The following is a 121,896-nucleotide window of genomic DNA, read 5'->3' as shown; positions in this document are numbered from 1 at the left end:
AGGCACACTACCAGTGAGACAGAAAGCTTCCCTTGACGGAAGCAATTCTCCTTCTTCAAAAGAGAAGGGGAAGCGAGCGACTCAGTACCAGGCCTGCTGTTGACTCTTCTAACACAGTCACATTTAACTGGTACAACAGCCCCGTACAGATTCTCATTCCCCCTGGAGAGGAAGCTGATCCCCAAGACTGAGTAACCTTTCCAGGGTCCCACAATTGCAGCTAAGGTTTAAACTTCTAGCTTGGGGTCTTTCCACTACACAGTGCTCCCCCAAATCCAGAGTTCCATGCTGGCAGGTGGGTGGGTGCTGGGGCTGGAATCCCCCAGAGGGAGTTTTTTAGTCTTGGTGGTGGTGACCCAGGCCAAATGTGCGTGTTTAGGGCTGTGAGGATGGAGCTGTGCTTCTCTCGGAGGGCAGGTACGTCCTGCTCTTAGATGGAGCTGATCCAGCCCCAGCGCTGAGCAAACCAAGATCCCAGAGTGAGAAGGAGCTTGCCCAGGTCCCAGGGCTGCTCGCCCAGCTTCTCACTCGTCTCCTCTCAGGCCTCTTCATCTACAGTGTTTTTTTTTGCAGGTCACCAGCCAGAGGGCAGGATGGAAGATGCCTATCCTCCTCATACTGTGCCTGCTGCAGGGTGAGTCACAAACAGCCCAGCTTCAGAGCCTGTACACCCAGACCCGAGCCTTCCAGGCTGCAGACATGCCTGGCGGGCACCTCAGCGGCATTCAGCACCCGCACCGTAGTTTGGGCATCCTCATGGCTTTGGATCGAGGGAGTGGTCAGATCTGGGTCAGAGGGAATGAGGGAGGTGAGAGCTCACATGAGAGGGCATATGTCCGACTTGATGATTGCTGGAATAGTCACAGTTTTGATCTGTCTCTGCTCTCTTCCATTCAAGCTGATGACTGAAAGTCGGCTGCATTTGCAAGATATGGGTTCCAGGGTGTGCAAAAGCCAGAGGTAGCACTGCTCTATTTCTACTCATTCTAAAAACGCTCAAGTGCCAGACCCAGTACTAGGGACATAAAAACCCTGACCTACTCCAAAGAGTGAAGAGTCTACAAAGAAACCAGATGGGTAAATACTACATCTACACATTTACTTATTTAGTCAATGCATACTTATGGAGGGCCTACCATGTGCCAGGCACTAGGGACACATGGATGAAAGACAGAATTCCTGCTCTGTAGGTCCTGACAGGCTGGTGTGCTGATCAGGCTCAGAGGACCAATGGTCCTGTCTCCATGCTGTGGTATCTGGTTTTATTTTGATGGTAATGGGGAGCCATTGAGGATTATAGTGAGTATGTGCTTAAAGTGTCTGGTACCCAAGTAGATGCTTAACAAATAATTGTTGAAAGAATAAATGAAAAAATAAACGTTATGATAATACAAAAAAAGGATTAACAATTGTGTCTGTCTTACAAACAAATCAGAATTTTAATGAATCAAAGGTAGCTTATATCTGGGCGAGAACCCTCTGTGATATAATCACACCACCTCTTTATTTTCATCTCGCAATGCCCCCTTCAAAATTTTTCAGTAGGAGCAAGCTTCCCCGGCCCGCAGATGAAAACTCAGGCTGGCCCATGATTTTTCTCCGAACATATCAGAGTCTTAACCTAATTCCTTTAAGTCTCAGATGTTCTAATTTGATCATTGTAAGTGGCCGGTTAAATATTTTGGTCAATAATTTAATGCCCCTTCGTCACCCAAGGCCTGCAGTCAGGAAGGCGGGGAGGGGTCCAGGGGCTGCCTTCCCCCTTCCCCCGCTCCTTCTCCTCCCTGCCGAGGCAGCTGGCACTTGGGAGACCAGTAGGGTCACAGCAGCAGATGGGAGGAGAACAGGAGCCAGGCAGCTCTTACTTGATGGGATGGCTTAGAACCCTCTGGCCTGGCAGGGCTCTCGAGCTGGCCCCTCCTCTTGTGGATGCCTTTGTGGATCCTTCGAGGGCCCATCTCCTCCCTGTGCCCCAGGTTCTGCTTTGGCCCCTCCACACGGAAGACCCCGTCTCAGGTGGCTGTGGGATGGCTCTCTCCCCTCTGGGCCCACCCTCTGGGCCAAGGAAACACGCCCGGTTTTCTCACCCCTTTGCTGGAGGGAGGAGTGATCCATCCCAGGCACCACCCCTACTCTCCCTGCTCCTGTCGCAGGCCTTTTGCGCTTCCTCAGACCAGGTCAAGCTCCAGTGCAGGCCTCACTCGCCCATCCCTGACTGAAGCCGTACAGTGGGCAGCTGGTGGGAGATGACGGGTGAATGAGAGCAGGGGCACCGCCTCCACCGCAGGGACCCCTGGCAGGCACCACATTGACCCTAAAATGCCAGCCCTTTCTGTAATTCTCACAGGCAACCAGTACTAAATTCCAAAAACCTTTATTATATATAACCAAGAGCTACTAGTCATCCACCGAATAAGTTCTTAAGGGTAAGTGAAATTTGGTATTTATAAAAGAAAAAAATGTTTATTGCAAAAGTTGATTAAGGATTCCTAATCAGCTCTCAGCTGCGAAGTCAGAACAGCCCTTCCCGCTGATGAATGGGGCTCCTTAATCCTTTTGCCTGCGCCGCATGTAGATCACGTGCAGATTCCTGAAACATGAGGTGTGAACACTTTATCAGAGCACCATCACTGTCATCCTGAGGTGGTCCTTGTTTGTAATTACGAAGATTCTTACTTTTTAATGATAAGTTGCCATTTAACTTTATCAATAGTGACATAGTTGTGGTGTGTCGCTTAATTAAACCTACAACGAGTATTGATTTATCCCTAACATTTATGGCCTTGACTCTTCCTATAATGAGACCTCAAGACATATGCAACAGGCAGGGCCAGCTTTATGGGCATGTGCCCTGTGCAGTCACACAGGACCCCGTTCAGAAGGTGCTTGGTTTAATGCTCTACTGTTGCCATAGTGAAATCCTTAGTAACTTTTGAATAAGGGATCCTCCATTTTTATTTTACACTGGACCCTGCAAATTATGTAGCCAGTCCTGGCAACAGGATTAAACTTTCTTGGATTCAGAGGTGCTAAAGACATAGAACAAATTGATAGATGCCAGGCACCCACATCCTAAAGCAACATGTTGAACCACCTGGGCAGGACTATGGAGAGAGATGGCAAAGCTGGTTGTTCCAGAAATAGCCCCCCGTGTAGTCTCCTGAAGAATCATCAGAGGTAGAAGAGAAGAGCTTTTTGGAGAGAGACAGTGTGCTGTGCTCTCCACCACCTGCTCCTGGGGGACAAGACGGATCACCTCCTCCTCACTTTAAGCCAAGTAAGAGAAGGAACTTCTAGGATGCCACTCAACAAGCTTGCTGTATGTCCCAGGTTTCTCCTGACAGCAGGACAAAGGTGTGTTTCCTGGGGCCAAATGTAGGTCCCACAGAAAGGAGCTGCCCCAGGGCCTCTACCAAGAGGTCTACCCAGAAGGGATTGTAACCACGAGAGGGGCACGTGGCCAGAAGTCCTAGGCTTGGTGGTGCAGGAGTCATAAAAGGCCAGCAGGAGGAGAGGCAGTTCTTACCAGGAGGGAGCTGCAGCCAGAGGCCACGGACAAGCGATCTGGGAGGCAAAAGGGAAGGACGCAGCTCTGGACGTCTGCCATGCCTGGAGGGCGCCACCAGCAGATCACGACTTTCCAGTCACCTCTCGTCTCTCCCCTCCACACCCAATCCCAGAGGGGCCCCAAGAGCTGTTCTGAGTAGGGGAAGGGATCGAGCAAAGCAAGAGACCCCGACCTGTCCCCCTCCCCCACATCAGGCCTCCAAGTGTAGCTGGGAAATAGGAAAAGGCTTCAGTTGGATAAGAGGCTGGAGTTGCAGCAGTCACTGGGCTGGACATTTTCTTATCCAAGTGAGACTATGAAAGCTACTATACTTGAAATTATGTCTGAGAGTTCATCAAGGAGGAGAGACATCCCAGAGCTAGTACGAAGAGGCAGTGAGAGAAAGAGTAAACTTTGTTTCTGCTTGCATTGGATCAAATTTAAGTCAGTAAAAGGGCCATAAACTGTGCTTCAACTGTGATTCATGCCTACCGCCAAAGCAGACATATTCACAATTCTGCTGTGCTTTGACGGTGGCACTTGGTTATTTCCATTTCTAGAGAAGTGAGCAGTATGAACGTTTTTGAAAATGATGGTCTGGGGAGTTACCCACCGAGCAGAGCAGGATTCCTGTGCTTCCAGCACCCTCTCCTTTCAGCAGAAGTCACACTCATCTGTTTTTACTATTTAACATCCCTCTTTTAAAAAAAATTTTTATTGAAGTATAGTTGATTTTCAATGTTGTGTTAATTTCTGCTGTACAGCAAAGTGATTCAGTTATGCATATATATATTCTTTTCCATATTCTTTTCCATTATGGTTTAGCACAGGATATTGAAGTAGGACCTTGTTGTTTTAACATCTCTCTTTTACATTCCATGCAAATAAACCACAGCCCTTCTGTCAGCCTTGGCCTTCTTACAGGTGCTTAGATGGCAGCTTGTTAAACATTTGCATTTTTTGTAAAACATCTGCACTGGAGCACAGTGGCGTGAATCCAGGCTTTGGATGGACATGTACAAGATCACCTGTACATGATAAGCTCAATAGTGGTTAGCTAAATAGTGGTAAGATTATTCTTGCATTTTCATCTCTCCATGGGGCCTTGGACACAGCTCCATTTCATACCTTGGAGCTACTCCTGACCTAGTGGCTAAGCTCTGACATTTCTATATTGATTCTTTTTAGCTTCACTTTCACGGAGGCATTTTCTGACCTGTTCCCTCTCTGGCAGAGTTTGGAACTCATAGCTCCCCAAACAGTGACAAATTCAGCACTCTTGCCCCGGACTTTTTTTTTCTCTGCCTGCAGCTGCAAATGCGTTGAAGGGCCCGAGGCTGGTGTCTGGGGAGCCTGGGGGAGCTGTCACCATCCAGTGCCATTACCCACCCTTCTCCATCAACAGCCACCCGAGGAAGTACTGGTGCCGCCTAAGCCCCCTGACGTGGGCCTGCCACACCATCGTGTCCACCAACCGCTACACTCACCGTCGCTACCGTGGCCGTGTGGTCCTAAGAGACTTCCCACAAAGAGGCTTGTTTGTGGTGAGGCTCTCCCAGCTGTCCCCGGAGGATGTGGGGCACTACCGCTGTGGCATTGGAAACACAAACAACATGCTGTTCTTCAGCATGAACCTGACCATCTCTGCAGGTAAGGGCTGATGGCTGGAAGGTCAAGTTTGGTGACATGAATGCTAGGAAGGGGAAGGGGCAACAGAAGACCCAGAGGTCCAGGAGGGCTTTAAACACAAGGGAAGTGATGATGAAAAGCTGGGGTCAGGTAAGGACTTTAAGACATAGACTTTCATTTCAAATGGAGACCACCTTCAGAGGGAAGGTAGATACTAGGGAAAACGTCCCAACTGAATCCCCGTAATCTATCTCACCCAATTCCCCCCGAAAGTTGTGGCACATATATTTGAAGAGAGCTCCGTGAAGCTGGTGAATTGGAGGACATGGCTTCTTATGGTCATGATGTCTCTTTGTTCAGACGTGCAGAGCGCATAAGACAGGCAAAGCAGAAGAATGGGGACTGAGCTCTTCCTAAGGCTGAGCCTCTCAGCAGACATCCGACAGCTACCAGGCCAATGCCGTGTGTGGCTCGTTCTGGAGAGTTGATCTAGAGTCGGGTACCCAGAGTCCAAGGAAGAGCATCCAGGCTATGAAAGGCTGGTCTACCGGAGAGATGGCTCAGGCAGGCAGGAGTCCAGAGAGTGGACTTGTTTGATTAGATGTTGCTATCTAACCATCTGCTGACATTGGCTGCTCTGCTGTGACTGGAGTTTTCTTTTTTTCTTATTTGAAGAGCAGTACGTGAAGGGATGTGGGCCCTGGGAAAGGGGACAGCATGGTGTCCTGGGGCAGCTGGATAGAGAATATGCGGGTGTAAAAGGAGATAGGGACATAAAATGTCAATATTGGCAACAGACTAGAGAACACATCTGGTTTTCCCAATTTTTTATTTTATCCAACATATTGACCAAAGACTGCATTGCTTAGTGAAGTTGCATTCCATGGAGCAAACACGTCAAGCCTGGTGTCCTTTGCAGCCTGGTGTCCTGTAGGCAGCCCGGATAGCCTTCTCATTTGGTCTCCTTCTGCTGTTCACACAGGTCTTTCCAGAACCATCCCCGCAGCCACTCTGGCTGCTGGTGAGCTCATCACGGGATCCTTTGTGACAGTATCACCAGTGGCCAACAGACGGACACCAGGAACTATCCAGACTATAGAGAGACAAGGGACAGGATGGGACAGAGTTGCTCTGACTCTAGGAACCAGCAAAACCACAGCTTCAGCTAAGGGAAGACAAACCCCAGGAGCAACTGGGGTAGTAGCTCCAGGGACAGGCAGCCAGCTAGAGGGTTCCATTTGGGCAACCATCCCCACTCCGCAGAGTCCAGCTTCAGCCATCAGAGGTGTGTCCAATACAACAGAAGGTGATCGAGAGTGGAGCACCAGAAGTTTGGAAGCAAACAGGGCTAGGGCCAGCAAAAGAGAGAGGGAAACAACTACTGGGACTGATAGGCAAAGAGAGGACACAGAGAGGGTCAGAATAGCCCCAGACACAGCTGAGAAGGTCATGGTGACCATTAGGCCATCAACCCTGATCTCAGAAAAATGGATGTGGGAAACCCTCCAAGAAGAAATGTCGGTTTCTAAGCCACAAGCCCTGCGCTCCATTGAAGGAACCAACCCAGTTGCAGCTGTGTGGACCTTGGAGCCAACCAGCATAGAGATGGCATCTGCGGAAGGAAGCAGTGAAGGAGACCTAGACACCCCTGCTGGAGACAGTGGTCCCCAAGTGACGCCAAGCCAGGCCCTGGCAGCAAGGCCCCTCAGGCCCCTGGGCAAGGACTCCCACGTGAAGAGGTAAACCCCCAGGCTGCCCTCCCCGTTGGGACTCCACATCTGCTCCATCCCTTTGCACGCCCTTCAGTGAGCTACCCTCTGTGACTCCTTCCGTCTGCCCACTCCTCTCCCTTTGTAACCTCAGGACAGTAAAGCACAAGGGACGTGAAAGTCAGAATCCTCCCTCATTCAAGGGTCCTTGCTGGGAGAACGCTATCTGAGTATCTTCATGTGACTTTCAAGCAAAAATATAAGCATTAGAATAATGGAATATTTAGGTGGGACTGTTGGGACTTTTTTTTTTTAAAGATGAGGAAACAAAGCTCCGACGAGGTCGGGGGGTGACTCACTGAAGCTGCAAAGACAGATTGTGGCAAAGCCAAATGCCAAGCGTAGATGCCCTGACCCTCACTCACTTCTCTTGCCCACTGTGGCACGTTGGTGGAGGAGGGAAAAGATCAGGGCTTGGGAACCAGAAGGCAGGGGACCTAGTCCCAGCTCGGCAACTAACCCTCCATGGGAATTCGGGCAGACAGCTTGCCTTGGCCTCAGCTTCTCATCTGTAAAATGAGGGGCAAGGGCCAAAGGGTCTTCAGTCTCCTACCCAACTCCAACCTCCCCTCTCCTGTGCTTTTACCATCCCCTCCCCAGTGCTTCTCTGGAAGAGAAAAACATCTCTCGGATGCTGACTCCAGTCTCTTCGGTGCTGTGTCCGCTTATGCTGACGGCTCTTGTTATGCTGAGAAGGAAGCTCCAGAGAAAGAGGAGCTGTAAGTGGAGCTTAAGTTGCCCCAAGGCCGGGAAGGGGAGTGCTTGTTCCCATCTGACACCCTCAGGACTGGGTCGGGGTCAGAGTTGGTACCAGGACTTCTGGATGTAGAAGTGCTGCTAAATTCTAGTCTGAGCCATTTAACCAAGCTTGGCCTTGGTTCCTTTATCAATCAAATGGGAAAGTAGTCTATGTATTTATGTCTCAATGGCATCCCAGTGCTTAAGGAGAAGCTCTTCCGAAGACGGCAAGACAGCTGGTAGTCATATGAACCACGTGAACAATCCCGACAGCAGATCGGATTACAGGGTCCAAATGTGGAACCAGACTGCATTTGCACCCTCTGCACGGCCCAGCTGGAAGTCTCTTACAGCACCAGGCCCAGGTTTAAACATTCCTAAAGGGACTGCTCCACGGCATTTAGATCTGGCGAGGAAAGAGTGAGATGCTCTGGGAGCAAGTCAAAGGGGCTAAGATTCTCAGACCCAGCGCCCCAAAGGCCTGGCCCAATCCCTGCCGATCTAAGGGCTCAGTTGCAAATCCTCTGTGTCAGGAAGTCCTTGAGGCTTGCGGTGGGTGAAAGTGGTTCTCAAGGAATCAAATTCAGTGCCCAGGATGCTCACAGTGTGCTCTGTGTCTGTGCAGCTCAGGAGACAGAAAGGTCATCAGGGGTCACCTTGATTCAGATGACACCGTTCCCGGAGCTGAGCCTCCAGCCAGACCAGCTTCCCCAGGTGGAAAGGGAAATGCTCCAGGATGACCCTCCTCCTCTCCATGCCAGCCTGAGCATCCCGGAGAGGGACCCTGGACCCCGAGGAATGGAAGGATAAGCCGCGCAGTCACCGTGGAAAAAAGAACCAGGACCGAATACCATAGCCCCAGCCTCTTCTCTTCCTTCCTCCACCTGTATGAAGGGAAGCTTGGGGAGCTGGGACTCCATCTGGGGAAGCAAAGGCTGACCATCACTGGACCAAGGAAGGTGCAGCATTTTTCATGGCCAAAGGTGACACTATGACTCAAAGAAGGCTGCAAGAAAGGATCTATTTGTTACTGGAGGAGGTCAGTGGACCCGGAAAAAGTGGGATTTCCATTCCTGGAGGTTTGAAAATAGGAGAGGCTTCCAATCAGAGTGGAGAATTAACAAAATTTCAACCATCACTCCTAGCCCTTGGTAGGTGCCCCTTTTTTCTGACATCTCTTAACACTCAGCCTGCTGCACACATTAAACTATATCCTTTTCAAGTACATTCTAAGCTCTTAGGGCAGTAATTGTGTTTTCTCCATCTCACTATGTCCCCAAAGAACTTCAGCTCAGTAGGACCCCCAATAAATATTTGTGACTGAATGGCTGACCGGAGGGGCATGGGCTGCGTGACCTCTGGGGACCCTGCCAACACAGATGTTCTGAATCCCCCTTCGTTTGGGAGTCCCCTAGATGATCCCATAGGTCCTTACACAGGGACCAAAAGGAAGAACCCTCATTCCCAATTCATCCCTGCCCATTTGGCCCCATAGTTATTATGCTGTAGACCTTTTGACCCAGTCAAGATTTTCTGGGAGTTTCCTAAGTTCATGAAGGAAGAGGGTATTTTTCAGTAGATTCTCATCTCCTTCATAAAGCTCCTCTTATTCAACTGCTTGTAAATCCTTGATATCAAGGACTGATGATGAAGCTGGAAAGTGGTTATGGTAAGAGGGACAGATAAGAGAGAAGGTGGCCAAGAGGAATTTTATGTGGATTCTGCTTTACAATCACTTTATCTCATGCCTGTTGGGGGACTTTTGCTCCACTCTTGGGCCCACTGTCTTTTCAGGAATTGCATCTGGTCTTTTATTTTGCCAGATCTGTCAGCAAGCTGTCTGAACTTCATGTTTGGACGGAGCAGCCCTTGAGCAGTGGAAGAGAAGGGAAAGAAAGGTTCCAGTATCAAGTCAAGAACTGTCAGGCAGACATTCCCAGAAGGCTCGGCCCTCTCTCCTAACCTGTCATCAGCACCAGAAATCCTTCCTTCCTTACTACCTCCTCATAGCTGGGGCTGAACCCAGACACTGTCCAGAGAAAATCAATACGATGTCATTTTCATGGTTTGGGAGAGAAAGACTCACTGCTTTGGATAAGCAGGGAAGTTGCCTGCACCTAACCAAATGGAATCACCGAATTTCAGAGCTAATAGATCCTCAGAGATTAACCAGTCTAAAATCCATTGCCCAGGGTGAGATAACTGAGACCCCATGGGGGGAAGTAACTTGTTGAAAGTCACTCAGTTAACCCAGTTAGGAATAGCAGGGTGAGGACTAGAAAAGGGAACTCACGACCTTGACCTGGTGGCTTCCCCACTTCACCTTTGCTAAACAATGTATCAGAGCAAAACTCATCGTCAAAAATCAATGACACCACAGCCCTAGCTCCAGGCCATTTTCATGCACATGATCACAGGGACCTGACTGAAACACCTGTAAAAGAGATAGGAGAGCCACTGTTATCCCATCCAATCAATGAGGAAGCAGGCCCTGAATGGTATGTAATTCAACCATGGTCACTCAGCTCATTAGAGGCAGGGACGGGAGAGAACCCAGGCTGTATAGGATCATTCCACCTGATAGAGTTTTCCAGAGGCGTCCACAGAATGCTAGCTTCTGAGGACTGTTAAGAGGTATGCTGAGAAAAAGGTTTGGTAGACCAAAGAAGTTTGGGAAATGTGGGTTAAACAAAAAACAGGTTTTGTGCAGGATTTTTGGAAGACTTTAATTCACTAACGTGCATTGTGAATAGCTCTGGGGGGTGGGGACATTGTGTGTGTTTCCCCGGGTTTTGGACTATTGTGTTTTGGTGAAGCAACCTCACAGGACTGGGTTCCTCAAATCACTTCTTGTTTGGGGAAGCTTGATGCACTAAACCAGGGGTCAGCAAACCTCTTTGGGAAAGGGCCGGATAGTAAATACTTCAGACTTTGCAGGCCATACAGCCTCTTGTCACAACTACTCAGTTCTGCCCTGGCAGCACAGAAGCAGCCAGAGACAATCCATAAGTGAATGACTTTGGCTATGTTCCAGCAAAACTATTTACAGAAGCAGGCTGGATCTGGATCTGGCTCGAGAGCCATAATTTGCCAATCCCTGCATTAAAGCCATAAAACCAACTGAGACTCTCCTGTTCCCACTCTGATATGAAGGATCACTGCTTCTCAACAGCTTCCCTTGCCCCCTCCTCCTTCTGAGCTCTTGTAAGCCTTCTGTCTGGGATTCAGCCGTTGGGGCATTCTGCCTGACCACCTGCCTGGGGGAAGGAGGGGACCAGCCAGCAAGGGTGTTGGCCAAGGGGCTGGAGTCAGGGGCAGCTTCCAGAAGTAGGAAAGACTGCCAAATCAGAGTTCCAGGGAAAGCTGAGGTCCTCGAGCAAGAGGAGCCAGTAAAAGTTCAAATGGATGGAGCAGAGCCAAGATCAAAGTCTTTGGAGCTGAGCCGAGATAAGATCTGGGGGAAATCTTGGCCAGGAAGGAAGTGGGGCAGCCCCGAAGGCTTACAGCTCTCCTTTATGGGCTAAAGGATGCCTGCAGCGGGGCAGGAGCCTGGACTTAAGGGACCAGAGCCAAAGCAGGCTAAGCAGGCTAAGCAGGCCACGTCCACTGCTGGGTATTGTCAGTGCTTTGGTTTTTTAATCTCATATCCCCAGCTAGCATGATACCCACACCTCTGGGATGAGGGGCAGGGAGACACTCCATCTCTGAAGCTGGAATCAGGGAAGTGTCCGTGGAGATTTCTAATCCAAGATACAGGGCAGGGAAGCACTGACTTTCCTAGGATCAAGCATGTTCTCCGGGTTAGGGCTCAACCCTCCCGTTCTCACCCCGCTAATTATTAATGCTGCTACTGTTCGTTAAGTATCTCTATACAGCTGGCACGCCCCTAGGTGTTTTCACATTCCGTATTCATTTGATGCAACATTTCTGTAAGGTAGGCAGGATAATCCCCATTTTACAGATGAGAAGACTGAAGCTGGAGACAGGAAGTAGCTACACACCTGGGCACTGAACGCACAGCAGCTACAGCCTAGATCCTTGATCACGGCGCTGCACCTCCATACTTGGACTTATGGCCTGCATAGCTGGTCAGGCCTTCCCTGTTTAAGGTTCTAGAGAAATCCTTGTTTTCCTCTTTTAGGCCTGGGTGTAAAAATTTCATAACCATTTCCAGTAATTTGTTCTCTTCAATCACTGAGCTGACTTATTCCTGTCCTGGCTAAGTGAAGTGGAAAAGTTCAGGGAGCTGGAACTAAGAGCTAAAGATTCACTCACCAGCCCCGAGGTCCTTATTGGCATTTGTACAAATTGAGCTCAGATCTTAATCGCCTGCAGGGGTGTCCATCTGTCACAGGTAACTCAGGGCAAACGCTTAACTCCACAGACAACTTCTCATGCTCTCCACTAAGACTTTGGGGATTTCTTCCTCTTCTCCAGGAGCCAGTGGGGTCTGGGAAATACAGAATCAGTTAAATAACAGCTCCAGTCAGATATAAAGAGGAAGGTACTTCCACAGAAAGACTTATATTTCACTTCAGCCAAGTAGACATGGATTATGTGATTGTTTTCCATTGGTGTAGATAATCCAGGGCTAACAGCTTGACAAATGTTCAGTGGAGAATGGAGATTCTACACGAAAGGAAACGCACTCTCTGTGGGTGGCCTTGCATGCAGGGTCCAGGGCCACCAAGCCCTCCATTTTTCTTGAAGTGACACAGCTTGGCTTGCAGGCACTGGCCCTCCCAGGTCAACCTGCTCCCTTCACTATCAGCAAGGGGATGAGCAGTCACCCCATGGCCTGCTCTCCAGGGGGTCAGCTGAAAGCCAGACAGGCAGCAGAGAGGTGCCAGCTGCAGGAAAGGACCCTATGCCATACTCCTAGAGGCTCGTAGAAACCACGAGCACTGAGGCACTGGGTCAGGAGGCCACCATTTGCCTCCTGGTCCCGTTTTGTTGAAGACATGTGTTCCCTGAGTAGCATCTGGCGTCTTCTGTGTCCTGCCTCTTCCAACCTCTGGCCGAGTTCCCAACCTTGGCCTGTTTGCTGCCTTGATCTAGATCTACCAGTGTTGCTCTGAGTGTAGAGGGTCAATCAACAAGGGCCACTTCTTCTCCTAATGTTACAGAGTCCTGGCTCCCCAGCCCTGAGTATCTTAGACAAGAGGAAGAGAGCCAGGATGACCATGACCAAAGGCGTTTTCCAAGTTGTCCCATAATTTGAAGATGTCGCACCTCACTTCAGACATGAATTCAGAAAAAGGGCATCAGGGAGTTCACTTCTTTAGAGCCTGGCATGGGAAGGGCAGACTGGTTAGGAAATGCAACTTGTCTAAACTTTTCATTTTGCCGGCACTCTCCTCCACCCGTGTAGCACGGAAAACTGAAAATTAATTACAGTATACGTCACCGGAAAGAAGCAGATGGTACACCACTATACAGGTGGGACTGTTGAGGCTCAGAGGGCACAGGCTGCAGGGGATCACAGGGGACATTTTTCCAATGGCTGCCTGCTAGGCAAACCTTGGGCTAAAGGCCAGGCTCAGACCAGGAACAAGGAAACAGCAAGGCTTCAGGAGGACACCAGTAGCTTATGAGTGGGGCTGGGCCCTGTCACCTGACCCTCTGTTGACTTTGGATGTCTACTTTGAAAATCTTCCTTCTTCCGCCCCTTCCTGGCCAAGGGATGGAGGTAGTAGAGGGCAAGAGAGTGGTTTGGTAACCTCAGAAATGGTTTGTTCATTTGTTCCTGCCTCTCAGAACCAGAGAATAAAAGCTCTTTGGGGTCCCAGGACCGGCTTAGGGGAAATAGAGGGAGCCTTGGGACCAAGGCCAACTTTCCATTTCCAGGCTCTTTCATGTTCAGCTTCATCACTCCTAGCCTCCTCGGGGCAAGAGATAGGCTCAGGGGGCACCCACCACAGTCTCTGCCTTCACTACCCCACCAGCCACAATGATAGAGTACAGACAATCCCCCTCACCACCACCCCGGAAGGCCTAGAAGAAATGTTGTTTTCACTCCCTGATCGGGAGTCAACAGAGCTAGGAAAACAGATGAGGGATTGGACGTCTGGGCAGTGACACAGGGAGGCAGGTAGTCAGGGAGAAGGAGGTGACTCAGTGAATTCATGTAGAAAAAAGAAAAGATTTGAGGCTCAGGTGCACACACTTGGCCAGTAAGTCACCCTCTCCAACACATTCAGTAACCTGAACCTCTAATCTGGTCGCAGCCCTCTCCCCCTCTTTCACACTCCCCACATGTCCACCACCCAGCTTGCCATTCTGACTTTTCCTTCATTGAGCTTGTTCTTGTCATGGACACAATGCTGCCAGATCATAGATGCTATGCTCCAAGCTCCTTAAGAAGGGCCCTGGGGAGCCCCTATGAAATCACCCAGTAGCCAGGCAAACATAGAGCATTTATAATGAAGTTTCCTTCTACCTACTTCCTAATGGGAAGATTCACCAGGGAGCCTCTGAACATAAGTCTGTGCTCAGAAACTCCCCCAAAAGCTTGCCCAAGCAAGCCCAGCCAACTGGACGGTTCTACTCTGGGATTCTAGGCAGTGACCACACTAGGGACCACGTTGCCGGACAGCAGCGCTCAGCTGAGCAAAAGGGCAGTCGTCCCCATCCCATGCCCTCTCCCAAGCCTCAAAGGTGAAATTAGAACAGGAAGAGCCAGTGCTGTGCTCCTGCCAGTAGATGACAGCTGGGGCCAGGAAATGCTAGATCATTATTTGCTGATGGCGAGGGCAGGATACTTGGCATAAATAATCCCAAACAGTCAACGTCCTTAAAAAATAAAGGGGGGAATGGGGCTTGCTATTTAGCTTTGGTAGATCCACTGTCACCATTCTATTTTGCAGTGATTGATACTAAAATACTACATATTATTGGCTTACCAAGGAACGCTAAATTTCAGGGCTGGCTGACCTGGGATTAAACATTGACTCCAGACAAGGGTTAAACATTGACTCAGCTAAAGATCCGCACATGGGAGCAGAGAGCAGGCAGTAAACAGCAGTTATAGGCATTTCATCCGTCCCATCTTACCCCACTTGTCCAGCTACATTCATGGAGACCGTCCACAGTGAGCAATGCCAGAAGGGCAGCGGAGGTCTGGGGAAGGAATGGATGGCATTGACCTCCCCTTCTCCATTGGTGGCTGGGTCAGCACCGGGTCTGGGAGCAACACGCTAGTGGTGCCAACCTGAAGGGCTGGACCTGCGGAGGCGTGTGGACCTGGCCTTCTCCAAGTCTTCCCTGGATCAGTTCAGGGTGCAAACGGGAGCCCTTGGCTGCCTGGGGAAACGCAATTCAGAAGATTCATCTGGGGGAGTAAAGGCTTTGGGAAGTGGAGGAAAGTGCCCAATGCTGGGAGACCTTGGTTCTCAACCCATCCATGCCATCAACTCACCATGCAAACCTGGGCAAGTCATTCCACTCCCCCGCCCTTGGTTCCTCATGGATCAGTGGGGCTCTGTTCCAAAAGCCTATGCTGTCCCTTTCATTTGAAGCTGGATAATAAGCACCTTTGAGATGCCAGCCGCTGTCCATATTACAGTTAATTTCATACCATAATTATGCGGTAAGTGTAATTAGCCCCATTTTGTAAATGAGAATACCAAGGTCCAGAGACATTAAAAAACTTGTCAAGGGTCCCCCCGCTAGTAGGTGGCAGGGCTCCTACGTAAACCCAGGGCGTTCTGGGTCTGGAGCTTGGGAGCTTCCCACAAGGCTACACTGCTTGGCTGGTGTGGCTCTTGGCAGTGGTGCATTGGGGTGATGACTCCTCAGTTAAACCATAAGCCCTGGGGGAACAGGGCTGCGTACCCCTGCCTGTCTCAAATCTCCCTGGACCTCGAACTTGTTGTGGGCATAATTTTGTGGTAAATTGATCGAACTGGTCATGGGCATAGTAGATGCTTGTGGTAGGCTGAAAAATGGCCTCCCAAAGACATGTACACCTCCTGATCCCTAGACTCTGTAAATGTGATCTTATTTGAGAAAAGGGTCTTTGCAGATGTAATTCAGTTCAGGATCTTGAGATGAGGAGATCATCCTGGATTATCTGGGTGTACCCCAAATGCCATCACAAGTGCCCTTACAAGAGAGGCAGAGAAACATTTGAGATATACACTTTCAGAAGACAATGTGAGCCCAAGGACAGAGATCGGAGTGGTGTGGCTACAAGCCAAAGAATGCCAAGGAAGGCCAACAGCCACCAGGAGCTAGAAGAGGCAAGGATCAGTTTCTTCCCCAGAGCTTCCAGAGGAAGCACAGCACCCACACCTTGATTTCAGACTTTTGGCCTCTAGAACCAAAAGATAATACATTTCAGCTGTTTTAAGCCACACAGGTTGTAGTACTTTGTTACAGCAGCCACAGAACTCTAATGTGGTGCTCGATCAAAACACAGAATCCTAGAACTGGAAAAGCCTTGGAGACCATTTGGTCCAGCCCCCCCATTCAACAGATGAAACGACTGCAGCCCTAAAGGAGGAAGTGATTTGGCAAAGGTCGCTCAGCAAGTTAGAGGCAGAGCCAGAGCCACGATACAGGCGTTCTGTCCTCAGACCAGGGCTCTGCACTTCCCCACACTGACTCATGCCGAGTCCCAGAGTCGTGAAAGCCAAATGAGAAGCCGTTCTCATTATTATATTCTTCTCATATGATTATTTTAAGACGGAGGGGGAGCTTTTAAGCAGATGAAGTGATGGCAGTTTTGGAGGTATAATTCCTGTTGCTATCATCACTATTGAGTTGGGTAGTTGGACCCTCTTGGCCAGTCTCTCCTCTCTCAGGACTGGGAGGCAGGGGCTATGTCTTAGGGCCAGTGGGTTCCCGGTGGCGAAACCACAGTGAAAGAGGGGGAGCTGGGGGACTCTAATCACACCACCAGCATGTGGCTGAGCCCAAAATAGGACGCAGGGTCTTGACTTTGTGGTTCTTCCCTGGGTTCTACTTCTCATTTTCTTCTTTCCCTAAGCTGGATCACTAATCCAGGCGGGTCTTGGATATGTAGGGCGGGGCGGGGGTGTGTGGGGGAACGGTATGCTAAGATAGTCTTGGGGACTCCTGGGAATACAGCAGAACACGATCGAGGAACCCTCCCACCATCACAGACTACAGGAATAGGAGTGGAGATCTGGGGCCCCCAAGGCAGCATGAGAAGCAACTGTTTCATGGATGTGCTTCCCTCCCTGCCCACAGGCTTACACTCATCAAGGTTCTGTCTTAGTGCTCAGTGGGCCTTTCTTAACCCCAACTCCAGCCCAAACAACACAAGGTATCCTTGCTTTGGAGGAAATCGGTTAATGAGACTAAGAAAACAAAACCTACAAATATCTTGACAATTGAGTTCCAAAGGAGAGAGAGATAAGAAGGAAAACCTTTGAAAGGAGCTATAATCTGGCAGAACCAGGATGTTCCCCTAACTGTCCCCAAACCATCTCCATCTCCCCTCACATCGTCCCACTTCACATTGACACTGGAACTGGGAGGAAGAACAATTGCCGAAGGGGAAGAAAGATGGCTTAGCTATCGATGCATCTTTGTGCCTTCCCACCCACCACCATCGGGCTTAGATCAGGGCTGCAGTCAGGAGAGGAGGTTGACAATGACGGAGATATCCAGAAGGGTTTGGAGATGCCAGAGCCAAGGGGGCCTGTGCCTTGCTTGTCCTGTATGCAACTTTGGTGGTCAGCGTCTTGCCAATGTCCTTTGCAGCCCCAGTTACATGGGGACAATTGAGCACAGAAGGCTACAAGGGGTGCTGGGGAGAATGTGCCTCTGAGGCACACGATCTCTCGAAGGCATCAGAAAGATGCAGATGAGCCACATTTGCCCTGCATACACAAGAAGGGCGAGGAAGGGCTGAGGGGGCCCGGAGGTCCTACCCGAAGGAGCCCAGATGAAGTGACAAGTAGAACACAGAGTGGACAGCAGACCTCTCAGGATGGGCCAGTATAAAGGCCCCCAACCAGCAGGGCACATTACACCTCAGTGGATGGGACTATTTCCTTCTGGTGCATGAGGCCAACATAGAACCATGACAAAGCAAGGCCAGCGTGATGGGGCCCTCCTTCCCACTGCCTCGACAGTTACACTGGCACAAGCCACCCCCTCACTCATGCCCACTTCCCCAGGGTTCACATAATCACCAGAGGAGAGAGGGGAGACAAAAAGGAAAGAAAATCCAGAATGAGACTGAGTTTTGAATCGGGAGTAAAGTGACTGAGATATCGTTGAATTGGACCAACTTTGCCCAGAAGTGACTAGGTAACTTTTTTCTTACATCAGTCAGATTGTGGGTTTAGGGTCTAAAATTAAGCTCCGTAATAGAAAACCTGGTTTCTTTTCTTGCCATCCAAACCTGTGATCGCGAGTTGATAGCCTGCTGTGACTGAGTGGTTAGCTAAAATAAGACCCGGGCTCTGACTGCCTTGCGTTTTTCCAGGACTCTATTTCCCCTTTCCTCCTTCCCCTTTTGGGGTTCAGTCTGTAGGATGCTGTAGGAGAGCCTGGGCCAGCCCTGCGCAGGTATGATGGGGCAGGATCCTGTGGGGGGGGCATGATGAGGGGTGGAGGACGCACATGTGTGTTGGGGAGTGGGCTTCACTTGTGTGACTCCGGACTAGGATCATTTGGGTTGCTCCTGGGAGTCCTAACTGGGTCAGGTCAGGGAGGCGCCAAGGACTAACTGAGTCAGGGAAGGAGGTTTCTACCCCAGCTCTGCCTGTCAGCGCCCTCTTTGCCGAGACGCCAAGCCCAGGTTCCAACAAAACTCCAAGGTCTGCCATTCCCGGGGGAGCTCAGAGGCAGCCAGAATCTCCAATTCCTCTAGTGAGTGAGGAGGGAAGAGCACGGTCCCCGGGGTCCTGGGAGCTCTGGAGCTGGCAAAATGGGCTCTGCAGGAGATGCGTAACAAGTGGACTTAATCCAGGCTCAATAGCCCAGGGAGTGGGAGACATGTTGCCAGGTGAATGGAGATATGAGTCCAAGGATGTGAGGCTATTCCTGCCACCTATACCCCTTCCAATGCATATCGATTCCACACTGTGCCCTGGGCTAGGTGTTTCACATCTAATATCTGGTTATGCCCACAACCTGTAGGTTTGGTATTACTCTCCCTATTTTCCAGCTGAAAAGAAATACGAAGGTGACTTGCCTAGGATCTTGCAGCTAGAAAGCAACAGAACAGGCTTTTCATGCTCGATACCCCGTCTCACATCCTGCAGCTGTAAAGATGGAGGATTCCCAAGGAACAGAGTCTCCCAAGGTCAAGGAGAAGCAAGTGGTGCCAGCCAGGAAAGCCAAAAGGAAAGGAAAGCAAGGGATCTGTGGGAGTCACGTGCCACTGGCCAGCCGCCATGCCCATGGGAGAGTGTCCCTTTAAGAGCCCAGGTGTGGGTCAAGCACCACACACAGTTTCAGTTTTGGCAGCAGTATCCAGTGTCCTGCCGGAGGCTTCTAGAAAGGCAAGGGTTGCGGACTGGTCAGCAGGCTGTGCCCAAGAAACTGACAGGATAGAAGGAAGTGGCTAAAAGTAAGTGTGGCTGCTCTGGGATCCCCAAAGGGATGCCATCTGGGAAGGGCCCGGGATGGTGACTCAGGCAGTGCCCTCTGCGTGCGTGACTCCCAGCTTACAGACAGCGGGGTGAGGAGAACGTGGTCGCGGCCTGTGTGCCCGAGCATGTTGTGGGAGAGTAGACAGGCACAGCCCGGAGAGCTGAGTAAGGATGCATGGGTGAAAGCTCAGCAGGTGGGAAGAAGGGATGTCTTGGGTCAACACATGTAGCTCTGCTCTAAGTTTGGTCTCTGAATTCCCTACTAACTCCTTTATAACTTAACTGTGACCTTAGGCAAGTCACCTAATCGCTCTCTCAGTCTCGGTTTCCTAATGTGTAAAATGGGGATACAAATAAGGCATTGGCCTCACTTAGGGTGGATGTGAGATTCAAATGAGAAAACGTGTGGAATTGCTTTGAAAACTCTAGAGTGAAATAACAGTTGTTTGGTGTTTTTCAGTTCGGTTCAGTTATTCCAGGACTATTGAGCACCAGAAAGGCGTGGATAGAATAAGGCATATGCAGTGCCTGGCGTGAGGCAGGTACTCTTCTAGTCCTTGAAGCTTTCCACCTCCAGCTTTCTGGTGAGGGCACAGGCAGCCCCTTTTTCCCGGCTTCGAAGAGGCTCTGAGATCCTTTCCAATTTCAACCCAGCTTTGCTCTCGCAGATTCCTGCCACTTCGAGGTATAGTGTGTATCACTGTATCAGCCTGCACCTGCTAAAGTGGGAAAAATGAGGTCCTTCCTGGGAAAGTGAGTAAGGCAGGCAGAACCCCCTCCCAGGCATAGGCAGCATTCCCCAGTCCTGATGTTCCTCCTGGCTCTGCAGCCTGGAGGCCTCAGACATCGGCTTTCCCCTGGCCCATCCCGACAGCATCCCCAGGCCAGCCAGGGGACCCTCCGGCACAAGCTCAGCTGCTGTGCAAGCTCCGTCTCTCACCACCCCCACTTCCCTTTTTGCAACTGCCCCGGGCCACCTAAGCTGCTGGCGCTGTTTTGCACCACAGCCTTCGCCATCACTCTCCCCCTTCACTAGGGGAATTACAGGTCCCTGAACACCTGGAGATGAGATATGCCAATTCATGGGTTAGGGTAGAAGGCAACTCTCTGGTCTGCCCAGAGCCAGCTCTGAAACTCTCCATCCATCTCTCTCCCTGGCCTTGGGTGTGGTGATGTAGCAGAAAAAGCAATGAACCAGGAGCCAGGAGAGCAGCTAGCTGTCTCTTAGCCTGTCTCTTAGCACCTCGAGATGCTGGGGCTTTATTTTACAAATAGTGTGATAGCAGCAGCTTCCAAGTAGTAAACACACTTACCCTTGGCTTTCACAGCTTCATTCCCTTCCCACCTGAAACAAACCTGGGAGGTAGGCAGGGTAGGTATCACAATCCCATTTTACAGTTGAGGAAACTAAGACTGTGAGTTAATGTGAGTGGTGTAAGTTCACCCAGCAAGTACAAATGACAACATTTTGGGGCAGTCATTTTGATATGGTCATGGGGACATTCTGACATCACCTAAAAAACACAATACCCAACTTTAAAAACCATAACATTATTCATGCATGTGCTCAGCAGAGATCCCCTCATCTCTGTCTTGCCCCCTCTTTGGGTGGGCTGAAGCTGGGAGCCCAAAGTCCCTGGCGTTGACACAGTGTGATGAAGTAGAAAGAAGCTTTGAAGGCAATGTGTCTGGTTATAGGAAACGAATGTAGCATGCCGTACACATGGTAAGTGCTAAATAAATAGCAGCCAGTATTATTTTTCAGGAAGAAATTTCTCTCTTGGCACCTACCTCTGGCTTCAAATAGAGTCTCTTCACAGGAACTACCTTTCCTGTGAAAAGCAGAGAGGCGAGAACTGGACTAACTTCTCCTCTAAGATTGGATTTCCTGCTCCCTCCCCTCCTGACTGCTTCCTCTCAACTCTAAGACCCTCTGCAGTACAGCATAGTGACTAAAATCTTGTACTCTTGACCAGAATGCCTGTATTTGAATCCCAGCCCAGCCACTTACCTACTGTGTAACTTTGGACAAATGTCTTACTTCTCTGGGCTTCAACCGTCTCATCTGTGAAATGGGTTTGCCCATTTTATCTTCCCTTCTAGGGTGGTTGTGAAGATTAAATGAGTTAACACATGTATAGCACTTGAAAATGTCTCAGTACGTGCTAGCTATAATTATGATCCCTTACTTCTAACCTAGTCCTCTTTCAGGCCATGCTGGTCTAATCTGAGCAGCTCTCCCAAGTCTTCAAAGGCCGCTCAGCAAACAGACTTCTGTTCTCTCACTCTAAGACAGGAAAAAGAGAAGATTGTGTTGATTTTAGAGAGGATATGGGCAAGGAACTTTTTTTTTTTTAAGCCCAGCACCCTGCTTAGGACTTTACATATGTTGCTTCATTTAATCCTTACAGCGACTCACTATACTAGGTACAATTATCTCCAGTTTACAGATGAGAACTTGGGGCTCAATGAGTTTAAATAGCCTGCCCCAAATCACACAACCCCCAAGTAAGAGAGACGATAGCCAAGCTGAGGAGTCCGTGCTCTGTGCTACTCTCCAAGTGCACAGCAACCGTAAAAGTTAAGTGCACAAACCCTCACCCTCCTGTGCTAACCAGTAATTGCAACCTCTTAGAGTGGAAGAGCACTTTACACTATTCAGAGTGCTTCCATATATATTAACCTGTTATTCCACTACATAGTCCCCCACCCCACAGTAGCCCTTCAACTAGAAGAGTCAGGGACCATGATGTCCATTTTACAGATGGGAAAGTTGAGCCAGCATATTTTGCCCAAGTGGTAGAGCTCTTCTGGTAGCCTGTGACAGAGCAGGACTCTGGACCTCTGGGTTCTCTTCCATCCTCCATGCTCCTCTTCACGCTACTTTCCCTTGAGTGCCCAGAACCAGGAAGCTATTGGGCAAAGTGAGAGAAATCAGCCCTAACTTTGCCCTTCTCAGAGAGGGAATGAGGATGTAACCATTCCCAATCCAATCAGTCTTTGCTGAGCAGCTGGTCTTTGCCAGGCACCCTCTGGAGAGCAAGGCCTTCTGGAGATGGGGATATTGATCTCAGTTGACTCTAACTTCCAGGAGCTTGCCATCTGGTAGAGTGGGTGAGGTAAACACTTACACGTCAGGGTAGAATGGGATGGAGTCAATAACAGGGGTTCTCAGTCTTTGTCGAAAGGCCATCTGAAAATCCACAAGTCTTATTCCCAGAGCTTCATGAAGCTTGTAACCCAAATGCTTAATTTCTGCTGAAGTCTTGCATTCCGACTTTTGACAGGAATGGAACCAGAAAGTCTTGGGTCTTTCTAGCTCATATATCCTTTGGACCCTGTGGTTGCTCTCTCTCCATTTCCCTGCCCTCTGGAGTTCCGATTTCTTTTCTCCAACACTGCCTTTACTTGGAGATTCTCCCACAATCCAGGGCTTCCATAAACTTCATAACCTCTCCTGTGCTCCTGCCTGTCACTACAAGTCTGAGGCCCTTCCAGACTACACAGACTGCCCTCCCTCCCCTCGCGATGCTGTGGTTTCCAGGCTCACTCTAGTCTGTGCTCGGCCTCTGCACCCCTGGGAGAGGAGAGCGATAGTCCCACATGGACCCAGGCAGCGCCTCTCCTGGCCATGCAGTCCAGGCCAAGGAAAGCTCCTTCCCTGGCCAGACCAGCCACTCCCTGCTCCTCTGAGCCCCAAGCTTCCTGTTCCCCCAAGTTCACACTCACAGGCAAACAGGTGAAGGACCCAGAGATGCTGAGGGCCTGTGCTCACCAGCAGCCAAGCCAGGACCTGGTCCAGGAGAGCCTTCTCCCTCTGAAAAAGGAGAAAAACCTAAGATTAGATGGACAGAGATTTGACTCCAAGCCATGAGAGCTGAAGACCACCACTCTAACTTCAGGGGAGCTAGCTAGGTTAATTCTATGAGGAGATAGACTCTGCTATTCAGCAGGGCCTACACCCTGCCCCAACCCACAATTGTGTAGACATATATTATGAGTATTTCAGGGTCAGTAACTTGGTAAAATGAGAATGATTTAGAATATCCCAGCCTGACTAGTGAAAATATGGCTCCTTTTTTAAGAGCCAGAAAATGTGCCTTCCTGCATGATATACTAGCCCATGTAGATCCCAAAAGAACAGGTCCCTCTGAGCGTCCAAGTAGTGATAATAGGGTAGCGATTCGATCCCACTCTGCTGTGGAGTCTTGGGGCCAAAAATCTCTCTAACCCTTAGATTTCCCATCTGCACATGAAGATATTATTTATCCCTTGGGTGGCTGAGATGATGGATGAAGTCATATAAGACGAGAAGGTAGCAAAGCATCTGGTGCCTACTAGGTGCCCGATAAATATTATGCTCTTCTTCCCTTCCTAAAGCAAATCCTTTGACTCCAGCCCCAGCTACCAAGGAACTGGGGCCTCCCTGAGACCTGAATCTCCCAGGTTTGGGAGAAAGTCTGGTTTTGAGAGGAAGGGATTTCTAATGATTCACAAAGCCCAGGGTCCTTTCAGCTGTGAACAGAGAAATTGTGTTTCAAGTTTAGCTTTGAGCAGAGATATCCTGCTCTTGAGAGCATGGGGGCACGGGAGGAGTTCAATATCCCTGGGGACTGGACTGTGTGTTTCCTCACCAAGGTCAACTTCTACCAGATTTGCCCTCCCCCTGCGCATGCCTGGTGATGGCATCCCTGGTGTGAGGTTATGCAAAGGGTAATGGGTACGTGTGCGCATCCTCCCCAGACGTGGACCTTCACAGCCACCCAAGCATGTCACAGATGAGAGAAGCCTGGGCTGGCAGTCGGGACCCCCGCTTTGGAAAATCTGGCATCTGACTCTATGTAACCCAAGGCAAATTGCTTTTACCAGTCCAGAGGAGGGGCTGCATCCCCCAGCTCAGCCTATGGGAAGACCGACTCCAGTCTCACAGAAATATTAGGAAGCTTGTTGATCTCAGGTGAGAACAGCGACCAGAACCAGAGAGCTGCTGTTGGCTTGGGCTGCTCAAAGCACGTGGCACTGTGTCCTCCCACTGGCCACTGCAACCAAGGCCAGCACAAATGGCAGGTGGTAGAGTCCTTGGGACTCTGCAGCGAGCCCGTCCCAAGTGTTCCAGAGGAGAGAGACTTCCCAGCCCTCTGACCCCTGCTCCCACCTGGGAGTCAATCCCATGGCCACCACGGTGCCCACTCAGGTGGTCCTGCAGCCAGCGTTGCCTGAGCACATCCAGGCTGGGGCGGACTCTGGCATTTGGCTAAGGCCCCACTCCAGAAGTTAATCATTGGCCTGGTATGAAAAGTCCAGGGCAGTTAACTAGAATCAAGAGAACCTCGAGCTGCCACCCGACACCCATATCTGTCCCCACCTCCCCTAACCCGCTCCTCTTACTTTTCTGAAGAACTGGAGAAACAGAATACCTTTATCTCCACAAGGAAATAAAAAGGTGCCTTGCTGGGAAATTCCCTCACGGAAAAGAAAGAACCAAGATAAACAGCTCTATTTCCTTTGGCTCAAGCTAGCGGAGGGCGTCTCTGGGAGCAGGAACAGGGCCAAGGCAGTAAGGGAGCCTGGGAGATGCCTCTCCACGCTCCCTGCTGCTTAGAGCGTCCTTATCTCTATGGGTGCTGGTTACTGCCCAGCACCTGTTAACACAGTTTTCTCCTTTCACACTCTCATCGTCAAGTCCGTTCCAAAGTTGAAAGCCTGTCACAGTCCGTGGGAAAGTGAGGACTCCCCTCTTCACCTCTCTCCTCCTTTAGGCTGCAGTCTGGGTCCAGAGGACAGCTGTGGTCAGGCTGGGCCCTGGGGCCCTCAACACTCCCCAGTCCTGGGCTATGTCCACAGATGTTACAAGGTCCACACGTGCTGCACCCTCCGAGTGGCCTTACCTTGGATTCTCCATCTTCGTCTGACCGACCTCAGCAACCAGGATAACAGAGGCCATCACACCTACATTTTTAACCCCAACCCTATAACTGAGTCTCTGGGAAATCGTGGGCAGATCACTCAGCATCTCAAGACCTTGATTTTCTTATCTATGAAATGGTTGTAATTACAACTGTTCTGTTTTATTTAAAGGGAACTTATAGAGCTCAGTGAAATAGTGTAAATGACAATGCTTTGATAAGCAAAGGGGGCTCTACAAATAACAGGAATAAGCGTGAGGGATAAGCATCCCACTCTATTTGAGGTGCAATACAGTGCAGTAAGAGAGGCTCAGAGCTTAGACCCTGGGGGTCAGACAAAGCAGGATTCAGGTCTTGCCCACCTCCTCCACTCCCACCCTACCTATCCCCACACTTAATCCTTGTGTGAACGCGAGGAAAGCACTTAACATTAAAGCTTTCATTTCCTCCTACGTAAAATGTGGATAAGAATGCCCATCTCCTCAGCGGCAACAACAACAACAACAACAAAAATAGAATACCCACCTCCTAGGGGTGATATCAAGTTTAAATGAGATAATACAGGTACATTATTTAACACAGTGCCTGGAACATGGTACAAGGACCATTCATGGTGGTTATGACCATCATCATAGCTTTAATCCTTGCTAGGCTGCCTCTATGCATCTCTATTTACTCATATGACACGCCATAAAATATGCCAGCCCCCCTCCACCTCCCAGAGATGTAGGGAGGGCAGCTGGAACAGAGAGATGGAGCCACTTCTTGGTAGTAACCAATTATCCAGTGAGCTGTTCCTGAGCTGTAATGGATCTTGCCCAGGACCATGACCCCCGGATAGGGATACAGAGGAAATGACACATGTGCGTGTCCCTACCCTAAAGGAACTTGCAGCTTAGTTGAGAAGATGAAAATCTACTTATACCTATTAAGGAACAAAAAAGCATTGTGGATGATGGGACTTTGAACTGTAATAGGAAAGGCGGAGCCATTCATTCTTCCACAGGTTTTATGTCGGTTACTGGAGATACAAAATCAAACAGGTGTTGCAGGAACTCGGTCAACTAGTCTTGGAAGACAAAGGCACTTCATCACCTCGTGCTATTGTCTTTCAGCAACCACGCAAGAAGGCGGTCTGGGTGGCACAGCCCCACGGGAGCCACCAGCGATGTCGCTCCTCTTCTTCACCTGCCTGCTGGCTGTCTTCCCAGGTGCGTCGGCCAGGTCCCAGCCCACCCCTATCCCAGACCCAGTTCCCTGGGGGCCCTGAAATCAGGCCAGTCCCCAAGGATGTCCCTTGCAAAGCTTGCTTACTCCTTGAGGAGCAACCACACAGACAATGCAGAGAGGCCACAGCTGAAAATGGATTGGTGAGCCAGCACTGGGGATGGGGAACAGAAATGGCACTTCCTCATTTGAAGGTCAGGGGTCTGGTGAAGGGTCTTCACTGGGAATAAAGAAAACAAGACCTTGACCTTGAACGAAGCATCACTATGAGTTGCTTTGGGGTTTTGGGGAAATGACTTATCCTTGTGGCTCTTAATATTTTTATCTGGAAAAAAAACACAAAGTAATCTGAAAAGCTTTTTCAGAAATATAAGGAAATAACAGATAACAAATGAAATAATGTAGTACCCCACGAGGGTCGTTTAAAAAAAAAAAATATATATATATATACACAAACAAGGGATATCACTAAATAAGTTTGCCATTCCGTTTTCCTTAAAATGGTTATCGTTAATGAATTACGATTAAAATTTAAGAATTGTTTAATAGTTTTGCAATTTAGCAATTGCCTAGCTTGTAGCACATGGTAATTAATCCACAGAAGGCACATGTCTTGGGAGGAAACGTTCATGTCCTCGGCGTGGGCTGTCTGGAGCCTCTTGGCAGGCTGTACCCTCCTGCAGCCTCAGAAAGCCTCTGTCTCTGTCCCCACAGTGGTCTCCATGAAGAGTCCCATATTCGGTCCCCAGGAGGTGAGCAGCGTGGAAGGCAGCTCCGTGTCCATCAAGTGCTACTACCCGGCCACCTCCGTCAACCGGCATACCCGGAAGTACTGGTGCCGGCAGGGAGCCAGGGGCCGCTGCACTACCCTCATCTCCTCAGAGGGCTACGTCTCCAAGGACTATGAGGGCAGGGCCAACCTCACCAACTTCCCAGAGAGCGGCACATTTGTGACGAACATCAGCCATCTCACTCGGAATGACTCGGGGCTCTACAAGTGTGGTCTGGGCATTAGCAGCCGAGGCCTGTCCTTTGATGTGAGCCTGGAAGTCAGTCAAGGTAAGGATCCAGGTGCCTTAGACTTCTGGGGAAAAGTGAGAGGGAATCATCCCAGGAGCAACAGGAAGGCCTGAGGAAGGCTCTCCTGAGAGGGCATGGGGAAGGCTAGGGGTCCATCTGGAGGAAAGGACTTTGCATAATAGAACATGGAAACGAAACAGATGGGACCTACTTGGTGGTGGGGTGCGGGGGCACTTTTCTAGGTCTTCAGGGCCTGAAACATTTCAGGTTTTACTAAGGCTCTAGCTTAGAAGAGCATGAGGGGGATGGCTTCTCTCATTATATTTGTTGCAGGAGGGACAAGAGGCCCATGAGCAGGGAGAGATTCATAGGGATCCTTAAATTCCTGCTATTAGAGCACCCTTCAGATCAAGACCTTGGGTCACCAGAAGGCTTCTTTTAAAATATATTTTCTAACCTGAGATCCATTAGTCCATCAAAACTCTCAGCATAAAGTAAATGATCAGTTCTTGCCCAAAGTCCACAAGATTGGATGTAGTAAGTGATACAGGTGTAAGTATCAAGACAGAATAGAGGAGGGAGAGATTAATGCCAGCTTGGGAAGCCTTCATAGAGGAGGCAGCAGTAAAGTTGGGCCTTGGTAGACATTCTGACAGTGTTCCTCTGGAAAAGAGGGTACTCCAGGTGACAGGCACACCCAGCCCTCAAGGGGAACATTGAGTAGTCCTATGTTGCAAGAAAGCAAAATCACAACTTGCCCCCCGCCCCTCATCCTGCAGTTCCTGGGCAGATAAATGGCGGCCACGTCTACACAGCAGACCTGGGCAGAACAGTGACCATCAACTGCCCTTTCAAGGCTGTGAATTCTGAGAAGAGGAAATCTTTGTGCAAGAAGACAGGCCAGGACTGCATGCTAGTCATCGACTCCACTGGGTATATGAGCCCCAGCTACAGCAACAGAGTACGTCTCTCTATTCAGGGTACCAGCCAATTAGTGTTTAGCGTTGTCATCAACCGAATCCAGCTCAGCGATGCTGGGATGTATGTCTGCCAGGCTGGGGATGATGCCAGCGCCGATAAGAGCAATGCTGACCTCCAAGTGCTGAAGCCCGAGACTGAGCTGATTTATGGAGACCTGAGGGGCTCGGTGACCTTTGACTGTGCCCTGGGCCCAGAGATGGCAAAAGAGGCCAAATTTCTGTGCCAGCTAAAAAATGGGGAAGCTTGCAATGTGATCATCAACACGCTGGGGAAGAAGGCTCAGGACTTTGAGGGCAGGATCCTGTTGACTCCCAAGGATAATGGTTTCTTCAGTGTGCACGTCACCAGCCTGAGGAAAGAGGATGCGGGGCTCTACCTGTGTGGAGCCAACTCTGATGGGGAGCCTCAGGAAGGCTGGCCCACCCAGGCTTGGCAACTCTTCGTCAATGAAGGTGAGACCTGAGAGGGGGAGAGGGAAGAGATGAGCAGTCTGGCAGGGGAGAGCCTCACTGGCTCCCTGTGAATCTATTTAATCTCCATCAGTCAGCTGACAATATCTGCTCACTGACGAGCCCTGGATCAGATGTTCTGTGGGCAGCTGTACAAGAGAGCTATAAGACGTAGCCTCTGCCTTGTGTGATCTCCTAACTCTTCTTCTCTGTTATCAAAGGGCTTTGATGGCCGTCCCTGATCAATAGGAATGAGGGGAGTGAAGCTCCTGATTGAGACCAGACCTGTAGATTGTCTGGGTTTCAGAGAGCCATGGTGAGGACATAACATGGAGTCTCCCTGACCCTCGAGCAGCATGGCACCTCATCCTTCACACTCAGATGGAAGAAGTCTTGACTTATGTTGGTCGCAAAGCTTTCCCAGGAAGGCAATGCCCCAGCTTCTAAAATCTCCCCTCCAACATCTCTTAGGGTTATTTGTTATTCAGCAGGTTAAATCCCTGCTCCTTCTCACCCTGGAGCACTCCACACAGAGTTACCCTCATGAGAAACAGTGAACTAGTACTTGAAGTTCATGGTCACTGCCCTTGTGACTTTCCTGTAAGGGGCTCACATTCCCTGTACATCATTTCTCCATCTAGCTTGGTCCTCACCACATCCCTCAGCATCTTCAGTCGTCCAGAGTTCTCACGGAACCTCAACTTTAGCTTCTTGGAGAGAGGCCATGCTTCTCTTGGACATGGCCCTCAGTCGGGGTGCTCAACAATTAAACTTATCTGTGCTACATAGTGTATATTTTAAATCATACTGTTCTAATACATTTTCTTAATTTGGAGAAAAAACATCTGGCCATTTTGTGGGACAAGCTAATAAACAGACAAAAACTTACCTAGGCAGAGATTTTTTAAGAAGCCCAAGGAGAAAGGCTAATAGTCTCTCTTTAAACTCCTTCCATTCTCCGCTCAGAATAAGGTGGGGAAGGAATCAAGGTCGCCAGACCAGTGGGGAAGTCTCCTGGAGGCTGGGTGAAGGCTCCAGTGCTGGGCTCTGTGACATTAGGAAAATCTTCTTCACTTTCTCAGGCGGGTGAGGTGATTGGTCTAAACCTCTCTCTCCACCCTGGCTGAGCCCACGGGGAAGAGGCTGCCCAGACCACACTGCGTTCTCCCTTCCCATCCCTGTCTGTGCTTCTAGAGACCGCGATTCCCCCAAGTCGGTCTGTGGTGAAAGGAGTGGTGGGAAGCTCCGTGGCCGTGTCCTGCGCCTACAACCCGAAGGAAACAGACAGCCTGAAGTACTGGTGTCACTGGGAAGAGGCTGAAAATGGCCGCTGCCCGCAGCTGGTGCAGAGCGAGGGGCTGGTCAAGGAGCAGTACGAGGGCAGGCTCGCACTGTACGAGGAGCCAGGCAATGGCACCTACACCGTCATCCTCAACCAGCTCACCCCCCAGGACGCCGGCTTCTACTGGTGTTTGACCAACGGCGATACTCGCTGGAGGTCCATGGTGGAGCTCAAGATTGTAGAAGGTAATTGCTGAACTGGGGCAAGAGGGAAGGCAGGCAGCCCCAGGACCCCTCCAGTCAGCAGCAACATCACCCCCCAACCACTCTGCCTCCCACCTTCCCCCACCTCCATGCTGATGGAGAGAGCCCACCTGCTCATACCTGTATCAAGCACCCGCCCCCCACCTGTTCACACCTGTAACAAACCCTTTCCTGCCCCACACTCTTCAAACTACCACACGTAGCACCTCCTGTGATCATGAGCATCTGCTTCTTTTACAGTATATACGGCATCAGCTGAGTAGAGTATGGCTGTCTTGAGTCTAGGAGAGCAGATAACAGCAAGGAAAGCAAACTGAAGTCATTAGCAAGGTCTATGGTCTGTGATAGACTAGAGTGACTCACGGTGGTCACCAATAATCTATTACATAGGCACATAATTACAAGTGCTTTTGTGTTCAGTATAGTGTGTTTATTTACCATGCTGTCCAAAGAGGAAATAGGCTGTGGACAAAGCACACCCCTAGTCCCCCAGTCACTTTTCTGCGGCATCACCAGCGCTGACTTCTGTGCCTATTTCTCCCTCCCTGCTCCAGGAGAACCAAGCCTCAAGGTACCCAAGAGTGTCAAGGCTTGGCTGGGAGAGACCCTCAAGGTCTCCTGCCACTTCCCCTGCAAATACTACTCCTACGAGAAGTACTGGTGTAAGTGGAGCAACAGAGGCTGCAGGGCCCTGCCCAGCCAGGACGAAGGCCCCAGCCAGGCCTTTGTGAACTGCGACCAGAAGAGCCAGATCGTCTCCCTGAACCTGAACTCCGTCACCAGCGAGGACGAAGGCTGGTACTGGTGCGGAGTGAAGGAGGGCCACCAATACGGAGAGACCATGGCTGTCTATGTGGCGGTAGAGAAGAGGGTGAAGGGTGAGTCTCCGAGGGCCATGCCCACGTACCCTGGGACCCCACAGAAAGCTGCCTAAGAACATCTCCATCAGGGGTGGCCCCTAGGTTTGGCTAGAAGAGGCGGGGGTGGGGGGTGGGGTAGATTATGCCCCCACCTGGTCTAACTTAGCCTTCCAGAAAGGGCATCCCAATAAATATACAAACTAATTAAAAATAGTGGATTTGCCATTTAACCTCAGTTTCAAGACAAGTCCCATAGTTGCTCCTTCAGGCCACTTTGAAGCCCTTTCTATACAGAGAGATCTTCTTCTATATGTAGAAATGTCAAAGTCACTCTTATATGCATCATACTCTGCCAAAGTCTGCTCAAAAGAGGGCCAGATAACCTTCATGTACAAGGTCTGATAAAGAAAATCGGGGCAATATCTTCTAATAAGTTTGCATATCAAGCCTCTTTTTAAAATATCACATGAAATGTTTTATCCCTAATGAAGATATTTTTAGTCCCTCCAGAAATCCGATTATTCAGCATGTAGTTGGTCAGGCTCACTGAGGGAACCCTAACCAAGCTATCACCAGGGGGCAGCATTATGGCGCCCAGCCCTGTAGTCAAGAGGCCCTGGGCAGGGTTTCAAAGCTGTGAAAAATCTCCCTATCCACAAATGATGGGTCAGCCCTTATGCATAGCTGGATCTAATGACACGGAACCTTGTAGATGGAAGTGAATTTGGTATGAATGGGACAGAGATCATCTGTGACAAGCTAGAGAAGACCATCACTCCTGTTTCTAGTGTCCTTCGAGACCCTATCCTAACAGTCTTGAAATCTCACCCTGACCCTGGGATTCCTAATGAAGTCCCACTCCCCAGACTCCCTAAACTCAAGGACAGGAAGAACCATAATCCAGCCCCCTCCCCCTCTGCTCTCTCCAGGATCCCAAGATGCCAGTGGAGTGAATGCTGCTCCTGGTGAGGAGGCGATAGAGCCGAGGGCCAGGGAGACTGAGAACAAAGTCCTTCTGGGTCCCAGCCTTTTTGCAGAGGAAAGAGCAGGGAAGGATACTGAAGATCGAGCTGGTGGGAGCGGAGCATCCGCAGATCCCGGCAGGTGAGGAGGGATTTGGGACTCCCCACCTGGAGAACATTCTGGAGACCAAGGACCTGAGGTTGGGCTACCAGGCCCAAGGAGGAGAGCCTGTCCGCTTCTTGACAGTGGAGGCAGCCCTCACTGCCTCGGTTTGTGCTCTCTGCCCTTCTCCCGCGACCAGTGCGGTGTTCACCATTCAGTTCAATTTCCCAGTCCGGGTGTGCAGGCAAGGCCCAGTCCTCAGCTTTGTCCTGTCTAGGAGGGCTTCTTAGAAGAACAGAGATCGGGCGGCTGTATCAGGAGGACGCAGTGGATTAACCAGGAAGGAAGAACTGGCTGTAGCCAACGAGCCAGCACCTCCTGGGATCCCCAGTGTCCCTTGCAGGGACTAACTCAATTAATGCTTCCTCCAGCTCTGCAGGACAAGGTGGGGGCTCCAAAGCGCTGGTCTCCACCCTGGTGCCCCTGGCCCTGGTGCTGGCTGCAGGGGCCGTGGCGATTGGGGTGGTCAGAGCCCGACACAGGAAGAATGTCGGTGAGTCCCGGGGTGCTCCCTGCCCCCCACCTCCAACCCTGAGCCTCAGTCCTGGCTCAGCGGCCCTGAGGGGAATTGCCATGATCTGTTCTCTTTTATCAGCTCAAAGGAAGGGTCCAGGAAAGTGAGGTGGGGAACGATAAACCCACACATGCTCAAAGCTTACATTAAGTGCTGTGGTCCAAATGCCGTCATCTCTGCTGGAAGTCCATCTTCAATTGCTGGGGGTCTAAGTTCAGAGGCGTAGCCACTGGGAAGAGGAGGGCAGGGTGCCGGGAAACCTGGGCTTCCAGCCTGGTGTGAGGACCAGTCAGCTGTGTGACTCGGGGTGTCCCAGTTTCATACCTCTGGTTTCCTCACGGCTCAAGACAGGGATAAGAATAACCATCTCTGAGGACAAAACAAGGTCCTGCGCATTGCGAGTTTGCAGAGTGATGAAGAAAGGTCAGCGACTGTTGAGTCTAGATTGTCTGTGAAAAGGGACTGGGGAGGAGACTCGGGTCATTTCCATTCTGCCTTGGGTCCTAGTCAGAGACGAGCAGCAGAGAACTTGCCCCCCTTCAGCTCTCCTGTGGGGTTCCCTCGGGGACGCCCCGGCCTCCATCTCTACACCAACTCCTCTTTCCCCCCCTGACAGACCGGATTTCAATCAGAAGCTACAGGACAGACATTAGCATGTCAGACTTCGAGAACTCCAGGGATTTTGGAGCCCATGACAACATGGGAGCCTCTCCAGACACTCAGGAGACAACTCTCGAAGGAAAAGACGGTACATCTCTCACTCAAGGGAATGCCCAGTCCCTGGGGAACAAGAATTAGCCCTGACTCTGCATCTGGGATGGGAATAGGAGGCCAGGGAGGGCTGATCCACCCTCCCCTGCTCTACACACAGAGTTCGCCACCACTACCGAGGATGCCATGGAGAAGGAAGAACCCAAGAAGGCGAAAAGGGTGAGGGCAAGGAGGGAGGAGGAGGCCTCACGCGGGTGACGAGGAAATGCAGCATGAGGGACTGCAGTTAGACATCAGGAGAAACCACCTCAGAGTGGGGCTGGTGCCAGAGTAGGGAAGGGGGTGTAAACAGTATTTGGAAAGTGCATCTTTCTGGTTGTGGTGTTGATGTGGCTGAGGCCCAGGCAGGAGGTAAGCTGCGTTTATAGGCTGTAAACTGGCAGGAGGGAGGGAGAAGGCAGTGGGGGGGAGCAGGGGGAGTGGTTGGCAGGGGATGAGGAAGGCAAATGCATTAAAGGTTCAGCCACAGGGTGGGCAGGTCAAATGTCAAACGCTGGCAATTAGGCGGGTGCTCTTCCCAGGCCATGGGACCCATAGACTCAGGTCACCACCCTCGCTTGAGGTTTTGTGGGGACCAGCATTTTCCCTGGGGCTGGAAGACATTTGCTCATGGGAGGCACTGATAGTCACTAGAGGCCCCTTCCCACCCCAACCAAGTGCCACGTTACTTGAAATCCTGCCTGCCTTTGGGTCACATGTTACCCTCTCCTCGTACTTCCCTGATCCCAAGGCACTAACGCTTGTTATCATATCTACTCTCCCTGGCGGCAGCAGAGATCCCAGCACTGGGAACAATTAGGGGAATGAGTCAGTCCTGGAGACAGCCTTCCCCTCCAGCCTGGTGTTGTGTCTCTGAACTGGTAGAGAAAGAAAAATGTAAACCTTGTAGCTGACGCCAGCCTAGGCCACCTTGGCCGTGACCGGGGGCAGGGCTTCCGGGGACGGGCCCAGGCAACAGAGATGGTTCCACTCCATGTGTTGGAAGAAGGTAGTGAGACAGAGGGAGATATTTTTAGAAGCTGCAACTTTCCGTTTCTCAAAATTAGTCCCTCTTGGTGAGCACGGTGGCTGGAATGAGAACAGTGGGTCAACACAGTCTTGGGTTGTTTAGGCCAAGATTATGAATTTAGGATACTTAGTGCATCCCCTCCCTCCGACCCCCATTCCCTGAGCCAATGCCCCAAACACTGACCCCTCTCCTGTTGCCCCCTAGTCATCCAAGGAGGAAGCCGACATGGCCTACACCGCCTTCCTGCTCCAGACCAACAACATAGCCGCTGCCACCCAGGACGGCCCCGGAGAAGCCTAGACAGAGCCCTGGCTGCACTCATCCCTCCGCACGTGGCAATCACGTTCCGAATCACGTTGATCCTCAGGGCCCTCAGCTCCAGGGCTCCACTCCCTGCACTCACACCCCACCTAGGCTTTTCCTACCTGTCCTCAGAGGGTATGTTGGTCCCTTCTCGGTGGCATCCAAGCCTGGCTTACTTGTTCCTGTTGGGGGTGAGGTGACGTGAGGCATTCCCACCTACAGCTTATTCCTAATGAAAGAACTAAGGTGTGGGAGGAGAATTAAGATCTAAGGGGACCTCTCAGAAAGAAAAGGGACCACAGTGGGTGGGGAGACAATTTCAGAAAGCCATTCAGGGCTTCTCTGCACCCTTGTTTGGGGATGTCAGTGGGATTCTCCCTTCCACTCCATCCCTGAATCTCCCAATCCCCCACTCCCTTCCATCTTCTCTTCTTCTTTCCCTCATTAAAAATACGCATTTGGATACTCACTAGATTCCAGGCGCTCTGCTAGACACCGGGACAGATAGGCCACAAACCCGGCTAGCAACCTTTCTAAAAACATCACTGAATCCCTGGAAGCCACAGCACTCTGTGTATTTACACTCACTAAAATCCTCATCAGGTATTCTCACCTCTGCCTATACTGGGAGAAATCATAAAATGTCTGGAGTCCTGAGGCCTTAGGGATTGTGTAACACGGGCATACATACAAGGAATCAAAAACACATTCTTACCATTTTACAGGTGAGAAAATTGAGGTCCTAAGAGGTGAAGAAGTTTGTCCAAAGGCAGCAAATGAGATACACTAGTGTCAAAGCTAGATTTCGCATCTCCTGTCTCCATATAAGAGCCTCCGCTCTCCTGATGGAGACAGAATTTTACAGTAAGGAGAAGGAGGGGGAGGAGAAAAATGTAAATAGAGACTGGTCTTTCACAAGCCCCACCTCAGGGAAGACACCCCTTTCCCTTTCTGTCACTCATAGAGACCTAATAGGGTAAGAGAACGGTCAAACACTCATAACCCCTGTATTTGAAGAGTTCTGAGTGAAAGGGGAGAAAAGAGGGGGTTTGATGGTGCCAAGGAGGGGCTGATCTCCGAAGAGCTAAGGTTTTAAGGTCTTTTTCCCTCTAAGCTCTGTACTTCAACTAGCACCTACGAGCTGGCACTTGCTAACAAATCAAAAATGTGAATTAATTAATAATTAAAGACAGTGATTGCCACCAAGGAGGCTCAGACTGCATTTGTCCCCCATACCATTTGCTTCCCGGGCAACCCTTTCAGAGCAGTTTTGCTGTGGTCCCACTTTTAGACACCCCAGAACATGTATCTAAACCAGAGTTCCCCCCACCTCCAATGCTGGGCTGAGGGAGGCTAGGGGACAGCTTGCAAGTGGGACCAAGATTCTCTTCAATAAAAGAACACTTTGGGGTCTACACCAGTGGTCAAGATGCCAAAGCTCTGTAAGGAAAGACTGTCGGTCAGAAAGGAGAAATAGAGTGTAGATGGGCAAAAGAAACAGAGGGAGAAGAGAGTGAGGCTGGCTAACTTTTCCCACTTGGCAATTTAGCCAGGGGTCAGCCTTCCCCTGGGGCCACACCCCCAAGAGCCGGGGGCAACATCTGAAGGTAGAGACTAGACAGCCCAGGTCTGCGAGCTTCAGTCCCTCAGACTCCATTCACTTCCTCCCTGGCCATCCCCAGATCCCTAATATTCGCTCTTAGGACCCCAACGTGATGTTGTTAAGGGTTTTATTTGGGCCACACATGATGTGAAAATCTCTCCTACACGCTCTTATCCCACACATCCCTGCACTACCCGGCAGACCCAGCCACAGCCCAGCCGACCCCTCGTCTTCATAGACACATTCACACACACAGCACGTTCACACTCACAGCCACACACCCACACACTCGCAACCACATGCCACACACTCACAAGCACACACCACAACCACACACTCACAAGCACACATACGTTCACACATGACACACACACATTACTCCACACATCACACGCTCACACACTAACATCACACATAACACACTCCCGCACCGCTCCTCCCACTGTCACACACTCACACATTCCAGTCACATACCACTCACGCTCACACATCACACACCTCACACCGTCATGCCCACAGTCACACACACACACACACACACACACACATTTCATTCATTCATTTATTCTGTCTCCCTCCAAGGCATCCCAGGCCTTGGGCCGGCAATGCCAGAGCCCAGCTGTGCACCAGCTGCAGGGCTGGGAAGAGGCCTCAGTATAGGGAAGGGTGGAGGCTGACGGAAGACCCCCTAGAGTCACTCGCTTGAACCAGAGCCCGGAGGCTGCTCTCGACACCTCGGCGTTGGGGGGAGAAATCTCAGCCGCAGCTGCCCTGGGCTGGTGGGGACCCAGCGCCCCGCCACCCACACTTCCTCTGCACCTGCTCCGAGCCTCACGCTCCACTTCCACTGCGGATGTTGTCTTTTGTGTTTTGGAGAGCATGTGACAGACCTGTGTTGTGGGGCCCGGTGGGGGGCTGGAGGGGCCTCCTGGAAAGGTATGGGGACAGCCAGAGTCCCCTGCGGGCACAGGAGGCTGCAACGCCTGGAGGTGGGGGCCCTGGGAACCACCCTGTGGACAGCAGCCAGGGATGGAGGCTGAACCCTCGATCAGTAGCATCCTCCACGCCTCCGCATGAGGGGCTCTAGAGACACCTGCATGACCACGGCTTCTGCGGGGCCTCAGGCACACTGCGGGAGGGAGGCAGGGCAGGCACCATCCCATTTTATCCGTGGGAGAACTGAGGCCCACGCTAGAAAGTGCCAAGCCAGGAAGAGAATCCAGGGTTCTGACTGGAGCCCAAAGCTCCTTCCATGATGACTCTCAGCTGATTGCCTCAGTGTCCTGGCCACTGGCCCTCGCCCTCGACCGTCAGGGTCCTGAAGGGTGGCTCTGCCAGGCTGCTGTGTCTCTAGACAGAGTTGCTGTGTGACCTGTCACACCCTCTCTGGGCATTGCCCTTGTGGTCACTGGACTGTGCCTGGGCCGCTGTGAGAGGGCAGCACCTTAGGCAGATAGTCGGGGAAGATGAGGGGTGGCTGATCTGAGGGGGGATGAGCTGCAGTTAAGACCCCAGGAATGATGTTCTGTGGGAGAGAATGCCAGTGATCATCTTGTCCCACCTTCATTTCCTAGATAGAGAAATGGAGGCTCAGAGAAACGTAGTGAATTGCTCAAAATCCACAGTTAGTATTTCCACATAGTAGGTTCCCCAAAGCATTTGTCCAATGAGTTCAAGGGCTACGACCAGCACCTTCTGACTTCAAGCCCAAGCTTCTGTCCATATAGCTGTCCTCAGATGCAGAAAATTGGTAAGGAGGCTCTTTTATCCTGAAGACAGGCATAAGGGGAATGACTCTGGCTCACATAAAGCACATAAAGCATGAGAGGACCCTCCAAGGCAAAGAAAGAGCAGAACTGGTAGTTTCTAATAGTCTTTAGAAGCTGCCTGGAGGCACTTTGAACCCTGGTGACCCATTCTCACTCAACACAACATGTTTTCTCAGTTCCTGACTTCCTCTTTGGTTTGCTGGTACTTTCTTTTTCATCTAAAACTAGTAAGCAAATAAGATAGGTTGTCATTTCCTCATTTTCAAGCCGTACTCCTTGTGGGGGCCAGAAATCTCTTTCAAGCATCAAACAGTGAAGGGTTCCTGGGTGAGCAGTGGGTCTCTGTCCCCCTCTCCAGGGGCTCTTGGATGGGACCTTGCTCTGGAAGGAGCCATGGACCTCTGGCTTTGGTCACTTTACTTCTTGCCAGGTAAGTGCTGTGGGGAAACACCCTGGACGTTGTATGAGGGCTGAATTGGCCACAGGTAGGGGAGTTGCTGTGCATCTCCAGCTCTGAAGTTTCTGGATGGATTTAGTTGTAAACCGGTACCTAGGGCAGGACGTGGATGGAGGCCCTCCCCACTCCCAGTTAGTGCGCCTCCCTCTACTCCAGACACACCTCCTGCTCGCTCAGGAGTTGACTTGTAAGGGCTGAAGGTGCCACCTCTCCCAGACATATCAGCCTGTTAATATGGAATCTCAAAGCAAGTGCCTCCAAAGTTCTTTCTTCTTACTTCTAAATTCTCTTTCTTTGGATCTCTTTAACTCCTGAATTTTCAAAGTTCCAATCTAAATGAAGTCTCCCTAACCCATTTGGTAGCCCTAATCCATTTCCTGAGCTCCATATCTCAATTTACAACTGTCTCCTGGGCACTCCCACTTCCATATCTCATCGAGATCAGAAATGCAACAGGCCTAACACCTAACCTCAAATTCCTCACTGGTCACCACCAAAATCAGCTACTCTCTCTGTCTTAACTATCTCTGATATCGGCTGTAAAATGCCAAAATAGCTTTTTACCACCTCTTCCCATTTATCCCCAACCAGACTTTGACCTAATCAATGGCCAATTCATGTAGTTTCTAGATTCACATTTACCAGGATGAGAAGCCATGGCAGCCCCTACTAGAGACATAACAGAGGGAATGGAAAGGAAAAACACTGGATCACCTCTTAACTATCTCTCCCACTTCCTCCAACCTGACCAGCCTGTAGCTCCAGATCAACCTTCCTTCATCTTGACTGTGATCATAGGATCATCCTCTCCAACAACCTTCCATGGCTCCCACTGCCTACTGAATCGAACTCCTTAAATACAAACTCCTCCCTTGGCCTCCCCTTTTATACTCTAAGCTTATCATACTCCCCTGTGTTTTCCTAACCTCCAGCCAATGGGACGCCTCTTTGAACATGTGCTAGACTTTCCTGCCACCATGCCCTTGCTCATGCCATTCCTTCTGCCGGGAATAGCCTTCCACTCACCTCCACCATTTATGGGTCCTTCAAATCCCATCTCAACCTCCACCTTCTCATACATGTTCCAGAGGTCCCTCTTCTGAACCCCAATAGCTGACCCCGTTCTACCTTGTATTGTAGCTTAAGGTGTGTCCACCTTATTTTATTGATTCCATGGTAAGCTTCTTGGGGGTCAAAGTTGTTTTTTATTCATACTTGCTTTCTTTGTAATGGCTGGAGTTTGGAAGAAAGTCAAATCTTTGAATCAAATATTGGAAATCCCTAAAAACCCAAGGGAATGAAGGTTTAATGAAATAGACTCTGTGAGAGGTAGTAGGACATAGGTGATCACAGTGGATGGTTAACTAAACTTCGGCCTGAGAGGGAAGAGGGATTGGGTAGACGTGGAAAATGTCTAGGAGTGAAGGGTACCTAAATTGTACCCCTGCAGTCTGTCCTGAGCAATATGACCCTTCTAGCCAGAGGGGTCCTTGCTCTGGGCCTGGCCCTTCTTCACTTGTGCCCATCTCCACAGGGTGAGGAGTTCAAGGCACAAAGGGATGTGCCTATTCCAAGCCCACACCCACACCCCCTCTTCTAGACCTCAAATTCCCTGTCCAAATTTCTCTGGAACCACCTTCAATGACTGTGTGAGATTCTATCCTGGGTCTTCTATCCTAGGGTGAACGCTTGGCCTATAAAAGGGTGGCTACAGGTGGCTGTTTGGGAAGGAGATGGATGGAGCTTGTACACGCAAGCTGGGTCATCCCCCATGTATATACCAGGACCATTGTGGAGTGGGCAGGAGCCAGGGATGAGAACAGAAAGGAGAGAGGCCAGAGGCTAGAGGCAGGAAACTTGGAGCCATTTTTCCCTGCATAGCCATGTATTAGAGTGGACATCCAAGGAGTGTGTAAATTTGTCAAGATAGGAGGATACTTTATTCAACAGATTTTAGCCTGCTAATTAACTTTAAAATATTTAGACGTATGATATTTGGGTCTTATTTGTATTCCTGCCCCAGGTCCTGCAAATGTGGGGGTGGTCCTGGTCCCAGAGCCCAGTGCGTGAGGCACAGACTATAGGCCACATCGCCTGGGGCCCTAAGTGGAGTTCCGTAATAAACCAAGGCAGTAGCATAGGGTATACACTTTCAAACTTTTTTTACCTTGACCCATAATAATAATACATACATACACTTGATGCTGTGACCCAGTACACATACGCATACCTAAAATTTATTCTTGATTCTTTAATATGGGGATGACTTTGGGGCTTCAGCACTTGGATGGATGTTGGTGCTATTTTTGGAGATGGAAAGAGCTTGTGAAGGAACAGGCTTTGGAAGAGAAATCAAGAGGGTTTTGTTTGTTTGTTTGTTTGTTTTTGCCATTGTAAGTCTGGAAAATATCTTATATGTTTGAGTAAAGTACAAGAGCAGGTGTCAAAAAGGCAAGTCTGGAGCCCAGAGGTAAAGACAAGACTGGAGATCCCTATTATGATGAGACCTATATAGAGTTGGTATTAAAAGCCATGGAAGTAAATGAGCTAGTGTGAGGGGAAGCAAGGAGGACAGAGAAGAGAACAGGCCCAGCGTCAGGCCCAATGCTGATAGAGAAGGGGAAGTAAGGAAGGAAGGAGGAGGAGAACTAAGTGAACAGATAAGGAGAGGTAAGTCAGGAGATTGCCAAGGAACAGCCATTGAGAGTGTAATGTTGGGGAAGCCAGGAGAGGAAAGCATTTCAAGGCAGGAAGGCTCAGTTCCACCAAATGCTGCCAGGAGAGCAAGAAAAAAAAAGATAAAGAAGTGACCATCCAACATGGCAACAAGGAAAGTTTTGGTGACCTTGACCGGAGCAGTTTCAGTGGAATACTGGAGCCATAATTCTGACAGATAGAGGTGGAAGAGGAATCGGGAGATGGAGGAGTGGATTCAGTGATTTTGAGAAAGTGAACAGAAGAGGGGTGGCAGCTGAAGGGGAGGGGAGAAGTCGACCAAAGGTTCTTCCAATATGGGCCACATCAGGGCGTGTGTGTAAGCCATGGCAATGCTGGAGGAGAAGAACCAGTGAGACAGACAGAGAAAGGGGGTGATCGCAGAAGACATGCTCTAAAGAAGGTGATGGGATGGATTCAGGACAAAGGTGAAAGGACTGGCTTTTGAGAGGAGGGGGACACTCCATCCACAGCAACAGGGTCGAGGGCAGACAGCGGGCCCAGACACACACAGGTTAGTGTGGGCAGAAGTGGGAAGGAGCATAGGATGCTTCCCATCCTTTTAAAAAAATCCACGCTCCATTGGATAAACATAAAACTCTCAGGTCAGCTCCCTTCTTCCAGAGATTCTGCTGTGACTTGAGTTGATAGGGTCCTCATCGCTTTTCCCACCTAGAAAATCACTGCTACACGGAATCCAAAGTCTATTCCCAGAGCACTGCCACCAGCCAAGGCCTTGGGGGCCTTTACCTTATTTTGCATTATGAAAACAAGATATTTTCCATGTTCCAAATTGGATATTTATATCCAATTATATGTTGAGAGTGACTTTTTTTTTTTTTTAATATTTTATTTATTTATTTATTTATTTATGGCTGTGTTGGGTCCTCGTTTCTGTGTGAGGGCTTTCTCCAGTTGCGGCAAGTGGGGGCCATTCTTCATCGCGGTGCGCGGGCCTCTCACTATCGTGGCCTCTCTTGTTGCGGAGCACAGGCTCCAGACGCGCAGGCTCAGTAATTGTGGCTCACGGGCCCAGTCGCTCCGCGGCATGTGGGATCTTCCCAGACCAGGGCTCGAACCCGTGTCCCCTGCATTGGCAGGCAGATTCTCAACCACTGCGCCACCAGGGAAGCCCGAGAGTGACTTTTTAAGCTACATATATCCGTTTCCCCTACCATCACCACTGAAAATCAAATCACCAGCTTAGAGATTAATGACACTTTGTTAGCAGCCTCTCTAAAACATCAATATTAAACAGCTTGGTTCCTTTAGATACCTTCTACCACCCCTTTCTTTTTTCCCCTGAATCATTTGGAAATGTAGTTAAAGGGTCCAGAATTGCAAAAATTCAAGGGCACCTGGGATGCTTATCTAAGAATGCAGATTCATAGGCCCCATCCTAAGCAGATATAATCACATTGCTTAAGGGCAGGACCAGGTTACCTGTATCCTAGCAAGTTCCCCCACAGGAGTCTTACGCACACTGTGCCTAAGTTCTAAACCTGGAGGTTATATCTACCTTTTTTTCTATTTGGGAAATCTGCTTTTGGTTAGAAGCTACTATGAACTCCAAGGAGAGTGGGATCTGGTCATTTTTATCTCACCCATTAGTGCTTCCTTGGGACCAGAGTTCCGTGTACCCAGAAGCTTTCCTTGTGCTTCATCCATCCAAAGTTTGCACAATAAGGATGTCTTAGTCAGCTCCAGCTGCTGTAACAAAATACCATAGACTGCGTAGCTTAAATAACAGACATTTATTTCTCACGGTTCAGGAAACTAGAAGTCCTAGATCAAGGTGCTGGCAGGTATGATTCTCCGTGAGGGCCCTCATCCTGGTTTGCAGCCATCTCCCTGTGTGCTCACATGGTCTCTTCTTGTGTACATGGAGAGAATAAGGACACTAATCCCATTATGAGGGCTGCACCCTCATGACCTCATCTAACCCTACTTACCTTCCAAAGGCCCCACCTCGTAATACCATCACTTTGGGGGTTGGAATTTCAACACATGAATTTTGGGGAGATACAAACATACAGTCCATAACAGAGGGTCATGGGCAAGCCAGGGGGTTACCAGCAGCTCATTGCTGAGTGGAGAGAGGCCACTGGAGGCATCTGCACAGGTGATGTCCCCACTCTGCTCTGTCTTGCGCCTGCCTATTTTACAGCATCTCACCCTTGAGAAAGCAGCAGGCATGCCCTTTTCTGGCTGGGTTGGTCCAAAAATGTTTGTATGCTCATTCTCAGGTGCTGGGCTTTACACACAGGTATGGTCCTTCTGGACATACAGGGGATTCGCCTATCCCCTTGGTTGGGTGTTTGTCCTTTGATGGGTCACCCTTCCACTGGCACATTCCAGTCACAGGGCTACCTCACACGTCTGTTTCCAGGGGATTTAAAGCAGTGTTGGGTTATTCATGAAGCATTTCCATGTCAGATCATACATGTCTGGTGGGCCCCTCTTCTCCCCACCACACTGACCAGCTACACTTTCAGATCTTAACATACTCCTGTAAATGTCCCCAGCTAGCCCCTCTCTAGCCTCCTCTACCTCCATCTCATGTTCCCATGGTTGTTTCTGTTGTCCACTTTCTTCCCTCTCCCCAGAACATCCTCCTCGACTCTCTCTGCTCATCTAGGAGGCTCCAGCCCCACTTCTTTCCTTGACTCCTTGGAGCTATTCTTTTTGTTGTTGTTGTTTTAAAGAGAGAATTTTTTTTTTTTTATTTACTTTTGGCTGTGTTGGGTCTTCGTTGCTGTGCGTGAGCTTTCTCTAGTTGAGGTGAGTTGGGAGTTACTCTTTGTTGCAGTGCACGGGCTTCTCATTGTGGTGGCTTCTTTTGTTGCAGAGCATGCGTTCTAGGTGCACGGGCTTCAGTAGTTGTGGCACACGGGCTTCAGTAGTTGTGGCACACAGGCTCAGTAGTTGTGGCGCACGGGCTTAGTTGCTTGCAGCATGTGGGATCCTCCCTGATCAGGGCTCGAACCAGTGTCCCCTGTATTGGCAGGCGGATTCTTAACCACTGTGCCACCAGGGAAGTCCTAGAGCTATTCTTAATGTTTGCTCTATGGATGAATTTCAGGAAGTTTGTGAACATCCCTCCCCGCCTCATGAACATGCCATGTCCTCTCTCCTGTCCCAGCCTTTTTGGGGGTGGTTCTCACTGTCTAGAAGGGTCTCTCCTCCACCCTAGTCCACAGCCCCCTCCCCCCACACACACTTCATCCTCCGAATTGTCTTCCCAGAAATATACAGACACTTATTGGGACCCACTGAGCTGACAATTAATCATACTTGGACTTACTTTCTTCCCCAGCTTAGACCTGCCTTCTCTCAGCCAAAGCATAAGCTTTTTGATGTCAGGGACTCAGAAACCACACCTTTTATTCCACCCTGCTCCACACCACCCCCAATGCACATACAATGTGCACACACACTCAAATGTACCCTTGTTTCCTTGTGTGTTCCCTTCCTCAGTGAAGACAACCATCATTCTCTGAGTTGCCCTCCACACCCAGTCCTTCAGGTCACAACTTACACCTCATGTCTTCCAGAAAGCCTTCCTCAAATTATATCATCCTCTGCCGCAGCCTGGATCAGGCGCTCCTGCTTGCTGCTTCCAAGGAGCCCTGTGTATCTACGCCATGGGATTTATTATACTCTGCTGTCACATAGTGGCCGTCCATTTGTATCATTCAATAAATGATTCGTTCTGTGAGGGAGGGATGCCAGCTACCTTATCACATGAAAGGCATTCAACAGATACTTGTTGAATTATTGAATAAAAAAACTGGAGGTGAATGGTTGTTTTGGTTGGTTGGATGGATCTGAGCAAAACAAAACTAGACAGAAAACCTGTTGGAGCAAAATTGTACCATGCCTCCCGACACCACCCCTGAAGTCACTCAGGGATATGTGCTGGTTGGGGGGATCACTGTGGCACATTCTTCTCCCTCTGAGTGGGGTAGTGGCTTTGACTGTATTTTCAGAGGTTTGATGTCTGGGTCCATATGGTTCAGGTTTGGTAACGAGGCTGAGGATTACATTAAGGCTTGGGCTGGGGAGAGACTCAGCCTGGGCATAGGGCTAGGGATGGACATAGAGCTGGACCAAGGATATAAATAGGGTTGGGGATGGAAGAGGCTGAGGATGCAGCCAGGCTAGAGATCATGACAGGGCTGAGGCTCAGGGCTGGCTGAGGCTTGGGCTGCTAATGGGGATGGAGTTGGAAGTAGGGATGAGTGTGAGGCTGGGCTGGGGCCTGGGTTGGAAACAGGGCTGGAGTTGGGGATGTGGCTGGGGATGGGGCTTCCTCTACATTAACTCCCTCTCCCTGCAGTAGCTGGAGCCCTGAAGGTCCTTCCAGAAGTAAAGGTGGAGGGAATTGCTGGGAGGATCCGTTGTCATCGAGTGCCCGCTTCCTGAAATGCATGTGAGGATATATCTGTGCGGATAATTGTTGCGTCTGGAGGATGCGCCACCGTGGTGTCCAACAGGAACTTCGTCAAGAAGGAATTCAAGCATCGAGGTCCCCTGGAGCTGTTTTCCAGAGAGGAATCTGTTCCTGGTGGAGATGACAGAGCTGGTCGAGAGTGACAGTGGGGTCTATGCCTGTGGGGCGGGCATGGACACAGACCGGGGCAAGACCCAGCAGGTCACCCTGTCTGTTCACAGTGGTAGGTGCCCCACCCGATGGAGGCTTTGGCCACCCAGAAAACGTTTCCACTCAGGAAGGCTGGGACAACAATGGGACTGCAGTCCCCACACTCTTACACTATTGCCATATTAGCAAGTCCAGTAGGAATTGGGATCTGTAGAGTTGAAACCTCATAGAGTCAATGAACTTCATGGTCCACCAAATTTTCTAGCCAAACTGTATGAAAGGGACAGGATAGGTGCTCTCTTTGTGTGGTATTTTACTCATCCTACCCAGGGCACGAGGCGAGTGTGGGGTGAGACTGAGGAGGGGCTCTGAGACTGAAGGAAATTGGAAGCAAAAGGACATAATTATTACCATAATTGTCCCATGAAAATATCAGGGATAAATATAAAGGAAAGACAATCATTTTTCACAGTTGATGGCCAAATTTGTTACTTTATGATCTGATCCTTTCTTTATTTCTCCCAAATCCTTCCTTTTTTCTTTTCTCCACTGACTTCCTCAGACATACACAGCACTAATTCAACAACCTAGATTCCCAATGGTCTCCGATGGTTTTGCAGGGAATGCCGACGGGGTTAGGGTGAAAGAGGATTTCTGTCAGGGAAGCCCCCAGCCTGGTTATTTTTCTGCTCCCTGCCCTCATCCCCTCACTGCCATCTGCCCTAGCTGAGTCAGCCTCAGCTCATACCAGCAGTCCCTTCCCCAGGCTTCAGTCTCGTCCTAGAGACCACCAATGGACTCCTCTTGCCTCCGGTAGATTACGGGCCTTTCTGGGAAGAAGAGCCAGTGCCTGAGCCTCCAGCATGGTTTAATAGATTTCTCCAAATGCATATGCCTCCTTGGTTCCAGATGCCTGAACATGCCAGTTCTTTGGAATTCATATCCAAAGGTCAGTTCCCCAAAGGTAGGGTAGGGGAGGTGGGGGAGATTCTATGGCATTGTGAAAATGGAGGAGGGGGTATATGTTCAGCTCATAGGATGGTTGGCAGAGCAGAGCTGCGTCTCAGATGTGTATTTCCCTGCCTTAGGAGGGGGTACCTCCCTGAGATCTGCGTTCCAAGTCTTTCAAGCCCATCCTTCAGCCTGTACACTGGGCACTAGTTGCAGAAATTACCCATCACCACCAGGTGGCACCACATGTAATGAAGTTTGTGCTCCATTCACAAAATCTAGCTCTTTTATGAATGACTGCGGGAAACCAAGACTGGGCAGACGTTTCCCAGCCAGAGGTCCTCCTGCTTCCTGCTCCCCATAGGGCTGTCTTCCATTTGCTGGCATACTGATTTAACAGCTCTATTTTACCATAAAAAGACTAATCATGATTATACTAATGGTACTTTTACATTTCTATACCATTTTCCTGTCTTAAATGCATTTTGACATGCAATAGTTCCATCACATCCTCACATCTGCCCTGTGAGGTAGACACATTAATTGAATATTGTTACACTAAAAGACTGCTGGCCATTGAGAGAGGGATCGTGTAACTGAGCTCATTGTATACTCAAGGTTGTGACTGACAGGTGTGGGATGGGGGAGAATAGACAAGCACATAGATACAACACAAGGCAGAGTGGGAACTGAACTACAAACAAGGTTTTGTCCATGCTTAGAGGAGGGCAAGCTCTTCTGCCTGGGAAGTCAGGGAAGACTTCCTGTAGGAAATGGAGTTTGAAGCAAATATAGATAGGACATGCAGATGGCATGCTCAGGAGGCATTTCAGGTGATGAAGACTGTGAGAACAAAGGTAGTCTAGGTAAAAGGGAAGCATGTGTTCCGGAAAGAAATGGTTGGCCCAAGGCTGCTGGAGACGAGAGTGTGTGTGTGTGTGGAAGGTCACTTCTTCCTGCTGTCTTCTGTAGTAACCACACCAGCTCAAAGGACCGAGGCCCCTCCAGCACACCATGCCTCCCCCACCACCTCAATCACCCACCGCCCTCGAGTTTACAGGGCATCTTCAGTAGCAACCGCCCAGCCCACCACCCTCCTGCCACCCGCCAGAGCCTCAAAAACCTCAGCACGGGAGGAACTGCTCAGGCTCCAGACGGCCAGCTACAACCACCAAAGCAGGCTTCACAGGCAGAGGTAAGAGGCCTGCACCATTCAGGGCGAGAATTCTGTTAACAAAGGGACAAACTTGTGAGCTACCTCCAAAAAAAGTTGACCACCTGCGTGCTTGCCTTAACCCCCTCCCTTCCTGACCTCTCCCTTCTCTCTCCCCCTCCTTCCCTCCTCAGAGCACTCAACCACGGCCCAGGCCCGGTGTCTGGGATGGAAGATCAAGGCTTCTACATCCTGACCCCCACCATCCTGGGTCTCATCCTGCTGGCACTTCTGGGGCTGGTGGCGAAGAGGGTCATTCAAAGGAGGAAAGGTGAGGGGGTCGGGCTCCTTTTCGGAGAGCCGAGCTTCCCAAAGATCCCAGCGCATTCAGATCCCTCTGATCTCCCGGGGACACTCAGGAGCTTTGGATGAGCAGCCTGGGGTATGGGGAACGTGGCACGGGGCTCAATGGTCTGGAAATCGGGACGGGGAGGAGCGCGGCCTGGGCCCTTTGGTCTTCAGTAAACACCCACATGTCAGACATGGCCAAACACCAGGGAAACAGACAGCCTTTAGTTTTCTAAGACTGGGAGGGGGTGGCCATGGGCCTCTGACGCCCTCTTCCTCTCTCCTTCCCTGTGGCTTTACCGAGAAGCTCTCTCCAGACGGGTCCGCCGACTGGCCGTGAGGATGCGCGCCCTGGAGGCCTCACAGCGGCCCCTGTCACAGCGGCCACGCGTGTCGCAGCGGCCACGCACCCAGAACAACGTCTACAGCGCCTGCCCTCGGCGCCCTCGGGGGGTGGACGCTGCTGGTGAGCAGGCGGGCAGGTGGGGGAGAGCGGGACAGGCCGGGGGGAGAGGGAGGCGGGTTGGGGGAAGCGGGGCAGGTTGGGGAGAGCGGGACAGGCCGGGGGGAGAGGGAGGCGGGTTGGGGGAAGCGGGGCAGGTTGGGGAGAGCGGGACAGGTCGGGGGGAGAGGGAGGCGGGTTGGGGGAAGCGGGGCAGGTTGGGGGGAGAGGGAGGCGGGTTGGGGGAAGCGGGGCAGGTTGGGGAGAGCGGGACAGGTCGGGGGGAGAGGGAGGCGGGTTGGGGGAGGCGGGGCAGGTTGGGGGAGAGCGGGGCGGCCCGGGCGTGCATGCAGGACCTGCAGAAACTGCGCGGCGCGGAGGGTGAGCCAGAACCACCCCGCCTCCAGAACAGCCGCGTGCCGCGCGGCCGGCTCCTCCTCCCCAGGGTTTCCGGCGGAGCTGTGGGTGGGGCTGGGCCCTCGGCCCCGCCCTCATGTCGGCCCTCCCGGTTCCCATTAGGTGAAGGGGCGGCACCTCTCCCAGGCTCCGGATCATCGGCGCCCCAAGCCCCGCCGCAGGTAAGCTCCGCCCCGCCCCTGATTGGCAGCTGCGGCCCTAATGGGCTGCCCCAGACCTGGGCCTGGACCCGAGCGTAGTCGGTGGAGCTTCGGCTTAGCTGGAGGGCGCGGGCTTTCGCAGTGGCTCCCCGGGCCCTGAGTCTGGGAACTAGTATCAGTTTCCTCCTTGGATGGTGTCAGTAGACGATTACGCAACAATTGTGGTAGACTTAGTTACACGGCTTTTAGCCAAGCATTTCTCATGGGATAAATGGGAGCTTAGTAGAGGATGATAGATGGTACCTCTACAGATACGTGAAGGGCTTTCGTGTGGAAAAGATTCGATTTCTAGGAGATCTTAAGGGGGTGGAAGTTATCCAGTTTCACCTTAATATGAGGAAGTACTTTCTAGTAAGCCCTCGAAGATGACAGGAGGTTGTTTACCCATCACTGAAGGCAGTTAAGCCTGGCCTAGAGGCGTAGATAAGATTCAACACTTCGGATGAAGAAGATTCCTCTTGAAATCTAGGTTTGGACATAGGGAACTCATCTTTCTAATTTTTTATTTTTTTCTTCTGATCTTTCTATCGATGGCCATTTGGCAGATGTGTGAAAAACCTTTAAACTATTCGTTCGTGTTTGTTTTCCCAAATTTCCCATTTTATTCTCTAAAGCAGCCTACCATAGCGGAAACATTATTACTTCAGGAACCAGTAAAAACTAAGTGTGGCAAGTGTCCCTGATTTAATTAGGGGGTGTAGGCTAAGCTAATGCAGCAAACCCTAAACCACGGCCCACAACATGGAAGCCTATTTTCCTCTCAAGCAAAGGCAGGGAGCCAGGAGGAGGTGGCCTGAGCCATGGGGTCATCCAGGGACTCAAATGCCTTCTGCCTGTTGCTGCACCATCCCCTGGAGTCTTGCCGCGTCCATCCGTCCGTCCGTGGTCAATGCTCAATCCCCAGCACCATGTCTGCATCCCAGCGCATGGGAGGGAGAAAGAGAAAGTTGCTTTTTTAAGACCATGACCCTGAAATTTCACACATCACTTCTACCTGCATCCCACTGGGCACAGTTTAGTCACGTGGTCACACCTGCCTTAAAGGGAGGCTGAATAATGTATCCCTGGCTCAGTAACCGTGCCTTGCTAAAAAGGGGAGAGTGATGCCTGGCAACAAGCAACAGCTCTGCCCCCATCATGCCCAGCTTCTTGAGCTTGCCCTTACTCAGCCCTGCTGGAGAAGGTTCACAGTAGCTTAGGTAGGTCCAGCGGTGCCCATCTACTCTACACTTACCTCAGCCCTTTTCTCTGGAACTGCTCTGTGACCACACATGCCCTCACCTGGGCCAGTACCTTGCTCAAATTTTACCCTTCCTCCCTGCTTGAAACTCACATTCCCACTATCAGGGATAAAAATCTTGATGGAGCAAGTTCACAACAAGGTGCCTATGATTAATGACTGAGTATTTTAAGCCTTCACAGGGAGTGACTTTTTAAAATTTTTTAAGCCAAATAAATCTCAAATGATGCACTGTATCAGGCAGTGGGAGATGTATTTTTGAAGCAAGCTGCTGCTCATTCCCTCTCTGGTAAAGTACAGAAAGTAACAGCTCCTTTCAGTGAGCACTCACTCAGTGCCTACTATGTTCAGGGGGCTGAACTTCTGGTTCTCAGCGCTTGTGTTAAAAATGTGTGACTCTCCCTACTGCAGCCTTCCTGGGTGGATATTACAATAGTTGTGCCGTGTTAGAGTCAGGGCATAGCCCTGTCCTCCGAGAACTGATCCATCCTGAAGGCAGATGATCCTGAACTTTCTTTCTGGGGAAGTGGAGTTCCACATGGCCTGCCACCTTCCTCTGCTTCACCAGCCGGCTCCTTCCTGGAATGCACTGTCATGTCACGTCACAAGCTCTCCATGGAATAAAAGCCCTATGGAGGTGCAGAGGATGACTCATCCTACTTCTGATAACTCCCTGAGAAGATGCGTATTCATTCCACAAGTCACATCATCTAATCCCAGAGGGGAAACTCCTCCGGCAGCTGGTTCTCCTTCAGACCCGTGCTTAGTCACATGATTTTAGTCCGAGCCCCGTTTAAGGCATTTCCTGTCACGTTAGATCGAAGTGTTTTCCAGTTATTTGGGGTTGAGACGCCACCCTGAAAATCCCCAGGACTGAGCCACCTGATGGAGCTCAACCACCGCTGTATTTTGCCTTCTAGAAGACAGCAACCACATGCATGCTTCCCCCCCACCCCGCCCCATTGCCTGCTGTCGATGCTACAATCACCCCACCCAGATCCAGTGATGCTTCCCTGGTTGTTCCCAGGTGTCGGAAACTCCCTGGCTCCACGCCCCATCTGTGAACATCAGCTGTGAATATGTGAGCTTCTACCACCAGCCTGCTGCCAAGATGGAGGACACGGATTCCGATGACTACGTCAATATTCCCTGCCTGACTCAGCTCTCCAGCTGTCCCTCTGGGCCCAGACCTTGGTGCCAATGAGTCTTGTCTGTCTGCTGGTTTCCAACACCCGCTCCATCCGTTTTCAGAACCCTCATTACTCCCACGTCCCACCTCGAGTCTCATCCCTGTCTGTTTGCCCTGAGCACTGCTCAGTCCCCCCTCCCCCAGCTCTTCCTGGACACTTTTGCAGCCCCCTGTGGTTTTCAGGTGGGCTCTGGGAATGCAGAGCATTTGTCCTGATGCCACTTGCTTCCTTTCCAAGCCATGCAACAGGCTATGGGATTTGCAGAGTGTCTTTGATCACACGGTCTTTGCTGCCCTGGCTCTAGACCACATGGCCTTGGACTGGAGCCTAGGCATAGCTGTTGCTTTGAAAGCCCTTCTCGGTCTTGGGTTTCCCACCAATAGAAGGTGCCTGAACTTCTTTGTGAGGACATGCTTCAGCCCTGACCTAGGAAGGGACCTTGTTATGAAACACCCCTTACAACCTCTTTGCCCTGATCTTAGGGCTGGCATTTACTAGTGATCTTCTATTTGTCTGGAGTCCTGTGGTGAGGGCAATTTATTTTGATGTGATGAAGGGTTGTAAATTTTCAGAACCATGCTTGTTAGTGCTAGTGATATATGTGGATACCTTCTTTACTCTAAGTCTTCCTCCCTTGATGCACTAAGTACCCTGACTCCAGCATTCCCCCTCTTTCAGAAATAGAATAGTTTTTGTCATCTATTTATCCTTCTTCCATGCACTGAAATGTGTGCATTTATCTTAGCCTTGGTCTATTTGAGCTATCCAAAGCCATTACATCTCTCTGCTTTCAGAAATGCACCTCCTCTCTTTGCCAGGCCAGGTGGCTTATAGCCAGGTGGGGAAGAACAAGGATATGGGATTCTTGGAAGGCCAGTTGTTCTGCAAGAGCACTCACGTCATGGAAGAAGAGACATCCCACCTCCTACATATATTCATCCTCTTGAGTGTTCTGAACAAGGGCAGAGTTAGGCAGACATTATATCTTTGGATTGCAATCAACTACAAAGTTCAGTCAGAGCTTGAGACTAGAGAATGTCCAGTCTTTCTTTTAGGAAGAAGGCCTTTCCCAGACACACAACTCAGCTTCTCTGGGCACTGGTCCAGTGACAGAAAGGAAAGGTTCCCGAGGTGCCTGCTTTTCATGAGCAGGGAATGTCATCACAGATGGGATAACACATAACCCTAACCCTAACCTAACCCTAAATTATATTCACACCACCATCATACCTGTCATCCAGGTATGATGACACCATCCACGAGGTCAGCTTGACACTGGCACCCTCCCAAGTGGCAGATAAGGGAAGAGTGAGTAGGATAAGAAAGAGAGCACTCAAGGGGCAGGTATGGTGGGAGTGAGGTGGGGAGTGTGGGCAAGAAACGCAGTGTTTAGGGAGAGTCTGCTTTGTTCTGGGCACACCCCTGCATTATATCTTTCACCATTTATATTTCAAACCAGTGCCCTCACCCTCACCCCAGTGCTCTGCAGATGACCCCTGCAGGTGTCATGACAATGTGATTTCCATGCCCTAAAGTTCAACTTCACATCCCAACATCCCTCATTGTTCCTCAACAATTCAAAGACAGATTAAAAAAAATCCAATTTATTAAGCATTTACTGAGCACCCATCCTCTACCCCACGTGGTGGCAAGGATTGTGGAGGATCAGAGAGAAGCATGGGGCACTGTCGTTGCTGCCTTCACAGAACTTTCATTCTGACAAATAAATATGGCATCGGTTAAAACACTGATAGGAATTAAATAGCGTTATAATAAATATAAGAATCTGCTTTGTAGATTATTCGCAGCACCCAAGGGAACCTTCCACGACTGTTGTTGGGGTCACTTAAAGAATGAAGTCTTTGAGGATAAGCCTGGGCCAAGGCTGGGGCCCATGGTCAAGGATGTGAAGCACCCAGAGAACATCATGGGGAGGGACGCTTGTTTGAAATGACACAGAGAACGAGGAGGGTATCCTGGCCTAGGACTTCAGAGCTGGTAGAAGTTCTCCATCCAGGTCAAGAGAATGTCCACTTCTCCAAAGGCTTTGGTCACAGCTGCTTCTCTGTCCAACTAAAGGGAAAGGAGAGTTGAAGATCTGTCATGTTAGCCACAAGAATAAGTTTCCTTCCAACACCTGAACCCGGTCTGACTCCAAATCATGGGCTGAGTCCCCTTTGGGATGGCCTCTGACAAAGTCACCTATCCATCAATTATTCCCCGTCTATGAGTGTTGTCTGCTTCGGAGGTGAGGACAGATGGGTTGGTGAGTGGCAGTGGATAAGGAGCAAGGGAAAAGCATCTGGAGTCCCTGACACTAAGAATCAGAATCCCAGGGCAGGGTGGATTCCGTCCATCCCCTGAGACCACTGTGCAGATGAGGAAACTGAGGCCCGGGTGGCCCCTTTCCCTTGTATATTATTGCTCTTCGCCACTTGTTTATAAACTGGGGTATCTGTTCCTCAAAAAACGATCAAAATTGTATTTGCTTTGGGGGGGAGCTGGGTATGAAATTGGGATTTTCTTTGTTGTCTTAATTTAGGAAAAGGCAACATACTTCCCGTAATTCTTTTTCACAGACTAGACCCTTTGAACATCATGGAAAACAAGCAATGTGTGTTGTGCTTGGGGGTTCTCCCTTCCTTCCCCCTCACTTCTGACTCCAATCACCTACCTCAAGTACCCATAAAACTCTCACTTGGGAATGTCCTTGGTAGTGAAATCGTCTTGTAGAGAAATACAATAGCACTTTAACTTGAAAACTAGCAGAAAAATAGGCTGCCATTTGTGGTATTTATGCAGAGTATATAGCAATTGACGCAGCTACAGCTGTTCTAAGTAAGGTGGCTTTGGGGCCAGCCAGGTGGAGTCAGCTGCACTGGATTCTGCACTCGGTCCCCGAGGAACAGTCGTGTGACGCTTCAGGCTAGTCTACTTCCAGCTGGGCAGTTCCTGGCTTTGATTACCTGTTTAAATGCTCGCTGGAACAGCAGAAACCGCCTGCGTGCACTCTCACTGATGGAAAACATCTCCTTCTCCTGCTGGATAACAGAAAAAAAAGTGTGCCAAGTGTCGGGTAGGAGCAGAGGCAAGCCCCCTCCCACTCCTTCCTAAGGACGCCGAAGGGGTGCCCCAGGCCTAAGAGGACAGCTCCGAATCCCATGTCCCCAAGGTGGCCAATGCTGAACTCCCACCATGCAGCAGGGACTGCGTCCTTTAATTCTCACTGTAGTCTTGCCACGTAGGGGTGATTATCAGCATTTTATAGATAAGAAAACCAAAGCTCAGAGAGGTTGACCACCTTGCAAATGGACACCCAGTTGGTTAGAAGCAGACCTTGATTTGAGCCCAGAACTGCTGGTGTCCAGAGCCTGTGCTCTTTTCCATGACACCTGCAGCTCCCTGTCGTGGCATAAAAGCCAGGGCCAAATAAGGGAAGACGAGTCTTCTGAAAACATAGCATCTCCTGTGGGCCTCAGTCCCAGCTTTGTTCTACTCACACTGGCTTGCAGTTTGGACACGATGACAATAAAGTTGTTGGCCAGAGTAGAGAATGACTTCAGGATCCTGAATTCAACTGCCTTATCGCGGTAGTTTTTGAAGACAGTGTTCAAGTAGAACTTCAGCAGGGCATGGATGAGGTGGCAGCTTTCAGCCTCCTGGGGAGGGGCAGGGTCACTGCGGAGCCAAGGCCTCTGCCCGCCCCAGCCCTGGATGAACCACTCACGTGCCACAGCAAGGCAAGATAAGCACAGTAGAGGCAGCGATCCTCTAGGAGATGCTGATAAATGTTAGATCTTAAGGAGCCTTCAGGCCCCTTTGTTTGACAGGAGGAACCGCAGACCCAGAAAGTGAGGGACTCACCCAGGGTCCCACGGCCGGTCAGTGGCAGACACAGCCTAGCCCCCAGGACTCCTGACTCCCATCTGGTTAGTATTCTTTCTTCTATACCACATGGCCTCTCTAATAGCTCTGGGCGGTGATGGACCTTGAAAAGCACCAGATCTTGATTGGTTGAGAGTCGGCAGGGAAAAGGCTTGGAAGGAGAAGAAATGAGGAGAAAAGAAAACTAGTATCCCTGAGCACAGGGATTGCACACTGGCCCTCTGAAGTGCCACAGAGGGAAGCTCAGCATCTCTCAGGGATCAGGGCTCAGTCGTTTGTGCTCACTGCCTAGATGGGTGATGAATAACAGGTGAGAAAAAAGTAGGGGCATGGAAGTAGCCTAAGCACATGCTCACTGGGCCAACAAAAGCGAAAGAGAAATCTAGATTGATGGCAACTCTGGCTAAATGGAGACAGAGGTTTACAAGCCTCAATCCCCGCCCCTCTCCTCATGCCATATGTTCATATACCCCAGATACTGAGGTGACAACCCCAGATATTACTTCTCTGGCTCACTACCAAGCCCTGTCCTTTGCAGGCTCAGCCCAGGGCAGAAGTGAAGTCTTCTGTCAGCCTCCCCTAGACAACCCCTCAGCGTCACCCATAGAAGACCAGCCACCCAGAGGAGGCACCATCCTTCCCCAGCATCTGATTACCGAGACATTCTGCAGAACCTCCTTCCGCAGCAGCTGGACACTCGTGATATTATCCTGAGCTTGCTTTGGGAACAGAAAGAACAGATGTCTCCAGGTTGGGGGTCAGCATAGAAACCAACTTTGCAAATACACGCTGCTTCCCCAGACCCCTAAATCTATCCAGTCTGTGAGATCTCAGAGGCCAGAGGGAGGACCCAGGAAAGGCCATGCTGAGCTGGCCCCTGGGGTAGGGGTTCAAGGTTCCCAGTCCAGAAAATCACCAATCTTGGCCCCCAGGGGCAGATGAAATCCCAAGAGCTCTTAGAGCTTTGATGAAGGACGTGTTTGATTCCTTTGGTCACTTGAGGCAGGAAGAAATAAGCCCATGTGGTTTAAGAGCCACTAGGAGCGGGATGTTACCTCCATATTCTGGGGCGGGTCGGGGGGCTGCCCCTTGGAGCTTCCCCTGCAACCCACCACTCATCCCAGTTCTTGAATTTTGAGCCAAAGAATGCTTGAGAGGAAGGAGTTTTAGAGCTCCTTTGTCCCACCTCCTCATTGTGCAAATAAGGAAACTGATGGGGGCGAAGGTAGGGGTTGCTGTACGGGTTGGTTTCAAGGTGAAGATCATACATAGGTGCCCTGTCTCCAATGCAGCACCCTCCCCTCTTCCCTAGCTGCCTCATCAAGCTCCTTCATTCTACCTTGCATCTGGATTGTCCTTTAAGGAGTACATGTCACAAGCTCTATTAACCATTCTTTCCCAACTCAGCATTAAACATTCTTCGACCTTTACTCAAGGCCTAAGCAGGTGGGAACGGACTAGTAGGAGCTGGCAAAGCAGTAGGTGAAAACTCTAGTGGGTCTCAAAGGATTTCCCATGACTTCCCATTGGTGGAATCTCATGTAACCCTGGGACATAGATGAAGCTCAAATGAATCGGGCTCCCTTCTTTATTCCTCGTGGGCTGTTTCTTTTCCTACAGACTGACCACATCTTTCTGAGCCTCAGTTTCCCCAAGGGCAAGAGGAAATGTAGACTTGTGATACCTCTGACTTCACTAAGCTCCTGGATAGGAAAATGACGATCAAGCTGCAAAAGGCTCCGTAATCATAAAATATTATCCTCTACCCAGAATCACCCCCATGGCTGGCTTCAGAACAATGCTTCACTCACCACAATGTCCTTCATGGCCTGGAAGGCCTCCCACAGTTCCTGAAGAACTACCCCTTCTACTTGGCAGGGCCCAAATTGGAATTCTTGGCCCTGGACCCCTGGCCCCTGGCTCCAGAAAAGCAGGATCAGACTCAGGCAGGGAAGGGCAGCCATGTGCACAGGAGAGCCCATCTGCAGCAGGGGAAGGACCAGGAGGATCCTGCTGGAAGAAAGGGGGACATCGCTCTGAGGCAGGCCCTCTGCCCCAGCAGGGGTACACCCCAGAGTAATGCTCCTTGGCTCTGCCTCGGCCAGCCTCGGGGACACACAGATGGGAAACCTGAAACTAGAGTGGGTTCCCGGTGTTAGAATAATTCAAACATGTGGCCTTGCTGAGGTGCCCTGGGGTGGGGCAAGGTTCTTTCTGCCCTGCAGTCTCATACCCGTTGATCTGGCTTTCCCGCTATCTGCCCCCCACCCCCCATCCATGTCACACACACACACCCTGCACCTCCTTCCTTGCTCTGTTACAGTCAACTCTAGCCAACAACCTGCTAGTCAGAATTTGACCAAAAAGAGTGAAGAAATGAGGAGTGCCATTTCTTCACTCTTTTATAATGTGCCAAAGAACTCATATAGGGGGCCCAAACTCAGCAGGATAGAGAGCTTAACTAGGCATTTGCCTGTCTGAGTTCTGCCCTTAAGTCACCGGGCACACGTGGACAGATCTTTCTCCCATCCCCCAGGAGAAGGCCACCTCTGACTCATGAGGGGCCGTGGGTTTAATCCTGACCTACAGGGAGGGGCTAGCTGATTGATAGGTTACAGTCACACATTCACTATGCCACCTCAACTGACCGACTGGCTCTTGACTCTAAGAATTAAATTTTCAGGTAGCTGAACAAGAGGAAGAATCAGATTTCCAGATGAATCACCTTTAAAACCTTCCACTGAAAGACTCTGTGAAGAGCCCCAAGCTAGAGGAAGGGAACTCCATTGTCTGTCTATCATAATTGTATGCAGAGATTTCTTCTCCCTGACTTCTTTGTCCTTTGCTTTTCTTCCTTCCTTCTTTCCTCAGAGCTCAGTCCCTCCCTCCCTTTCTTACTCCTGACCCTGGTCTCACACCTGAGGACGCTCAGTCTTCCACCCCTAGACGGGGCAGGAAGCCGGGAGAAGGCCTGTCTCTGGAGTGCCTGCCAACACATGGGCCAGAGAAGCGGGCCCAGGGCCAGCACCCATTGTCCTGTCATGCAGCTCTGTGCTTCAGCCTCTCACTCAGAGTCTTTCCATTCCCTTCTTTCAAACTCCACAGGATCTGCAGCCTGTCTTGCAAATTCATCTCTAGGCCTCATAATCCTCCTGGCCTTCCTCTCCTCCAGCCGAAATTCTTCTTGGTGTTAAACCTGAGAAAGTAGCTCAGCTTCATGGTATATCTCACCCTTACATAAACACTGGAAAAGTTGACTTCTGCCATCCCCCAGCCCCCATTCCCAGTAGAGCAGCGGTCAGTGTAAGGCTTCAAAGCCAAGTACTCAAGACTCTCCCATCACTCACCTCAGGTCCTAGAAGTGATGCTTGAGGGTTTGCTGTTTGGAGGTGGCTGGCTTCTGTTGTAGAGGAAGAGGGTTGGGCAGGCACCCCGACCATTCACCGATCAGGGTGTAACTGTGAATGGAAGGCTTCTGTTCCAGCTATGGAAGCTGCTTCAAAAGTAAAGGTGCGCAGGCAAGCCAGGCTTTGTGGAGCTTCCTATATACGGGGGCTGCGGGGGAGGGGCGGAGGAAGAAGAGGGAGGTGGAGAAAGGGAAATTGGTCATGCTCTCCTAGAAAATTGCTTCACTGCCTAGTCACCCTTCACTCTGAGACAATGGGGCAATGGAGAAAGCAGCCTCTGAGGTGAGGTGAGACCTGGGTCTGAGTTCTAGCTCTGCCACTGTCAGTGTGCCAGGGTCAGGTTGTCTAGCTACCTCAAGCCTCAGTTTCTACATCCATAAAATTAAAACAAGCAAACAAACAAAAATCCATCCCGCCACCCTCAGAGGGCAGGTGTAAGGAGCAAATGCGAAAGTGACACAGAGGTGCTTTGTAACCCCTATACACAGGTAAACCAATTATTACTGTACAGAGTACACTAGTCTCCTTACTGCTAAAATCACTCAATAATTAAGCCCTATTTAATGATGCAACAGTAACCCAGAGGCCAAGGATGGCCAAGGTATGCTTCTCCTTTAATCGGTCAGGGACAAGAATTTTAGGAGTGTTTCCTGACATGCAGCCACCCAGGTGTATAATCACTCAACCAAAACGTGCCCCTTCTCAGGTTCAAGTAGAATAAGGAAGCTGCTGTGCATGGCCAGGTCTGGAAGGCTGGGGGCCCTGGTGTGCTAGTGGTCTAGCCTCGGCGGTGCTGCTCTGCCTGGGGTCACCCAGGGGATGCGGCAGTGCAGCATCAGGATCAAGAGACCTGGCCACGTGTCCAGCTAGCAAGGCACTCAGTGTAGAATGAAGGGCAGACTGGAGCAGTGTTCCCAAAGCATGTTCCACAGAGTCTAGTCCTGAAGGATGCTTGTCTGCAAGACTCTCCATGCAACTAGGGATTTCACTGTCAGTAAATTAGAGAAGCCTGGCACATGCTAGCCCCTCTTGGAAACCTATAGTACCCTGTAGAGGCAGGGGGCCAGGCGTGGGTTTAACTTTCTTTAACCTAGCCTGACCCTGGGAAACACAGTTTGAGAAACATTGGACTCTGAATGAGGAATTGGCAAACTACCGGCCAAGAATAAGCTAAGAATGGCTTAGCCCGGTGACAGAAGGATAGTTTTTATATTTTTTAATGATTGAAAACAAATCAAAAGAAGAACATGTGTTTTGTGACACATAAAAGTGTGTGAATTAAAATTTCAGCGTCCATAAATAAATTTTTATTGGGACACAGCCATGCCCATTTGTTTACATATGGTCTAGGGTTGCTTTTGTGCTACAGTGACGAGAATGAGTAGCTTTGAGGCCATATGGCCCACAAAGTTGAAAATATTTACTATCTGGCCCTTTGCAGAGAGAGGTTGCCGAGCCCTGCTCTGAATTACCTTCTTTCACAAACATTCTACGAGTTTCCTTAAACCTGGGTCCAGGCAAAGCCATGGAAGTAGAAATGTGATGTGAGGGGCAGGATAACTTTCTCCGGCTCCGTGGAGAAGGAAGAACAGGGGACCCTGGGAGGAACAGCTTTTCCAACCTCTCCAGGTGGCCGACCCTTAATCTCTCTGGCACCAGCACCCCTTCCCTCCATCACACTCACAGTGTTGTCTGTTTTCTTTAGTAAATCAAATACATGATGCAATGCCCAGCCAGCAGGCTGGCCAGCTGCCCCTGCTGCTACAGGGACCACGCTTGAGTCCTTTGCTCCTGGAAGACCTGAGTCTTGTCCTCTAGTCCTAGGCAGGGGCCCACATCACCCACCCTTTTCCCCTTCAGGGTCTAGGTCATTACTAAAAATCCCTAACTATGATGGGAAGAAGATGCCAAGAGGCATTTATGAGACAGAGAAGAAGACAAAGTAAGAGTATTGGGGTAATAGATGACAGGGAGGCAGGAGAGGGCTGGAGAGACTAGACAGGTGAGCTGAGAGGAAAAGTGAGCCCCTAGGGCAGCTGCAATCCTAGACAACTGTCTACCGATCGGCAGGAGGGTGGGAGGGATGAGCTATTAGCAGAGCAGGCTAGGACAGAGGCATGAGGTCATGGAGACAGCTCAGCAGGCTCCAGAATATCCACCTGGGGTCATGAACTGCTCATTCTGTCTAAGGAAGGAGTAATATAATATGGACATTCCAGGCAAACACATGTCTGCATCTCAGGCTTGGCTGAGCTTATCGTAGCAAGATTCCCCAAGGAAGGGAGAACATGGGGAGAACTCAAAGACCTTGGTCCCACGACAACTGAGATCACTGGTTATGAATTCGCGTTTTGCATGCAGGCAGACCTGGGCCCAAAACATGATGAGCCCCTAGGAGCTCTCTGAGTCTTCTCTTCCTCATCTGTAAAACCGAGTCCTCATAGGGCCACAAGAACACAATGACATAGAGCTTTGCTACTCAAAGTGTAGTCTGTGCTCCAGCAAAACAGCAAAATCTGCAAGCTCATTAGAAATGCAAAATCTCAGACCCTTCCCCCAAAACTACGGAACCAGAAGGTGCACTTTAAAAACTCTCGAGATGATTCTTATGTATATTAAAATTTGAGAAGAATTTACATAAAACACATGAAGGACCATCCGGTATCTTCCACCTGGTAAATGCTTAACAAACGGGGGCTTCAAGTGAAGGAGAAGGAACTAGAGCAGTGATTCTCAGTGGGGCAATTTTGCCCCCAGGGGACATTTGACAATGTCTGGAGACATTTGACAGTGCACAGGACAGTGCACAGGACAGCCCTCACCGCAGAGAATCGTGTGATTCCCAAAGCCAACAGAGCTGAGGCTAAAAATCCTGGACTAGAGGAGAGTAGTGGCTGTGGGGAAAGAGCTGACATAGGCGTAGAGAAGGATTAGAAGGGTACCCTTCTTGGGGGACAGGGGGAAGCAGTGCACTGATGAAATGATCAGGAGAGGGGACAAAACAAGATGGCAACACGGAAGGCAGTGCCCAAAGGCTCCTGGGTGGGAGCAGATGGGCGAGATCTGGCTCACTGGCGCACCACCATTCCCCCCACCCCCCCGCTCCCGGAGAAGCTCGATGTCTCAGACTTTGAGAGACTGGAGAAAGGGGGGCTGATCCCTTCATCCAGATCCAGGTTTTTTCATCCAAACTCCATCCTGGACCAGACTAAGACCAGGAGCTCTTCTAATCTGTCTGGAAACTTGGAGAATTTTCTTCACAATAATATTGGACAGGAGGAACCAAGATGGCGGAGTAGAAGGACGTGCTCTCACTCCCTCTTGCGAGAGCACCAGAATCACCACTGGCTGCTGGACAATCATTGACAGGAAGACCCTGGACTTCACCAAGGAGGATACCCCGCGTCCAAGGACAGAGGAGAAGCCACAGTGAGACGGTAGGAGGGGCGCAATCAGAGTAAAATCAAATCCCATAACTGCTGGGTGGGTGACTCACAGACTGGCGAACACTTATACCACAGAATTCCACCACTGGAGTGAAGGTTCTGAGCCCCACGTCAGGCTTCCCAACCTGGGGGTCCGGCAACGGGAGGAGGAATTCCTAGAGAATCAGACTTTGAAGCCTAGAGGGAATTGATTGCAGGACTTTGACAGGACTGGGGGAAACAGAGACCCCACTCTTGGAGGGCACACACAAAGTAATGTGTGCATCGGGACCCAGGGGAAGGAGCAGTGACCCTGGGGGAGACTGAACCGGACCTACCTGCTGGTGTTGGGGGGTCTCCTGCAGAGGCGACTGGTGTCTCTGTTTCACCGTGGGGATAAGGACACTGGCAGCAGAGGCTCTGGGAAGTTCTCCTTGGCGTGAGCCCTCCCAGAGTCTGCCATTGACCCCACCAAAGAGCACCGGTAGGCTCCAGTGTTGGGTTGCCTCAGGCAAAACAACCAACAGGGAGGGAACCCAGCCCCACCCATCAACAGTCAAGTGGATTAAGGTTTACTGAGCTCTGACCGCCACAGCAACAGGGAGGGAACCCAGCCCCACCCATCAACAGTCACGTGGATTAAGGTTTTACTGAGCTCTGACCGCCACAGCAACAGTCAGCTCTACCCACCACCAGAGCCTCCCATCAAGCCTCTTAGATAGCCTCAACCACCAGAGGGCAGACAACAGAAGCAAGAAAAACTACGATCCTGCAGCCTGTGGACCAAAAACCACAGTTACAGAAAGATAGAGAAGATGAAAAGGCAGAGGGCTATGCACCAGATGAAGGAACAAGAAAAACCCCAGAAAAACAACTAAATGAAGTGGAGATAGGCAACCTTCCAGAAAAAGAATTCAGAATAATGATAGTGAAGATGATCCAGGACCTCAGGAATAAGAATGGAGGCAAAGATTGAGAAGATGCAAGAAATGATTAACAAAGACCTAGAAGAATTAAAGAACAAACAACAGAGATCACCAATACAATAACTGAAATGAAAACTACACTAGAAGGAATCAATAGCAGAATAATTGAGGCAGAAGAACGGATAAGTGACCTGGAAGACAGAATGGTGGAATTCACTGCTGCAGAACAGACTAAGAAAAAAGAATGAAAAGAAATGAAGACAGCCTAAGAGACCTCTGGACAACATTAAACGCAACAACATTCGCATTATAGGGGTCCAGAAGGAGAAGAGAGAGAGAAAGGACCAGAGAAAATATTTGAAGAGATTATAGTCGAAAACTTCCCTAACATGGGAAAGGAAATAGCCACCAAGTCCAGGAAGCGCAGAGAGTCCCATACAGAATAAACCCAAGGAGAAACACGCCGAGACACATAGTAATCAAAGTGGCAAAAATTAAAGACAAAGAAAAATTATTGAAAGCAGCAAGGGAAAAACGACAATAACATACAAGGAACTCCCATAAGGTTAACAGCTGATTTCTCAGCAGAAACTCTGCAAGCCAGAAGGGAGTGGCATGATATACTTAAAGTGATGAAAGGGAAGAACCTACAACCAAGATTACTCTACCCGGCAAGGATCTCATTTAGATTTGATGGAGAAATCAAAAGCTTTGCAGACAAGCAAAAGCTAAGAGAATTCAGCACCACCAAACCAGCTCTACAACAAATGCTAAAGGAACTTCTCTAAGTGGGAAACACAAGAGAAGAAAAGGACCTACAAAGACAAACCCAAACAATTAAGAAAATGGTCATAGGAACATACATATCGATAATTACCTTAAACGTGAATGGATTAAATGCCCCAACCAAAAGACATAGACTGGCTGAATGGATACAAAAACAAGACCCATATATATGCTGTCTACAAGAGACCCACTTTAGACCTAGGGACACATACAGACTGAAAGTGAGGGGATGGAAAAAGATATTCCATGCAAATGGAAATCAAAAGAAAGCTGGAGTAGCTATACTCATATCAGATAAATAGACTTTAAAATAAAGAATGTTACAAGAGACAGGAAGGACACTACATAATGATCCAGGGATCAATCCAAGAAGAAGATATAACAATTATAAATATATATGCACCCAACATAGGAGCACCTCAATACATAAGGCAACTGCTAACAGCTATAAAAGAGGAAATCGACAGTAACACAATAATAGTGGGGGACTTTAACACCTCACTTACACCAATGGACAGATCATCCAAAATGAAAATAAATAAGGAAACAGAAGCTTTAAATGACACAATAGACCAGATAGATTTAATTGATATATATAGGACATTCCATCCAAAATCAGCAGATTACACGTTCTTCTCAAGTGCGCACGGAACATTCTCCAGGATAGATCACATCTTGGGTCACAAATCAAGCCTCAGTAAATCTAAGAAAATTGAAATCATATCAAGCATCTTTTCTGACCACAACGCTATGAGATTAGAAATGAATTACAGGGAAAAAAACGTAAAAAGGACAAACACATGGAGGCTAAACAATACGTTACTAAATAACCAAGAGATCACTGAAGAAATCAAAGAGGAAATCAAAAAATACCTAGAGACAAATGACAATGAAAACACGACGACCCAAAACCTATGGGATGCAGCAAAAGCGGTTCTAAGAGGGAAGTTTATAGCTATACAAGCCTACCTAAAGAAACAAGAAAAATCTCAAGTAAACAATCTAACCTTACACCTAAAGAAACTAGAGAAAGAAGAACAAACAAAACCCAAAGTTAGCAGAAGGAAAGAAATCATAAAGATCAGAGCAGAAATAAATGAAATAGAAACAAAGAAAACAATAGCAAAGATCAATAAAACTAAAAGTTGGTTCTTTGAGAAGATAAACAAAATTGATAAGCCATTAGCCAGACTCATCAAGAAAAAGAGGGAGAGGACTCAAATCAATAAAATCAGAAATGAAAAAGGAGAAGTTACAACAGACACCACAGAAATACAAAGCATCCTAAGAGACTACTACAAGCAACTTTATGCCAATAAAATGGACAACCTGGAAGAAATGGACAAATTCTTAGAAAGGTATAACCTTCCCAGACTGAATCAGGAAGAAACAGAAAATATGAACAGACCAATCACAAGTAATGAAATTGAAACTGTGATTAAAAATCTTCCAACAAACAAAAGTCCAGGACCAGATGGCTTCACAGGTGAATTCTATCAAACATTTAGAGAAGAGCTAACACCCATCCTTCTCAAACTCTTCCAAAAAATTGCAGAGGAAGGAACACTCCCAAACTCATTCTATGAGGCCACCATCACCCTGATACCAAAACCAGACAAAGACACTACAAAAAAAGAAAATTACAGACCAATATCACTGATGAATATAGATGCAAAAATCCTCAACAAAATACTAGCAAACAGAATCCAGCAACACATTAAAAGGATCATACACCACGATCAAGTGGGATTTATCCCAGGGATGCAAGGATTCTTCAATATACGCAAATCAATCAATGTGATACACCATATTAACAAATTGAAGAATAAAAACCATATGATCATCTCAATAGATGCAGAAAAAGCTTTTGACAAAATTCAACACCCATTTCTGATAAAAACTCTCCAGAAAGTGGGCATAGAGGGAACCTACCTCAACATAATAAAGGCCATATATGACAAACCCACAGCAAACATCATTCTCAATGGTGAAAAACTGAAAGCATTTCCTCTAAGATCAGGAACGAGACAAGGATGTCCACTCTCACCACTATTATTCAACATAGTTCTGGAAGTCCTAGCCACGGCAATCAGAGAAGAAAAAGAAATAAAAGGAATACAAATTGGAAAAGAAGAAGTAAAACTGTCACTGTTTGCGGATGACATGATACTATACATAGAGAATCCTAAAACTGCCACCAGAAAACTGCTAGAGCTGATTAATGAATATGGTAAAGTTGCAGGATACAAAATTAATGCACAGAAATCTCTTGCATTCCTATACACTAATGATGAAAAATCTGAAAGAGAAATTATGGAAACACTCCCATTTACCATTGCAACAAAAAGAATAAAATACCTAGGAATAAACCTACCTAGGGAGACGAAAGACCTGTATGCAGAAAACTATAAGACACTGATGAAAGAAATTAAAGATGATACCAACAGATGGAGAGATATACCATGTTCTTGGATTGGAAGAATCAACATTGTGAAAATGAGTATACTACCCAAAGCAATCTACAGATTCAATGCAATCCCTATCAAATTACCAATGGCATTTTTTACAGAGCTAGAACAAATCATCTTAAAATTTGTATGGAGACACAAAAGACCCCGAATAGCCAAAGCAGTCTTGAGGGAAAAAAATGGAGCTGGAGGAATCAGACTCCCAGACTTCAGACTATACTACAAAGCTACAGTAATCAAGACAGTATGGTACTGGCACAAAAACAGAAACATAGATCAATGGAACAAGATAGAAAGCCCAGAGATTAACCCACGCACCTATGGTCAACTAATCTATGACAAAGGAGGCAAAGATATACAATGGAGAAAAGACAGTCTCTTCAATAAGTGGTGCTGGGAAAACTGGACAGCTACATGTAAAAGAATGAAATTAGAATACTCCCTAACACCATACACAAAAATAAACTCAAAATGGATTAGAGACCTAAATATAAGACTGGACACTATAAAACTCTTAGAGGAAAACATAGGAAGAACACTCTTTGACATAAATCACAGCAAGATCTTTTTGATCCACCTCCTAGAGTAATGGAAATAAAAACAAAAATAAACAAATGGGACCTAATGAAACTTCAAAGCTTTTGCACAGCAAAGGAAACCATAAACAAGACGAAAAGACAACCCTCAGAATGGGAGAAAATATTTGCAAATGAATCAACGGACAAAGGATTAATCTCCAAAATATATAAACAGCTCATTCAGCTCAATATCAAAGAAACAAACACCCCAATCCAAAAATGGGCAGAAGACCTAAATAGACATTTCTCCAAAGAAGACATACAGATGGCCACGAAGCACATGAAAAGATGCTCAACATCACTAATTATTAGAGAAATGCAAATCAAAACTACAATGAGGTATCACCTCACTCCTGTTAGAATGGGCATCATCAGAAAATCTACAAACAACAAATGCTGGAGAGGGTGTGGAGAAAAGGGAACCCTCTTGCACTGTTGGTGGGAATGTAAATTGATACAGCCACTATGGAGAGCAGTATGGAGGTTCCTTAAAAAACTAAAAATAGAATTACCATATGACCCAGCAATCCCACTACTGGGCATATACCCAGAGAAAACCGTAATTCAAAAAGACACATGCACCCGAATGTTCATTGCAGCACTATTTACAATAGCCAGGTCATGGAAGCAACCTAAATGCCCATCAACAGACGAATGGATAAAGAAGTTGTGGTACATATATACAATGGAATATTACTCAGCCATAAAAAGGAACGAAATTGAGTCATTTGTTGAGACATGGATGGATCTAGAGACTGTCATACAGAGTGAAGTAAGTCAGAAAGAGAAAAACAAATATCGTATATTAATGCATGTATGCGGAACCTAGAAAAATGGTACAGATGAGCCAGTTTGCAGGGCAGAAGTTGAGACACAAATGTAGAGAATGGTCATATGGACACCAAGGGGGGAAAACTGCGGTGAGGTGGGGATGGTGGTGTGCTGGATTGGGCAATTGGGATTGACATGTATACACTGATGTGTATGAAACTGATGCCTAATAAGAACCTGCAGTATAAAAAAACAAACAAAACAACTAATACTAAACTTTCATTGGGTTATTTGTATGGAAATATGTTAATATAAATGTTTCAGACATTACATGAAATTTCTAAAAATCTTATATTTGTATTTGTATGGAAATATGTATGGAAATATGTTAATATAAATGTTTCAGACATTACATGAAATTTCTAAAAATCTTATATTTGTATTTGTATGGAAATATGTATGGAAATATGTTAATATAAATGTTTCAGACATTACATGAAATTTCTAAAAATCTTATATGTTCTGGTATAATGTTATAAGTAATAATCCTAGTTATTACTTTAAAATGTATATCTCAGAAATAACTAATTTTCTTGTCAACTGCATTATTATGAACTTTCATCAAATCTTTAACCGTGGTCATTTTTAAGTCTTTTGTCATTTACAGACAGTCCTGGGTGTACTCTGATGATTTTGCAAATATGTTCCTATAAAAGGGTTTCATCTTCAAGAAATTCATGGAAAAGACTCTGACAAGTACAGGTTTCTGGTAACTGACTGTACTGCTGAACTGAATGAATAAGCATTTTCAGAACTCTAATGAAAAACTGATGAACTCATAAAAGTGCTAACAAAAGATCAAGATGAAAAAAAAATTAATTACATGGGACTGAGTGAACTGATGAGGATGAGTATAATTTTTGTGACTTTCTGTCTGAATTTAAAAAAAAAAAAAAAAACCCACAAGGACTCAGAGGCAAAGAATATACAAATCAATTTTCACTGCAAAGTAAAGGAGCTGTTACAGTGGAGGATTACTGGACTGAATGTCAATATTATGACATAGTATGAGTGTGTTTCATGTTTGGTAATTGCAATCATTGTTGCTTTTGTTGTGGTCATCCATGTACAATGCTTGGTGTCAGTCTATTTATGTCTTGTAAAAATAAAATACAGTGTGTGTGTGTGTGAATAAAAAAAAAAAAAAAAAAAAAAAAAAAAAAAAATAATAATATTGGACAGGAGAAAAGGTCCTCTGAGGATAAACTCTGATTTACAAGGCCACTTTTTTCCCTAAATACACTTTATTAGATTGAGGAGGTTTATTCTGCTATTCTCAAGCCACCTCTGTCACATATGTATGTGTATATGTATGTATGTATTTCACGTATGTCATATCATGTCTGCAGTCTGAATTTTACATATGAGAAGTAACTCTACTCCCACCCCACATCCTCTACAAATTCTCCTAAACCTATAGAGAGAGAAAAGGACTGAACCAGGACGGAGAAGGTTTCCTTCTCCACTCCTGGGTGAGGCAGTAAAGAGCTCACTCCTAAACCTGAATACCCGCTCCTTCTCTGATTGATGGAAATGCCCTGCGGGAGAGAAGTGATGAGAATGTGAATCAGGATTTCCTGAGCGCCAAGAGATAAAAGAAAGTTACATCACCATTTTTCTTCCCGTGAACTGATTTAATCTTCACTCTAAAATGGATTGTTATCTCCTTATTTGGCTGGGAAACTCGCGCACTGATAGATGTGGGATTTCTGGGCTTTTGTTAGTCCTTTTCCCTGTTTCAGCTGCCGTCGTTCCAGGAGCAGAGATGAGGGGTTGGTGTCCACTGGTTGGCCCCCTTAGACTGGCACTCTGCCGTTCCACGTTATCCTCTGTCGCTAGTGTAATAAATGATTTATTATTACAGGCATTTCAAAGGATGAGAGTGAAAACAAACATAGATCATTCTTACATCTGTACAGCATGCTCAGATGTACAAAGTACCCCCAAGTGAACTTTCTCATTTGATATTCATTGTCACAAGTACGTTATGAGAAAGAGGATAGATATTATTAACTGTCCTTTGCAGATTAGAAAGCTAAGCATCAGAAAAGTAAAATAATCTTCCCTAGGTCACATAAATAAATGTCAGAATCAGAACTAGAGTGCAGGTCTTCTGGCTCTCAGTCCAGTATTCTTTCCTCTGTTCCACCCTTCATCAACTTCTCAATCTTGCATGTATTCACACAGTTAATGAACAAACATTTCCTAAGCACCTAGTGTCAGAGTCTTTTCTGAGTGTCAGAAAAGTCTATACAAAAAATGAATGACTATGATAACAATTTATAAAATGTCCAGAAAAGACACAGCTATAGAGACAGAAAATATAATACTGGCTGCCTAGGGCTTGGAGTTGGGGACTGGGTGGAGAGAAGGAGTTGGGGGTGACTGCTAATGAGTACAAGATTTCTTTGGGGGGTAAGGAAAAATGTTCTAAAATTAGATTACAGTGATGCACTCTGTGAATATACTAAAGCCCACTGAATTGTACACTTTAAACAGTGAACTCTATGGTATGCAAATTATATCTCAATAAAGCTGTTTAAAAAAAGAATTAAGACACAGTATTTGTGCTCTAATGAGTCAGTAGAGTGGATACACTTGCGAACAGATCAATTGCAACACGAGTCATGGGAATGTGTTAACACCACTAACAGAAGGATGGAGCCAATGAAAACATAAATGTGAGGCAGAATCTCGGTGCGGTGTGTCTTGGATGGTGCTGGAAGGGGTGGAGAAGCTTTCTAGTGGAGGTGACATTTGACCTAAGGCTTGAAGCCTGAGTAGGAGTTTGCCAGCAAAAATAAAGGGAGGGCACCTGCTGGAGACCACTGTGACCTCCACTAATTCTATGGCCACACAGCTGCTGTAGGGGACCAAGGAGAAGAAGGTTCTGGAAGTTGCTGGAAGAAGGAGGATAACTGTTCTTTTGCTTGAAAGTTAATGGAAATCAATGGACAACAGCAATTTAAATACAGCTGCAGGGCATGTAATGTAACCTAGTGTTACTGAGCCCTGGGAGCTACAGACAGGAATGGAGGAGTGGGGTGAAGGGCTTGGGTCTTGGCTTTCCAAGCAAAGACTTTGGCCAATCACAAGAAAGAGAAGCACAAGAGACATGCAGTTCTGAAAACTGCAACTGCCTCCCAGAAGTCAGGCTCTTGTACCCTCCCACAGCATGCAGAGCATCAACTTTGAGTCCCAAGGGCAAGAGTATTTTAAATAAATACACAGCAGTGTACAGGGTTGGGAAAAATGATAGTTACAGAGTCTCCTGAGTAGATCCAGGTGATGAATTATGGTCCATGTCCCCTGTGCCAATCTGTGTCTCACATATTCAAGGTTGCTTTTTTTTTTTTTAAGGTTGCTTTTTCTAACAGGTTTTTTTTGAAAGGAAAGGAAGAAAAGAAAGAAAGGAAAGGAAGAAAAGAAAGAAAGAAAGAAAGAAAGAAAGAAAGAAAGAAAGAAAGAAAGAAAGAAAGAAAGAAAGAAAGAAAGAAAGAAAGAAAGAAAGAAAGAAAGAAAGAAAGAAGGAAGGAAGGAAAGAAAGAGAAAGAAAAAGAAAGAAAGAAAGAAAGAAAAAAAGATAGAGAAAGAAAGAAAGAAGAAAAGAAAGAAAGAAGGAAAAAGAAAGAAAGAAAGGAGAGAGAGAGAAAGAAAGAAAGAGAAAGAGAGTGAGAGAGGGAGGGAGGGAGGAAGAAAGGGAGGAAGAGAGGGAAAAGGCTTCAGTGGGAATGCGATGTATCCCATCCCAAGTCATTCATCAGCGTCAATGCTCCCGAAATAGCGCCTCCGCCTACCTCCTATCCAAATTCATTCTCTAGACCTACAAGGAAATTTTTAGAGTCCTAGACAGCAGCAGTCACTCCACTCCTGTGCTCTTTTCTGATGGCACCATTGTCATCACTCCCTGTGCCCTGGTTGTCTTGTCCACCAGGCCATGAACTCCCTAGGCACCAGCTCTGAGTTTTCTCCATCTCACAGAGGCCCTCAGAACCTGCCACATGGCAGGTGCTCAGTGAGCATTTGTTAAATAAGTGCATTTCATATGACTGATCCCCAAATCTAATTATGTACAGGCCCCAGTAGCCTCCCGGGCTGTTTATAAACAGGTCTTTGCCAAGTGTTGGCCAGTTTTCTCAGGCAACAACCATTGGGTTGGGAGACACGGCCTTGCATCCCATGGCCTTATTAAACACCTGGACCAACTTTGCGTGTGCCCGTAGTATGAGAGTAAAAACTCATGAAATTATACTATAACCACCCATCTGATTGTAGAATCCCAGGGAAACAGAGTCTGTGATTAGGTCAGCACAAGAGAGAGTCCTGGGTCTGTGAATAAGAAACTCTTAGTCCCATCCTAGAGCTTCCATACTGCTGCCTTCATGCTTTCTCTGTGCCGCCCACACCATTCTGCTAAAGGGAGAAAGGTCCCTATTTCATCTGTCTTATAGACTCTCTCCCAGTCTCATCCCTCTTTACAACAGAATGCACACTACTCCAGAAGATGCTTCTAAATGCACAACTCTGATCATACTACTCCTCAACCCCTAAAATTATCTTTGGTTTCAGGTAAGGAAAGCTCCCCCCAGCACATTGCTCTTTTTTCCATTTCTGTATCCATCAGTGCCTAGCACAGAGGCTTCAACATTTTAGCTTGTTTTTTAATCAATTCTTAATTTCAAAACCAGGTAAATGGAATGCATTTAAGGGAGAGGATAAATTAAATTTATTTTTACTTTTATGTGATCTTTAACTGGTTATTTCTATGGGTAAGAGTCCATGTAATAGGAAGCTATTCAACCACTAAATATAATTTGTCTTTAAATTCTTCAAAAAAACCTTTTATAACATTTTAGGCTTAAAAACCAGGTTACAGAATGACATATGCGGTACGGTCCCGTTTTTGTAAACAGTACAATGAGTATATGTACATGTTGAAAATGATCTAGAAATATAAATACCAAGATGTTAACAGGATTATCTTTGAGTGGTGAGATAATGGGTGTTTTCCTTTTCTAGAGCTTATCTGTATTTTCCAAGTTTATACAAGTTTAATACAAGGGTAAGGTTTTTAAAAATTACTTAAAATTTAAATAAATCATTAGTTTCACCATTGCCCACAGAAAATTATTGAAATTCCTGTTGTGGAAGTGCACATTCTCTGAGACCCGGCCTACTCACCTTTCCAGCTTTATCTCTCCCCACACCTCTCCTCATCATGCTCCCAGCCAAACTGGGCTGCTCACCTCCAACTCCTGCCTCTGCTCTGCTGCTCACAGAATCTGGGACGTCCTTACCACGTGCCAAACACTAACCACCATCTGTTGCCTCGACGTAGAAAGATGAAGTGATATGTTGTTGACTGTCAAAAATAGATTGCATGTATATGTATGTATGTGTTCACATACATGCATATACACACATGTGTAATATGTGTGCGTATATAAACACACACATATATCCTGCTAATGATACTTATTTTGAAGGAGTAAGATTGCAGGCTGGATAGATTTTATTTTCATCTTCAGACTATTTTGTATAACTGGTATAAAAAGAATGCAACAAACACCATTTGAGAGTGAAAGAGACATTTGCATTAAAATTTTGCCTGTTTTTAAAGGTTTCTTCCTTGAAGCTATTGTAAAAGCTTCACAGAATTTTTATCACCCTTGAACACCACAGGGATTTGAATTTCTTTTGTGGCCCTGAATCTCATCTTTCCCCTTCCCTTGTCCCTCTCCCTCCCCATCCTTCCTCTCCCTCTCTGCCTCTGTCTCCCCCTCCCCCCCTTCCCCTGGTCTAGGACCTTGGGAGGGCAAAGGAACAGATATGATCTTCTCTTTTCCTCACATTGCTCAGCACAGCAGAATAGGTTATTAAGGAAATAAACAAATAGTAAGATACTCGATATGAAAAGTATTCAGAATGATTCAGAGTCTGCATTTTGGTGGGTCATCTCATCACATGAATAAAGAAGTGGAAATCTCTGGAAGTATTCTAGGTGGGATATTCACTGAGAAGTATGGTAGACGTTGCAGTTGCTCCTCACATTTACAGTTTCCTTCTTCTTAGGAGACAGGAAAATTGCACTTGCCTGCCCCATGGAAGCTCAGCATGGCCACGTGACTATTTTGACCAGTGAAATATAAGTGGAAGAATCAGGTGTCCTTTCAGGTGGAAGCATTTAAAACCCAGTGCACAGTTCTCCGTGCTCTCTCCTATCCTGCCTGTGTTGGGATGGCAGCATTAAGGGATGGAAGTGTCTCCTTCGCCTGTGTCCCTGAGTAGCATGATGAGCAGATTGCCCACGCTAACACATATCAGACATGTAATATAAGTGAGAAATAATTTTTGTCGTAATAAGCCACTGAGAAAGGTTAAGGTATTGTCTGCTACTGCAGTATAACATAGCCTAACCTAATACAGAAGGAATGTTAGAGGAGAGAGGGATTTAAACACTTTTAAAGTCCCTTTCAACCCTCAGAAAATGAATGTAGACTCTGCTGTAGGCAAAACTGTTATTCTACATGCTATTTAGACAACTCATTATAAGTCACAGAGAGTCTCAAAATTCTTCTTTGATGCAAAGTACTGCTTTCTCCTTGAATACAATGAAAACTATGCATTCGGCAGGATGAGGTCAGGTTATGGCATGATGCTGACCACTTTGGGATCCAGGAATTGGCTGCTCAGTCACTCAGGAGTCACAGAAAGGGGAAAGAGCTCTGGAACGGAGCGTGGATGGAAGTCTGAAATCCTTGTCTGCAAGAGAGAGACCTGTGCTCTTGGCGGGAGTGATGGAGAGGACCCTTCTACTCACAGGTGCCAGTAAAAAGTTTTGGACAAGCCAACAGACACACACACACACTCACACACACCACACACACACTCACTTACTACATGGATTTTAAAACTTTCAAAGCAAGGCAGGCTAAGGCCCAGCAGGTCTGAACATGTCCCAGAATGTGAGAAAGTAGAGATTGTGTCCCTGAAAACGCTCACATATGGTACTGGAAATGAGAAACGATTTGGGTTCTTAACCCAAAATAGATTTTTTTGGCTCCTTATCTTCAGCCCTAGCCCACAGGTAAATGATCAAATCCAGGGAATTATCAAAAGTCAAAGGGGGCTTCCCTGGTGGCGCAGTGGTTGAGAATCTGCCTGCCAATGCAGGGGACACGGGTTCGAGCCCTGGTCTGGGAAGATCCCACATGCCGCCGAGCAACTGGGCCCGTGAGCCACAACTACTGAGCCTGCGCGTCTGGAGCCTGTGCTCCGCAACAAGAGAGGCCGCGATAGTGAGAGGCCCGCACACCGCGATGAAGAGTGGCCCCCGCTTGCCGCAACTAGAGAAAGCCCTCGCACAGAAACGAAGGCCCAACACAGCCATCAATAAATAAATAAATAACAAAAGTGATTGTTTAAAAAAAAAAAAAAAAAGTCAAAGGACTGGTGAAGAGTAGAAGCTGCTTCCAGCAATAGTGAGTGGGGCTCTCTCCACTCAGACTCTGACTTTAACTTCCAAAAAATATCCTCTTGGAAAATGTTATTACTCATGAAAATGAAGAGAGGGTGTTTCCCTCTGTGGACTAGTTCCTGCCTTGAAGTCACCACCTCTCTTCCCAGGCCAGAGACATGGCCCCACCAGAAAGCTGACCTAATGGATCTAATTGCTTGACCCTGGTTGAGTGAATTCTGCTTTCCCACAATAAAATAAGAATAAAAATAACCTGGAATAACAGAATCTGAAAGTCCACATTTCATTAACCTGGGATGAAAAGTTAGAAATTAAAAATCTCTAAGTGCTGTGGTCCCCAGTGCTGATATAAAGCTAGCAGGCTCTTGCAGGGCTCCACTCTCTAGAGTGTTTTGAGAATTCCCAGAGGGGTGTTTCTCATAGCTTTGTCCATGAACCATCCATGCCATCAGAGCTGGCTGAGCCAACGATGGCAAGCTCCAAGGGCTGCTCCAGGGACAGTGAGAATGGGACTCTCCTCACCAGGTTCTCAGCGCCAATTTGCGCCAGCCAAAAAATGTTGCAAGGTCATATTCACCCCTAATAAGATGTTTGGGCCCAAAGTATTACAGAGTTCAGTGAAGCAACTTTTCCAGTTTACACTCAGAGACTTTCTTGGTCCCAGGATGCCCACATACCTCCAGAGTGATGGGTTTGGGCAGCTTCTGGTAGCATGGGACTGGAATTCATCATTTCTTAGCGGTGTGTGGGGGAATGGTCAGGGGTAGGTCTCGGCACTAGTCCAGTAAGCAAGCCAGCCTGTTGTGTAGTACGTTACTAAATACTTCCACAATTTGATATTCACAAAAACCCTGTGAAACAGAGCATACATCATTATCTCCATTTTAACAATGAGGAAGCCAAGGCAAAGAGGAAAACTTCACTAAACAGTGATTTGCCTAAGCTCGTAGAGCTAGAAAATGGGACTACCTAGACTTGACCCCAGGTCTCTGACTCCAAGCCTGGGTGTATGGGAGGCAGTACAGTGCACCGGAAAGCATGCAGCCGTGGAGCTACACTTTGTGTGTGGACCCCTGGCTCTGAGACTTAGAGCTGTGTGACCATGGGTAAGTCACTTGATTCCTCTATGCTTCAGTTTCCTCATTTGTAAAGTGAGAATAACACTACCCACCTCATAGGTATTTGTGAGGATTAAATGAGAAAATACATGCCAGGTACGTAGAAGACAGCCTGACACACTAGGAAGCATGAAAAAGAGTTAGCTATTCTTAAAATATTATTAATAGTATTTTTATATATTACCATGACACATTTAATGCCTTTTATTAATGAAAAGAGCTTGATACAGCTACAAAAAAAACATTTAACCTCTAACTATATGACCTTCTGTTTAGGAAAAAATTTTAAAGTGCTCATAATAGTATTCCATATGGAAACAGTAGAATATGCCAGAATATACTATGGCCCATCCCAGTTTTTATCAATCTGTTTAGAGAACTTGTGAAGTTGCTTTGAAATGATAAATAGAAGGATGGGAGAAATAGATGAAGGGGATTATGAGGTACAAACTTCCAGTTATAAAATAAGTAAGTCATGGGGATGTAATGTACAGAATAGGGAATATAATCAACAATATTGTAATAATACTGTATGGTGACAGAAGGTAATTAGGCTTATTGTAGGGATCATTTCAAGATATATATAAATATTGAATCACTGAGTTGTACACCTAAATTTAATATAATAGTGTATGTCAATTATACCTCAATAAAAAAGGAAAAAAATTTAGAAAACTTAGCAAAAATAATAGTCCAGCCCCAAGAGAAGTCACATGAGAATATATGAAAACGTCAAGACCAGAATTCATTGAGTGGGCTCTTTTTTGATTAACAATTGTAATGAAAGTAAATGAGAACTAAATCGTTTCCTAAGAAGCCAAATCATTTTGTCCTAAAATCATTATACCTTAACTATTTCTACTTTACTCTAAAGTTTGTTGATCTGAAATGTTTTTATTTCATCATTTTTATTTTTTATAAATTTATTTATTTATTTTACTTATTTTGTTTTTGGCTGCGTTGGGTCTTCATTGCTGCGTGCAGGCTTTCTCTAGTTGCGGCGAAAGGGGGCTATACTCTTCGTTGCAGCGCACGGGCTTCTCATCGCAGTGTCTTCTCTTGTTGCGGAGCATGGGCTCTAGGCGCACGGGCTTCAGTAGTTGTGGCACACAGGCTCAGTAGTTGTGGTGCACGGGCTTAGTTGCTCTGCGACATGTGGGATCTTCCCGGACCAGGACTTGAACCCGTGTCCCCTGCATTGGCAGGAGGATTCTTAACCACTGCGCCACCAGGGAAGCCCTTCATTTTTAAAATAATAGCTTTATTGAAATATAATTCACCCTTTTAAAGTGTACAATTCAGTGGGTTTTGGTATATTCACAGAATTGTGCAATCAGCACCATTATCTAATTTCAGAACATTTTCATTACCCCAAAAAGAAACCTCATACCCATTAGGATCACACCACACTCCTCTCTCCCCTTCGTCCCTGGAAAAAGCTGGTTTTCTTTCTGTCCCCGTGGTTTTGCCTATTCTAAACGTTCCCTGACATTGTATTTGAAAAGTTATAAAGATAATTTCAAGTTTAGGATATTATCGTCCTCTGAGGTGCATTTATATTTGCTTCTGGAAGGAGGGTAGGGGATTGGTAATTCCACATTAGTTTAATCCAATCACAGAATGAGATAATTCGAAGCTGATTTTCTGTCCCTGTTAGGGGATTACCATGGGTTACCATGACACCTAGGGGGTAGCACTTTGGGATCTCAACGGGAAGCTTTGCAGGGAGGTTACTAGGACCCCTCATCAGCAGGCTCAAGCACCTATTGCTACTTCCCCGATCCTGTAAATTTGTGGCAAATTGGGCACATCTTCTCTTTTCCGACCTTTCATCAACTTTTCTGAATTTGGATGACCCTCCTCAGGGAAAAGCAGTCCCCAGTGCTGGGCTCAATTCTCTGGATTTCCCTCTCCCAAATCTTGGCCCTGGAATTATGCCTGTCTTGTTATCTCTTCAAAACCTTCAAACAGTTTTTTTTTTTATATTTCCTGATTTTTCCAACTCTTCTTGAATCCTTCTCAGTGAGAAGACTCACCTAAAAGCCAGCGGCTGTTTCCTCCTTCAGGCAAAACAGACAAAAAGGAAGATTCTTCCACATATTCCCCAGCTCCCCAACAGCTCAGAAAAACCAATGTCTTCTGCCACCAACAGGAAAGACACACCTGCTGGGCACATCTGTGAGGATGGAATGAGATAATGCAAAGTGCTTAGTGAGTTTTGTAATAACCATGTTTCCTCCTTTGTTCCAGCCTCGATAAATCTCAGAGCCAAATCTTGATCCTTCTAGCAAGTTATGATTCAGAACCTTATGACATGTCCTTTGTGGAACAATCTTAGCTCAACTTCATTGTATTATCTGTGTTCCAAGTGTTTCATCTATTTTCCTTAAATCCTGCAGTATTGCATGTATCCTTATAAGTCACTCTCGATCACTTTGATAGGAGGTAGGACATAAATAAATAAGTTAAATAAAGGTATTTTGAACTGCCATATGCTATACGTGACAGGACAGAACCACTTCCCTGGGGTAGCAGGACTTCAGGTCCTTTGTCTTTTTATGCCACTCACTAACATCCTTGCTCATCCTTCATGGTCTAATTCAAGGATCCCTCCTTCAGAAAGCCTTCCCTCATCTCCCCACATAGAGGTCTTTCCTTAATTACATTGAGTCTTATATTGCTGGCAGTGACTTGTCCTACCAACCTCACTCTCTTTATATGCCTCTAATCTCCACAAAGCCTAGAAAGAGAAATTACCTCAAATTGAAATTTTTTAAATTAATTAATTAATTAATTTTTGGCTGCGCTGGGCCCTCGTTTCTGTGCGAGGGCTCTCTCTAGTTGCGGCAAGCGGGGGCCACTCTTCATCGCGGTGCACGGGCCTCTCACTTTCGCGGCCTCTCTTGTCGCGGAGCACAGGCTCCAGACGCACAGGCTCAGTAGTTGTGGCTCACGGGCCCAGTTGCTCGGCGGCATGTGGGATCTTCCCAGACCAGGGCTCGAACCCGTGTCCCCTGCATTGGCAGGTGGATTCTCAACCACTGCGCCACCAGGGAAGCCCAAATTGAATTATTTTTAAAGAACTTTACTGATATACAATTGTCATGCAATAAACTGCACGTTTAAAATGTACAATTTCACAAGTTTTGGCATATGTGTACGACTGGAAACCATCACCATCATCAAGATAATGAACATATTCATCACAGTTTAGCCATTCATTTCTTGGTAGACATTTAGATTGTTTCAAATTTGGGGCTATTAAAAATAAACCTTCCATGAACATTTATGTACAAGTCTTTTCATGAACATATGCTTTCTTTTCTCTTGGATAAATACCTAGGAATGGAATGACTGGGTCATATGGCAGCTGTTTCTTCAAGTTTTTCAGAAACTGCCAAACTATTTTCAAAGTGGTTGTATCATTGCATATTCCCAACAGCCCATATGAGTTTCATTTCCTCCACACCTTCCCCTAGCATATGATATGGTCAGTCTTTTTAATTTTAGCCATTCTATCAGGTATAATGTGGTATCTCACTGTGGGTTTTTTTGCTTGTTTGTTTGTTTTGAATTTTATTTTATTTATTTTTTTATACAGCACGTTCTTATGAGTTATCCATTTTATACATATTAGTGTATATATGTCAATCCCAATCTCCCAAATCATCACACCACCACCCCTCCACCCCGCCGCTTTCCCCCCTTGGTGTCCATATGTTTGTTCTCTACATCTGTGTCTCAATTTCTACCCTGCAAACCAGTTCATCTGTACCATTTTTCTAGGTTCCACATATATGCGTTAATATATGATATTTGTTTTTCTCACTTACTTCACTCTGTATGACAGTCTGTAGGTCCATCCATATCTCTATATATAACCCAATTTTGTTCCTTTTTATGGCTAATACTCCATTGTATATATGTACCACATCTCCTTTATCCATTCATCTGTCAATGGGCAATGAGGTTGATTCCATGACCTGGCAATTGTAAATAGTGCTGCAATGAATATTGGGGTGCATGTGTCTTTTTGAATTATGGTTTTCTCTGGGTATATGCCCACTACTGGGATTGCTGGGTCATATGGTAATTCTATTTTTAGTTTTTTAAGGAACCTCCATACTGTTCTCCATAGTGGCTGTATCAATTTACATTCCCACCAACAGTGCAAGAGTGTTCCCTTTTCTCCACACCCTCTCCAGCATTTGTTGTTTGTAGATTTTCTGATGATGCCCATTCTAACTGGTGTGACGTGATACCTCATTGTAGTTTTGATTTGCATTTCTCTAATAATTAGTGATGTTGAGCAACTTTTCATGTGCCTCTTGGCCATCTGTATGTCTTCTTTGGAGAAATGTCTATTTAGGTCTTCCGCCCATTTTTGGATTGAGTTGTTTGTTTTTTAATATTGAGCTGCATGAGCTGTTTGTATACTTTGGAAATTAATCCTTTGCCCGTTGATTCGTTTGCAAATATTTTCTCCCATTCTGAGGGTTGTCTTTTCGTCTTGCTTGTAGTTTCCTTTGCTTTGCAAAAGCTTTTTAAGTTTCATTAGGTCCCATTTGTTTATTTTTGTTTTTATTTCCATTACTCTAGGAGGTGGATCCAAAAAGATCTTGCTGTGATTTATGTCAAAGCGTGTTCTTCCTATGTTTTCCCCTAAGAGTTTTATAGTGTCTGCTCTTACATTTAGGTCTCTAATTCATTTTGAGTTTATTTTTGTGTATGGTGTTAGGGAGTGTTCTAATTTCATTCTTTTTCATGTAGCTGTCCAGTTTTCCCAGCACCACTTATTGAAGAGACTGTCTTTTCTCCATTGTATATCCTTGCCTCCTTTGTCATAGATTAGTTGACCATGGGTGCATGGGTTTACCTCTGAGCTTTCTGTCCTGTTCCATTGATCTATATTTCTGTTTTTGTACCAGTAACATATTGTCTTGATTACTGTAGCTTTGTAGTACAGTCTGAAGTCAGGGAGTCTGGTTCCTCCAGCTCCATTTTTTTCCCTCAAGACTGATTTGGCTATTCGGGGTCTTTTGTGTCTCCATACAAATTTTAAGATTTTTTGTTCTAGGTCCGTAAAAAATGCCATTGGTAGGGATTGCATTGAATCTGTAGATTGCTTTGGGTAGTATAGTCATTTTCACAATATTGATTCTTCCAATCCGAGAACATGATATATCTCTCCATCTGTTGGTATCATCTTTAATTTCTTTCATCAGTGTCTTATAGTTTTCTGCATACAGGTCTTTTGTCTCTCTAGGTAGTTTTATTCCTAGGTATTTTATTCTTTTTGTTGCAATGGTAAATGGGAGCGTTTCCTTAATTTCTCTCTCAGAATTTTCATCATTAGTGTATAGGAATGCAAGAGATTTCTGTACATTAATTTTGTATCCTGCAGCTTTACCAAATTCATTGATTAGCTCTAGTAGTTTTCTGGTGGCATCTTTAGGATTCTCTATGTATAGTATCATGTCGTCTGCAAACAGTGACAGTTTTACTTCTTTTCCAACTTGTATTCCTTTTATTTCTTTTTCTTCTCTGATTGCCATGGCTAGGACTTCCAAAACTATGTTGAATAATAGTGGTTGGAGTGGACATCCTTTTCTTATTCCTGATCTTAGAGGAAATGCTTTCAGTTTTTCACCATTGAGAATGATGTTTTCTGTGGGTTTGTCATATATGGCCTTTATTATGTTGAGGTTGGTTCCCTCTATGCCCACTTTCTGGAGAGTTTTTATCATAAATCGGTGTTGAATTTTGTTGAAAGCTCTTTCTGCATCTATTGAGATGATCATATGGTTTTTATTCTTCAATTTGTTAATATGGTGTATCACATTGATTGATTTGCGTATATTGAAGAATTCTTGCATCCCTGGGATAAATCCCACTTGATCATGCTGTATGATCCTTTTAATGTGTTGTTGGATTCTGTTTGCTAGTATTTTGTTGAGGAATTTTGCATCTATGTTCATCAGTGATATTGGTCTGTAATTTTCTTTTTTTGTAGTATCTTTGTCTAGTTTTGGTATCAGGGTGACGGTGGCCTCATAGAATGAGTTTGGGAGTGTTCATTCCTCTGCAATGTTTTGGAAGAGTTTGAGAAGAATGGGTGTTAGCTCTTCTCTAAATGTTTGATAGAATTCACCTGTGAAGCCGTTTGGTCCTGGACTTTTGTTTGTTGGAAGATTTTTAATCACAGTTTCAATTTCATTCCTTGTGATTGGTCTGTTCATATTTTCTCTTTCTTCCTGGTTCAGTCTTGGAAGGTTATACCTTTCTAAGAATTTATCCATTTCTTCCAGGTTGTCCATTTTATTGGCATAGAGTTGCTTGTAGTATTCTCTTAGGATGCTTTGTATTTCTGTGGTGTCTGTTGTAACTTCTCCTTTTTCATTTCTAATTTTATTGATTTGAGTCCTTTCCCTCTTTTTCTTGATGAGTCTGGCTAATGGTTTATTAATTTTGTTTATCTTCTCAAACAACCAGCTTTTAGTTTTATTGATCTTTGCTATTGTTTTCTTTGTTTCTATTTCATTTATTTCTGCTCTGATCTTTATGATTTCTTTCCTTCTGCTAACTTTGGGTTTTGTTTGTTCTTCTTTCTCTAGTTCCTTTAGGTGTAAGGTTAGATTGTTTATTTGAGATTTTTCTTGTTTCTTGAAGTAGGCTTGTATAGCTATAAACTTCCCTCTTAGAACTGCTTCTGCTGCATCCCGTAGGTTTTGGATCATCGTGTTTTCATTGTCATTTGTCTCTAGGTACTTTTTGATTTCCTCTTTGATTTCTTCAGTGATCTCTTGGTTATTTGTAACATATTGTTTAGCCTCCATGTGTTTGTGTTTTTTACATTTTCTTCCCTGTAATTCATTTCTAATCTCATAGCGTTTTGGTCAGAAAAGATGCTTGATATGATTTCAATTGTCTTAAATTTACTGAGGCTTGATTTGTGACCCAAGTTGTGATCTATCCTGGAGAATGTTCTGTGCGCACTTGAGAAGAAAGTGTAATCTGCTGTTTTTAGATGGAGTGTCCTAATAAATATCAATTAAATCTATCTGTTCTATTGTGTCATTTAAAGCTTCTGTTTCCTTAATTTTTTTCATTTTGGATGATCTGTCCATTGGTGTAAGTGAGGTGTTAAAATCCCCCACGATGACTGTGTTACTGTCGATTTCCTCTTTTATCACTGTTAGCAGTTGCCTTATGTATTGAGGTGCTCCTATGTTGGGTGCATACATATTTATAATTGTTCTACCTTCTTCTTGGATTGATCCCTTGATCATTATGTTGTGTCCTTCCTTGTCTCTTGTAACATTCTTTATTTTAAAGTCTATTTTATCTGATATGAGTATTGCTACTCCAGCTTACTTTTGATTTCCATTTGCATGGAATATCTTTTTCCACCCCCTCACTTTCAGTCTGTATGTGTCCCTAGGTCTGAAGTGGGTCTCTTGTAGACAGCATATAGATGGGTCTTGTTTTTGTATCCATTCAGCAAGCCTGTGTCTTTTGGTTGGAGCATTTAATCCATTCACGTTTAAGGTAATTATCAATATATATATTCCTATTACCATTTTCTTAATTGTTTGGGGTTTGTTTTTGTAGGTCCTTTTCTTTTCTTGTGTTTCCCACTTAGAGAAGTTCCTTTAGGATTTGTTGTAGAGCTGGTTTGGTGGTGCTGAATTCTCTTAGCTTTTGCTTGTCTGTAAAGCTTTTGATTTCTCCATCGAATCTGAATGCAATCCTTGCTGGGGAGAGTAATCTTGGTTGTAGGTTCTTCCCTTTCATCGCTTTAAATATGTCATGCCACTCCCTTCTGGCTTGGAGAGTTTCTGCTGAGAAATCAGCTGTTAACCTTATGGGAGTTCCCTTGTATGTTATTTGTCATTTTGCCCTTGCTGCTTTCAATAATTTTTCTTTGTCTTTAATTTTTGCAAATTTGATTACTATGTGTCTCAGAATGTTTCTCCTTGGGTTTATCCTGTATGGGACTCTCTGCACTTCCTGGACTTGGGTGGTTATTTCCTTTCCCATGTTAGGGAAGTTTTTGACTATAATTTCTTCAAATATTTTCTCAGGTCCTTCCTCTCTCTCGTCTCTTTCCAGGTCCCCTATAATGCGAATGTTGTTGTGTTTAATGTTGTCCCAGAGGTCACTTAGGTTGTCTTCATTTCTTTTCATTCTTTTTTCTTTATTCTGTTCCACAGCAGTGAATTCCACCGTTCTGTCTTCCAGGTCACTTATCCGTTCTTCTGCCTCAGTTATTCTGCTATTGATTCCTTCTAGTGTAGTTTTCATTTCAGTTATTGTATTGTTCATCTCTGTTTGTTTGTTCTTTACTTCTTCTGGGTCTTTGTTAAACATTTCTTGCATCTTGTCGATCTTTGCCTCCATTGTTTTTCCGAGGTCCTGGATCATCTTCACTATCATTATTCTGAATTCTTTTTCTGGAAGATTGCCTATCTCCACTTCATTTAGCGGTTTTTCTGGGTTTTTATCTTGTTTCTTCATCTGGTACATAGCCCTCTGCCTTTTCATCTTGTCTTTCTTTCTGTGAATGTGGTTTTTGTTTCACAGGCTGCAGGATTGTAGTTCTTCTTGCTTCTGCTGTCTGCCCTCTGGTGATTGAGGCTATCTAAGAGGCTTGTGCAAGCTTCCTGATGGGAGGGACTGGTGGTGGCTAGAGCTGGCTGTTCCTCTGGTGGGCAGAGCTCAGTAAAACTTTATTCCACTTGTCTGTTATTGGTTGGGGCTGGGTTCCCTCCCTGTTGGTTGTTTGGTCTGAGGCGACCCAACACTGGATCCTCCAAGGTCTCTTTGGTGAGGCTAATGGAGACTCCGGGAGGGCTCAAGCCAAGGAGTACTTCCCAGAACTTCTGCTGCCAGTGTCCTTGTCCTCACCGTGAGACACAGCCACCCCCTGCCTCTGCAGGAGACCCTCCAACACTAGCAGGTAGGTCTGGTTCAGTCTCCCCTTGGGTCACTGCTCCTTCCCTTAGGTCCCGATGCACACACTACTTTGTGTGTGCCCTCTAAGAGTGCAGTCTCTGTTTCCCCAAGTCCTGTCAAAGTCCTGCAATCAAATCCTGCTAGCCTTCAAAGTCTGATTCTCTAGGAATTCCTCCTCCTGTTGCAGGACTCCCAGGTTGGGAAGCCTGACGTGGGGCTCAGAACCTCCACTCCAGTGGGTGGACTTCTGTGGTGTAAGTGTTCTCCAGTTTGTGAGTCATCCACCCAGCAGTTATGGGATTTGATTTTATTGTGATGGCGCCCCTCCTACCATCTCATTGCAGCTTCTCCTTTGTCTTTGGATGTGGAGTATCTTTTTTGGTGAGTTCCAGTGTCTTCCTGTCGATGATTGTTCAGCAGTTAGTTGTGATTCAGGTGCTCTTGCAAGACGGAGTGAGAGCACATCCTTCCACTCTGCCATCTTGAATTCACTCTCGCTGTGGTTTTAATTTGCATATACTTAATGACAAACAATATTGGGCATCTTTTCATGTGCTTCTCTTGTTTTTGCATATATTTATCTTCTTTGGTGTCTGTTCAAATCTCTTGCCCAATTTTTAATTGGGTTGTTTTCTTATATTTGAGTTTTGAGTATTCTTTATATTTTCTGGACCCACATCCCTTATTATATATAGGGATTTGCAAATATTTACTCCCAGACTATGGGTTGTCTTTCTTAGGTGTCTTTTAAAGAACAGAAGTGTTTAACTTTAGTGAAGTCCAAGGTATCAATTTGGTTTATTATGGATTCTGCTTTTGGTATTGTATCTAAGAAATCTTTGGCTAACTCAAGGTCAGAAAGATTTTTTCCTCAGATTTTCTTTGAGAAGTCTTATAGTGGTAGATTTTACATTTAGATTGATGGTCCATTTTGAGTTAACATGTATATATGAAGTAAAGTATGGATCCAAGTTTATTTTTTTCTATACAATATCCAATTATTTTAGCACTATTTCTTGAAAGATTATTCTATCTCTACTAAATTACCTCTGCACTATTGTAGAAAATCAATTGCCCCTAGTTGTGTGGGTATTTTTCTGGACTTTCCATTCTGTTCTATTGATCTGTTTGTCTGTTTTTACACCAATACCACACTGCCTTCATTGCCATTGCTTTATATAAGTCTTGAAATCTAATAATATTAATCCTCCGACTTTGTTCTTCTTTTTCAAAGTTATTTTGGCTATTTTAGGTCTGTTGCTTTTTAATATGAATTTTAAAGTTGATTTGTCAGTTTCTACCTAAAAAAAAAAAAGGCTACTGAAATTTATATTGTGATTGCATTGAACTTATAGATCAATTTGGGGGAAATTGACATAATAATATTGAGACCTATGAATATAGTACATCATTCCATTATTAAATAATCTTCCATTTCTCCCAGCAATGGTTTACAGTTTTCAGTGTAGAGCTCTTGTACATCTTTTGTTCTTGATTTATCTCCAAGGATTTCAAACTTTTTGATGTCATTTTAAATAGTATTTTTAAAAATTTCAAGTTCCAATTGTGTGTTGATGGTGTACGGAAATACAATTGATCTTTGTATATTGATCTTATATCTTGCTATCAAACGAAACTTTCTTATTAGTTCTACTAGCTTTTCGTAAATCCATTCGATATTTCTCCCTGGATAGGCATGTCATCTATGAATAAACACTGTTGTACTTCTTCATTTCCAATCTGGGCGATTTTTACTTCTTCTTTAATTGAATTGAGATTTAGTGATCCTGGAAGTACAAGGACCTGAGTTTTAATGCCAACTCTGCCATAACTCACTGTGTAACCTTGGACAACTCACTTTCCCTCTCTGAACCTCAGTTACCCTGTAAAGTGATCTGTAAATTCTTGCCCACCTCTAATGTTCAGTGAGACAAAGAATGTACTCTGAAAGGTATTAGCACTCTGGTTTTAATCCACAGCTTCCTGCCTCCTTCCTGCCTTAGAGGGCAGATCTCTGAGTCCTACCTTCTTCCCGTTAAGCGACTGACTCATTGTGCTCCTGACAGTTGGGTTGAATGGGAGAGTGTTCAACCTGCCAAACTTCCAGTGAATTAGGGGACTGGCCCTATTAGTTCATTCTTTCACCAACTGTTGTTCTGCTGCCTCCTGTTGGCAAGGCCCAGTCTGCAGGGTGTGTTATCTATTTTCTAGCAAAAGTCAAAGTCATTAATTCATGAAAAAATTAACTGAGAGCCACACACATAGAGAAACCAATTTCATTGAGCTTTTTTTGTTTTGTTTTGTTTAATTATTTATTTATTTTTGTCTGTGTTGGGTCTTCGTTTCTGTGTGCGGGCTTTCTCTAGTTGCGGCAAGTGGGGGCCACTCTTCATCGCGGTGCACGGGCCTCTCACTGTCGCGGCCTCTCTTGTTGCAGAGCACAGGCTCCAGACGCGCAGGCTCAGTAGTTGTGGCTCACGGGCCCAGTTGCTCGGTGGCATGTGGGATCTTCCCAGACCAGGGCTCGAACCCGTGTCCCCTGCATTGGCAGGCAGATTCTCAACCACTGCGCCACCAGGCAAGCCCTGTTTTTAATTTTTAAAAACGCATTCAATTCTCCTGTTTTTGAATTCAGTCCTTATCAATAATATAATTTTTGCTGAGATAGGGTAGGCTAAAAAGCTGAAAAGACACGGTCCTGTCCTGCAGGAACTTAAGAGTCCAGCAGGGGAATGGTCCGTTTGCTCTCCATCTGTATGGAAGAAGAACGGGCAGACAAAATTATACTGGACTGTGTTGGAGAAGGCCTGAATCCTTGAAAACAGGGAATTGGGTCAATCCCAAGGCATGGTGGAAATGAGAGATACAGCAGACATTTTTTACCCTTTTTAGTCACCCTGCAACTGGATCTCATTCCTAAGTTTAGGGGATGCTCTTCCTTCTGAGCCCACCTCCCATCAGAGGGAAGACTTGTCCAGTCTCCCTGGCATCTAGGGCATCACCTAGGTCTTTCCAATCAGATATGCTCACCTCAAACTCTAAATCCAAAGCTGATGATACAGGAACCATGCAAACCCCTCTGGTAATTAAGGCAGCAGTAGCTACATCTGATCTCCTGAGACAGCGATAGCACATCCAGTTTCTAGAATTCAGAATCATCTGTCCCAACTCTTTCCTTCTACAAATGCAATGTGGAGTAAATGAAGACCAACCAAATGAGAACAGGCAAAGGCTATTTTTTCAGAGTTGTTATAGAAAAGGAGTCAGCCACCATCACATGTTTTGGCAGAGACTCAAAGGCCTGCAGATGTGGGAAAGCTTTACAGGAGAAAAGAAAGGCGCCATCAGGAATGCCTTGCTTGGAGGCTGTTGGTGTGGGGAAGCCATCAGTAGGCTAGCTAGAAGCAGAGCATCCTATGCGATTGGTTAGGGGTGCATTACTTGGCTTTTTCTGGTTCATGCTAGGTTGGAAGTGGGGACAAAACTTGGGAAGCTGTCGGTTTTTAATCAAGTCCTGGCCATTTGGATCAAGTGGCTACAGGAGTTATAGTTTGGCTTCATGAGCTGGTTGCTAGAGATTGTGGTCTGATTTCATACAAGTCTGACTTACAGATAGCAGACTGGCTTCCTAGACTGTTTACTGCAGATAATGGATTGGTTTCCTGGGCTGGTTGCTGCAGACTGTGGATCAGAGTTCTACTTTTATACATGGTCTAGCCATTGTCTATTTTTATATGCAATCTCTCATCAGAAACTGAGGCCCAGAGAAGTAGAGCAGTCTAAGATTCTTAATCCAAGGTCTAAGAGCTAAGAGTAATCAGAAATGATAGGTCAACCTGAGATTTAGCATGTTTATCCTATCACCTCCAAAGGAACTTGTTCTGCTTGTTGAGGAAACAAGGTTCAGGTCCATGGAAAAATGAAGTTCAGTACAGATGTTACAGAGATAAGTTGCACCAGGAAGTTAATAGTTAGTGCTACAGCTTGGCAGGAAAGCTCATCACTTTCCCCTTCAGGCAGAAGCACTGCTATATCCAGAGCCTCTATTGATCACGTGCTCTCTACGTACTGGGCATTCCAGCCAGGCAGCAAAGTGAAGTGGTTAAATGCATGGTTCTCCAGGCTGCCTACTCTATCATATTTTACCCTCGCCATTATTAGCTATAAACTTGAACAAGATACTTTACCTTTCTGGTCTTCAGTTTCCTCATCTGTAAAATGGGAATAACAATGACACCTAGCTCATCATGCTCTTTTGCAAATTAAATGAGCAGGCACTTGCAACACACTTAAAACAGTACCTGATACTTAATATGTGCTTGTACAAGTTAGATATGACAATCTTGTTTAGTCTTCACATCAACTCAGCGTGATAAGTAGTATAATCCTACTTTGCAGGTGAAGAAACTAAAGATAGTACTAAGGATAGTTATGTCCTGGTCCAAGATAGTGAGTGTCCAAGTCAGGATTTTCACTCATGTCTCTATGAAGCCCAAACTTATTATTCCTTCCCACTGAGCTTCTGAACACTAGATGCCACTGTTGGGAAAGAAGACAGTAGAGTAGGAAAGCATAGAGGGCTGTGGTATCAGGGTGTCCGGATTCAATGCTTGGTTCTGCCCTTGCACAAATTACTTACCATCTCTGAGCACATTTTCCCTTGCAATCTGATAATAATAACCTACCTCACAGGATTGTTTTAAGGATTAAATAAGATAATGTATGTGAAGTTTCCAGAGCAGTGCCTGGCACATGAGAGGTACTTAGTAAATGACAACGATCATTTTCACTGTTAGAATTGAAAGTGACAATTGTAAACTATTCTTTAGAGTCTGTCCCTTAATGGCCCACCTTCATGAAGTTTTGTCTTAGTCCCCAAACTGGCTTGACCCTCCACTGCTGAATTCCCCATTGTTGGTACTGTGGTAGGTCAAGCAGAGACCAGAAAAATGACTTGGAGGAGGAGAAGGGTCCTGCAGGGGAGAGGAATAAACAGGCAAGGAGTGGTTACATGGTAACGTGGAGTTCCAAAAGACCAAGGCTTCCCATGGCCCAGACTCTCAGAAGAATCAGAAATGCTTCCCAGAAAACAAAGGGATTAGCTTCATCCTCAGTTCTGTGGGTCAACCTGAGACACACCCTCGGCATGTCTCGTGTTGGTTCTAATTTTATTTATTTATTTATTTATGGCTGTGTTGGGTCTTCGTTCTGTGCGAGGGCTTTCTCTAGTTGCGGCAAGAGGGGGCCACTCTTCATCACGGTGCGCGGGCCTCTCACTATCGCGGCCTCTCTTGTTGCGGAGCACGGGCTCCAGACGCGCAGGGTCAGTAATTGCGGCTCACGGGCTTAGTTGCTCTGCGGCATGTGGGATCTTCCCAGACCAGGGCTTGAACCCGTGTCCCCTGCATTGGCAGGCAGATTCTCAACCACTGCGCCACCAGGGAAGCCCCTGGTTCTAATTTTAACACTGAGTTCAGTGAAGTTGACTTTGTAACTGTGCCTTGAGAGTTAAAGCTGAGTCGTTTGTCAGACTGGTCAGGGAAACCAGAAGACAGGCAACTGGAAAATCTGATAGAAGAAGGGTGATCATAATGGGGAGTATAAAAGCAAAAATGCCTTGTTTCAAAGGAACATAAAAAGACCATCTCTTCCATCACCCTGAAATGTAGGTGTTATCATCTTGTTTTCCAGAGGTTCCTAGGTTAAATTTTACAGGTAATCAGAGTTGAATCATGATTTGAATCCAAGAAAAAAGATCTGGAGAAAAACACACCTAGGGACTTCCTTGGCGGTGCAGATTAAGAATCTGCCTGCCAATGTAGGGGACACAGGTTTGATCCCTAGTCTGGGAAGATCCCACATGCCATGGAGAAACTAAGCCTGTGAGCCACAACTACTGAGCCTGTGCTCTAGAGCCTGTGCTCTAGAGCCCGTGTGCCACAACTACTGAAGCCCATGCGCCTAGAGCCCGTGCTCAGCAACAAGACGAAGCCACCTCAGTGAGAAATGAGAATCCCACACACCACAACAAAGAGTAGCCCCTGCTCGCCACAACTAGAGAAAGCCTGCGTGCAGCAACGAAGACCCAACACAGCCAAAAATAAATAAATAAATTAATTAATATTTTAAAAAACACCTAAATATTTCAGAATGGTTATCTATGGGTGATAGGATTATGAGTGATTTGCATTTTCTTCTTTATATTTTTTGTATTTTCCAAATTTTCTCTACTGGGTAGTTGTTACTTAATAATGAGAAAAAAAATCAATAAAATTATTTAAATTTCATCAGGGCCGAGGATGAGGGCTGGGAGCAGAAACCAGAAGCAGTGGGAAAGCTCACTATAGGAACATCAGTTTGCTGTTTCTGAAACTGTGGAAGCTAAACTGCTAAGCTGAGGTGCTATTCGGAGTGAGATGGGGAGGAAGGAGGCAAGCAGTCCAGGCCAGAATTCTGGCTCCTTCGAGCCCAGGGAAGCTCAGCATGAAAGGGGCCTGGAATGAGAACACTGACTTAATAGTTGTTTCCAAACTCAAAGACTTGATCCAGGAACAACCTATACCATGAGGCTGGCCAGAATCCAAAATGGAAGGACTTCGAAAGAGGGCTCATGCACCTCCCTGGGCAGGGCTCGGGAACTACACTTTGCCCCTGTGCATTCTTAGCCCTTATAATTGAGCTTCCTGTCCATTATAATTTGTGTTGCAATTAAGACCTCTGACACAGAAGTATGAGAGCCTGAAACGAGAAGGAAAACGGGTACAGAGAGGAGAGTGCCCAACACCAGCAAGGAGGAAGCGGGGAGGACTGATGCCCCTCACCCAGTCACAGTCTCTTTATGTGGAGGGCAGAGCCATGGGAACGGAGCTGTGGGTGATTTAGGAGATAGAGCTGGGGATGCATTTGGCAGGGGAGAGAAGGCCCAGGTTCCCACTGGCATCTTCCTTCTCCGAAGAAGCAAGAGGTCCCTAGGTAACATGAGATTCAAGCTCATCCCCACCATTGTTTCTACTCCTGAAGCATTTTCAAACTCCAAGCAGATATCATACGGAGAAAACTTTATTTGTGAAAATACATTCTGGCCCCAGAGGATTCCATAAATGGAAGATACACAAGTCTGGGGTTTGGGAGTTGAGTGGGGGTGGTCAGTAATTGTAAGACAAGCCTGTAATTTCACATCAGAAGTTCTTCTTCCACAACCCACGCTTAGTAGCCATTGGTTCAGTTTTAAGTATCTCTTAGAGTGCTGGTGGTCAGTAAACATGTCCTTAATTTAATAAAATTCTAGCCGCTCCTCTAGAATTTAGAAGGTTTGTTTACTCTATGAAAAACCTGCTCTAGTTGGGTTATAAATATAATCTGTGAATTGTTTTTAAAAGTCTCATCTTCAAATATAAAAATAAATAAGTTAAATAGCAAAAATAAATATATTAACTAATAAATACACTCAACAGTAAAAAAGATCTTATTAAAATCTGACAAAACTCTAGATTAAGAATAGGAACACATGAAGATAATCACAGTAAGGAAACAAATAATAAATAAATAATATACACAGTGACCAGCACTAAATTATACAACAAAGAGATGGTGGTTTGGGGTCATGCCTCCTGGGTACTGAGGGCTGGGAGTCTTGGCCCAGAATACTCTCAGCAGCATCACTTTCTTCCTAGTCCATCTCTTCCATCCAGCTCAGGAGAATGTCTAGCTCCCCCAAAGCCTTCACCACTGCTGCCTGAGGCTGAAGCTGGAAGATACCAAGTGAAGTGGTGAGCAACTCATAAAGAGACAATGTGGGCTCCAAGGTTAATCCTCTCCTTTCACTGGTAGGTCTATTGGAGATTGTAAACAGAGCATCTTTTTCAAAATGAAGAGCTCAAGAGACATTATGGAACCTTAAGATCTCACAAGAGGGAGGAAAAATCATTGAGTCCAATCACCCTAGTCTTACATAGAGAAACTGAGGCCCAGGGGTGTAGCAGAATTGGGACTACAACTCAAGCCTCTTGAATCACAGAGATCAAAGTAATTAGGCTGTTTTTTAAAGAAAGATGTGTGTGTGTGTGTGTGTGTGTGTGTGTGTGTGTGTGTGTGTGTGTGTGTGTGTGTACGGGTTGCCTACTGTGCATCCTTCAATGGAACAAATATTTATTGTGCTAAGCATTGGGCTGGCTAGGGACTCAGAAACGAATGACATCATCACTACCCACAGGGAATTCACAGTTGAGTGAGGGAGACAGGCAGAAGCAGGCAATTAAAATGTAGTGTGGTAAATAGATGATGGGGGCCCCACAGGATGACAGGAGCACTTAACTCTGAGAGAAGTAGCCAGTGCCTTCCTGGAGGTGATGCCTAGGCTGAGTCTTAAAGGATGAGTAGGAATTAGTGAGTGTGGAGCAGACTCCAGCCTTCCTGGCAGATGTGCAAAGGCATTGAGGTGAGAAACAGCATGGCATGGGCATGCAGGAAATTGTGAGTGACTATTTTTGAGGGTATGTACAAGTGTGTGAATGTCGGAAAACTATCGCCTCTAGTTTGTGTAGCTGGAAAGTTCAGATGTCTCTGGAGTGACTTGATGGAATCATGGCTATTCCTTCTTGATTCCCAGAGCATCTTGCAGAGACAGCACCCTTCTAGAGCCTGAATGGGTATCCCCTGGGTTAAAGCAGAGGGACAGTCCACATGACCTCAGAGGGCCATTAACCTGAGGGCTATAACATTTCTTTGGGTATGAACATCCATCCCACCCATCTATGATCTCAGTTCTAAAAACACTCATCCCAACCAAGGCCAAAATTGCATATACCTCTTGGAAGTGACTCATAAGCTGGCTGTATTTCTCCATTGCTTCCTCCCCACAAGGGCATGTCATATGGGCATGCTGAAAAGAATACCAAAGAATGATAGATTTTATTAAAGATTCTGATTTTCTGCCCTTGCCATTGACACGAAGTAGGTGGAAGTTCTATTCTTTCACCTATAGAAGTCTTTTCAGACCTCCTTATTTAGGATCATTAAACTGATCATCAGCTAGAAGAGGAAGCATATAGAGCTCATTGTTTCTTTTTAGAAACAGGCAGCACTGAAAGAGTTTGTGATCACTGTATCCCATCTGGCCTGCACCCCCCAACCCAGTTCTAGTCTAGCTCCCTCCAGAGAGCCCCCATGGGAGAGAGAATTGGATTCCTAGGTCCTATCTTGAGATTGAGTCCGGTTGTCTGCTGATTAGCTGCCTGGACTCAGGATGCACTAGTATGCCGCAGGATAACTCACCTACAGAAGAAGCATAATTTCATGGATACTAGGAAATTATCAGTGACATCAAATAGGTAGCACTTTATAGTTCTGTAGACATTTTGTATGGAGCTTGTATTCAAAAATAAATATAACTGAGTTCTCATTACCTAGTCACATGGCTCAACACAGATTATTAGAACTCTTGGACTCAGTTCTTCCATCCATTAAATGAGGCTAAGAATGAACCTGATTGCTAAGTCATTGAAGCTATGTGCTGAGGTGGATCCTTTTACCCAAGACCCTTAGTCACACAGAGCCAGAGGTCCTTCTTGATGGTAGGAAAAGAGTTGGCGAGACCGCTGATCTTCTGGAGGATACGGTGGTCAGGGGTCTGATAGTTTTTGAATACCTTGTCCAGGTAGAGTCTCAGTATATGGCAGAGGAGGCAGCACTGACCTGCAGGCTACAAGGAAGACTGGCGTGTTGGTGGGGGGAGGGTGTCCAGGGACAAGGGTGATGGAGATGCCCCCGACTCATATTTCCTCCCAGAACTCATACAGACCAAACATGTACCTTTGTGTCTTGCAAAGGCTGAGTCTTCCTCAAGATTCTGAGGTCAATGATTTCATCTTTGGGTTGCTAAACAGAGGAAGGCAAGATGAAAAAGTACAGGTCAGTAACTGCTGCCAGGATCTTAGACATCCAGACCTCCCATCCCCTCCCTGCCATGGCACAGTGGGCAGAGTCCCTCTCCAAAACACTTTTAAATTATGAACTACAGATATTTCCTGGGAACACATCCTCCTGGTAAGGAGTCCCCAGCCTGCCTCTTTTTGTGATCACACTGCTGAGGGACAGAGAAAAATAAGTAGAAAAGTGGGGAGGCAGTCACAAAGTGAAAGGTGGGGTCCCTCCCTCACATAGCCCTCTGTCCCGTATCTCCGAAAATCCACTTCGAATTGCCTGAAGACTTGCAGTGATCACACAGCTTCCCAAATGGAGTGTCTTCACCCTGGCGGAAGGTGTCCAGAAGAGATAAAACACAGCAGAAAGAAGGCAGAGGGGAAGACCAGAGCCTTTCATTCTGGAGACCACAGGAGATTCTGGAGCCAGATTCTGGAGACCACAGGAGCTAAGAATTCAAAGGAAAGAGCATGACTTATTGATTTCCCCATTTCATGCCTTAAGAAGCCAATCCCGTCACCAGGGGCATGTCTCCCCCCAATCCCCGATGTCCCCTGGTGAAACTTAATAGCTTCATCTGACTTCAGATGGTCTGGCACATTCATCCAACTTACTAAGAAAAAGAGAAGAGAAGGCTTCAGGTGCTTGCTCAGGGTCTGAGTATGAGTTGGTGCTACAGGTCCTGGCTCCTTTATTCTCTCCCCAACCCAGCCCCATAGTTATTGCCCAGCAGGAAAGGCCTGGAGCAGCAGGCACTTGCAATGAGTAGATAGAGGATGAAATTTCAGGGAAAATGTCAAAACTTCTTTTCGCGAATTGACGTATATAGTCTTCCCTTCCAGAATGCCAATGTAGCTCACCCTTCTGGTCCCCTCAGACCCACAGAGGGACTGGGGGAAAACTGAACCTCATAGAAGCTGCTGCCAAGCCACCAAAAACATTTCAGGGAAATTGTCTGGATTTTACGGCCATCCCCAGGGCAGAGGAACTTAGCTCTATTTGACATTTGTCTGAGATCAGATTGGTTATTTGAGGATAGTAGATTTATTTCAGCCCAAAGGCAAATAGAAAGTCAATGATTTCACAACAATCCTTCTGCCAGGGAAAGGCAAGTTCTGATGGACAATCAGCCTAATTCCACCTAACACTTCTCCACCCTCCTGGGGTGCCTGGACTCCACAGCGCCCTCTGCAGGAAGGCAGCAGTCAGGCATACCTGGGACTAATCCAAGAGTATGCGCTTTCCTAGCCTTGTAACTCAGGCCGAGAATCAAGTAAGCAATCCCAAAAGAAAGAGGAAAAAGGTGGGAAGGAACTCATTTCTTCTTGGGATGAGGCTTGCTCTGTAAGAGGGCACTTTATAGTAGTTGCTGAGTTTTAAGGTAAAATGATAATGCACTGAGATTAGGGAGAGGAGAGTGAAACACTCACCTCAGGCACAAAATTTAAGGAGACAAAAGTCTCAGTAATCAAGATAAATAATATTTTAATGCAGTAGCAAAATTAATGAAAACAACCATGATGAACAAAAGATTAACAATTTAAATAAAGACAGAATCTGACAGGGCCATGCCGAGCCATATCGGAACCCAGGACAAAAGGGGAAATGAGTGCTCCTATCTGTCTATCTATCTAGCTGTACATTATCTATCTAGCCATCTATATCTACATATGTTTATCCATCCGTCTATATCTATCTATGTATCTATATCCATATCTATGTCTTTATGTATCAGAAGTATATGATGAAAATATTAGTGATGAGTTTTCTCCCCTTAAAACCAGGAAAGTAAAATTATAATGAATTCTGTTTGGGACATAAATAACATATTTAAACTTAAAAATAATGTGAGTTGTAATACAGCTAATTATCAATTTTTCAATAATTTTCAACTACCTTAATGTCTTGGAAAAATAATATACATAAAATAATAAAAACATATGCAGAAGAGTACAAATGAAACTATTTACAAAACAGAAGTAGAGTCACAGATGTAGAAAACAAACTTATGGTTACCAGAGTGTAAGGTGGGGAGGGATAAATTGGGAGATTGGGATTGACCTATACTCATTATTATACATAAAATAGATAAAGAATAAGGACCTACTGTACAGCACAGGGAACTATACTCAATACTCCATAATGGCCTATATGGGAAAAGAATCTAAAAAAGAGTGGATATATGTATATGTATAACTGATTCACTTTGCTGTACACCTAAAACTAAAACAACATTGTAAATCAACTATACTCCAATAAAAGTCTTAAAAAAGCATATATAGAGAGGTGTACATCTTTCCTGTTTGCCTTAGGTTCCCGGATGCCTTGGTACAGCACTGATAATCGTTACCGCTTACTGATTTTTTTCCTGCGTTCCAATCAATAGGCTCGGTATACTTTACATTCATGTTCACCTGGGATACTGCCACATGTAGGAAAAGGGAATAAACAAACCAAACCCAAAAGTATCAGAGAGAACTCTGGGTTTGAGAACTAGGTCCAAATGCCTGCTCTACAAGTCCCCATCGGTGTAGGTTGTCCCAGTTTTCCCAAGACTGGGGCGGGGTGGGGGAGGATCCAGGGCATAGCACTTTAACTTTTAAAACTGAAAATGTCACAGGTAAGTCTGTATGAGTTAGTCACTCTCCATCTATGTGACCTTGGACAAGTCAACTCACCTCTCTGAGTTTTGTTTTCTTAGCCCCCAAATGGTTCTAATTAAACTTACCCCAGAAATTTGTTTTGACATTTAAATAAAATGATGCATGATTCGTACACCTAGCATCTAGTGAGTGATCAACTTATTTTAAATAGAGAATGATGTTAGTTGCCTTGAACATAGTGGGTATATGGTAAATATATGTTAAATTCAACAATTTGATCAGCATTTATTAAGCACCCACTGTCTTGAATATCATGCTAGGTACTGGAATACAAAGATAAACATGACAATTCCCTATTCTCTAGGATATTTTGTCCTAATGAAAAGGACTCCTTTAGACATGGCACTGAACACACCTGGCTAGATGACTAGAGAACTGAGCTCATCCCCAGAACCATGTGAATAGTGTAGAGAGAGGGAGCTCTTTTACCTGAGTTCAGGAAGGGCTGCTGCTTGTGATCTCCTAGGAGTCTGTCTCAAGCTAAGAGTTTCCAATTATGTGTATATATATCCCATGAATGAAGTCAGCTCCCACAGGTGAGGGCTAAAACTCCCTTGGAATTTCTCTGGTGACACTGGACTTCCTCCCAGCCTGAGGCAGTTTAATTGCTGACTGGATTACCTCAACACCTTCCTCCTCTATGAAGCACTTCTTTGGAGATTACTGGTTTAGTTATTGGTTAAAGGATACCTCTTTCTTTCTGGCTCCCTTCCAGAAGGAAGGTAAAATGGTAATCAGAACAGAAAAGATCACTGAATTACAGAACTGGAAGAGAATTCCAGGAGGTGCTTTTTCCCCCTCCTCTAAATCCAGTTCTCCTAACCAGTTTTCTCCCCAGACCCAGACACTGTGGACTCGCTCCTGCTGCTTCTCCTTTGCCTTTGCTCTTCCCACCATTTCTCTCCAACAATGGCTACCCTACTTTCCCTCCATTCATCATTGAAGAGTGGACCCCAATTCTTTATTCCTGAACTACTTTGGTCCAAAGCAATTCCTCTCTTCTCTAACTTCCAACAGCAGGTTTTTCTTTGGCATATGAGAATCTAATGTTGCCCTCTGTTTCATGGGTCTTAGCCTTTTCTCTCTAATGATACTGGAAGATTTTCTTAGACATGGACTAAACCATTAGGCGGGACCACACCTCCAGGCAAGATTAAATTAAGGCACCTGAGATTAACCTCCAACAGTGCTTTGGAAACTGTCAAGATGGTAGAGATTATAATATATTCCTTTGCAACATTTTTCCTATTCAATATCTGACACTCTGAAGTCCTGTATTTAAGCTCAAGGATTCCATAGTTACCAGGATAACTTTGGCATATTCTTTCATCTTTCTGGATGTCAATTTACATTATCTGTAAAATGAGAGCAATAGAATAGATAATGTATAAGATCTTTTCCAATTCTGACATTCAATGTCACTATGATGCTTTGCTCTTCTACCTCTTGATCAGAACACTCCTTTTTAATGTCTTTTAATGTCTTCCTAAAGTTCCTTGAAAATGAGGACTGTAACGTTTCATTGTAATACTTGATAAATGCTGAAAACGTGTGAATATCTAATCTAGATATCTCTTGCGCTTATGCCTGTTTTTCCATCCTTGTTAGTAGGTAAACAATTTCTCATCCATAACTGTGATTAAAGTAAAATTGAGAAACATGGTCTGTCAAGACTTTCAGGAAATATAAGCTGTACCCGTGTCAGTCAGTTCCTTCTCATTAACCAAGAAGAACCCAGTTGTTTTGTTCTAAGTTACCTGTAATGATTAAGTAAATCTAGTTCACGTGCAATCCCAATTTACTTTAATAATGAAGACTCTGCTTTTCCTATATCAGAATACTTTATTCTTGTTTAAAATCTGCTGAATAGATCCCATTTCACACTCTGCACAGACACCAATTCAACTTACCTGCTATAAAACACTTCCCCTGTCTCACCCTAACCTCTCTCTCTCTACACCACCACTTACCGAGGCAAAATTTATCCCTCCCTCCCACCTTTGGAGCTACCCTTTATTTTGTGCCTCTTGTGTAATTATCACAGTGAATTGCAATTTTTTGGGTTACATATCTGTATCTCCCACTGGCCTGAGAGCTCCTTGTTCAACTTCACGGTCCCAACACTCAATGGCTCCTGGTAGGTGCTCAGCAAACACATGATGACTACTGAATGAACATGTTGATTTCAAATTGTTCCTTCTTTATATTATATCTTAAAACCACAGTATCTCAGGCTTAGCTGTACCTGAAAATGGAGACATACAAACCAATCAGTAATTACCAAATGACCTAAAATTAGAGCAAGAGAGGAGAATGGGGACACAAGAGTGAAAGATAAGCTGGTTGGAGGTCAGAAGTAAGATTGGTCATGTTAAGGAGTTAGTTAGGACTTTATCCAAAAGCAAGGCGTTATGAAGGCTTTTAGCAAGGAGCAATGAGATTAGAGAGGCACACTTGAAAATGGACTTGAGGCAGGTAAGACTGGAGATGGGGAATCCAGCCATTGAAGTAGTCGCAGAGAGAAATTTAACCTTGGCTTGAACTAGTAGCAGCAGAGAGAGAGAGAGAGAGACGTGGGTGGACCTGAGAGAATTTAAATACATTTTTTAAATGTTTGGAGACAGATTAAATGTGTAGGTTAGGGAGAGGAGGAATCAAGGATAGTAAAAATATTGCTAGGTTGAACCACATGCAATTTCCATCTGTGTAGGTCAAGATTGGTCTGATATTACAAACGAACTTATCTATGAAACAAACAGACTCACAGACATAGACAACAGACTTGATTGTCAAAAGAGAAGGGCGGGGCAGGAGAGGAATGGGATTGGGAGTTTGGGACTAGCAGATGCAAACTATTATATATAGGATTGATAAATAACAAGGTCCTACTGTACAGCACAGGGAACTATATTCAACATCAATAAACCATAATGGAAAAGAATAGGAAAAAGTATATATATAACTGAATCACTTTGCTGCATACCAGAAACTAACACAACATTGTAAATCAACTATAATTCAATAAAATAAAAATTAAAAATTAAAAAAAGACTGGTCTGATATTGGCCTTGTCTTATAGTTCAACCTAATAACTATTATAATGATAATGTAGAGCGTATCCTAAGCCTAGTACCTGGACTTAGATATTAAATGCTCTATACATTATAATCATAATATATATAACGTACGTTATATATATACTAATACATATATATTATACTTACTGCCATGTAATTCTCATAAAATTCCACTAAGAATATAAGCTTTTTGAGGGCAAGAATTTTGTCTGTCTTATCTACCCCTATATTACACATGCCTGGAATGGAGCCCAGTTCATAGTAAGCTTTTAATAAATATGTGTTGGATAAATTATCTCTTTGAGGCAGGTCTTATAACCCAATTTTCTGATGAAGAAACTTAAGCTTAGAGGTTGAATGGTTTTCCCAAGTTCCCCCAGCCAGTAAATGACAGATCTTCCTCAAAAACCAGTATCTCTTTCTACTGTTATTATCGATGTGTGGGTACTAAGGCCCAGGGAAGCAACGTGGAGATCAAGGAGACAGTTGGTGGCAGGATGGAGACATCAACCTAGGTCTCCTAACTTGGAATTTATTACTCTTTGTGTTAAATTGTGTGTCCTCAGAGGCAAGGGGGCCCAGGAAAAGTAGGGGGAATATGCCAGGGGATAGGATTCCCAGTTCTACTTCTGGCCCTATGTACAAGGGAGAGACCTGACAAGATGTTCAGTTAAAAGAACAGACCACCCATCTCATCTGTCTGAGAACCTTCCAGACACTGAATCCACAATAATAGAAACAATCTTTCTCATTCTATCACATCCCATCACCCCTCCCAGGATTCCTGAATCACTGGGATAATTCCATCCTATCGTAGGCAATACCAGCTGCTTGAGGACCCGTCTCATAGGCGATAAACAGGATGGGTGTTGTTACCCAGTTTGTGAAACAAGCAAGGAACTGTTGCAACCCATCCTCAAGTCCTGAAATCAGAAGGTTTTCAAACTTCCCAATACAATGAAATTCACTTTTTCTTGGAGCATTAATATTAATCATATCATTCTAAGAACATGTTGGTTCAGTATTGCAAATAATTGCCGGAAATAATTGCAAATTATTGCCACACCTTCTGTAACATGACCCCCTCAAGTTGTCACATAAGAACAAAAATGAAATAGAGTTTTGTTGTGAGTCTCTTCCCTTTGCAAGCTGGCCCCTGCCTGCTGGTACAATCCCACGTCCTTTAGAGAAGACAGTGGCCTGCAGTGCATGCATTTCATAACTTAATTTGTGGGGGGCCCAGGGGCACCCCTGCCACAATATCACTCCTCTAGTATTAGAGCTAGAAGTGACTTCAAGTACATCTAGTCCAATTCCCTCATTCCACAAGTGGGGAAACTATGGTTCAGATAGGTTAAGTAACTTGCCCAAGGTCACTCAGCTGGTAAAAGACTCAGAAGTTGAAATCAATCAAGTAATCTTTCCAATAAATGACACTTTTAACCCATTTTGAACTATTCTTCTAGAGTAAGTAGCATCCCTTGAAAATGAGACCAAGAGAGAAGCTTTTCCCATGATAATTCTGGCAGAAGAAATGACTCTTCTATGGAAAGAACACAGAAGGGGTTGACTAGACACCAAATGGGACTGAGAGCCAGGACACCCAGTTCTAATATTTACATCCACACCACTAACTTTCAGGGTGACCTTGGATGACCCAAGACAAGTCCTGACATTTCAGGCATTCACTGATTCATCAATGAAATGGAGAATAAAACCTACTTTGCCTGTCTGGCTCACTGATTTGCCAGGAGGATTTTAAATATATGCATAGTTATGCAAATCTTTAAGCTCGAAAGTAGATTTTTATTACTCCTTGTGTCTGATAGAATAGATTTTAAGTCATTCTTTCCATAAACATTTACTAACTAAATGCCTGCTATCTGCAAGACACTGCTGAAGGCTGTGAGGATTAGTGATGCCTCAGGAGATCTCTGGTCCCTGGCTGCTTATAGCCTCAATGAGGGGATAATCACGTGCCTGCAGAACCACAAAGTCAACACTTCTGCATGAGCAGAAGGTACGTGCTGAGGAGCACAGAGGAGGGAGGCTCACACAGAGGAGGGTTTGAGCTGAACCTTTAAACGGACAAAGACTCTGGAGAGAGGTAGGGAGGAGGAGTGGAGTCCGGCAAAGGGCATTCAGGACAGAGATGACTGGGGCAGCAAAGCTCACAAGGTATTTGAGGACAGGCGAATGAACTAGCAGTGGCAGATCAAGTTGGAAATATGGCCACATCATCAAGGAGCAAGAATATCATGCCAAGGAATGTGAATTTAGACTAGAAACCTAAGTTCTAGCTCTAGCTTCAGCTTCATCCCACTGTGTGGTCTTGGGGAAATCACTTCCCTTCTCTGGGCCTCAGTTTCCTCATCTGTGAATTGTGGGGAAATAAATTAAATGACTTCTTAAGTCTCCTTCAGCTGGACCTTTTGATTCTGTAATTCTTTGTTTTTGCCCTGAGGCAATAGGGAGCCGTGAAGGGTCTTATAGTGGGAGAGAGACACAGTAATAGCTGTGCACTAACCAGGAGATTTTCAAGGGCGGTGCAGTGCATAGCACATTGTCAGTGCTCAAATGGAATGGATGGGGATGACGCGGCTCTGGTAGAGAAATGAGGGTATATTTCATGAGCACATCAATCTAACTTTAAGAAGTAGGGTTTCAAAACTAGGGGTCAGCATGTAATCAGTGCCTGTGTAGTTGAAAAGATAAGCTGGGCGGAGGAGAGAGAAAAAGAATTCTTTCTTATGAAATAAAATCGGCTCCTTAACCAAGCCATTTTGGGGCAGGAAACAATTTTCTAGAAACCAAGAAAAAAAAACCCAGCCACTCCTCTTCTCCCACAGCAAGTCCTGAGTTGGCAGTTTAGGGTTTTCCCTGTCTATGATGACATCACATTTGCTGGCATCTGGGCTTCCTGCCCAGATGCATCACTTTGCAGGGAAACACGTAGACCTTAGGGTTCTGCTGGACGAAGACCTCAGCTCCCATTCTCAGGCCTGCAATATTAGAAGCTTCGCCCCGTCTGCTACCCCCCTGCAGGGTGGGGATGGGCAGAGCAGCCGAGTCCCTGAGAAGCAGTGCATTTTCAGTTCCCTCTCCTCAAAGCTTACAGAATGTGTGACATCATTTCCCTTTCCTGCTTTTTTCTGTCTTGTCTGTTTAATCAGCCCGACTTGCTGCCATCCTCTCTCCTGAGATTTCCTCTGACGTACCTGGGTCCCCCAGAGTTAGCTAACCCCTCCTGCCCCCTGTCTACAAAGTGGGAGTCACTTGGAAAACCCTCTCCTGGACATGGAGTCTGGGAACAAAACTCCAGACATGAACTTGAATTAAGTTTTCTCACCTAGGAGAGTAAGGACGTACTCAATTCTTTTCCTTTTAATTCCACAAACGAGCGTGGAGTCTCCCGTGTGCAGGCACTGAGCTGGATGACCCAAGAATGCCAGAAGGAACAGGCTTGGTCTCTTGGGACCTCTCAGAGGACCTCAGAGCATGGTGAGGGGAACAGATGCTCTAATGTAGGAGTTCCCAATCTGGCAGAAGGCAGATGGGAAAAAGCCACATCTTATCTTTTCAATAACCTCTAATCAAAATTTAACTTTTTTTTTTTATTAAGAGGATAGGAAACAAATACAGACCACAGTAGTATTAATGGTGCCTGTGACTTTGTCACTGATAGAAATCACAGATATTTTGTATCCCATTATGGTCGTTTCAGATATCTCAACATATTTACAATCTTCACGACTTAGAAATGTCAGTAATTTGTAGGCCCACTGCTAGATCTTAATTAGTGCATTAATAAAGAAGCACATTTATTATATAATACCCATTGTCATTTCCATATTTTGATAGCTGTATTTTAATAAAAGTGGTTTCTTTTGCAATCCTATATATTTTATTTTATGCGTTTAGAAACATTATTCTGAGTAGGGTCCATAGGCTTTGCTGGTGTGCCATGGCACATGAAAGGTTAATAGCCCTTGCTCTAATGGCAGACACAAAGGCCCAGGGGTATGGCAACCATATCTCCCCAATTGTGACATGCAGTCTGAGAAGAATGAGGCTGTTTATAGGGATAATGGGAGTGTTTGTTACCAGGACTTCCCTGGAACAATTCTGGTTCATCATAGGCACTGGGGGAAGGGAGTGCTGAGATGACTTCTGAGGGATAAGGAGTATCTCTGGGAAGGTTTCTTGGAGAAAGTTCAGTTTGAGCAACACTTTGAAGAACTAATAATTTATGAGCTTTGGGGATGGAGAGACTGTGGCAGGAGCAGAAGGACCCTTGCTCCTTACAGTAAGAAAAGCTGCAACAAACTTCCTGAGGCCAGAGAGCCCGTTGGTACCTGGAGGATGGTGTTCCTGTGGGTGTTGGGTAGGGAAGGGAGGTAGGTATTAAAAAAAGGTTGAAAAGAGTCACAATGCAATGAACTGTAAGCATCAACCTGAGGACGTTCCACTCTGAAACTTTTCATTTCTGAAGAATCAGTGAGTGTTTTCCTTTGGTAAGCTGCTCAGGATCTAGATACCATCACATGCATCCCAGGAACTCAACAGAATTGCTTACTGATGTGTTTCCCTAACTAAATTCAAGGCACTTTTTCATGTGCTGGTTCCCTGAAGAGAGACTGAGCTCTCTGATTGCCAACAACTCTCATACAAGACACCACTTCTAGACACCCAGGCATAATCCCACCACCCCAGGTGTGACCACAGAGGGATGTCGTCTGCACCCTGCCTCAGGGGTACCTCATGTAGAGTACACCTGCTCTTCTTGGGCTAGGTGTGGGGGATGCTTTAGAGGTGTCGAGGAGGTGAGGAAGAGGAGGTAAAGTTGGTACTTCTTGAGTTATTTCTCCCCACCCACAGGGCCGCAGGACCACATGGCTCCCAAGAGAGCTGGGGTCCAGGTTAGCATGATAGCCAAAGGGCTGGTAGCCCAGGAGTGGAATGGGAGGCACTAATGCTTCAGGCTTCAGGACATTGAGTTAAGGACCTTAAAACAACAATTGGGCAAAATCGAAACCCAAGCCAGGGAGGCCAGACAGAGGGGAAAACTGAATCTTTGCTATGGGCTAGAGACGGGGACATTAGCAAGGAATGTCCTGGAGGATAAGAGGAAGCCAGAGAGATTCCTAAAGCCAAAAGGCAAAGCCGTAGGCTTCCTCCAAGAGGCCAAGAGTGAGCTGCCTAGAGGACAGCTGGGATTGCCTTTGTGGCATGCATGCATTCATTCATTCAAGGAATATTTATTTACTGAGTGCAGCCATTCACAAAGTAGCTGTCCTGAGGAGCTCAGTCTGGAGAGAGGAGATGGACGCCAAGATGTCTCTGACTTGTCAAAAACTGGAAAATCACTCTGGGTCCCAGGAACACAAATGAGGATGGGGGTGGAGGTGAATAGGAAGGAGCAGGAGGAAGGCGGTTTCTGCCCTGGCGGTGGGACTATGGTTCTTGGGCAGTTAAGTCTAGGCTGGGGTAGAGCTAAGACAGCAGCAGAACGTGGCCACAGGCTCTTCTGTTGTCCATTTATGGCGCTTACCGCATGCCAGGCCCTAAGTACTTCGTGAAATATTAACTCACTTGATCTTCAGGCAGCCCTTAAGGTAGGGATGATTTTTCCTTTCATTTTCCAAAATAAGGAAACTGAGGCATAGAGTCTTCTTAGAGCATCTAGAAAGTGATCAGAGAGAGACATCCAGACCAAAGGCATGCTGAGTCAAACTTATCTCCTGGTGTGAAAGCTGGATTTTGAACCCTCTCCCGGTCCTGGTGCCTGGATCAAGCCTGTGCCTGCACAGAAAATGTCTCTTTCACAACATTCAATCTCCACTGACGGTGGTTCCATGGTAGAGGCCTGAGACTGGGCTAATTGAATATCTTTCCGTAACAGAACTACAAGTATATACTATCTCTATAACTCGTAATAACTTTTTAAGAATACATCCTCCCCGAAACTCCTTGACCAAACATGATTTGCTGACCCCTGAGTCTACCTCCAGGAATGATCAGTTGGCTTCTGCCACTGAGCAGAGGCATTTGTTCACAGCTGCAGGGGACATCAAGTGATTTGGACGCAACAGGGATTGTGCTAGGCGTGAACAAAGCAAGGTTCAGGTAGAGTCAAGGGAAGAGTTTCACACTGGCCTGAGTCTGTGACAGAGGAAGGGTACGGGCAAAAGAGCCTTCAGGGTGTGGGCTGAGTAACAGGAGAATCAGGAAGGCTGCCTGGAGCCTGGCTGGCCGCACAGAAACTGCAAGCACCCCTGTGAGGGGGCTCAGCTGAGAGCCTCCTGGAGGTGCAGGCCCGGAAGGCAGCACAGTTTGCCTTGTCTCACTTGCTAGTTTAAAAAAACAGTAAGAGGAAGCCTTTCCGAAAACAACAGTGTTTTATGGGAAATAAGATTAGAAAAGTGGAAAATCACTAAATAGTAACAACCATCATTTTAATGAGCACCTACTTTACACCTACTACACAGCTACTGTAAATGGTATCTTGAATCCTTATAACAATCCAGGAGGCAGCTATCTCCTTAATTTGTGCACATGTGGTAAGGGAGGCTCAGGTTAAGTATATTGCCCAAGATCACACAATAAATGGCTGGACCAGGATTTCACACAAACCTATCCTCTTACCCATTTGATCAAACTTCTGGGCAAGTCTGTGGTTCCAGAAGACAGGCTGCCCTGAGCCTGTGTGGCTGTCAGTGATCTGCTCTGGAAGATGGAAGGGGGATAGAATGTCCTCCAGGAGGAGCCCAGACTCGTCTGGGCCAGGAATATCCTGTGACACATTCAGAAGTCAGCCTCTGCTTCTTTGCTCTGTGTTTGGTCCATAAATTTGTGTGTAACTTCACAGGCTTGTTGCCAGCAAGTCCAGGCCCCTTTTTATGCACTTGGGTTTAAAGATCTGTGTTGCTGGCATCCAGTGTAGCAACTTGGGCTCTGGGTTAGAGAACTTGGCCCAAACAAAGCAAGCTTCCCCAGCAGCAAGGGGAGGGAACACTGGATCCAGGAAGATCAGACCTGGGTTCACTTTCTGGACCTGCCATCCCTCAGCCATGTGACCTCAGGCAAGTCCTCCCACCTCCCCGAGCCTCAGATGCCTCTGCTGGTCACATGGGGATGAGACCTACGACCTCCTCAGCTCCTCTGAGACTTAAGTGAGGTCATAAAGTACCCGCATGGTCCTGCCACAAGCTATGGATTCCCTCCCCTTGCACCTGAGCGGTGGAAGATGAGCCCTAGATTTCTCAAGGGCTCCTCCTAGGGGCTAATCAAGGACTCAGAAGGTATGGTTTGGGAGTGAATTTTATACTTGGTTCCTTAGCAGGTATTTATGAAGCACCACCTCTGTGAAAACAAAAACAAAAAATAACAACACCAAGAACAAAAAAGCACAACTCTGTGCCAGGCCCTCTGTGGACTACACAAGAGCCAGGACACATTCTTCAAGTCTGGAAGGAGAGCAAGGACAGGTAGATGAGAGAAATGGTCAAAGTGAAGTAAGCAGGCAGGAGATATGGGGGTGGGGCTTCTTCTCCGTCAGTAGTGCTTCCTCCCCCTCCCTCTCCTGCTCCATCTCCTCCTCCTCTACTTTACAACCATTGATACAACATATTTCTTTCCTGCAGGTACAGCTCCTTATGCCAGTAAAGCTCCTCTTCTCTTGTCCACCATGCGTGCAGGGTGGGGTAGAACACCTGTGTTGGGTATTGTTAAAAGATAAACTGATGCATATTAAAATTCTCTTATCATTTTTTTTTAAACATTTTTTTTGTTGTTTAATTTATTTATTTATGGCTGTGTTGGGTCTTCGTTTCTGTGCGAGGGCTTTCTCTAGTTGCGGCAAGTGGGGGCCACTCTTCATCGCAGTGCGCGGGCCTCTCACTATCGCGGCCTCTCTTGTTGCGGAGCACAGGCTCCAACGCGCAGGCTCAGTAGTTGTGGCTCACGGGCCCAGTTGCTCCGCGGCATGTGGGATCTTCCCAGACCAGGGCTCGAACCCATGTCCCCTGCATTGGCAGGCAGATTCTCAACCACTGCGCCACCAGGGAAGCCCCTTTTATCATTTTATTTGAGCAAAAATCTATTGGAATCTGCAGCACCAAACAGGAAGTGGTTAGGAGCTCTCTGCGATCAAAAGCCTGGAAGGACATATATCGAGAAGGTGAGGAAGCAAAGAAAGGAAGCTATTTGATTGGCTACAGCTTAAAGCCTAGTTGGGTGTTTGTGATTGGTCCTTAGCATTTTGATTTCATAACCTTGAAGCGTTTATGTGCTTAGATTTTGGTTTGCTTACACAGACCCACCAGGGCATTATAGCCACCTAAGGGTAACGGTCTCCTTGTTTAATTAAACAAATCCCAGTTCCACAACTAACTGCATGACCCTCAGCGTGCTGTTGAACCTCGCTAAGTTTCAGACCTCATCATCTGTGTAATTGGGTTGTTAATAATCTTTCCCATAGAGGATAATCGTGAGGAGGAAAGGAGAAAACGAAAGTAGTTTTCACCTCGGTGCCTGGCGCATAATAAGTGCTCAACACCTGTACACTGTTGTTGACATTAAAGTTCATCCTGAAACCGGGTTGCCGGGATTGGAAGACTGGCTCTGCTGCTTATGAGCTGTGCGACTTCAGGTGTTACTTAACTTCTGTGCCCAGGTTCTTCCTTAAGGTTTAATGATTTGTATTGTTAACATTCAAAGAGGGGGCCTTTTTCATTTTATTTCATTCTCACTTTTATAGGACTGTCATGAAAATTAAATGAAATATATATTCATAATATATTACATTATGTATATTTCTTAGACGACTGTCTGGCATGTAGAAAGCACTGTATGAATGTTTGCTGTTATTATCGTTTTAATGCATCCAGATCACGTATTCATGAAATGTGAATTTAACACTTACTTAGTGCCAGGCAGTGAAGAAACTGAACTATCCTCATGGAGCTTACATTCGAGTGGAGAAACAGATAATAATAAAACAGGATGCTGGGGAAGCAGGAAAGGGGTATAAGATGGGCTGAAGGTGGAAATGGGGGTCTTTTTTTTTAATAAATTTATTTATTTTATTTATTTATTTTTGGCTGAGTTGGGTCTTCGTTGCTGCACGTGGGCTTTCTCTAGTTGCGTTGAGCGGGGGCTACTTTTCGTTGGTGCACGGCCTTCTCATTGCCGTGGCTTCTCTTGTTGTGGAGCACCGGCTCTAGGTGCACGGGCTTCAGTAGCTGTGGCACACAGGCTCAGGAGTTGTGGTTCATGGGCTCTAGAGCGCAGGCTCCATAGTTGTGGTGCACGGGCTTAGTTTCTCCGCGGCATGTCGGATCTTCCCGGACCAGGGATTGAACCCGTGTCCCCTGCAATGGCAGGTGGATTCTCAACCACTGCGCCACCAGGGAAGCCCTGGAAATGGGGTCTTAATGCTTAAATAGTATACCTTTTGAGTAAAGGTCTGAAGGAGATGGAGGTGCAAGCCGCGCAGGTGTCTGTGGGAAGCACACCTTGGGGAGTCACAGAAGATGAGAAATGCTCTAATGAAGCTGGTCCTGCCATCATCCATCCGGCTCAGGATGGACATCCAGCCAAGTCTCCTTGGGAAGGTTGAGTCCTCCGCAAACAACTTTGCTTCCTCTTAATAGTCTATTAATCCCATTCGTGCATAACATTGGAGTGTTTTTTTAATCCTACCTTAGCTTACGTGTGTATACACACAAACCACAAAGGCCCTAAGGTGAGGACATGACTGGTATGTTTGAGAAACACGAAGTAGGCCAGTGTGGTAGGGTGGTACTGAGCCTGGACAAAAAGTAGGGGACACAGTAAGAGGAAAGGGAGTTGGGAAGGCAGTGTGTGCAGATATGAGGGCTTCTTAGGCCATCGTAATGCTCCGGCTTTTAAATGATAACACAGGGGTCAGTATCCACATTACAGACAACTAAGGGTCAAAGAAATGTAGTGACCTGCCCCGGGCAAGTCATGGCAGACTTGGAACCAGACTGTGATTCCTGACTTGGCACTCTTTACACTACACGTGCAGCCTCCCACCCTACTGGGGCTAGCGGGGACTTCGCCTCACTTGTAGCTCACAGCAACACTTGCAGACTGGTGCTATTATCTCCATTTTACAGAAGAAGACATTGAGACTTAGAGACACTAAGTTATTCGCTCAAAGTCACATAGGATTGGAAACCAGGTCTGTCTGACTTCAGAGGTCCTGCTCTGTCCACTAAAGCACGTTCTGTGAAATCTCTTTCCCAGGTAGGAATAAAGAAAAGTTGCTTCAGCCAGCCAGTTACAGTACAGATAGTGACCCAGGATAGTACATGTAAAGCACTTATTTCAGCACCTGGCACATGCAGGTGCTCAATAAGTATCAGTTGTTACCGTCATTAACCATCTGAGGACTGTCCACCTGGAAATTAGTGTCCATTTTGGCCAGAACCCCTCTACCGAGAATTCCCCCTGCCTTGGGCTGCACTCATTCAGCTTTGTCACCATGACAGCCATCCCCTGGTCAGAAACACCCTCTCTCCAACCCCACATACATACCCATGCAGGATGAATTTAGGGTCAGAAAAGACATCTAGGTTGGGAGCAGCTAGAAAGGAATGACAGAGAGAAAGAGATGTAAGTAGCTTTTGGCAGGAAAAAGCTCTTTGCAGGAAAGAGCTGTCTTCTTTGTCTTGTCACCGACCTTAACCCAGGCACCCCAGTGCTCTACTCATCTCCTCCCTAGCACACCTTTCAAATCTTTTGATCACCCAGTACTTTGCCTAACTTGTTGATTCTTTCCATAGATCAAAGAAATAGAAATGAAGAATAGGGAGGGCTTCCCTGGTGGCGCAGTGGTTGAGAATCTGCCTGCCAATGCAGGAGACACGGGTTCGAGCCCTAGTCTGGGAAGATCCCACATGCCGCAGAAAAACTAGGCCCGTGAGCCACAATTACTGAGCCTGCACGTCTGGAGCCTGTGCTCCGCAACAAGACAGGCCGCGATAGTGAGAGGCCCGCGCACCGCGATTAAGAGTGGCCCCCACTTGCCGCAACTAGAGAAAGCCCTCGCACAGAAACGAAGACCCAGCACAGCCATAAATAAATAAATAATTAATTAATTAATTTTAAAAAAAGAAATGAAGAGTAGGTAATCAACAGATGACCAGATCTCTTCCCCAGCTTCCCCTTCAGTAATCTTGTGAACAAGATAGCATCTAAAGAAAAATCAGGAGGAGTCGACGAACCTGCACACAGTAGGGGATGGCGGCGACTCTGACCCCCTAACTCAGTGATAAACTGAGATTACTTCCCTGCTTCCCTTTAAAAGCTTTCACGTCCGAGCAGAATCTTTGGAGGTGGTTTCTGGGGGATGCTGAGTCCATCTCCCCAGATTGCCAGCATTCTGATTGAAGGCACATTTCCTTTCTATCAACATTTGTGAGTATTGATTTTGTAGAGCAGTGGGACCCAATTCAATAACAGAGAGACAGAGAGAAAAGAGAGAAACACAGAGAAAGAGAGATCAGAAATGGAGTGATAGCAAGACGGAGTCATGATCAGAAGCCCTACGTTCGTCCTCTTGATCATTATGTGGAGGACAGGGAGCTGGATGGAGTCCAGTTTGAAACCCTTGGCACTAACTCACTTTGGGACTCTGAGTAAATTTTTATCCCTCTCTAGGTCTCAGTTTCCCCATCTGTTTCTGTTCTTTAAGGCCCTTTTAATTCTAATAGTCACCATTCATGGTTCCTTCTCCCTGAATCAGAAGACACTTCCACTAATTGGTAAAGAACAGAGTTTATTCAAAAAATCAGTCAGTACAATATGCACTACAGGATACCACTTAGATCACATCACAGACACAGGATAGACAAGTTCACAATAAATTAGGGGGAAGCCCACCCTCTCCCTCCAGGATGGCCCGCAGGACCTTTCGACAGACATATTTCATATAAATATGACAGTAGACTGCTTGGATACTTTCAGGTGGAATCAGACAGCCTGGGCCCAGCCAGTGAGACTTGTAGCTACAGGGTAAGATGTGCTCAAACCTAGATTTTTCCCCTACAATACCTCAGCCCCAGAGAAAAGAATTCCAAATGGGCAGGAAGGTTTCCTCAAAAAGACCTAATTTGCATAAAAATGGAGCCTCCCCCATCTCCCTCCCCTTCAAAGTTGGCTGTCTCCCACTGGAAACCTCTCAGGGGCTGTTCATCCACCACACTTAGGTTTCTTGTCTTGAGGCAGCAGAAGTTCCTTGATGATTCTTGTCAATCCAGGCTAGGAAGACATCAAGCTCTCCCAGAGACTTAATGGCAGCAGACCGGACCTCCAACTGAAACCATGGAAATCATCATAAGAACTTGCCTTTCTAGACCGTGTCATAGTTTTCAAATCACTTTCCCCATGTTCTGGTCCTCATGAGGTTTGCTTTTTATTCAACCATTATATCTGCAGGGCATACAGACCTCAAATTATTTTCCTAATAGGTGGCCTAAATTGCTTTCCACAAACAAGCAGTTAAATCATGTCAGCAACTTATAAACAAAATGAAAAGGTCTTCATTCTTTGCCTTCTGCTTTTCTTTTTCCTATATTTCCCAGAAAAAAACAACTTGCTTTTCTGGCAGTTCTGCTTACTTTCCTGTTCATATCAGTTTGCTTTAGTACTTCTGCTCTCCCAGAAAGCTGCAATCCCAGCGGTGCCCAGCAGTGGGGAGGGAGAAGGGTATGCCTCCATTGGACAAATTAAAGCACTGAAGCCCCTGAGGATGTGTCCTACCCAATGTGCCACAGCCGGTTGGTAGAAGAGCTGAACTGGAACCCAAGTTTCCTGACTTATTCCAGCTCTTCCTCAGCAGAATAGAAGGATATGGTAAGATCCAAAAGTATGTCCTGTGGAGCCAGAGGGCATGGGATCGAGTCCTACCTCCATCACTTAGTTGCAGTATAAACTTAGTTAAGTTACTTAACCTGTTTGTGCCTTGGTTTCCTAACTTATCAAATGCAGATAATGGCTCATAGCATTGTCGTGAGGAATAAGTGTGTTAATACATTTAGTGTGCTTAGAACAATACCTGGCTCATAGGAAGAACAATACGAGTTTCAGCCATTGTGATGTTATCCTATGGAGCCTCTCCACAAAGAAGCAGAGGTCTGAACAGACCCCCCAGCTCCTCGTTATTCAAAGCATTGTCATAATTTGGGAGTGTGGTTGAAACACAGACCTACCAGCCAGAACCTGCATTTTAACAGAATCTCTAAATGATACACGTAAGAAACACTGCTTCTAACTCCACCTCTACATGAGGTGTGCATTCAACATCTACACCTACATGAGAAGCACTATTCTTCATCACCACACAGGATGCTGACATCAGTTACTGGCCACAGTGACACCCAGCAGGTAGCATGTTTCATGTATAACAGCTTACAGTTCTCTGGAGATCTTTGCTCCCTCTGTTATCACCACCATCTTAAACAGTATGTGCTTTCCCTCAAAACTTAACGTAGGTCTGATATGTGAGGGCATAAGAAAATGCTGGAAGGATGATAGGGAAGGGGAGCCCAGGAAACTAGCAGGTGAGGTAAGACCAACACACTCTTTGCAGACACAGAATTGGGCAGACCTGCAATAAATACTGTTGAGTAATCATTAATCATTAGAGAAATGCAAATCAAAACTACAATGAGATATCATCTCACACCGGTCAGAATGGCCATCATCAAAAAATCTACAAACAATAAATGCTGGAGAGGGTGTGGAGAAAAGGGAACCCTCTTGCACTGTTGGTGGGAAAGTAAATTGATACAGCCACTCTGGAGAACAGTATGGAGGTTCCTTAAAAAATTAAAAATAGAATTACCATATGACCCAGCAATCCCACTACTGGACGTATTCCCTGAGAAAACCATAATTCAAAAAGAGACATGTACCAAAATGTTCATTGCAGCTCTATTTACAATAGCCAGAACATGGAAGCAACCTAAGTGTCCATCAACAGATGAATGGATAAAGAAGATGTGGCACATATATACAATGGAGTATATCACTCAGCCATAAAAAGAAATGAAATTGAGTTATTTGTAGTGAGGTGGATGGACCTAGAGTCTGTCATACAGAGTGAAGTAAGTCAGAAAGAGAAAAACAAATACCGTATGCTAACACATATATATGGAATCTAAGAAAAAAAAAATGGTCATGAAGAACGTAGGCGCAAGACGGGAATAAAGATGCAGACCTACTAGAGAATGGACTTGAGGATATGGGGAGGGGGAAGGGTAAGCTGTGACAAAGTGAGAGAGCGGCATGGACATATATACACTACCAAACGTAAAATAGATAGCTAGTGGGAAGCAGCCGCATAGCACAGAGAGATCAGCTCGGTGCTTTGTGACCACCTAGAGGGGTGGGATAGGGAGGGTGGGAGGGAGGGAGACGCAAGAGGGAAGAGATATGGGAACATATGTATATGTATAACTGATTCACTTTATTATAAAGCAGAAACTAACACACCATTGTAAAGCAATTATACTCCAATAAAGATGTTTAATAAATACTGTTGAGTAAATGAATGAATTTGAATGGAGAGGAGGCTGCCCAATCAGGCTCCGACATCCCATTTCCATCTTCCCCATCCTCTTCCCTTGCCTTACCTGATCGTAGTTGTCGTGGATGATTCTGGTTGCATTGGTGGCCTCCTGACTGCAGTGACACAACCTCTGCTCCTGCTGTGATCAAGCGGAGACAGCACCCATCAGAAGACCTTTCCACCCTGGCTCGCTCTCACCGCCACCTCCTGCATGAGGAGTAATAGTTCTCCTTCCTCCCAAGGTGAGAGTCAGGTGAGTAAACCCAGGTTGAGGCAGAAGGGGGCAGTAGGGTCTGCTTGTAGAGTCACCCTGCACTTACCCAGGGCTGGAAAGGCCTGGAGAGTAGGTTCCAAGTCTGTGTGTCACCACCCAGTACAGCGTTAGGTAGGCACTCAATGAATATGTTGGGCCAGTTAATTAAATAATTGGTTAAATGAATCTTAATGTAAGTGGGACAGGGGTCATGACCTCTTCTAACAATTTTAGAACCCAAGGCACAGAGAGGTGAAGTAACTTGCCACAAAGTTACACAGGAAATCTTTGTCAGAGATGGGGCCAGAACCCAGGTTTTCTCCTGGTCTAAGTTTTTGTTGGTTTGTGTGGGTTTGGTTTTATTTCTGAGGCTTGTTTTTAATAGATCACAATGAATGAATAGGTGATCCTTAGGAGAGGCTATACCAGGGAACCACCCAGAGGTTAATTGGTATGGAAACCCCAAAGGGCCAGAGACCAAGAAACTAGGGGTATGCCTGTGATAAGCCCGGAATCCTCAGCATGGCTCTCTCACAGGCCAGCCCTGGCATCACCTAAGAGATACTTTGACATAAGTCGGTCACCACAGGAAGATTATCCATGAGGAAACTGGGTCTGATGAGGAGAAAGCCCTGGACAAGGAGGGACCACTGGAAGAGGCTCCCAACCGTTCTTCCCATGGGCGACAGGGCAGGGAATTTCCTTTGAGTCCAGGATCCATTTCGGAACACTGACTGGGGCCAGCATGTCCTGGGCTCTCCCTGGGGCAGACGGAAAGCAGATGCTGCTGGTGACTCACACATTGTTGCAGAGTCTTCTGCATGTAGAGGAAAGAGTTGGCAATGCTGCTGATTTTTCTCAAGATTTGGGGGCTCAGCTCCTGGTGGTCCTTGAATACCCTGTCCACGTAAAACGCCAGGAGGTTCTTGGTCACACAGCACACATCTAAGGGCTACAGACACAAATTAGGGAAAGCCCCAGAGGCCCTCTTCTCTTACGATCTTAGAGACCAAAGCAGCCTGCTTGGGTAGGGGCAAGAAGGAGTGAGATAACTAAAAGTCATTTTTTTAAATTCATATTGGTCTCAGAGGGTCCTCTTAACCACACCAAAGCTACTTATGACAAAGGCACCAAGGAGAGATTGCGGTTCTTACCCTCTTTTTACATGGCCAGGAGATATTCACAAGGGATGGAGCCCAGTCAGAGACTAGAATTCTCTCTACAGCATCTCCAACATGTCATCCCGGACTTCTGCTTAACCGCTTCCATCAGACGCCTCCCTTTTGAAAGGACCAATGTCTGAGCAGCTTTCTTGAAAAGCACTTCCTTACATTGTGCTGAAGTCTGCCTCTCTGGAACATCTCCTAGCCACCGACATGCGTTTATGCAATGGCTATTGCATGTCAGGCCTATGCTGGGCACATATTCCTTCCAGTGTAATGACACTGTGTTTATCCTGGCCACCCTGCTCAGCTCTCCTCCAGTCTGTCCTTTCTAAACTTCAGGGATCACTTGGATGGAGCTGAGAGGTGCAAGAATAGAAACTGACAGCTGCAGAAGTGCACACATCTGGGTAAGTCCTCCTCGGGCTGAACGCAGCTCTCCCTAAGGGAAAGCTCCTGACTTCCCCAGGCACAGTTTAAAGCAGCTGGCCAGGCAGAGTTTCCTTCTAGCAGTTTGCACCCGGCCCTGAGAGCCAGCGCAGGAGATTTATGGCTCAGTCTGAGGAGGGAAGTGGCTACAGCCAGTGGTGCATTTATCTTCATTAGCATTTAAAGCAGCAAAGCCTCCTTGGTCCGACAGGCAGATTTTCTGATGTGTAAACTCACCTTGCAACACAAAAACCCTCCTTTTCCTCTGCTCCTGCTAATTCCCTTAACCAACGGGGCAAAAAGCTGCAACCTCTGTTTTATCAAGGAGGGGGAGAGGGGGAGGGGAGAAATATGGCAAAGACCTGCATCCTCATTGACCCCTTTCCTTATGCCACATCAGCTACTTCTTGACCTTGAGAGGACAAAGAATCTGGAGACAGAGGCATGAGACTTGGGGGGGTCTATTACTAGCTCAACCAACTAGCTAGTCATTCTTTCTCCCAAAATGTCAATTTGGTCACTTGAAAATGATGGTTTTGGAACAAATGGCCTTTTGGGTCCCTTCCAGCTATCATATCCTCTGAGTCTCTTATACCATTGGCTGGAATAGTATTTAGGAAGTGGCTCCATGTGTTTACCATAAATAAATCAGGCCTAATACTGCCTAGAAGAATTATCTCGTGCAGAGAAGCCCAAGGAAAAAGTAAGTCTTTGTGGATGTACCTTACACTCTGTCACATAAATGCCTCAAAGAACTGGATCTTTCTAGAATGCTTACAAAGACTGGAGGAGCTCACTTTTAAAGGCACTGCTCAGTGGCCCCTTCTGTAAAGTGAATTATCACCTCGTAAGCCAACTGTTTTGTAACACACACTCACCACCTCTCTCTGGACCAGTAGACTGATCCCCTCCCTGCTTTTGTGCCTCAAGCCGGCGGTTGTAAAGAACATCACCAGACTGTCTAAGAGACTTTGTGGTCACACAGTCTTTGGCTCAGAAACCTGCAGGGACTCCAGATGGCCACACGGCGCAGCCAAAAAAGAAAAAAAAAGAAGGCCGAGGCTCGGCCAGTCAGTTTCCATTTTGGCCTGGCTTTCAAGGTTCTTGGTAAAACTTACTCCAACGTATTTGTCCACTTCATTCTCTTCCACTTGCCTTCATGTCCCTCACACCACGAGCCTGGTTGTCTCTTTTATTTTTTTTCCCGCCGTGCCTCGCGGCTTGCAGGATCTTAGTTCCCTGACTAGGGATTGAGCCTGCGCGCTCGGCAGTGAAAGCTCAGAGTCCTAAACACTGGACCGCCAGGGAATTCCCCCTGGTTGCCTCTATGTCCCCTGACACGTATCCATTGATTTTACATACCCATTCTCCCCAAACCCTTCCATCTCTTTTAGCCACTAACCCCAAGCCTACTCAGCTTTTAAGTCACTGCTCATTTTCTCAGCTTCCCCATGAAACCTTCCAGAGTCAGCCTGAGCCCTAGACATCCTGTCCCATTTGAGCGTGTGGCACCCCAGTCACTCCCTGGGTGAACAGCCTCCCATGGGGTTCAAGGTCGCTGAGACGCGAGTGCGCCCTCACGCATCAGTTGACATGTGAGAAGCCGGAGCATCAGAGTTCACTGGAGGTTAGGAAAGAGAAGAACACAGGGTGAGGATTATCTCCCTCAGCCCTGCGCCACTTCACCATAAAAATAGCAATAGAGGAACGAGCAGACACAGGCCAGTACCTTAATGCTGTGCAGGGTCTCCGATGTGGACAGGATGGTGACATTTTGGAAGGTGTCCTTAGCTTGCTGTGGAGGAAAACATAAGAACAGACACAAGCAGTGAGTACTCCACATTCTCCGGAGACACAAAGGTAATGAGAAAGAACTGGCTATCCACGGTTAAGATGTAAAGTGAGGCACGCCCCCCTGCCCATACCTTCACCCCAAACCCGTACTCACAATGGCGTTTTTGATCCCTCGGAAACTCTCCTCTATACGGCGCATGTCCATGGAAATCACACATCTCCTGAGACCTCGGGCATGCGCTGAGCACAGAAAGACCATCGCACCCAGGAGGCAGAGAGAAACACACTGTGCCTGCATGTCCTACAGGAAGGGATGAAGTCAGCTTCCCAGCCAAGAGTGGAGAGCAAGGAAAGAGACCCCAACCGAGTTCCCCTTTGGACCTCGCGGGGCAGGCCAGATGGCAGCCGAGAAAACAGGACTCAGTACCTTAGCCTGTGGACCTCGGGGCATGTGTCTCCTTCTCTGGTTTTTTTTTAATCAATTGAATGAGCCCTTCCCTCTCCCCCCTGCCCCCGCTCCACCCCTAGAGAGGCTGATCCAGTGCTCTCCCAACTCCCAGGGAGTAAATTCGTGTGTAAATCACTCTCATGACTCAACACGGCTCACTTTTCAACAGGGTGAGAAGCATTGTTTTTAATAAATTAAACAGGAAAAACAGGGTTGGTAATATGCCCTAGGAGTTAGGCAACAGATCTGAAAAACTATAAAAGCACATTTTGTTTTTTTTGTTTGTTTGTTTTAACATCTTTATTGGAATATAATTGCTTTACAATGGTGTGTTAGTTTCTGCTTTATAACAAAGTGAATCAGCTATACATATACACAAGTTCCCATATCTCCTCCCTCTTGCATCTCCCTCCCTCCCACCCTCCCTATCCCGCCCCTCTAGGTGGTCACAAAGCACCGAGCTGATCTCTCTGTGCTATGCGGCTGCTTCCCACTAGCTATCTATTTTACATTTGGTAGTGTATATATGTCCATGCCACTCTCTCACTTTGTCACAGCTTACCCTTCCCCCTCCCCATATCCTCAAGTCCATTCTCTAGTAGGTCTGCGTCTTTATTCCCATTCTGCCCCTAGGTTCTTCATGACCTTTTTTTTTTTTTTAGATTCCATATATATGTGTTAGCATACGGTATTTGTTTTTCTCTTTCTGACTTATTTCACTCTGTATGACAGACTCTAGGTCCATCCACCTCACTACAAATAACTCAATTTTGTTTCTTTTTATGGCTGAGTAATATTCCATTGTATATATGTGCCACATCTTCTTTATCCATTCATCTGTTGATGGACACTTAGGTTGCTTCCATGTCCTGGCTATTGTAAATAGAGCTGCAAGCACATTTGGTTTTTATGTTTGCCCCCAAAATAGGCAACACCCTTTTGTTATAAACCCCTACTGTGTATCTGCTTAAAATCATTCCTTTGAAGTCAGCTGTGAAGATGTCACCTTCTGGAGAAGATGGGAAAGGGAGGTGCGGGGCATCTAATAACTAATTAGCCACAGTGAAGAGAGAGACCCACAGATGGCAAGGTGGCGGCTTCCCCTCCATCACCCACTGAGCCAGCAGGCACCAGGGACAGGTTTGCAGCTCGCTAGCCTCTAGGCAGGGCCAGACCTGAGATGCCTGCTGCCTCTTCTAGTTCTCGCGCCCCTCCTGCCTTTCTCTCTGCCTCTTTGCATTGGACCACTTTCAGTAGTGTCGTGTAACACACCTTGAGAAAAGTGCCCAAAGCATAACTGTACAGACTGTTGAGTTCTCCTTCTCTGACTTTCTCCAGCACTAGCACGTTTCACAAACAGAGCTGAGGGTTAAAGGTAAGTCAGAGGGCAACCCATGGGAATAGACCAGCCTCTGCCCAGCCTCCTCCACGTGCAGACTGAGCACTCATTCCCAGCCATGCGTGTGCTGCATAAGCGTAGTGGGTGCATCAGTGGAAGAGGAGGCAGCGAGCATAGGAAGCCAGCTGAGGGGGCTGTGGACGCCCCCACTCCTAACTATAGTTACAGCTGCTCTAGGCACGCACGTGTGAGAGCATGAGCCACACCTGTCCCCGCTCCCCTCCCCCCACCCCGATCATCCTC

At 46.5% G+C, this 121,896-nt stretch overlaps 6 protein-coding genes across 6 annotated transcripts in view; 3 read left to right on the top strand and 3 right to left on the bottom strand.

Moving 5' to 3' along the window:
• Positions 1-579: 579 nt before the first annotated feature.
• FCAMR (Fc fragment of IgA and IgM receptor) lies at positions 580-8,493 on the top strand. The gene is given in 6 exon segments (XM_036826339.1): positions 580-634; positions 1,977-2,120; positions 4,859-5,197; positions 6,159-6,915; positions 7,546-7,664; positions 8,309-8,493. Coding segments are annotated over 6 exon segments (1,578 nt in total). The 5' UTR covers positions 580-600.
• Positions 8,494-19,100: 10,607 nt separating this feature from the next.
• PIGR (polymeric immunoglobulin receptor) lies at positions 19,101-36,169 on the top strand. The gene is made up of 11 exons (XM_036832523.1): positions 19,101-19,231; positions 26,275-26,370; positions 27,101-27,445; positions 28,186-28,839; positions 30,031-30,363; positions 30,936-31,259; positions 32,171-32,345; positions 32,738-32,859; positions 33,497-33,628; positions 33,752-33,810; positions 34,865-36,169. The coding sequence occupies exons 2-11, from the start codon at positions 26,328-26,330 to the stop codon at positions 34,958-34,960; spliced, it is 2,283 nt and encodes a 760-aa protein (XP_036688418.1). The 5' UTR covers positions 19,101-19,231; positions 26,275-26,327; the 3' UTR covers positions 34,961-36,169.
• Positions 36,170-38,654: 2,485 nt separating this feature from the next.
• FCMR (Fc fragment of IgM receptor) lies at positions 38,655-53,951 on the top strand. The gene is given in 11 exon segments (XM_036865809.1): positions 38,655-38,765; positions 45,847-45,890; positions 45,892-45,958; positions 45,961-46,049; positions 46,051-46,183; positions 46,928-47,059; positions 48,034-48,256; positions 48,409-48,545; positions 48,870-49,028; positions 49,524-49,582; positions 51,889-53,951. Coding segments are annotated over 11 exon segments (1,257 nt in total). The 5' UTR covers positions 38,655-38,728; the 3' UTR covers positions 52,066-53,951.
• Positions 53,952-54,040: 89 nt separating this feature from the next.
• IL24 (interleukin 24) lies at positions 54,041-57,900 on the bottom strand. The gene is made up of 5 exons (XM_036826212.1): positions 57,748-57,900; positions 56,593-56,655; positions 55,552-55,710; positions 55,018-55,092; positions 54,041-54,124 (listed from the first exon to the last, which is right to left on the bottom strand). Exons 1-5 carry the CDS (start codon positions 57,898-57,900, stop codon positions 54,041-54,043), a joined length of 534 nt encoding a protein of 177 aa, XP_036682107.1.
• Positions 57,901-93,553: 35,653 nt separating this feature from the next.
• On the bottom strand, positions 93,554-96,227 carry IL20 (interleukin 20). The gene is given in 5 exon segments (XM_036826083.1): positions 93,554-93,654; positions 94,714-94,788; positions 95,455-95,607; positions 95,718-95,787; positions 96,073-96,227. Coding segments are annotated over 5 exon segments (531 nt in total). The 3' UTR covers positions 93,554-93,576.
• Positions 96,228-113,396: 17,169 nt separating this feature from the next.
• IL19 (interleukin 19) overlaps positions 113,397-121,896 on the bottom strand; it is a 10,840-nt gene continuing 2,340 nt past the window's right edge. The window contains exons 2-6 of the mRNA XM_036839182.1: positions 119,961-120,107; positions 119,742-119,807; positions 117,220-117,372; positions 116,232-116,306; positions 113,397-113,911 (exon numbers count right to left, since the gene is read on the bottom strand). Of these exons, the coding sequence (XP_036695077.1) occupies positions 113,801-113,911; positions 116,232-116,306; positions 117,220-117,372; positions 119,742-119,807; positions 119,961-120,104 (549 nt within the window). The 5' untranslated portion in view covers positions 120,105-120,107 and the 3' untranslated portion in view covers positions 113,397-113,800. The remainder of the gene's footprint in view (positions 113,912-116,231; positions 116,307-117,219; positions 117,373-119,741; positions 119,808-119,960; positions 120,108-121,896) is intronic.

Source organism: Balaenoptera musculus, chromosome 1, assembly GCF_009873245.2.
Source record: "Balaenoptera musculus isolate JJ_BM4_2016_0621 chromosome 1, mBalMus1.pri.v3, whole genome shotgun sequence".
Lineage (NCBI taxonomy): Eukaryota > Metazoa > Chordata > Mammalia > Artiodactyla > Balaenopteridae > Balaenoptera > Balaenoptera musculus.
The sequence above is the reverse complement of the archived record's forward strand: the minus strand, read 5'-3'. Positions and strand labels throughout refer to the sequence as shown.

What these genes read in the sequence shown, in the direction of transcription:
- PIGR (XM_036832523.1), top strand. Translation starts at nt 26,328, where the DNA reads ATGTCGCTCCTCTTCTTCACCTGCCTGCTGGCTGTCTTCCCAG. An exon ending in GAGCCTGGAAGTCAGTCAAG is followed by an intron (nt 27,446 to 28,185) that starts GTAAGGATCCAG and finishes CTCATCCTGCAG; the next exon opens with TTCCTGGGCAGATAAATGGC. An exon ending in GGTAGAGAAGAGGGTGAAGG is followed by an intron (nt 31,260 to 32,170) that starts GTGAGTCTCCGA and finishes TGCTCTCTCCAG; the next exon opens with GATCCCAAGATGCCAGTGGA.
- IL24 (XM_036826212.1), bottom strand. Translation starts at nt 57,900, where the DNA reads ATGGCTGCCCTTCCCTGCCTGAGTCTGATCCTGCTTTTCTGGAGCCAG. An exon ending in AGGCCATGAAGGACATTGTG is followed by an intron (nt 56,656 to 57,747) that starts GTGAGTGAAGCA and finishes CTGTTCCCAAAG; the next exon opens with CAAGCTCAGGATAATATCAC. An exon ending in TCCAGCGAGCATTTAAACAG is followed by an intron (nt 54,125 to 55,017) that starts GTAATCAAAGCC and finishes CTTTCCCTTTAG; the next exon opens with TTGGACAGAGAAGCAGCTGT.